This window comes from Natator depressus, chromosome 4, assembly GCF_965152275.1.
Source record: "Natator depressus isolate rNatDep1 chromosome 4, rNatDep2.hap1, whole genome shotgun sequence".
Taxonomy (NCBI): domain Eukaryota; kingdom Metazoa; phylum Chordata; order Testudines; family Cheloniidae; genus Natator; species Natator depressus.
Genome location: NC_134237.1, coordinates 61401503 through 61545681, shown reverse-complemented (window position 1 = coordinate 61545681; position 144179 = coordinate 61401503). Strand labels below are relative to the sequence as shown.

The following is a 144179-nucleotide window of genomic DNA, read 5'->3' as shown; positions in this document are numbered from 1 at the left end:
AATTTTCCATGCTGGGCGTCTGCCACAGGCTGAAATTCACTAGAAAATCTCAGCCAAATTTGTTAAGCCATTTCTGAGGCTAGACAAAAAGGACATCTTTTTGATCATGTTAAACTTTTTGGCAACCTGCTCTTTGAGAATCTCTAACACCTGCATGCTTTGGAGCAGGGACTTGAATTTTGGGAGGGGTGGGGGTGGCTTTTGAATCAGGGATGGGCCTTTTGCTGTTATGTGAAAATCCTCTTAACATTTGGCCACGTTATAAGTCTTTAAACTTATAACAAGTCAGTTCACATCTACTCAGTAGAGACTTGTTAGAGATTTACAGCATCCACACTGAACATGGTCTCTAGCCTGAAGGCTGCAGAGCCATAGGCAAGATAACCTGAAATTGCAGTTTGAGGTGCTGTAGGGCAGAGTCAGAGATGGGGTCAAGGCCAGAACTTGGACCCAAGAGTAAGAAGCTTTTCTCTCCTGTGTTCTCAATGACCTCCCTACTGGGCCTAGGCAGTGTATTAGAGGAAGATGCTAATTTGAATACAGAGAGGACCACAGCAAGACCTGCAGGGTAAAGAAAGGGAGTAGATTGGGACAAGGAGTCTGGAGTGGGGTGGGAGACTGGGACTGAAGACCTTCCAGAAGAGGGAAGGGAGACTGGGAGTTGGATGGATGGGGGGAAGAGGGCAGATCTGAGACTAATTGGGCAAGGAGACTGGGAGATAGGGGGACAGAGGAGACTTGGATTTGGGGAGGGAAATGACAAGACAGAGATGCAGTGCATGGGAGACCAAGACCACACAAGTATACTGGAACTGGGAAACAGTGGGGCAGGAAGAGTGGGGACAACAGATACAGTGAGGATCAGGATGCAGATGGAGAAGTGTGAGTGACTAGTCAAAGAACCTTGGGCAAGGAGCCAACGAGGGGATGGGATATTGATATTGGGCACGAATGCCAAGGAGGAAGGCTGGGATTAGAACCAGTGGGGAGTGACTTGACAGAGGGGAGGGACAAAGACACATCAGATACAGAGTTGGGAGGCAGGGAGCTGGGACTGGATGAGCAAGAAAACTGGGGACAAGGAGCAAGGGGGATTAAGAGGGAACTGGAGTGGCTGGGCAAGAAAAATGGCACTGGGAATGGGGAAGAAAAGACTGGGACTGGGATGTAGAGCCCAGACGAGGACACTAGAACTAGCTAGGCAAGGGGAATGGAACATAAGAATGGCCACACTAAGTCAAACCAATGGCCCATCTAGCCTATCCTGGCTTCCAACAGTGTCCAGTGCCAGATGCTTCCGAGGAAATGACTAGTACAAGGCAATTTATCAAGTGATCCATGCCTGTCTTCCAGTCCCAGGTTCTGGCCATCAGAGGTTTAGGGATGCCCAGAGCATAGGGTTGTGATAAGATGAAAAGCCTGAGAACCGGAGACTGAGACTGGCTAGGTGAGGACAGTGGGTCTGGTAAGAGACAGGACTGGGCCAGGGGATGGGAGAGCAGGGGACAAGCTTCTGTGTGTGTGTGTGGGGGGGAAACAGGCAGAAGAGTCTGAGCCCACTTGAGCACACTCCCCTCCAGAGCCTTGACTGGATGCCACATTCCTGAGTCTCACTATTCCTCTGCTGCCAGCAAATTGTGAAATCCATTGGCAAAGTGTCTCATCCTCCTCTGGTGCTAGTCCACACAAAGGATGACAACTTACTACTGCTCTTAGTTACTCCTTTAACTCAAGAAGCAGAGTCCATGTGGTGGATCTAAAGGTTCCCACCTGCTAATGACCTGTGTCAGTGTCAATATGGTCTTACATGATGAATTTTTGTTGTTCAGATTGCTTTTTTAAATACCTAGGAAATTACACACAAAAAACTACATTAAAACAGTAAAGTTGCAAAGTGAAGTTTTCATACATTAGGAAATGCCAGAATTAAGGTGTTGGTGTTACCATAATTTGTCCCCCTTGTGCATATGCATTATGGTGCAAGGGTCCTGTGGGGGGGAAAAGTATATGTTCATTTTAAATTAAAAACTGTGTCATAATGCACAGGCAACTTTGAAACTTACTATCTTTTGAGTATTTAAATTTGCAACCTTAAAATTAATAGAGGTAGAGGGGTATGTGTGTGTGAATATATTTAGTTTCAGTTTGTTCATCATCAGTTGGGAAACCCTTGTCTTCAGCACAGGATCACGTTGTGTTGTGCTTCAGTATTTGGGGCATGATCCAAAGCCCAAGTGAAGTTAATGGGGATCTTCCCATTTACATCAATGGGTTTTGGATTAGGCAAACAGACAGACAGTCTGAAAGACAGAGTATCACATTACTTGGTGGCTGTTTTCTTGTTGCTGTATATTTCCCCCCTTTATATTATGTGTATTTCATTCTATTCACCATTCTAAAATTATAGAATATCTATTATTGCAGCAGCAAAAACAAAATACCTTCTTTTAAAATAAATAAATCAAGGGAACCTGTAGTTTGTAGGTAGGAATAAAACTTCAAATAGGAATTACAATTTATTATGATTTATTTGCACATTGTTGATATTGCATTGATTTACCATAAGATATTGGGGAAAAAAAACCATGTCCTCTAAGGCAAAGGACATATAATTTTTTATTAATAAACAAAAACTATCCTCACTTGTAAGAGGAAAACAAAAGGTAATCTATTGAAACCTGTGGAGGATAAGTATCAGTATGACTGTGTATGGGTGTACAGCAGCTGCCATCTATAGCTTATGCTTACAGTATGCCAAATAGTGTGTGTCTATCCTTATAGTATGCCAAAAACAGTGTCTAATGTGCTTGCTGTTTTATGACAATAAAATATTATTTCAAAGATCATTAGCTCTTAAACTCTGATCACGAAATCCTGTAATTGCAAACTGAAATTAAGTTTTATACATTGCTTCTGCATTGCGTCTTATTATTTGATGCAAAACCCTCTGAGAGACTCATCGACCTTAGTCACAGTGGACTTTGAATCAGACCCTAGATACGTTGGTTTTAGCTATGAAATTAACATAACAGCAGAAGTCAATGACGAATGGATGGGAAACCAGATACCTAGTTTACTAATATATACATTCAATCTGCTCAGCCCTACAATCTTTATTTTTAAAATAAAGTTGACATTGAATTGATGATGGAGAGCATCCAAATACATTGTGGCTTCAGTTCATGAGTAGCATGTATGTTATAAAAAGGGGGAAACTAAATTACTTGGTCTGATCTTACTTAGAATTTGCTCTTGTGCAGGGCATTGTTCACTGTTACTATGCAACTTTGTAATTCTGCCCACACACTATGATTGTTGTTGCCACATTATGATTTACGTTGAATGTTTAGGTTGTTACAGCTACATAGTTCAAAATGGTAATTAATTGGAGTCACTCAGCATTTCTGAATCAAATACTTTTTTCTGCAATATTTGGCTTTAAAAAAATGAAAAAGAGAATTTGTTTATGAAACATTTCAGGCTTTATAAAATTCTGTTTTTTCAAAAATGTTAGGGGGAAAAACAACAATGAACAAAGAATAGCCTTATGTTTGTTATGCTGTTCTTTTGGCTTCAGGTTTTATTTGTTTTTTTACATTTATTTGTACAGCCAATTTTGATTGGTCCAGCTGTGGCAGGACTTTTTCAAAATTTTCCCATAACCCACATTTTCTTCAGAAACTGGAGTAGTCCCCAGCCTGTCTTTGAGGCATTTTCAGTCCTGCACATAAAAATACATTAGAGATGGGCCTGCTTCTTGTCTCCATCCAAACACATATTACACTGTTTCTTGTTTTACATAACCTCTACAAGAGCAGCTCTCTGCATCTGTCTTTGTTTCCAGCTGCTTCTACAGGGATCCAGGCTCTTCCCGAAGAGGCTGGATGCCTATGACAACAGGAGGCGATGACTTAGAACCTAGATCAATCAACTAAGAGTTGCTAATACTTAAAAAAGAACAAGAGGGAGGGAACAGGAGCCACACTCAGGGACTGAGTTGCCAACCACCAGTGGGAGAAGGACGTACAGGGGAGTAGGGAATGAAAGAGCGATGTAGTTTGTTCAATGGAGCCAGGAGAGAAGAGGGACAGGTGACATGTCCAGGTGAAGAGCCAAGTGACAGGGCAGTATGTGCAGGGGAAGAGGAGGATGAGTGGTGCAGGTGACAGAGAAAGATGTACAAGGGGATCAGTGAGTAGAGGAAGGGGGAGATGAAATGTAATGCACCAACTGCCTGAAAGTATATGAGGGTGGTGCTTTAATTGTAATCTATCTCAAAAGAATACCACAGTAGCTTCTCTGAAATGCTCTCCCCACTCCCTGCCTAAGAGACCTGGGTTTGATTCCCTGACTTGAGGTAGGTTTGATTCCCTGACTTGACCCTGTGTCAGGTAATGGCTGACAACTTTGGAGAGGTAGTTGACTCTGATTGACATAGGTATAAAATGGGAAGAAAGCGGCAGTATCTTGATATTATTCAACAGGGACCTTATATGCCAATATAAGGATAGATAAGCTCCAAAGGGTAATTCAGACCAGTTCTCAGACACATACATAGCTGACATAAGGGCTCAAGGAAGCATAATTAAAATAGATTTTAGGAAGTGGGAGGTGTAAATAATGGAGCAACTCTTGTTCAGTGAATTTTTAAATCCACGCCAGATTTCATTAGTGACTCGAAGGGGGTCTAAATAAGAGGAATTACACTCTGAGGAAAATGGATGAAGGTGCAAAATTATATAATCTTAGAATCAACTCTGAATTTAGCCTTGTGGGTAGACTGTGTTAGCAACCAAGAAAAAGACAAAATGTGCGTAGTCTGTGACCCTGATAATAGCTCTCTGTATATGTTACTTACAAATTAAGGTTCAGAACTGCATGATTCCTACTAGCACTAGAACACTGTAGGTGGACGTACGAAGGACACCTGTGGAGAAATATGCATAAGCAAGCACATATAGTTCCCTGCATTTCGAAGGATTTAATAAACAGCAGCATGATGCTTTAGGGCCCCCTCAAAGAGAGCAATTGCTGACATGTTCAGAGCTGTTCTGTCAAGAGCTGTGTTTTTACTGAACTTCATCATGACCTTGAATGCAAATCAAAGTGGGATGGATCTATCCCAAAGATTTATTGCCAAGGTTTGCTCCAGCCTTTTCTTAATAAGCTGAGTTAAAAATAAGTTAGACAGCTCGTTAGTTATACTACAATCCATTTCCCCTGTAATTTTGGGGATGGCAAATGCCCTTGTTATTCTTAAAGCAGCATTTCTCTGCTGTGCAATACCCACCATACCATGAAAATCAGGCTAGTCCTTTCTCCACTGGCTGCTTAAAGAGCACTAATCACCCCATGGACTATTTCTCTCTCTCCTTCACCAAACTGCATCAACTACTTTCAGCAGTGCCACTCTCCATTTTAATGAGGATTGCCTACTTCTTTGATTTGTCTTACTTCTTCTCCTCCAATTATTCTTTCAGAGCTCTTAGTCGAATCCAAACAACCTTCCTTTTCTGTATTTGGATAGACTGCAATATAAGAGAAAGGAAATATTTCAGAAAGTTACCTCACTGGAAACACCACAGAAAAGAATTCTTGTGGCATTTCCATTAGATGTGCTCTGTGAAGGAATAGTTTTTCCTTCAAGGAATTTTCCGCTAAATTGCTATGAGAATACTATTTCTCTTGACACTTCCCTTGTACAGTAGCATATTTTTATTCAGCTTTTCTAAAGAACATTCTAAAGAGCAAAAAGACTATTTCCCCTCTCTTTTACTTCTCTGTTTGCTCAGTAGCCAACCACAACCATCACTAACTGGTTATTTTTTACATTTCATCTACAACTATGCATTTTAAAAGCAAAATTATCTCTCTGTGAAGGATTGTAATTATTTCCTTTATCACTAGGCCCTTCATTTGCTTTGGTCACTACAACTCTGCACTCCTTATTGCTTACTCACCACTCGCCTCCCATCCCCAAATTGAATGGTCTTGAAAACCAAACAAAAGCAGAGAGGAGAACATTTCAAATACGGCCATTTCACACTAATATAGTGAACTCTGCTCCCAAAATGAAAAAGGAATATAAAAGGTTTGTATACAGAGATGCCAAAATTTTCAAATCTGGGAGCCTACAGTTAAGCACCTCAATCCATACTTAGGTACTTAAATACTTAAATATCAGGCCATTTAAAGATGCTGAGCACCCTCAACTCTCAGACCTCAGTGGGATTTGGGAGTGCTCAGTACTTCTGAAAATCAGGCCTGTTATACGAGACACCAAATTTTAGGCCTCCAGTCATTTGAACATTTCGGCCATAGTCACAGGAGAAAATACATAAGAAATGCTTTGTAGATGTCTGAGAATACAAAGTGACAAATTTAGCCCAAAGACGGTGGAGTTGTGGCCACTTACGCTACTGCTGAATTTGGTGTGATATTTGTTTTTTAGCTGAACTTTGTATGGCCTCCAGGAATATTTAAGAATGGGGCACCATATAAATAAAAACACATTAATTGTCATCACTATAGTATCTTAAAAAGCTAAGCATCTGCCATGGATGTTAACTTTTAAAAAGGAGAGTCCCCCAGTGATCTGCACTTTCTCAAGTGTCTGGAGAATTTAAATAATTAATAATTCTCTGAAGTGGGAAACACTTAAGCCAATGAATTCATCAGTCTTCAGAATTCTAGTTCCAGCTGAACCAATGATTTGCTGTGTAACCTTAGAAATGCCATTTCCCCTCTTATAAATTAGTGATGATGATGCTGAGTGGGATTTGAAAATTGCTCAACTGGACTTGTGCTTCTAAGTCACTTAGGTACTTTTCAAAATCCCACTCACTGACCTTACAACACAGGATATTTGTGGGGATTTATTACATACACGTTATAAAACACCGTGGAACCCCAAAACACTAAGTATTGTTACTATTTAAATTAAAAATATTACACATGAATTATTCACTCAGAAATGTAGACTTTCTAAACCAGGCACTTTCAGAAACATAAGTTTGTTTGAGTGAAACTGAGGATTGGGAAATTAAGTCCTTTTTTGAAAGATTGAACATGGCATAAAAACTTGATTGATTAGTAAAGAATATTCCTCAATATTTTAAAAAGGAAATGTCTAATATTAAAATGACTCTTCTACAATTATGAACAAGCCCATGCCAGCTCTAATTGTGGTCAATACAGAAACAGAATCAAGAAAGGATTTTTTTTTAAATTGTGTTTTGAAAGATACCATGGTTAGCAGAAGAACTTGCAAAACAATCATGAAAACTCTTAATAAAGAAACCCTCCTTTATATTATTCTTATATCTAGTCAGTTTAATTGCTTATGTTTATTTTGACTTAAAGAAATATATGGATCAAATGAATAATACAGATGGTAAAAATGCAATGTCTGCACAGCCCTGAGACTGCTATCCTCCAGGGTCTACCAAGACCACATTTTGATAAAATGCAAGGTATGCATCCGTTCTTGGCAAAGTAGAGGCATAATGTTAGAGTTGGAAACAATCCAAAAATGTATGTTTCACTCACTGTACCAGCTACTTCCCTAGCATATGAAATAGAGAAGTACTGAACCAACTGATAATTCAGTGGGAAGCATGTAGTGTTGGCAGGCATGCAGTTGTGTATCCCATTCTCCCTACTACAGTTCTTATTACTTGCCTGTAAGCACTGGCTTTGCAGTGAAAAATGATTAACATAGTGTACTGTATCATGACACAGTGATACTTAAGAAGTGTTGATGTATTATGTCATGTCATCATATTACGCAGTGTGACATGTAACCTGCTGTGATTATGCTACACGTCAAAACATAAAATCACACATTCTTCACATAACTTTGGCCAACAACCCAGATAAAGACTCTTCTTTATTGTTTTCTACATAAACAAAAGTGGGTATTTAAAGGGGGCTAGATATTCTGCTTCAACTTCTGAACTGCTTTGTTACTGTGCAGAAGTTAATTAAAACAGATGTGTGGAAACAGAGCATCTTATATCAAAATGAAATTATATATTCTTCCTTAAGTCAGTCCTTTGACTTTGATGACAATCATGAATTTTAAACAGTCATCTGGTTAATATTTTAATATCCCCAGTTTCATATTCCCAGGCAGAATTATTTCTATATAATTGCTATATACTTTAATTTACTGCTCTTACAGTACATTAAAATTTATTATTCAATTTTACTTTAATTATTCCTGCCTTACTTTCCGTCTTTCAACCCTTTAATATTTATTTCCATTAAAAATAAGGATGATATTTAGGATGATTTCAAACCCACCCACACAATATTGGCACTAATCCATCCTGGTGGAGTTAAAGTGGCATTTAACACTATCCCTTAAGGAATGTTTAGAGAAGAACTGCAAAAGAATTAGAGAATAAGTGATACATATATAAAATCATCTAGTCTCTAGTCAGTCAATAGATATTGAACAATATTCCATAATCTAGCCTCTCCCAATCCTATATTGACTTCAGCAATGCAGTTCTTAGTTCCTTCGGCCCTATTTTTCCCCTCGGGGTACAGATAATTTTCATTATCTTCAGTGGAATTACTCATGTCCTACCCCTGGAGAAAGTGTATTGTCTGTCTAGAGCCCTTAGCAGAAATCATAAAGTAATGCTGGAAGATGAGAACATAAGAAGTAGAAAATAACCATGTCAGGCAATTTAGTTAGAGGTAACATCGCTGAGTGATGCAAGTCAACAGACAAGATAGTGTTCAGAGTAGGGGTTGTGGAGTGAAGGCCTAGGATCCTAGTTGAGGTGCTCACATCCGAGAGAGAGAGAGAGAGAGAGAGAGAGAGAGAGTGTAATGCAGATTTGTGTGTGTTAAATGCAGATTAAACTAAATTGTTTTGGTTAAAAAAAAAAAACCCAAATCCCCAAAAGTCAAAACCTTTTCTTTCAACATTTTCTTTAAAAAAAATAATGATTTTTTTTCATTCAAAACCTTTTAAAATAAAAATACTTCAATTTTATCAAAAAATAGTTAGAAAAAGTTGAAAATGAAACAAATATTTAGGGTTGAATGAAATGTTTTGACCAACCAACCCTAAATGATTTTTTCCCCAGTTTGCTGAAAAAATTAATTTCTGAAGGACCCAAACAATTTTTTCCCCAATTTTCCAGATTGGCTAGTGAACCAAAAAATCTATTCTCCACACAGCTCAAATCTTTAGGTGTTTGCCAACTTGGCATCATAGTATCAATTTTCATGTAATTTATTTTATAGCCAGAAAATCAGCCATATTCCTTCATTGTTTTAACTACCTTTGAGATTAGCTGTGAAAGGTACATACAATAAAAATAGTATCCACATGGAGGGAAATTTCATTTAAGATAGTCCCTACTTTTATTCCTTTATATTTTTCATTTTCTGCCAGAGTTGCCACTAAAATGGCAAACCAGGAAAGTGAAAGGCCTGCCATACCCACTTCTCTTTACTATAAGTATTTCAATTATATTTATTTCCCAGTTCTTCTTCAACTATAGGTATTTCATTAGCAATAAGTGATGTGGAAAGCAAGTAGAAATTGTAAGAAACAGAGCTTTATTAAAAATGCTAGAAAGTCAGTATTACTGAGTGAGGGTCTGCTGTTTGTCTCACAGTTCCCACTGAATTTCCCATTCCAAAAATAGAAGTAAAACTTCTGTGTGGTAACTTTGGCAAATGCTGACTTTTAATGGTGAGCACTCTATCATATCTTCAGATACTGACCAGAGGTGCCGATTTTGTGATTTCCCCGAAGGTTCTGGACCCCCACTCCGCCCCAGACCCTGCCCCAACTCCACCCCTTCCCCCAAGCCCACACCCCCGCAACTGCCTCTTCCTACCCCAGCTCCACCCCCTGCTCCTCCTCTTCCCACCACCTCTTCCTGTCCCTGCTCCTCCCCCACCCCCATCCCCCATCTCCTGCACACCAATGAACAGCTGATCAACGGTGGGCAGGAGGTGCTGGGGGGGAGGGAGAGGAGCTGATTGGTGGGGCCCGCCAGCCGGTGTGAGTCACTGTGGGGAGTGGGAGGAGCTCATCAGCAGTGCCTGCCAGTGGGTGCTGAGCACCCACTATTTTTCTTCCATGGTGCTCTAACCCCAGAGCACCCACAGAGTCTATGATACTGACAATGGACGGAACTCCATAATCAGATTGTCATGTACAACATCCACTGACTTCCATTTAGTCAACACATTCATAATTTGCCTTCAGGAAAAATGTATATTAAATATTTGCAAAGATGGCTTGCATGTTTTTGGAAAACATTTAAATATTTTCTCTCTCTCCGTTTTCTGCAGGTTCTCACAGCACTCTGCAGAAACACAATATAATGAATGTGTGTGTTAATCTGTCAGAAGTGAAAAGCTTTTAGATGTAATGTTTAGCAGACAGGTCTGCGCTAATGAAGGTTTCAAAGAAACACAATAAGGGACTGAACAAATTATTTATTCTTATTAAATCTGAGCACCTTTATTGGAATATATCTGTTTCAAACATTCCAATTTGTTTAAATGTTTGAACTTGCCAGAACCAACATAGAATCATGAAACAGTTTTTGCCATTCTCCAAGAAGAAAGTTTAACTGAAAGACCATTTTCTTGTTGACATTTCACCCCAGGCTCATATTATCCTCATTTTAGATAAATACTGCTGTGCACAAAGGAATCTGAACAATTTGTTCATATACAGAATGACTATGTTGACTTTAACTGGGAGCCTGTCACCACCCTGTAACAGAATTGCATGACTGTTTTTGAAAGCTAACAAAGACCATTCCTTTTCAAATACATATTCCAGGCACTCCCTTCAGAAGTACCTGAAAACCACATTTTTGGCAAGAGAAAACATTTAATTTGGCTCATCCTTCTTCTAATCTTATCAAAATTTATATTAGAACAATAAACAGATGACATGTCCATGTTTTGCCAGGTATTTTAATGATTTGCAGGGAGTCCAGGCCCCCCAAAAAGCCCAACTGTGATTAATGCGCTAGCAAGGTCCTAACATTCTGGCAAAATATGTACCCTGCTAAAAGGGCATAAGGTACAGTTTTCCAACTGTGAACTGCAACCTTGCCAAAAGGAATTCAATTGTTTAAAATACTAACTCTGTGCCAAATAATGCCCTCACTTTCATATGTGTACCTCCACGACCCCACACAAGGTTGAAGAGTTGTAAATCTGGGCAAAATATGGCTTTCTGAAAACAAACCCATCTCTTTTTCTCTCATGTTATCAAGTCTAAATTAGTTACATAATCATCACACCAAATGAATGGGTTGGTGGCTGAATCCAAACCATGGGCCTGATATTACAAGGCGTTGAGCGCCCTTAAGTCCTTGTAACCTCATTAATTGAAATATAATCGACTGCAAAGAGAGAAGTGCACTGAGTCCCTCTCAGGACTTGGTTCTTAATCCTTGGATAGGTGTTTTTTATTCCTTTAGAGGGGCCAGTTTCTCTGCATCATTTGCCCCTAAGAATCCCCTTCCCCTCTTTGAGAAAGTGTTGAGAAGTGGTTGGCAGACCTGAAAACGTTCTCAGAACAAAAATCCCGCAGCAATTAGAAGTTCTAAAAGATTTTATTTAAATTTACTAAGTGTGCAGTAGGCAGCTCTGAGCAGAAGGCCAACTTTGAGGGCATACATGGGTCTTAAATGATACACAAGGTTTACATGGGCCCCCTGAATAAGGATCAAACTTACCCGCAATGGATAAACTGGATAGGTAGTACAATATCACAGTGATGGGTGCGGCATCAGAACCCAAATAGAATAGAAGCTTGGATTTGTAGCTGGCAGCTTTCTAAATTCTAGGCCTAGCTCTGTCACTGGCTCATTATATGGCCTTTGGCAAGTCACTTGTAAGTCTCAGGTTATGTCTTCACTGCATAGTTAACTTGAGTTATCCTAGCTCAAGTGAGAGCAGCCATACTGTGAATTAACTATTGAAACTAAAGGAACTAAAGAGCAGCTCTGTGGGTACTCTAAATTATGCTGGGGTTTGAATTGGTCTCATCAGCATGGAGTTCTCTATTTAAAGTTGTGCACATCTCTAAGAAAGAAATAATTGCTCCTCATGCACTTTCCACAAAGCTAAGAACAGCTTTTAAAAACTGAAATCAAAATTGAAAAGGAACAAGAGTGTTTCACCTCACTCACCCATGGGTAAGCAAAAATGTGTAGTGTCAACCACTGTACATATTCTGACCTTCATATCCATCCATCCTATTAGATTCATAATTTCCACTTGGCACAATAAAAACAGTTATTTTTGTAAATTTGTTCTTGTCTAAAGGAGATCAGAAATGAAATTGGTTTTTATTGTAGTTAAGTCTTTTTCATGCATGCCTCCTCATCACTGTGAGTGTGACCTTTCAGTATAAGGTTTTCTTTTTCTAACCTTGAGTCAATCTCACCTAACTATAATAAACCTTAATATTTCCCTTTTAAAAATCACTACTTTAAGAACTTTAGAATTCAGCTACAATCATTCCGGCTATACATAGTCCTTTGCTCAAAAACATAATTTAGATTAGAACATTTTGGAAAAAGAAGACACACACATACTTTTTCACTGTTTACATTCAGTCTGCCCAAGAAGTTCTGCAATGAGTTTGACAGCTGTCTTCATCTTTTACATGAAGCCACTGCTTGCAGTGAATACAGTTCCTAGCACGCTATCCTCAATCTTGCTTCAAATATTTACGCTTAATGCGTCAGAACAAGATGGAATTTTGTATGCTGGGATAGGTGAGAGCTGCATATTAATGAGGACTGATACAATCTAATTTATTCAAATAGCTTTTAGGATCCAAGTGTGTTGCTGATCTGGGCCCTGGCTCAGCAAGTTATTTAAGCATGTGCGTAACTAAATACATGAGTCTAAATACATTGATTCGGAGCCAGACAGTTTGAGCACTCCTGATTTAGGCTTTCTCAAATTTTTCAGACCCCAAAAGTGAATAACTTCTGAAGATTGTGTGATTTTATCTAAATACTTTGATTTCAGATTTGTAATTTATGGAGATACATGGCTATTATAGAGTGATGGTCATTAAAAGCATTACACTTTTGCCTTTTAGTCTGATGACTTCACCACAGTATTCATGACATTCTCTAACCTTATGTACTGTGGTTACTTTTAGAATACAATTGTAAAGACTTCAGTGGGGAAATCACTGTATGGTCTACTGACTGCTTTTAGTATTTTGAGAACTAGAATAAGTTTGACTACTCTGCATTGGGTAGTTGCTTTTTCAGTAATGTTTCAGAAAAATGTGTAACAATGAAAGTCAATATCACAAATATGACGACACATTGGGCTAAATAGTCAAAACATCATGTTTTCAACACATGCTTTCAATTTGTGTGTCTTCCAAAGTAGCACACAGGAATACGGGTATTTAAAACAAGGTATGTTGGATAATTATGTGAACAATGCTCACCCTCCCCACAAAGCATGGCATTTCCAATCATATCTTTCATGTCATTTTTAAGGGTGAAAAATGGATTGCTCTATCCAGACATTTTTGCCATTTTGAGATTGAGGCAGTTATCTTCTGAATATGGTTCATTCTATAGCTCCCAGAAGATTATTTTCATGTCTTTTGAATAACATTCTTGGCACAGTCTTGCAGCTCTATGTCAAAGGAAACAATATAAAGATTTGTTCTCTTGGGATTATTATTTGAGTTGATGGTGTGTGTGTTCAATGCTTAAGAAAGTTATAAATGATGTGATTTCTGCCATTACAAACACTCTTTGGCTTCTGTGTGTTCAGCTTGTCAAATTTTCCCGAGAGATCAAATGTGTTCTGTTTGTCATACTTTTTTTTGAAAACTTACAATAACCATGTATGAATAGTTATTCTGGCCTCATTTCTCTCTTTGGACTTAACTAGAATCCTTGTTTCTTTGCTGAGTTTAGTTGTCATTCGTGAAGGCTCAGTATTCGTTCACTTCAGAAGAAATTCATTTTTTTTTAAATTTCTTCTCTATAACTAACCTCCGTCCCTTCACCTAGCCTGCCAGCAGGCCTCCCTTCCTGCAAGATCTCCAACTCTCCTCACATCACTGGGCCCAGATGAGTTTCTGCTGTGGATTCATTCTGATTCATTTCTCATGAACTCTGGTACTTCATGTGCCTCTAACTGAAATGTGTGCCACAGCGCATAAGAACTATATGTACATTGTTCAGGGCCCAGAAAAAATTCTTATTTGTGTCATAGTAGCACAAAAGAGCTATTGAGAACATTTCATTGTGCTAGGCACTGTACAAAAATAGACAGAGCTGTTGGAAGCCCAGAGGCAGGAAACGATTAAATAGGACAGTTGTACTGCTACTGATCAAAGAAACTGAACCAAACATTTTGGTGAGTTCAAAAAGTTCACTTAACATTTTCTGCTCTTACTTGCATACCATAGAATCATAGAATATCAGGGTTGGAAGGGACCTCAGGAGGTCATCTAGTCCAACCCTCTGCTAAAAGCAGGACCAATCCCCAACTAAATCATCCCAGCCAGGGCTTTGTCATGCCTGACCTTAAAGACCGTAAAGCCACTTCTTTAACTTACTGGCAAGAATACTGCGGGAGACCGTGTCAAAAGCTTGCTAAAGTCAAGGAACAACATGTCCACTGCCTTCCCCTCATCCACAGAACCAGTTATCTCATCATAGAAGGCAATTAGATTAGTCAGGCATGACTTGCCCTTGGTGAATCCATGCTGACTGTTCCTGATCATTTTCCTCTCCTCTAAGTGCTTCAGAATTGATTCCTTGAGGACCTGCTCCATGATTGTTCCAGGGACTGAGGTGAGCCTGACTGGCCTGTAGTTCCCAGGATCCTCCTTCTTCCCTTTTTTAAAGATGGGCACTACATTAGCCTTTTTCCAGTCGTCCGGGACCTCCCCCGATCGCCATGAGTTTTCAAAGATAATGGCCAATGGCTCTGCAATCACATTCGCCAACTCCTTTAGCACTCTCGGATTCAACGCATCCGGCCCCATGGACTTGTGCTTGTCCAGCTTTTCTAAATAGTCCCGAACCACTTCTTTCTTCACAGAGGGCTGGTCACTTCTGTCCTGTGGAAGAAAGACAAACATGGCACATCCAGTGCAGGTCACAACAGCTGAACGCTCCCCATCCATATTACCTTCCTTCTATGAGCTTCCTCAGGAGTTGTAGTAACTACTCAGAGAAGCCGGCAAGATGTAAGCCTCAGTGGGCTGTCCCCAGGCAAACTCCCAGGCAAACTCCCTCTGTTAGCCTCTCTGCTGTTCGCTGCTCAGCTGGTTCACAGCTGAGTGGCTTTTTATAACAGTCAGGCCCACTCAAGGCTCACCTGGAACAAAGCACTCCCAATTCACACTTCTCAAACAAACAACCAATCAAGCACATGGTCAAACTGTCCCCACAACAGACACTCAGCTGTAGCTCACGAAAGCTTATCCTCAAATAAATTTGTTAGTCTCTAAAGTGCCACAAGTCCTCCTTTTCTTTTTGTGAATACAGACTAACACGGCTGCTAACCTGTCTGAAACCTGTCACCAACACAGCCTCCCTAATTCAGCCCTTAGCATACCTCCTCTCAGACAGATCCCAGGCAAACTCCCTCTGTTAGCCTCTCTGCTGTTCACTGCTTCTGCACCTCTTGCTCTCAGCAAAGATCAGAAGCCAGGGTACCCACCACCGCCACAAATACACACTCATTTTGCGGGTCCTCTTTAGTTAAAAAAGGCATCTTGATGTTAAAATTTGAACTTCATATTCAGTTAAGTACCAATGACACAGTTAAAAAGAAAAGTCACAGCTTAACAGAAATTTGTGCAGGATGAAGAGAAAAATGGGAACCCTGCAGTTCAATATTAAACTCCATAAAGCAGCATGAGACATATAAGGCTAAGGTATGGGAAACCTGTGGTGCTCCACAGCTCTGCAGGGTGGGGACAACCAGGGACTTGATGAAGTTACTGTTTCTAAGATGATGTTTATCAGTTAATTTGTACCAGTAACTTAGAGGTGACAAGCTCCATATCCCAAAAATCAGGCCTCAGCCATCCAATCTTCCTTACCTGTGATATATTTGAAGATCTAACTCCTTATATCCATCTACATGACTGACAGACGCAGCACACATATGAGCTTAACCAGCTCACACTACTAGGCGATACATATGTTTGCTTTTAAAATGATCATTTATCTAAGAAGCTGATATTCAGATTTCACAAACATATAAGATGCATTCCAAAACTATACCTAATGATCTTTTTACTCCAGAGAGGAGAAATTTTAGTCTCTCTGGTAAATAATACTTTAATAGGTTGCCCAAATTACTGTATGTATTTAGCAGAGAAGTTGGAATGACTCCAAACCCACAATTCTTGTCTTTGGTATATATAATATACTATACATTTTCCAACTGTCCATGATGGGTTTGGGGGAAAGAAATCACACACACACAAAAAATCACCGAGGGTCTGAATTAAACAACTAAAATCAAGAGCTAACATTTAGAATGCTGTATGTTCCAGACTGCTTGCCAAATAAATGGTAAACTGGGACATATATATGTACATGCACAGACACTGAGTATGTATAGCCTCCTAAGTGCTAAGGTTGATACTATGAACTAACGATCTGACACTCACACCTGTTGTCCTTTAACACTGCTATGCATGCAAGATGTAAAATTATGTAGTATTGCAACACTCCAAGCACTGAGGACAGTGTGTCTCAAATAAGAAATCAGGCTGAAGCAAAAATTGTATTCTTATTAGCATCTTAGACACAATTCCACCATTGATCCCCACAAGCTTTGGGCAGAGGATTTACAATAGCCTTAGGAAGTCCACTGTCAACAATTGCCTTGTCTTAATTATACAACCCAAAATCCCTCACCATACTCCTGGTGATGTGGTACTCTGTGGGTTATTATAGCCTGCAATACCAAGGCAGGAGGTAAAGATTAATAGTTAGCCTGGATTATCTATCATAACTCTGACTTGTCTCACTATATCTCTTAGTCTGACCATCATTATCCATTTATATTTAACTGCTAAGACTAGCTGAAAATATGCACATTTTGTATCATGTATTACAATGAACTTGTTTTCAGAAACCAATATGTTCAGCTGACATCCTCTTGGAGGAAGGCAAGGATCTGAAAGCCTGAAGAAACTAGCTCCAGCATCACAAAAACCCAAATTCAGAAGTCCTTACTGAGTTTTCCTTCAATCCTTACTCAGGTAAACTTCCAGTGAAGACAATCAGACCTCACCAGAATGTGGAATGAGGACCTGTCCTTGACTGCATTGTTGGGAGTTATGCCACTTTTGTGACGCTGTTGTCATAGAATCATAGAACATCAGGGTTGGAAGGGACCTCAGGATGTCATCTAGTCCAACCCCCAGCTCAAAGCAGGGCCAATCCCCAACTAAATCTTCCCAGCCAGGGCTTTGTCAAGCCTGACCTTAAAAACCTCTAAGGAAGGAGATTCCACCACCTCCCTAGGTAATGCATTCCAGTGCTTCATCACCCTACTAGTGAAAAAGTTTTTCCTAATATCCAACCTAAACCTCTTCCACTGCAACTTGAGACCATTACTCCTCGTTCTATCATCTGCTACCACTGAGAACAATCTAGATCCAGCCTCTTTGGAACCCCCTTTCAGGTAGTTGAAAGCAGCTATCAAATCCCCCCTCATTCTTTTCTTCCGCAGACTAAACAATCCCACTTCCCTCAGCCTCTCCTCATAAGTCATGTGTTCCAGATCCCTAATCATTTTTGTTGCCCTCTGCTGGACGCTTTCCAATTTTTCCACATCCTTCTTGTAGTGTGGGGCCCAAAACTGGACACGGTACTCCAGATGAGGCCTCACCAAATGCCGAATAGAGGGGAACGATCACGTCCCTCGATCTGCTGGTAATGCCCCTATTTATACAGCCCAAAATGCTGCTAGCCTTCTTGGCAACAAGGGCACACTGTTGACTCATATCCAGCTTCTCGTCCACTGTAACCCCTAGGTCCTTTTCTGCAGAACTGCTGCCGAGCCATTCGGTCCCTAGTCTGTAGCAGTGCATGGGATTCTTCCACCCTAAGTGCAGGACTCTGCACTTGTCTTTGTTGAAACTCATCAGATTTCTTTTGGACCAATCCTCGAATTTGTCTAGTTCCCTCTGTATCCTATGCCAACCCTCCAGAGTATCTACCACTCCTCCCAGTTTAGTGTCATCTGCAAACTTGCTGAGCTGCAGTCCACGAGATCCTCCAGATCATTAATGAAGATACTGAACCAAACCGGCCCCAGGACTGATCCTTGGGGCACTCTGCTTGATACCGACTGCCAACTAGACACGGAGCCATTGATCACTACCTGTTGAACCCGACGATCTAGCCAGCTTTCTATCCACCTTATCGTCCAAGTCCTTGTCCCAGTCCTGGACCTTCTGTTGGGAATTCCATGAGTCCAATTACCTTGTGTTTGGATCAAGCAGAATAGGAAGCTGACTGTGAAAGGCTGCATGAATACCCCTGGTCAAAACTTTTAAATCAGTGGAAGTTAATTGCAGAAACTTTTGCCCAGAGATCCCCACTGCTGAAGAATCTTTCCTGAAAAAGATTCAGAAATAGGAGTGCTATGGAGCCTGTGGGTTGAAAAGCAGGGTGAGAAAAAGCACAAAGAAACAAGGCCTCTTTACATGTAAGCCCATGATACCACTAGATTCTCTAAGATCCATATGAGTCTTGGGATTCTATGGGATTTAAGGTAAAACCTAGTACATTTAGTAGGGGGAATCCCCTCTTTCCCCTTTGAGGTTATAATTTATGGAAAATTCCGAAATAGAAACTTCACCAAGTTTCCCTACCATTCTGAAGCAGCTGACCATGAATTTTTCTACAGGAAAGTGGGGGAAGGGCTATCCCTGCCAAATGACTTCAAAATATTGATTAAAGTATTTTGTAACTGGGAAGCAAATAAGTGAATAGAAGGTGGAGAGGATTAGTATATAATTAATAACCACAAGGTGTATTTGAGCTTGTCTTTGTAACAACACATCAGAGGGTGAAATTTAATACAGTAGGAAATATAAATTATACTTGTACCTCTTTATAGATCACTCTCTGTAGATATTTGTTGGCAATAATTTGTGATAAATATTTTAGGCTCTTAATCTTTCTGAAACATTAGAGACTGAATTCTGTATGCCAATGTAATAATGAATTAGCCAAAAGAAAGTTGTATGTTACCATAACGGTGTCTTTATTTTACAGTTTGATGCTATGGGGCAGCTTCTTAGTTGGTACATTGGAGCTTCAGTGGAACTATGTCAATTTATACCAGCTGAGGATTTTCCCCATAGATCTCATCTTGCCAGGTGTTGCATGCCTTTTATTCCCACTGAAGTAAACAGGAACAGAGGGCCCTCAAATACTCAGAACCATGCAGGATTGGAACTTAGATTAGTACAACAATACAAAGGATTCTCTTCTCCAGCTGAGGCCAATCTTTGGTTCGTACGACTTGTAATATTTACACGTAAACCCTAATGCAAAGTCCATTAAAGTCAATAGTGTCTTTCCATTGAGTTCACTGGGCTTTGGAGCAGAGGCTTACCGTGGAGAAGAAGCTCCCAGTTCAAGTCTGAAATGGTTGACTAACGTCCTGTGTCATTCTTTTGGGTTAAAATTCCTAGATATTTTTACTGCACTATCAAGAGTCTGGACTTAATGTTTCAGTCAGAAATCTGATGGACCTTTTACAGATTATTTAATTATAAGGGATCTGATTTTGTTTCATTATGTCCTATTATAAAACAATGACCAGTAAACACTGTTAAATGCACTAATGATTTGAAATTTTATTACTCACTTTTTTTATTTACCCATTTCAAATCATTACAGGGAATACACTCAGTAAATGGGTGAAATGCAAAGATCATTTGCACAAGAGATAGGTGACACTGGCTGAAGCTCGACAAGATCTGCAGCACTCTGATCAGTATGCTGATGTACAACATTTGGAAGTCAATGTGATATCTGGGAGTTTCTTCCAACCTTTCAGACCAGGATTTGAGTCAATACCCTGCATTTAAAAAGGGTGGGAAAATATTTGAAGAAAAGTTGTCACCAATGGAAATGAGGAAAACAAAATACAAAGAATTTCTCTTATTCCTAGGATTGTTCCCAAGCAACCACTAGTTATTCATTTCTGCTGGCAGCCACTAAGCACTATGAAAAGTTTCAGTCTGCATAAAACATTAAAATTCTAATGAGCTTTGCAGCGTTTACAAAATCCCAGAAAATTAAGCACAGTGGGGATGAGTTGTCATTAACTGCATGAACAGGATACTACACAGTAGCAAGAATGTCAATTGCTTTCAAGTTACCATATTGTTATGGCAAAGTAGCATGTGGTATTTTCCCATTACTCCATAAATGACACATTATATGTCAGAGCTACTCCAATAACTTATTCTCAAAAGGTTAATACACTAAACAGATGTCAGGACTGAATGAAATCTTTACTACATAAACAAGTCAGATAGGGAATCAAGTTTTTAGAATGCTCTCCTTTTGATTATAGTGTAATGCAAAATAAAATAAAACGGAAGTAGAGCTGGCTATAGCTGCAAAATTCAGATCCAGATTTGAAATTAATTTTTTTTAAAACCATCCCTATTAAGTTTGAGAGTGTTTGTATTTATTTTCACACGGAAAAGCATTAAAATAAGGATTATTCGCAAAGAGTTCTGAGTGAGAATTTGCTATTTCATCTGTGTTGTTTAACAGTGTCAAACCATATAAGCCACAGGGTATTGATTCTGTTCCCTGACTAGATGATCGCATAAGCCATCCATCACAAAATACTAGAGCCTGCCTATATAGAATTTGATATCAGTGAATACCCCAAGTGTCTTTGAAATGTTTTTTTATGCAAACATGTGCGCTTGTAGAAGTCAATTACATTAGAAAAATGATACCAAATTGGAATGATCATGACAAGAGAAATAATTTTTAAAAATCATGCAAATATCTACAGGATTTTTTGTTTGATTGTTTGTTTGTTAAAACGTATTTGCCAACTCTAATTACAACATTAGAGATGGGCCCCAACCAGCAGAGTTTGCATCCGGGACCAAACTTTGGGGATTTCTTAGATCCCAGGCATTGGTAGGGGTCTAAAGTACAGCTACATATATAGTCACATATACAAATGTGCAATGTACTTTTCAGATACCTAAAAGTAAGCATAGTCTCTATTTAAAATGTACTGGACAGTCCTGGAGACTTTAAAACACCACCTGTTGAATAGGGATGAATTCCACTGAACAACACTAGGTTCTGTTTAATATTGCTGCTATTTTAAGATCAGATTGGTCAAATTTCTCGTTTAAAAAGAGCCCACAACCACAGCTTTTACACTGAATAATACTTACTCATATAAAGTAGTCCCATTGAGCTCATTGAGAAGCAGATAGATCTAGTGGATGGGGCACTTGATTGGGAATTAGCAGACTTAGGTCCTTGGCTGTACTACTGGCGATAGGACCCAGGCTCAGTGTCCTAGGAAGTGCCTTCCAGTCCTACGTCCTTAAGTACTACTAAACAAAAGTGTTGAAGAATTGGATCTTTTTAAAGAGAAATTTGCAGAATCTGGCCCCCCAAAAAATGAAATGAACAAACAGATAGAACTTGCAATGCCATACTATTAAGGCATAGAAAAACGCCTGCGTACATGACATGCTTATAGTTCAGTGATTTACGTTACGTGTATGTGTGAAGCTGTCATTCTCTTTATCATCAACCATAGTTCAGCCAAGCTAATATATTAATCTCTTAATCTTTCCTTCATGCTCTGTCCCTGCAGTGTTAGTCAATGTGGTTGCTTTTCCCTGATTTCATGCACTTTATCCACCTCCTTGTGGTAGAGAGAGATACAGAGTTATGGGTGCATTTCTAGTTAGTTTCACCAATTCCATATAGCAGGGGACTTTTATTCCAATGGTACATGTGTATAGAGCCCAAAATTGCATTTCCTCCCTCCCCATCATATCACATGGCAAACTCATATATAATTTGCTGTCCTCTATATCTCTTAAGTCTTTTTCATTATTACTGATTTTCACTTTATTTAAGTGTTTGAATAGTTAGTTTCAAATTTCTCCCTCTACTGAATATCAGGATTTCTGGTCATTCTTCCCTAAACAGTTACTCACAAAGTGATTCCTATTGAAGCCAGGGGAACTCCACACGTGGATAACAATTTGCAGAGTCTTACTAATTTATATCTCTTTTTAATGCTCTGCCCACACTTCTAACTAATCCACTTCCTGTTTTATTATTTGACTGTGATTTGCATCACTTCCTAATTTAGTTAGCATTTCAGAATTAAGGTCCTGTTTCAACAAGATATAAGCCAATGCCTAACTTTAAGCATGGTAGTAGTCTCTCTCACTTTACTGAACTGGGATTTTTATTTATTTTTACCCCCAGATCATTAATAAAGAGGTGAAATAAGATTGCTGTTTGACCCAATGCCACCCCACAAGACACCTCTCCCAAGCTCAATAAATCATAAGTCATTATCACCTTTTATCTGTGATCAGGTTTCAGTCTATGTGACAGTGCTCATATCTAAAGGAACCTGAATAAATTTTCCAAGTAATATTAATTTCTCAGGCATTTCTAAGATGTCCATATCTACTGCAAAACATATTCTCTTCCTCCAATAATTTTATAATTAGCTTTCAGAGAGTGATCACATTTGTCTGGCATGATTTGATTTTTCAGACCTATGCTCTTTATTACTTACTGTTTATTTTCTCTAGGTGCTTATGTAACTGGGATAGCAGAGCAAATTAGGTATACTCCTTTTCCTGCCATTTAACACGCTGCTGAAGTACAGGCCAGAGTTCTATCTCTCCAGGATTTTTCAGAAAGCATTCCACAGAGTCAAGCTCAGGGCCATTGTATTAGGCCCTGGAGTTAAGGTTCATTAGTAGCTCTCAAGCACCTTCAAAGAAAGAATGCCACATCATTGCTTAGTAAACTAGAATTTGAGATTTAATGCAAGCAAACAAATGAACCAAGATTTTGAAACAGTCCATAAATCACTTTTACATTTTTTTTTAAAAAACAACATGTATTAGGAAACAAACAATTAGTGTATCTTTCTAGTACAGACTTCCCTTTCAGTGACATACTACTTGGTGATTGCACCCACCCATGGTTGCTACTTGGACTAAGACTCCTTTTGGCGGTTCACCTGTGTTTCCCCGTCCCCCCCACCATGGACCTGCTTCTACTACTTCATCCTGGGATCCCCCTGCATCTCCACACACACCTAGGGTACCTTAACTCCAGGGAAGGTAGATGGAATGTTTATGGCACGTGCCCGGGATGGTGAGGTAAATGGGTATTTGAGGCAGGAAGGTGCTGGGCAATGCTGAAGTTGTTTGTGTGGGTGCATAGGGACTGCTGAGGTCACAGGGAGATGGGCTGCATTGTGGGAGTGATAGAGCTGGGAGGCACTCAGAGCAAACTCTCTTCCCACCTTCTATACTGTACCACTGCCCTGGTCTGCCTCCTGGTTGATTCTCCATGGTGGCTCAGATTCATCAGGGACCAATGAGAGAGAGAGATGCTGCCTGAAGAGTAGATGCCACATCACTGCAGTATCTGCTCCCAGCCCACCCATTTTCTGGGACTGCCTGCAGAGTGGAGTGGCTTTCCAGCCAGCCCCAGTAAGAGGGAACAAATGGGGCAATGTTACCTTTTCATTTAGCAAAGGAAAGGGAGTTCCACTTCCCCTTCCTTTTTTCATGCACAGTGCACACTCGTAAGTACCAGGGACAATGAGGATGGATAGGAACATTTGATTTGGCCATATTGTTTAAGAAAGTCAAACTATTCCCAAGGAGTAGAAGAAAAAGCAGATAGACTTCCATACTTTGCTGACCAATGTTACAATGACTAAATGTCATCTGTTGCTCATCCTCTTTTTTCAATCCACAAAAAATTGTAATGAACAACTTGAAATCTCCCAGAGCACCACTTGGGTGAAGATGAAGATGCATTGTATCAGATCCATTTCTAAACCAAATCTAATCCAAAATAAAATGATGAAGAGATTGTATTAGATGTCAGTATATTGTAACCTGTTGGAGATACAGCCATTTACATGCCTTCTTTGATCCAATCACATGATTGTCCATATGGGGACAAGCATCTGCTCGTACATCTCAGAAGTATTATCCCTTCTGAGAAATTCTGCCTCCTCACCCTTGATGAGGATATCTCCATGATATATACATAGCTCTTACCTGTACCAAATTTTGTACTGGAACACTGGAAGTAGCTGGATCGTCCTCCAATGTCGGAATGGAAGTCCAATAGCAGTTGCTCCCTTGGGGCCTGATTCCAAGCCCCTTGAAACCAACAGATGTCTTTCTGTTAAATTCAATTGACTTTATATCTAGTAGTTAATGGGGAAAATAAATAATAACAACAACAAACACCCTCTCAGAGGAAACAGTATCTTGCTTTTCCAGTGTGGTGGGAAGCTTCAAGCCATTTTAACACCATAAAGAAATGGTCATATTTTATTGTAGGGCCCTCATTGAACAGGATAGTAGGGTTGTGACTTGGAAACTCTCTTCCTTTTTTCCTTTCTGAGCCTTGCTTCATGTCTCTCTGATTCTTCTTCCATCTCACTTTTAGTTTCAGTTGGATTGGGAATGCTCTTCTGTGGAGGTTGATTGATTACCTATATCTGGATGCCTCCTAGTAATTAGACTGGCAAAAATGAGATATTTAGTGGACTTTATGGAAAATTTTGCTCTGCTGTGGAGGTAGCATGTCTTGTTTCATTGGTTTGTTTTGGGGGTGTTTGTAAATCTCATTCTGTATCCCATGAAATAAGGTTCACATCATCCCAGCTTCGTTTTCTGCATCCTAAAATCTCAAGAACTGTGCTTGTAATTGGTTTACAAGTGGTCAGAAATCTTGTGAGGCATGCAATGTTTGTATTATAATGATAAATGTACAAGTCTTATTCCTTTTGGTATTAACACTGATCTCCCATAATGCTCAATAGCTAAGCACAATTATTGTGGCCTACACATTAATGCCTAGGTTTTTGTTTATTTGTTTTTAAGGGACCTCAATTTGACCTGCAATTTTGCATCTACTATTAAAGGTGAAAATACTAGTAGTTTGACATCTAACTACCTAATTTGAGAGTGCAATCAATAATTAAATACCTAATGCTAGTATTTGCACCCACAGCTAATTGTACCACAAACACTGAAGGGCTTTTTTTGGTGGGGGAAGGAGGGGCAGTGTTTTTTCTTTAAAAAAAAAAAAGCAGTCTGCTTTGAGGACATCCCCATTCTCCACTATGGACAAACAAGTCAGTTCCCCATTATTATTATTTTTGTCACATGCTCTATATGTTGTACAACCTTTGTTTGCTTGAGCTGGTAATTCCCCTAAATAAATGACATAGAGTGGTTGGCACCTTCATTAAAAACTCTGAATTAAAAATCTGGCAAGACTTTGAGTAACTCCTTATCCCTATGTATTATTACAAATAAAACTATTAATTGTTTTTGATGAATATGCCAAATAATTCCTATGGAAGTGACCAAGGAACACCTAACTGGGCATAAGGTTTTTCTACATTCTTCCCAAGCTATTTTATCTAAACTGTAACGTTAACATTTCTTTTTGTGAAATATGCTGGATGACACATCACACTGGAACATTACTTGGATTGAGTCAGTCAAACCATATATCACCAGTTCATATATCATGCACATATAGTGTCCTGGCACTGCTTGACATGACACGTCACATCTCTAATACTTTAAACAAATTTCTTGGCTGTCAGTTAAAAAGGACAGATGGGCACACAACACAAACATACAGGGACAAAGAAAGCCCTGCAAAGAGATTCTGATCACCTTTTTCAATATCTGATTTCCTTTCCCCAGCCCTCACCACTTGAACAGTAAAGGACTGGTTTAGGAAAATATTCATCCAGGCCAAGGGATGCAAGTTTCCTGGCTACCTTAACTAATGGGGGAAAAAGCTATTCTAAGATATATACAGTAAATAACTAACAGTGCTTAATAGAGAATAACTCAAAACCCTGACATCTTTGGGCAAGATGCAGAAGAATTAGGAGTATAAAATGTATAAAATATGGAAATGAGTTTTATGAGAATTCACCTCTAAATGTAAAGCTCACTGCTTGCAAAAACTGACTTAGAGTCACTACAATTTTGATATTTTTTTGGGGGTGTCTTCATTTTTGCCCACCTATGAAACAGCTCAATCTTCCTGCTGTTGGGCTTCTCACCTTTTAATGCCCCCCTTGTGGTCAGAGTTAGTAACAGCAGCCTTGCCTCAGCTCCCCTTTATATCAGTTTAGAAATAGGGCCTGTAGTGTTCAGCCACTGTTACAACTTCAACCCTCTGGCAGGGTCAGTTGAGTCCCTCCCCTCTTGGAGTAGTAGGAGTCTTAGTCCCCAGGGGCCTAAGTGATCTGTGATGGGCCTTCAATCACTAGCCCCTGATATCTCCCTCTCTCTTCTTTGTGTGAGAGGAACAAGGAAGGTTGAATGAGGGACAAAAATAAAGTCCAAAAAGTTGTGTGGGGACTGCCACAAGTCTGAAGTCTCAGCAGTTTCTGCCACCCTTCCTTGTGGAGGATTGTAGGGGGATCCAATCCCACCCTCTCCTCTAAATCCCTGCCCAGGGATCCTCGGTTACTGGGCGAGGGTCTGCTGTTTGTCTCACAGTTCCCACTGAATTTCCCATTCCAAAAATAGAAGTAAAACTTCTGTGTGGTAACTTTGGCAGTGCTGACTTTTAATGGTGAGCACTCTATCATATCTTCAGATACTGACCAGAGGTGCCGATTTTGTGATTTCCCCAAAGGTTCTGGACCCCCACTCCGCCCCAGACCCTGCCCCAACTCCACCCCTTTCCTTGTGGAGGACTGTAGGGGGATCCAAGCCCACCCTCTCCTCTAAATCCCTGCCCAGGGATCCTCGGTTAGGCAGTCAAGGACTGTTTGCTTCGGTCACCTGCTACTTCCCTGGACTGTTTCCCACTTATGGCCTTTGCAGGCATCTTCTTCTCATGATCCTTCTCCTAGAGCACTGATCTGTTTGGGTGGCTTTCCTCCATCTGATGGTGGGGAGTTTTTCCACAGTGACTCTCAGCCCCTCCAGCAGCTGCCCTGCTCTGTCTGGGTTGTAGCTTTTTATCCCAGTAGTCGCTAACCTGCCATTTAGCTCCAATTTGGAGAGTGATTGCTCTCTTCACTAACTCTTTTCTGCCATGTGGGGTCTATACACCCCATCACGTCCCAGTGTCTACCTTCCAATGTAAAACCCAATGTGACAAAAATCCAGAATCAAGGAAACAAAAAAATTAGTCATCCAGGAAACTCAATCATGGGAATCATTCCTCTAATGCAAATAACTCTATAACACTGGCATGCTTCTTTATTTCTGATCTAAATAATTTTAAATAAGTAAAGGAACACCAAATGTGTAGGAATATAGGTAACATTGGGACAAAAGCAAGTGACATAGCTTGACAGGAGGTATTGCTAAGAGACAATGAAAACATAAGTTTATGGTTATTTTTCAGCAATAATAAGTTGTTGAACAAGACGTCCCCTTTTTGCCTCACTGCTGATGATAGTTTATGGCTACTAATAGCCTCTATACAGAGAAGTGGCCATATCTAATATTTTGAGTATAAGCTTTGTTGGGCAAGGACTGTGTCTTTGCTCTCTTCTGAGCAGAGGCTAGCTTATATTTGGGCATTATTCAATAATAATTAAAATATTACTATTGATACTGATATTAATTTGATATCCTACATCAGGTGGTCTCTAAGAATACCTCCTTCAGGAGGTGCCAATTCCATAAATGAGGACATTCAAGCTGACAGCACCAATAGTTTGAATGGAAGTAGGAGAGGAAAAACATTAGCACTGAATAGGACTTGAATTTTGCTTCCAGAAATTCTTATACAAGAACAAATATAAATGAACAACAAAGTCTAGTGAAACTACAATACAAGAACATATCTTAGTAAAACTCAAGTATTTTCTGAGTCTAATAAATGCTGGCTTTTTACTGTCAATCACTGCGCACACTACCCAACATGTTATGTCGTACACATACCTGAACAGTGATCTGTGTCTGCTTCTCCAGTAAAAAATAAGTGGTTATCCTGTATGCGCTTTTCTCTCAGTGAAGCAGGGGAAGTTGGGGAATAGGAGACAAAAACAAAATTAAGTGAAAAAATGAAAGCTAGAAGCAAGGGAATGAAATAAAAGAAACCATATATAAACAGACAGAGGATGAGAGAATTAAAAACAGGATTTAAAAAGAGGGAACAAATAACTAAATAAAACAAAAAGTGCATGGAATTTAAAAAAGGGAAGTGCAGGTTAAACTTGGAAAGAGAATTGCAAAAGCACGAACAGGAAAGTTAACTAAATGGACAGGATAGTGTTAGCATAAACTGCACACTGAGGAAAATACTACGCAACATGCCTACGTGTTGCACCACCAACACCTAAACAATGGAGTGTAATGAAAGATACAGTCAGAAATTTAATATAATATAAACTTATTTTTAGTCTTGGTTTTTGTTTCATAGGAAATAGCTGCACACCGTTTTACGTGCCATCATTACTTTCTCCTATTATGGTAGTTATTTGATTCATTTGGAACTAATCATAACCTTAGTCTCAGTCTGGGTTCTAAAAGTAAGTATCAATAACATCATACCTTTCTCCTGCAACTGAGGAACCTACTAGTTTCTCGTTATACGGGTGGTGGTACCAGACCTACTTTCCCACAAATTTCCAAGATTCCCCCATACACAAAAAACGTTCTTAGGAACATTTAAGTTATTAAAAAAAAAAAGCTCCACAGCAATTATTTCCAAGAAGTGTCCCAGCAACCCTTTTCCAGAGATGATTTGTACATTTGTTTATAAAGCCATTTATTCCAAGCACCAGCATCTATTGGAAAGTTTTTCATAATATTACCAACATTAAAACCACTTGGGATTTTCATTTTAGCACTAATCATGATGCTCACATTCTTCCCCAGGTCAGTATTATACGTACTGCTCTTCGCCACTGCTAGACACAGAATACAAAGAACACATTCTCCATTATAATCTGCCTAAAGTAATAAAAATCCGGATGCATTTACATTCAAATGTTACTATATTGCTTAGTATATGCAGTTTGGGGTCAGGGTCTTTTAGGAAGGGCACAGGAAAAATAAATTTCTAAGATGTTAAAAATCTATAGCTATGGAACTAAATAATTCTTTGGCTTTTTTTTAAAAGAAAATAATTGGTGGGCTAGGTTTATTGCAACACAATGAATTAATGTGTTAGCCTTACATAGATAGGCTTAGACTAGGAGTTCAAAATTTGTTTTACTTCTATAGGTTACATCTACAATAAGTTTAAGGAGCAAATTCCACTACACTAGCTGGAAATCTTGAAGTCAGTGGGTTTGGAATAGTGCACATGAAAAGAGAATTAGGCCCTAAATATCAACCTTACGTTAAATCCCACCCCCATTGAAGTCAATGGGAGTTTTGTGATTAATTTCAGTGGGGGCCAGAATTTTTGATTATCCCCACGACCTATGTTAAGGTTCCCCAAATCAGTATTGGTGCTAGTAATAAAAAAGTGTTCTGAAAATTGCCCCCTCCCACCCACACACTATTTTAAAAGTTACCTTTAAATCATCCAGGTTTTCAAAGTTTTCAATATTTTTTCCCTTCCTCCTGCCTTTGTTTGCCACTGGGGGGAAAAAAAAGGAAAGAGGGGAAAGACAAATACAGAAAAAAGGGAGAGAAAAGGGAAGAAAGAAGAGGAAAATACTCAAACCCTCAATTTTTCCACAGTTTACATTTTCAATTAAAAAAAAACAAAAAATTCAAATAAATGAAAAAAATCACTCCTTTTCAAAACACGTGGAATAAAAATGAGTTAGAAATGTGTGAAGTTTTTCATAAAAAATCTTGACCTATTTTGATCAGCTGTAGTCAAAAAATAAGCCAGCTGTGTCTAGGTAGAACAAAGAGATCATACAATTTTTACAGCTGTAACCAATATATTGTGTTAACAATTAGTGCAACCTTTTCACACTCAGGTTTACAAACTGCTTCCTAAGAGGAAATATCAGAAGTTTTGGAATATTAGTTTTGATAAAGAAAAACAACCAGACATTTGGATTTACCACTGAGAACCTCCATCAGGCCCTGATACTGTCCCTTCACAGGCAACTGTTTTCCCTCCCAACAGTAAAGTCATATATCTTGTGGGAATGGAAAAATGGAGATTCTCATATACCCTGGGTTTTTTCGTGAATATAATGTTTAGAGATCTTTGGGACAATATCTGCAGGTGGAGGAAATTTGTAAAACTCCCTGGATTCCAGTTGAGTTACAGATTTACAATAGTTGAGGGTCTGGCCCTCTAAATCCAAGAGATACCTCTTTCTGGGTTCTAGATAGGTGAGCATAAAAAAAGTCATCTTCTCTAACACTCCAACAAAAGAGCCAGACCCTGCACATGGGAAAACACAAGAACTACTCTCGCCATGAACCCCAAGGGCAAAAGTCACACCAAAAGACAAGGGGTATTTAACCATTATCTCTGCATATAGGGATCTGGAAGGGATAATTCCTTCTGCAGCTCTGCACTGCCCCTAACACAGGGACATATATAATTTATACAATCTGGCCATAAATGCAACAGTAGCAGAGGAGTTACAAAGCCCTGGTCCCTTACATTGGAGGAACAACTACTTTGAAGCCCCCAGAAGATGCTACTTACCAGATTGGATCACTGATCCATACAGGAAATTTTCAGTGTGGTATACTTTTAAAAATGTACTATATAAATAAAAAACTGGAAAATGCAGAGATAGGAGAAGGTTAAGTTGTGCATAGTCATAGATTCCTTTACCGTATTCTGTTACCATGGCATCCACAGCAGTGCCCAAAATAGACAAAGCCGTTTCATCTTCTTTTCAGATAATCAACATTTTATTTTGTGTGCAACAATCGGAACATGGAACATTAAACCCTTAGATAAAGTGTACTGTTTAATGCAATAAGAAATGCTAATCTATTATGCAAATTGTGGCACAGAAAATGTATTTAAATGTATTTTTAAAAAGCATACTGTAGTATTTGAGACTTGAATCTTCTGATTGAAATAAGCTTGTAAGATTTGTTTCAAAAAGACAATGTTAAACACATTACAATGTGCTTTTTCATTAGGGACTTTATTATGTATACCCCCAAAATGGTGCTTATCTCCATATTTACTAATAGGAAAATGGAAAGTTTGCAACTCATTTAAAACTTTAGCAAAACAGAGAATAAAGTTAATATATGACTAATAAAAATACCACTAATATGACTAATAAAATACTACTAATACCAATAATAGTACGATCCTAAAACCCATGGGATCTGCTGTTTTCCGTGGGATTCCATGACAGTATAAGGCTCTGTTATAGAAGATCCAGTTGAAGGATCAGATGTATGTTAATGCCCATACCAATAATGCTTTGCACTTCTAATAAAATGCTGTGAATGTTTTTACAGTTCAAGCTTGCAAGTAGCCTTGGATGAAATTCTGGCCTCATTTAATTTAGTGACATAACGATCATTGACTTCAACAGGACTGGGATTTCAACCCTTTTATACTTTCCAAGTTTGTATCCATCTATTCAAAATCTTTCAGAAATAACTGTTTGTGTGAGACTTTGGCCATTTCTAAACTGGAACTGAAAAGCAGGCCTCTTCTGTTTTTGGAGCCAACTCAAAATGAAACCATAGGAATGGATTATGGACATGATTCAATTCTGAACCCCTTCCACAAAATCTGAAGGAGTTTAGCTTCAGTGTCCTTCCACACTGATCTAGCTATAACATATATAATAAACATGTACCCACTTTTTAAAGTTTACTTACCAGGTATCAGAACAACCTGTTAGAAAGCACTTAAAAGTTTGGAATACATGCAATTAAAAATGTGTCATACACAGCAATTTTCATGCATTAATTACTACTTACTAACAAAAGGCCAAATCCTGAAATCCTTTCTCGGTTTTTAACAAGGCCTTCAGGATTTGGTGCATTGTAATTACGGATGTTACCTTAAATATAAAGTATTACCACCTGATCTTTCAGGAAGTGTTCTAGTTGTAATCATTGTATCACCTCTCTAATTCTAATCCAATATAATCCATTCTGCAGGTACAGAAAGGTAAAGAGTATACTGAGAACTCTTGTGGAAGGCAGCAAGTATGCAATTGCTTAGTCACCAAGCAAGCAATCTACAGATTATGTTCAAAGATAATTATGTGTACAACCACTTTAATGCACATTAAGTCAAGCCAGTACAAGCTGAAGAAACTCCCACGCAATGACAAAATATTAAGTGCTCCAACATAGCTTAAATTCCTATAACATTTTCATTTCTAGAAAAGTAATAAAAGCTAATTAAAAAGAGTTTCATTTGTATTTTCCATTTTGCTGCAGCCCTAGACCAGCACTTATTGTGTGTGGATACAGCATCACACCATTTTGGTATCTATTGGTCATTTTTATCATGCTCAAATTTATCATGGAACAACATTCTAGCAATGAAATAGTCTTCATTAAGAGCACTTATCTGGACAGGGTGGGAATTTCTCAAGAGTTCAGCATTTGACTAGATCTGCTTCCAGTGATGTCAATAGTAAAAAAAACTTCCTTCAATAGGAGTAGCATTAGGCCAACGTTGAGCAGTTTTGCAAATCCCATGCCAGTGTATCTAATAAACTGAAATTAGAGAACAAATGTTTGCATTTCATTTGTGGTCCCTAGCAGAGGATTTTTACTCAAGTGCTTTATGAATATGAAGGGATTTAGCCTTAACTCCCTCTGAGGCACTACATGTATTATTCCCAATTTAGAGATGATGAAAGTAAATCAAGGAGAAGATGGTTTACCCAAAATTATACAGGCAATCTGGTGAAGAGCTGGGAAAAGAAGATGAGTCTCCAAATTCACAGTCTTATGTATAGCTTTCAGGGCATAAAGAATAATAATAATCCCACCAAACGCTGAAGACTTGTTCAACATAATAAATCAAAACTGTAATTTATCTAACTGCCTAGGACAGATAATTCTTCCAATCATGTTGCTACCAGCCTGGTCATAAAAAAAACACAGAACACCCATCCGGATCCTGCTGAGCTCATGATCTCAGGTCTCTAGTCATCAGACCATATTAATCTCAGATCCCAAAGCCTGGCATCTTGTTACATATAAATGTACTTAGAACACTCTCCAGTCCTTATGCCAAAAAGACTGAGTCCTCCAGAGTAATCCAGTTAGTCAAAGGAGCAGAGTGGAAGAGGACTTCATTTGGCCCTACTATCCCTTTTGAACCCACCAGAATCATCTTCTTGACTAGCCCCTGGCCTTCTAGAGGCAAAGTGCCCCAGCCAACAGCCAGGCCAGATCTGAAAAGGTGTTTTGTCACTGGTTATTGATGACAATACAATCGAATCTATGTGGCCCCACCAAGTGTGCCCCAGCTTAAGGTTGAAGCAAAATACTGAACAAAAAGTAAAAATTGAACTATTTTAATTAGCTTTTGTTATTTAAGAAATGGAAACAATTAAAGACACTGTGGGAACTAAGGTGTGGAGCCATTTATCATCATCATTTTGGCACTGAGAGAGAGTTTCTTCAACTTACATTGCTTTGACTTTATATACATGGCTCAGGACAAAGGAAAATAAAGAAATGGCCTAGAGAGGCCAATTAAATGTTGCCATAGGAGAGAAATTAAAGAACTAGAATAAAACAGATTTAAGGAAGACCAGACCCAAAGTGGAAGAACAGAGCTTAATGGACTAAGGATGCCAGAAAAGAGGCTTGATGTAATCTGGAGAGCGGACAAAAAATAAGGCCAAATGTGGAAGTTGGCGGAACAGATGCTGAATGAAAAGGTAAAATGTTGGAATACTTAACATGTATTTATGCTTATAAAATGTGTGATTTCTAAACACACAATAGCAAAATCCATTAAAAAACCCATGGTTTATGTAGCCATTAAATCCTTATCAGATTGTTGTAGTCCCTCAGCCTTTAACCTTGTAACCTGGCAATATATCTGAGGTATGAATTAATGGTACACTAAAGCATGTCCTCATGTGTCTTCTTGATTAAGTAATTTATAAGTGAACAGTTAAAAATCATTACATAAAGCAATAACCATGACTATTACAGATGATTAGCTACAGGAAAATGAAAATATTTGTTTTGATCAATTTTTCAAGAGGATTAAAAAAAGAAGATCGTTACTGAGCTTTCAAATTCCAGTTGCCATAGCAACTAGATTTTTAGTTGCCATAACAACAGCTCGGTTTTAAATAATACTGTTACCTCTCCCTCCTCCCCCCTAGAATTCAATATGTTCCTGTGGCCAAGGAATAACTAAGTATTTTGCACATAAATAGGAAATAGTGAATCTATATCCTGTGTCAGTTTCACATAATGGCAGACTGGAGGTTTGGCCTTGTAATGTGAGGAGACTGGAAACCAAGAGAAAAATATGTATGAGACTTACAATCTTCATCCATTTATCTTCTTTCTTTCTAATTGAACGAGTCTGACATTCCATCATCAACATCATCATCAGAACCTTATAGCCTTCTGATCTTGTCTGGATTTCTCTAACACCTGGATTGCTATTGTTCGATTCATCTGGAGCATTCCACAAACCTTTCCCCCCTGCAATACTCCTTGCTTTCCCCCCCCCACCCCGGCCGCCAGTTTTGTGCTTCTGGCTAATGTGGCCTTTAATCCCATGTAAACATGAGCTACAAATTGGCCTCTACTTAGGTTACAATTTGTTGACTCTCAAGCAAAATAAATACACAAACATATCCCCACACTATGTTTATTTTCTGGACATTTCAGGGCAGGAATATAATTTCACTACGGCAACAGATGGTAATAAAAGCTTCACCCTGTAATTGTGTCTCTCTGAGTACACTGTCTGCATCCCATTCTTTCAGGTTACTAATTGGAAGCCAGCATCAGGAACCAAAAAAATTCCCAAATTAAAACATGATGATTAAAAAAAGAAAAAAAAAATCACCAAAGAGAATAACACTAGGTATTGATTAACCAAAATTTAATGTGAGACATAGGATGTTGCTGTTACTTCCTTAGCTGCTATTTCTCTCTTTATAACTGGAAAACATTTCATTAAAAAAATCTGAAACATGGCATGCTGCCAAAGTTGAATGCAGAGAACGCAAATGACAGGACTGAATAGTACCGGGGCAGGCACCCCCTCCTTCCCTTTCAATGGGCTGTTAAGAAAATTTGCTGTTGTAGACATAACAAGAACTAAAAGTGTTGTGTGGATGTACTATATATCAGAGCCTATCTAGTTCCTACCAGAATAATTTCCTATCCTGTTGCACAGAAGTTGGCAATTTTCTTGTGGCTTTGAGCCAGAAGTGGGAATAGGCAGTGTTTGTGACTCAAGTCCTGTGCATATTGTAAAGGAAGATTAGTGCCAGCGCATTTCTCATTTTCCATGTTCTATCTGCACCTATACAAAATGAAATGTTACAAGGACAAGTTTGCATTGATAGCTTGTGATTCAGTAAAACAAAAAGTATCCATTGGGCCTAGAAATAAAGTTGTGGGATCTCTTACCTTAGTTTATTTACGGTAACAGGAGATGTGACATTCAGTTCTTTCTCCAAAGAATGAGTTAATAAATATATTGGTCACCTTACCTCCATCCTTTATGGCCAGTCTAATATTTTTTGAGCTGTGTAGGATTCTACTGGTCCAAGGATAGTCAAGAGGCAGACTGCAGGCCAAATCCAGACCACCAGATGCTTTTGTACGGACTCCGAAATCTTTACTTATTGTCATTATTATTTTTTTTATTATTATTTTCTCTGGAGTGTGGACCTTGATTATACTTGACCAAGAAATTTGGACTTTGACAAAAAATAATTGACTACCCGTGTCCTAGGCAAACGTGCATAATGCTTTATCATTTTCTTTATGTAATATATATCTGTATACAGAAGATTGTACTATATTTCTCATCCTTACAGCTGAGACACAAAGCCTTTTGGAAATAAACATGGGGAGGGAATTAGAAGGCTAATTGTACCCCCAAATAAAAATAAAGTAAATAATTTAAATAAGCGTAATTGAGACTTATGTGGAAAATGAATACTCTGTAAAACATTTGTTTACTGGTTACGGTTACTATGACCTGAAGAAGCGCTCTGGGTAGCTTGAATGTTGGTCTCTCCCACCAACAGAAGTTGGTCCAATAAAAAAAGATATTACCTCACCCACCTTGTCTCTCATGAGGTAAGAGGATATTCATAAGAGAATGAACTGTATGAAAGGGAGTCCTAGAAGTGCTGGAAAAAAATTCTGTGATCCCGAGCTCTTTTCCAAACTCACATTTATCAGCACAGCATGAAGTCAAACAGGTTGTTTTGTCTTGTATGTTCTGACATTTGCTTCCACTGAATTTTGGTTAGGATTTTATTTCTTCCCTTAGTTGTCATGGAAATAGGCACACAGCAAATTATAACAGATAAAGCACTGCTGACAAAAAATAAGCTGACCCAATTCAGACTGTGCTGTCTAACACTTGCAGTGGCCATCTCTCACTGTTTCCAATAGATCTGAAGCAGTCTGCCCTCAGGAAAGAGTGTGGCCCTTTGGTCACCTCATGTGGACCACAGAAGGGCCAGGAGATGAGACTATGGAGACAAAAAAATACAGGGGGGGCAAGGAAATCCTAGATGCAGCAGAGAGAGAGAAAATATGGACAGAGGAACATTGGGTGAGGCAGGGAAACTGACTGTGGGGAGAATGGGGAAAAGAATGTGATGAGACAGAGAGACTGGAGGGCAAAAAGGGGACAGAGGAATATTGTGGGCCAAGCAGGAAGATTGTGTAGTGCAGGAAAATAATTCTTGTTTACACAGGAAGTTTTTAACCTTATTTTTGGGTACAGTTTGTCCTTTTCTGTGCTTACAGAGAAGTTGCAGTGTGCACCAGTTTGGCTGCACCCATTCTCAGCAACTGGCAGTTTGACAGTACGGAAAAGACTTGAGAAGAAGGAAGGGAAAACGTGCAGGGCAGGAAAGGAGAGAAGCTGACAGGAGACTCAGAGGGACGAGCTAGGTGAATAGGGAACGTGGCAGGAGAGGAATGGGGAATGGGATGGAATAGCAGCTCCCTTACCTCGGAAGTTGAGAGAGGACATGAAGTGAGTCCCACTCCAAGCAGCTGAGGAAGAAGCTTGTATCTGTGTATGCACTGAAGAGTGAATTTTGTCTATTCGCTATTAACAGTCACATATAGATTTGGGGAGGGTACTTCTCCCTAAACATTAAAGTCAGGCATTAGACCAAAATTAACTACTTGTTATATTTTAGAAACTCATGATGATTATGCAAAATTTCATGATTTTTTTAACTCAAAGTTGGCAATACTGAGTATGTAATCATGTAATTAAAAAGCTATCATACACACAAGGCGATTCTGTTATAGTTATACAAGGTTGAATTGGCAACCTTATTTTTCTTTTCTGATTTCTGAGTGCCTCATTTTACAGTCTGAACATTCCCTTTACACAGACCTTGTTATGAAATTAATATAATTTTTATTAATTTTAGATGGCCTGAGAAAAGTTACATTTTTCTCTGTAGTCAGCAGTCCTCAATGTATAAGTATCAAAATGTGAGATTGTAGATCAAAAGAGCACTTGAACAGTTGAAATCAGAGAAGAATGGGTATTCTCTCTTAGGTCAGAAGTCTAAGTTCAGTAAGGAAATATTTTTCAGTATACTCAGTGTCTATAATGAATGAATGTACCAAATGTCAGGATTCTAGCTCAGTAGGCATGATTAATTTCCATGTTACTATCAGATTATTATAAGTCTTTGTATTGCACCAGAATGGATAGATGGATACTATTGGTTTAGATATAATTAAAGATGAAAACTATGGCCTCAACCACAAAGGGATTTAGGCATTGCAATGCTCAGCATTGTGGTGCCTAACTCTTAGGTGCTTTGTCACCCAGTAGAATTCGGAGCCCCAGGTTAGGCACATAGGCTCTCTCTGCAATGCATGTGGAGAGAAAGGCACTTCAAAATGGGTTCCTCAAAACTCAGTATGCTTAGCAGGAGCTGCCTGAGTTAGCCCATAAGAAATGCTGAGGTGAATGATATGGTCTAAGCCCTGGTTTGACAGAAGTGCGTATCTCCACTTAGGATTCACAGCCATGAATTTTCTCTGGTAGTCAGGCACCTAAGCAGTTTCCTTCAAGAAAGGTGGCAGCACACGCTTAAACACACATGTTTTATAAAAAAAAACAAACCTGCAAGTTTGCTGCCTAAGTAAGGCTCTCTACAAAGTTCTCACCAGGAGAGAATTTTCATGTGGTGAAAATAGAGGATAATGATGGGTTTCAGAGTAGCAGCCGTGTTAGTCTGTATTCGCAAAAAGAAAAGGAGTACTTGTGGCACCTTAGAGACTAACCAATTTATTTGAGCATAAGCTTTCGTGAGCTACAGCTCACTTCATCGGATGCATACTGTGGAAAGTGTAGAAGATCTTTTTATATACACACAAAGCATGAAAAATGGGTGTCTATCATGCACGCTGTAAGGAGAGTGATCACTTAAGATGAGCTATTATTAACTGCTGGAAATGGCCCACCTTGATTATCACTACAAAGGGTTTTCTCCCCCCTCCCCCACTCTCCTGCTGGTAATAGCTCATCTTAAGTGATCACTCTCCTTACAGTGTGCATGATAAACCCCTATTTTTTCATGTTCTGTGTGTATATAAATTTACTCACTGTATTTTCCACTGAATGCATCCGATGAAGTGAGCTGTAGCTCATGAAAGCTTATGCTCAATAAATTGGTTAGTCTCTAAGGTGCCAGAGGTACTCCTTTTCTTTTTGGATAATGATAGAAATTCTAAGAATCATAATTATAGCAGTACTAACCGTTGCCATTTTAATGACCTGAATTTAATCTAGAAGATAAAGGGAATTTGAATGCTGAACTGAATAACTGCAACAGTGATGTAAACAATTTTAATTGTAAACCCAGCTCATAATCTTTTCATTGGGAATAATGGATTGTGCTCCCCCCGAAAAAAATCTGTTAAAAGCATCACAAAAGGATAATACAGCTGGCAATTATGCATCACTTATCAGAAGTGTGCTTTTGCTGATTTGAAAACGATATATAAGTTTATAAGACTGGCTTTAAGTTTAAATTTCTAGAAGTATTAGTGCTCACGAAAGTAAGAGACTATCTTGAGCCAGGAATAAAATGAATACAGAAAGGGAAACTGAGGTACAGAGAAAGTAAATAATCAGAAAAACCACAGTGAGTCATTACTATGACAGGCATAGATCCCAGATCATCTGATTCCCAGCTCTATACCCAATCCAGTAGACAATGCTGCCTCTTGAGGAGTGGAGGAAAACTATACAAGTGTTCCTATATAGCTCTGAGAATGCCCTTCACTCCTGACCAGAAACACCATATGTAGAATACTCCCCGGGGTTTTGAGCTGTGAACAAATGTCTACCAAGCTCTTCTCTATTTATAATTTCAGATTTTAAACCTCCCCTTCCCATAAGAACACCACATACTACATCACATGATGGGTGGATGAGGGAAGTGTCCAGAAACTAAATATTGATCTGAATTTGGTGGCTAGTCTTCGGTTAAACTAAAATCCAGACACAAATATCCCCAAACTGCATGCAGTTCAACAGCCAGACCAATCACTTCTTTCTAGGTGAAGTCTCTCTGTACAATGAATGCCATGCTAGGTGTAGGTGCAGAGACAAACCATCCCCATGGACTGCTTCTGAACTTATTGTACTGTAAAGAGCCTCAAGGAGCATAGAGTAGGCCTGGCCTATTCACCACCCTGAATGTCCCTCTCATGACCTGAATTAGTTCTTCTTGTTGGCTCGGAAGGAAGGATGGGGCTATGGGCCTACTGTGAATTCTAGCATTGGCTAGGTGACCTGGGGTTGGACTAGATGACCTTCTGAGGTCCCTTCCAACCCTGATATTCTGTGATTCATAGTACTAGACTTGAGCAGCCTTTATGCTTGGAAAAACTAAAGGATTGCTATTATAGTCACCCTAAGTCACATTTTGTGGCATGTTAGTGGGATAAATATCAGCATTTCTACAGTCCATGCTGTCACTGGCATGTAAACAAATGGAGGATTTAGTGCTCCAAAACTGTCAGTATGAGGAACTAAATTCACTTTAAAATTTTAATAGTCTTAGCAATTCCTGTCTATGTCAAGTAATCACTTGTAATACTTTTTGAAATTGGTAGGTTCATCTCAGGAAATAAGTGCAGAATTACATATTTCAGATAACGTTATAAAAATAATGGAGCAAAAACGGTGAGGCAGAAGGTTCTCTGACAAAAGCTGTCTAGAGAATTAATCAGAATCAGTTACAGATGTGTTAGTCAGGAATGTTCCTTTTCTGAAAAGGCCCCAAAAAGAGAGCCTTTCTTCTGAGCCAGTTTTCTAGTGTACAGTAGGTTTAGAGCCCAGTTGCTTGTGATTAATGAATATGACAATACAGTTTATAATAAAGTCTGGTGTTTTCATTTTTAGCTTATTTTTATGACCCAAGAAGCTTTCTGTTTTAGCTGAGGCTACTCCATTCTTTAGCAACAGAGCAACAGAGAAAATTCTTTTACCACATGTGTGAATAAAGATTAGGAACACATTAAGCTTTCAGTTAATGGAACAAATACACTAGGTCTTGAAAGCATAATAACCACCAAGCCGGTGCTGCACCTGTACTTTAATCAAGTCTGCTGTTTTCCATGCCCTTCAGCAGAATGACTTTGAAACTCTACTTACACAGTAAAATTACAAGCAGTTTTATTGTTAAATTTAAAACATACTATATTTACCTAGACTTTTCCTCAGACACTTAGTATTCCCTAGACATTTCAAGGTAGGTTGTGTGCATTTTCACACAACAATTTTATATAAACCATATTGCCAACTCTCCTAATTTTATCACATTTCAGGTTATTTGGTGTTTTGCTTAAACCCCCCGCTGCTGGAATCCTGCGATAACATGAGAATCTCAGCTTTCATTAAAAACAAAAACAAAAAAAACCCAGACATCATGTTTCTAGTACTCATGGTTGCAAAGAAAAGGTTAAAAACCATCTACCTTAAAGACTCAAAACCCACAAGACAAATAAAGACCCCATTTTAAAAAACATTTTTAAGACAATTTCATGATTTTGTGGGGACTTAGACTTTTTTTGATTGCTTGTGGCTGGCAATACTGAATATTTGTGGTGGGAGCAAGGCCCAACTGAAACTCCAACTCCATTTCCTCCTCTAACCCCTGAAAGATTTTTTTTTCTGTGGGATTCAGGGAGGAATTCAGTCAGAATTCAAACTAGGACTGAGATCTGATTTTTGAAACTCGCACAGTTCTTGATCTGAATGGCCCTCACATTTCGGGGGAGAAGGGATTAACATCTCGATCTGGGTACAAATTGTGTGTCTTGACTCTCTATTTAAATTAAACACAGAAGATGATCTAGCTTATTAATACATTAAAACTATGTGATATCATAATTAAAATTAGCTGGTCTCATAACTACTTTTTACCCACTGGACAACTGGAAAGGAAATGATCAAATACAATTTGTCATCTTAATATTTATCTTTTCAATATAATATCTGCTAAATATTTAATACTCAGTGTGACCTATTTCTTTCTATTAATATGAAGCAAGGAAGGCTGCTCTTTTGGAAGACTGATAAAGCCCTTTTAGGAGGCCTTTCAGCCTCTCTTTTCAACTTCTAAATTAAAAAAAAAATAAATTACTCATTGGCCAAAGTACAAATTACAGCAAACTCATTTGAAGAGGAAATGAAAGCCAGAATTTTGTAGGAACAAAATCACCTTTATAGAAAGGGTTATAAGATATTATGAATTGCAAATCATTCAGGTTTTACATGTAATATCACCCTCAAACTGCCATTAATGCAAAATGTGTGACCACTGTAAGTATCTCAGATGCTGGATCTTGTAAACAAACTGAATCATTTGGATTAACCATATCAGGAATACAAAAGGAAACAGACAAAGCAGGAAAATAATGCTTTAAAGGTTAACACAAAAACTATTTAAGACATATTACACATTTTTTAAAATATAAGATTAATTATCTTGCATTCTAGAATAAGTTAGAATACAAGATTCCTCTAAGCTTCTAAAATCATTCAAATCATGAGTAAAGTTACTCTGAAAAACTTCTCGGACAGATAAGGACCAAAATTGTACAAACATATGGCAGAAAGGGTAACTAATGTCCTCCTAGATGTTTATAATGCCTCATTCCAAGAAAGATATATTCCAGAGACATTAACAGTTTGCTTTTAGAAGGCTGATTTTTAGAAAGGCTAAGATCTGGATGAGCATGATTCATATCAATTCATTTTCCTTGTGAAATTCTGGTACTTCAAAGCCAGACTGATATCTGGCCCCAGAATTATTCCAGCCCTCAACTGAGAATTTATTGGCAGTCCACCATAATGAAACATACCAGCACTGAGCTGAAGCTCTGAGGAGTACAGCTCTGTCCTCTGCTAAGTGAAGAGGCTATACTTCAGTTGCACTCCCTCCCTATTGCCCAGAAGCAGCATTTCCTGTGAACAGACAAAAGATGTGTATGTCTACTTGGCTGAGTAATGGTCTTTACAAACTCCATACTGTGCAAAGGCAGAAGGAAAGAGTCTTTCCTACTTACAGGCAAGCAGCTCCCTCACAACCCCACACAGCTGCCAGACCTGCCTATCATGGAGATAGACACCCACAGCTGTGACCAGTAGAGAAAACAAAATCTGCCATAAAAGGGAGAGAAAGGTATGAGATAGCAAATGGTGATAGCTTCACAGCAGGTTGCCTCTGAGAAAGGAACTAGGAGGTAGAAGGAGACTGTGAATCCTAGAATTGAAGGGCTGATAGACTCAAGTTAAGGTGAGGTTCCGTGAGCTGACTGAAAACAAACAGAGGAGGGATAGTTAGGAGAAGCTGGGAGACCACAGAAACAGGCAATGACAATCTGCTTGAGTTAAGACTCTAGAAATAAAGGGCTTGAGTTTGCTCTCAGTTACACCTGTATAAATCAGGAGCAACTCCGCTTGTCAACCAATTATATCCTGGTATAAAATCAGTATATGTGAGATCAGTGCCAGGAACAAAGACTTTTACGGCTGCAGAAGTTTTTGTCCTGCTGCTGTTCTTGGTCTGCCCTGCATGTGACTTCAGAGGCTTTCTCCCAAGCTAGTTAAAGTGAAGAACTTTTTAATTACTCAGGACTGCTGTATGGTGTCAAGTGAGTTCCTTGTTGGTCTAGTTAGTATATGTGCATACAAGATGATTCTTAAGCATTCAATTTTTTGCAAATGAATCACCCAGGCAATGGGAATCCAGGGGAGTTAGGTACCTAGGTGCTTTTGAAAATTGCAGTGGGCACCTAACTGTAACTTTAGGCACCTAAATACCTTTAATAGTTGGTCCTAAGTCCATCTCTCTGTTCTGAAGGTGACCTCAGTATTGCAGTAGTAGTTTGTGTTCAGAGTGTCAGAGACTAGGACTTTGAATATACAATTGGGTGAGCTATCTGTGTTACTAGTCTGCACTTGCATCAGCTACAGTTAGTCAATGATTTCTTCAATAGGCACACTACAGGACGGTCATCAGGGCCATCTAGCACTCCCACCCTCCATCCTGGTCACTGTCATTGCTTTCATTTCCTTGAGTAGAGGTGGGGCCCTGTTTGCAATGGTGGGGGGAGATCATTCTCCCACCTTGGACACACCCAAAGAAAACACTCACTGGATTGCCATGAGGGTTTAATGGGCAGGGCCAAGAGTCCAAAGAGGAGCTGCCACTCTCTGCAGCATACTCCCTGTTCATGGCAGAATGTATTTCAGCTGCTGTCCATCCCTAAATTAATACTAGGAGGAGGATTTTCCACAGCCAAGAAAGAGCTGCCAAGGAGGTCAACAAATGAGCTATCAGAGGTTTCAAGAGTAAGGTCTCTTCTCTGCTGATTCCTACAAGCTGCAGGGTTAGGAAACTTTCCTCATCTCTCTGCTGTAGCCCTTAGGAGGGGACTATTTGAAGGAAAATCTACAAGGTTGCTCTTTCAGTGTTTCCTGGCCTCTGCTATCCTTTGTATACACATTTCTGCAGAGCGGAACAGTTCAGTTCATGATTTCTTGCATTTCCTTTGCAGCATTAGCTACCATTCTGAAGGAATAAGTTCTTCAGGGATAACTGTATTAGGAAGGGAACAAAAATGATCCAGTTATGGTGGTAATACACTGCGCTGTGTATCACATCCAGCTGGTTCTGGGCATTATTAATGTTTATAGAGCAGCTTCTAGGACAGCATCTGGCTTCAAATGTCATGTTGAGAGAGGAGCTGTGTCCCAGTTTTGTCCTTGGCCATTTATTATATGGCTATGAACAGGATTTATCAATTTACAACTGAGTCCTCCTACCATGTCTAAGTAGTGTACATCCCAGTAAACACCACAAGATTCTTCCCACTATTACGGCAGCAAGGCCAGGCCCAACAATATTATTCATGTACAAGAATTGATACATGCTACAGATATTTTGTCTAGTTTCTCATAAATCTTAATATTACATACATTAACATCTAACAGCCCCTGCATTTTCAGTGAGATGCAGGCTAATTACTCACACAGTTACCAATAGATTTAATGGTATTTAGATGGGTAAATAATCCCCATATAATCTTATACTGTGTTCAAAGTTTTGTGGAAAACTATCTAGAAATTCTCCAGTGGAACGTAATGAAGTATGGTCACTAGTTGATCATTCATCCTATTAGTAGAGCATATGAGTTCAGAATTTTATCTTTTGGAATGCAAGATATGATCATTCGTCCTTGAACTTTAAATGTGACTGTGTATACTAGTGTGTGCACTCAAGGCAGTAAAGCCATGTTTTACACATTTATAGGATTATCACCTATTTGCTTTTTTATGTGTATGGGGGCAAATGAATAAAATAGAAAATAGAGACTGGCTAATTATCATATATATATATATATATATATATATATATATAATGACCAAAATGCCACCTTGTATATCTTGTTTGACACCACTGTGTTAAAAAGTAATTTATACTCATGCTGCAATATAGAAATTGAGCAAGTAACTGTGAAACAGTTGACACAAATGTATGGTGGTTTTTTTTATAAATGAACTTTCTTACCCTCAGTCTCTAATCCGAGAGGGTCTTAAGATTGATAGCAGTTTCTCCGCTAAACGGAACACCTTTCTGTGATCCTTTTATATCTTTGATCCACTCCATCATCTCTCAGGGACACGCAAGCAGGCATGCACCTTAACCACTTTACAACTAATTCTGAAACAGCAAGAAATAAACAATATGTGAGAAGCTGCCATAAGTGGATACACTGAAATTACATAAGTGAATTACCTAGAACTCTTTGCCCCTTACGAGAGGGCAGCAAATGTCACTGAAACACTCAGGTTTTGCTGAATTATAATTCTACAACTATTGCTTACAAAAGCTATGACTAATAAGGGCCAGAATAAAGAAAAATCTCTATCTGGCTTATAGTTAGAGACTTGAAATAGGTTGTGAAAAATGCAGTCAACTTGGTAATTTAGAGCATATGCTAACCTCTGAAGGTTTTTAATATGCTAGAGCCAGACCTACTTTTATTGAATCTGACACTGAAAAAGAAGAACACCTCTCTCATTGTAAGATGCCAGAATGACGACACAATCAATAGCAGGGCAAAGGTTACTTATAGAACACACACCCTTGAAAAGAAAAAAAATAAAGATCTTTTTTGGATAAGCTAAAGCATTTTTCCAGACATCTGGTATGGACCTTGTTCACTCTCACAGATTTGTTGTCATGCAGAAAAGGAAAAATGGCATTATTTCAAAACAGCAATTTATTAAACAGGTTTTTATATCTTTAATTTGAAAGAATATTGAATAATTGTCACTGAAAATATTTTTAGAGACAGAATTCTAACAGACAGCTACATTTATTATTTTAATCAATTATTGTAACAAATAGGCACTCCATTTACTGGCACTCTGAGCGTCCATTATTTAATGCAGCTCGTTTTGGAAGACCTTTGTTCTAGGTTCTTTTCAGCTCTGAGTTATTGTTAAGAGCCAAGAGTTTTGGCAGCTGTTGCCAGCTCTGTGTGATTTGTTTAAAACAAGGGGAGGGGGGAGTTGCTTAGCAACATCAGATCATACTTTTGGTACCCTACTGTATCTCACATTCCAAAATATCTGCACATCTTCAGAATTTAAAGAAACAGTCTAATTAAGAATCATATTTTAAAAAGTGAATTTCCCTCCCCATGTTACCAATGGTTAGAAATATGAGGGGGAAGGGGAAAATGGAATCTATTATGAAATCTCATTTGAATGTTGCTGATTGTGGATTTAAAATCTTGCCACAGATCAGTAGGGAACAGAACTCCTGCTCTCTGCTGCAAAGCTACATCGGAGTCCCAGTAGTCTGTGGCATCATGCAGTGGAGACGGCACTAGATGGGAGCAGGGCAAAAAGGAGTTGCTGTTTTCAAAGTGCCATCAGCAAGGAGCTTGATGGGGGACTGGGTAGATAGAAAAAGGGTAATATGGTTTATGCAGACTTATGATCTTGTTTTCTCTGTACTGCTGCAACTTTAAAGGTTTAGGAGGCTGCTGTTTGAATGGGAATATTCAAATATAAATATTTTCATGATAGAAGTCTCCAGAGGGCCAGATCAGAATTGGGGCCTCATTTCTGTATGAATACACAATGGACTTTGGCCCTGGTCTGAGGAATTTACAATCTGCTGCCAACTCATGAGGCTGACTGAGTGTGTTAGAGGGCAGACACATGCAGAAATTTGCTCTTCCTTGTTTTGCTATTTTTTAATCTAACAAAAAAATCTAACATAAGTAAAACCGGAAGTAGGGGTTTGCTCTCTGCATTTGAACAAATGTAACGTTGGAGCGTGGGAGAGAAGAGGACAATAAGACTGGAGAGTGACACAGTTAGAATGGAGGCTGGAAGGCACACCATAAGGAACAAGGAAGAGAAGGGCACAGAGGAGAATCAGGAATGGAAAGCACAGACAAGTGGGGAGAAGTATAAAGACAAGAGTGAAGACTAAGGAGGCAGGGAATAAAGGCAAAAAGAGTCATTGGGATTGGAAGCTTCCACCTGTGGTTCCTCAACTTCCATAACCACAGCATCCTCTTTGCAATTCAGCCCTCTGGGTAGGCCACCATCTGTGTTTCCCCCTTCCAGAGGTGCATATCACGGTCCTATTGTCCAGCCACTTCCCCAGCGGTGTGGACCCAGGCCTGCCCAGCACTACCGGTCCCAACCCAGTGACCCTGTAAAAGCAGCTTCATGTTGTCTCTAATTTCTCTCAATACCGCTATATTTCCCTGAGCTGCTTCCTCATGGCCCCAGCACTTTCTTTGCTCTCATCTCAGCGCCCTCAGCTGCTCAGACACAGCAGCCAGCCAGTAGCTCTGTCTTGATCCCCCAGCCCCTGCCAGTAGCAGCTTTATCTAAGGTGCTTACAGTTCTCTCAGCCTTCCAGTGATACAGTCCTTACTCCCTGAGCTCCCAGCAGTGACTGACCCTACTCTGCCCTGCAGTTCTCTTTTATCTGAGCCTGCCCGGCTTGGATTGGTTGCTCCCCGCAGCTCCTCCCTGATTGGCTAAGCTTCATGCAGCCTCTCTAAGCTGCTCAGAGGACTCGTCTCCATTGCTCCTTTTGGGGTAGGGCATGGTTAACCCTTTCTATACCTGTACGGATAGGTAACCCATCACACACAGGAAGAGCTCTCCTCACGAGACTTCAGCTACCTCAAACCAAAACATAGTTCCATTTTTCAGATCTGACCCAGAACTAAAACTGTAGGGGGAAGTAAATATCCAGTTATTAGTATCCAAACTGCCAAGTTACAAAATAGAAAGGAGTTAAAATTTGATGTTCTGTTTCAAGAATAAGTCAAAGAGCAATTTTAGTCTAGACTGATAATATGCACATATATTTGCACAGTACCTGCTTAAAGCAATACCTTGCATAGGAACAGCCTTGCTAAAATAAATAAAATAAAAAAAAATACTTACAGTTCACCAGACCACAAACATATAAAATTAAGATTCTGAAAATAAATACTCGCTATAGAAATAAACTTTTAAAAAGAAAAACCTCCTTGCTCACCGAAAGGCACCATAAAAAAATCATTCATCTGACAATTCTGTATAAGAAAGAATGAAATCTCTGTAGCTCTCCACTCTAAAAGTACTGGAGTAAGGGTTGGGACAAGAGATGACATTTATTAAAGATATCTGGTAATTACTGTATACCCATCCTATATCTCTGGGCCTTCATCCTTCAGTTCAACATATGTCAGTAGAGAACTGCTGGGGGCAGGGGCACACCTGTGAATAGTGAATTGCAGGACCGGAGCCTTGATTTTGAACAGTTCTTAAACTGCTTTTGAATAATAAAAGTGGAGGGGCACTGAGCAATGGAAAATGATAAGAGTTCTTACTCCAATAATTGTCATTAACACTTGAGCTGGTATTCTGAATCCTGTGGAGAAAACCTAATTTCAAAATAACTTTAAAAATCATACATATCCATATATTTCAGTTTATTTACCTGCATCAATGTTTCTGGCTAGCTTCTGGGGGGGGGGGGGGAGTGAGAGAGATCTATCGAAAAGGCTGTATGAATCATCTCTAGCTGGTTGTCCTGAATCCCAGCATGTAAAACAGAAGACTATTCAGAAGCTCTTGGGATGCAATATAGATCTTGGTCATCAAAAGTAATGAGCCCCTCTTGTCTCGTGCTAGCCAACATATTGCTGAGGAACACATAACTATTAGGTTTCATTAACCTACATTAAGACCTCTTCAGGTAATGTCAATGTGAGGAAAGTTTCAATATTCAAAAACAACTCCATACTGTCACATGGACTGCATGGGGAATAAATTGTGTGGGACTAAGCTTCACTCCTAATTCAAGTACTATGTTATTCAAACCACGGGCCATGTCAGTGGCATTGGAACAATTTGTATAATGGGGGTGCTGAAAGCCATTCAACAAAACTGTAAACCCTGAATAAGATAGAAAGCACTGCAAGCACTGACCCATCCCCTGCATTCCTCGTACCAGCACCCCTGGGTCGTGTCCTACGTTTCTCCAGTAAAACCTGCAGCAGTGCTATTTTTTCAAAATGCCATGAAATCCACTAATCTAGCCAATTTTAATGATAGACAATACTTTGTGTGTGTGTGTGGTTGGGGGAGGGAGGGGGAGAGAGAAGATAGCCAGAAACAACCACCCTCACATTATCCAGTGTTTTAGAAAACAGAAACCAAAAGGTTTTTTTCTGCTCAGTAGACCATGCTGAGATATGCTAATGTCTAAGGTAGAGAATGTCACCTAGGAAATAAAGTGACAGGAAAGGAGGATGACTGCAAGTGAAGCTTGGTATACTTGCTACAGGCTGAAAAGCATTGTCCTGTAACAGTTATGTGGCTCCTTTTTTTGAGTTGTCCTGTCCATAGCTTAAAATAGTAATCTCTTTTCCAAAACAATGTAATCAGTCTGTGGTAAAATAAAAGAAAAACGTTTGCTAAGAAATATCTACCAAGCATGATGTTTTTTTGTTTTGTTTTGGCCCGTTATCTCCCAGTCAGGAATGTCAAGGCTCTTAAGTGCTGTCATGGTGTTATGGGATTGCTGTTCTGAAGATCCTTCTATATTATTGTTACAGCTTCTTATCTTGCACTCATATCGTGCAACACTCATCACTCTGTGTCAGAAGCTAGTTCAGTTCCTGCTGCAGCAGCATGTTATGGATAAAGATTCTGTTTAAATTTCAAGTACTTTACTTATGTTAATGAACATGGACCTATTCCTAATGAATCATCTGAGACATTTACTTAGTCACAGGGTAGGATAACAGCAGGTCTTTACCGTGGCAGTGCTAATTGCACAAGCTATATAACAACTCCTGAAAAAACTACAGAAGTTATTTTTTATTTTGCCTAAAAGAAAAGGAAAGAAAGCTAAAGTTTCAGAAGCCGTTCCAAGTGTCTTGTGGAAATGTTGTTCTGCATTTGAATGCAACTCTTACAAACTGACACCTCATTAGAAAACAAAATCCCTTCAGTCAAGAACGAATAACAATGAAAGAATTACTAAGGAAGCTAAACATAGCATAACAGAAGGTAATATATGTCCTATGGTCTGAAAATCATTGTACTAAAAACAAGACAGCAACAAGCCACCATGGGAGTTTTCTCTGGGCTCTGCAGAAGATAATTTTCAGAAATTTTCATGCACACTTTTCACCCTTCTCAAGGGAACGGGGCCCTCTTGTACAAATTGTCAGCTTCTGAAACATACCTAATATGATAAGAAAGTCCTGTAGCAAACAGAACAGCAAAAATTATAAATATTCGGATCTTAAGCCAAGAGAAAAGGTAAAGCAAGGTTGAATTATCTCATTTTCTCTATGGATTGAAACCCACAAAACATTTAATTTCAATTTCCATTAAAGCTAAACAGAAATATAAAGAGATGGGCGAGAATGGCAGAATTTCAAATCTCTAGTGCTATGGAGGTGATGAGACTCTGCTATTTGGTTCAACACATTTTAAAACAGGAAGCCAAATGGAACATTTGGGTTGTCTTGGGCTTCAGATCCTGAACTTTACTGAGTGGAAATTTGGGTCTGGCGATATGGTTCCAGCCAATCTCAGGTTTAAACACATGTTCATTAAACAATTCCTAAAAAAATAATATTTGGCACCTGCCAATTACAAGAATAGGGAAATTTTAGGAAAATTCTTTCATTTGATACACTTCATCCTCCAAACTATTCCTGCCTTTGAATATTTTCTTCTCCCTGACAAAAAATAATTTTGGCATGGCAGTTCTTCTTGATAGTCCCAATGGTAGAATTTATATAGTAGGAAGCAATAAATTATATTGGCATTGTTGATGTTGTGCTTGTCAGTGAAAGTGAAGAGTTGATAATTACAGTTGATTTTTAACTACATGTTAAAGAAGGCAAAAGCAATGACTTCTGAGAACAGATTCTTTCCCCAACAATATAATTTAGTTTTAAATAAGAAAAAAAAACACAAGTGGAGTAAATCCTGCTCCCTAATTTTCATGGCATATGAGCAACTCGATCATTTCAAACGTGGGAAATCTTGGCAAAGTCCTGGTTGGTATTCATGTGAATAGAGAGTATTTGGAAGATAAGGGCTGTATCAGAACAAAATTCAGGTTGGTAAACTGCCTCTTGCTGGAAGCATAGAATCATAGAATCATAGAATATCAGGGTTGGAAGGGACCTCAGGAGGTCATCTAGTCCAACCCCCTGCTCAAAGCAGGACCAATCCCCAATTAAATCATCCCAGCCAGGGCTTTGTCAAGCCTGACCTTAAAAACTTCTAAGGAAGGAGATTCTACCACCTCCCTAGGTAACGCATTCCAGTGTTTCACCACCCTCCTAGTGAAAAAGTTTTTCCCTAATATCCAACCTAAACCTCCCCCACTGCAACTTGAGACCATTACTCCTTGTCCTGTCATCTTCTACCACTGAGAATAGTCTAGAACCATCCTCTTTGGAACCACCTCTCAGGTAGTTGAAAGCAGCTGTCAAATCCCCCCTCATTCTTCTCTTCTGCAGACTAAACAATCCCAGTTCCCTCAGCCTCTCCTCATAAGTCATGTGTTCCAGACCCCTAATCATTTTTATTGCCCTTCGCTGGACTCTCTCCAATTTTTCCACATCCTTCTAGTAGTGTGGGGCCCAAAACTGGATACAGTACTCCAGATGAGGCCTCACGAATGTCGAATAGAGGGGAACGATCACGTCCCTCGATCTGCTCGCTATGCCCCTACTTATATATCCCAAAATGCCATTGGCCTTCTTGGCAACAAGGGCACACTGCTGACTCATATCCAGCTTCTCGTCCACTGTAACCCCTAGGTCCTTTTCCGCAGAACTGCTGCCTAGCCATTCGGTCCCTAGTCTGTAGCTGTGCATTGGGTTCTTCCGTCCTAAGTGCAGGACCCTACACTTATCCTTATTGAACCTCATCAGGTTTCTTTTGGCCCAATCCTCCAATTTGTCTAGGTCCCTCTGTATCCTATCTCTGCCCTCCAACGTATCTACCACTCCTCCCAGTTTAGTATCATCCGCAAATTTGCTGAGAGTGCAATCCACACCATCCTCCAGATCATTTATGAAGATATTGAACAAAACTGCCCCCAGGACCGACCCCTGGGGCACTCCACTTGACACCGGCTGCCAACTAGACATGGAGCCATTGATCACTACCCGTTGAGCCCGACAATCTAGCCAACTTTCTACCCACCTTATAGTACATTCATCCAGCCCATACTTCTTTAACTTGCTGACAAGAATACTGTGGGAGACCGTGTCAAAAGCTTTGCTAAAGTCAAGAAACAATACATCCACTGCTTTCCCTTCATCCACAGAATCAGTAATCTCATCATAGAAGGCGATTAGATTAGTCAGGCATGACCTTCCCTTGGTGAATCCATGCTGACTGTTCCTGATCACTTTCCTCTCGTGTAAGTGCTTCAGGCTTGATTCCTTGAGGACCTGCTCCATGATTTTTCCGGGGACTGAGGTGAGACTGACTGGCCTGTAGTTCCCAGGATCCTCTTTCTTCCCTTTTTTAAAGATTGGCACTACATTAGCCTTTTTCCAGTCATCTGGGACTTCCCCCGTTCGCCACGAGTTTTCAAAGATAATGGCCAATGGCTCTGCAATCACATCTGCCAATTCCTTTAGCACTCTCGGATGCAACTCGTCCGGCCCCATGGACTTGTGCACGTCCAGCTTTTCTAAATAGTCCCTAACCACCTCTTTCTCCACAGAGGGCTGGCCATCTACTCCCCATGTTGCGATGCCCAGCGCAGTAGTCTGGGAGCTGTCCTTGTTAGTGAAGACAGAGGCAAAAAAAGCATTGAGCACATTAGCTTTTCCACATCCTCTGTCACTAGGTTGCCTCCCTCATTCAGTAAGGGGCCCACACTTTCCTTGGCTTTCTTCTTGTTGCCAACATACCTGAAGAAACCCTTCTTGTTACTCTTGACATCTCTTGCTAGCTGCAGCTCCAGGTGCGATTTGGCCCTCCTGATTTCATTCCTACATGCCAGAGCAATATTTTTATACTCTTCCCTGGTCATATGTGCAACCTTCCACTTCTTGTGAGCTTCTTTTTTATGTTTAAGATCTGCTAGGATTTCACCATTAAGCCAAGCTGGTCGCCTGCCATATTTACTATTCTTTCGACTCATCGGGATGGTTTGTCCCTGTAACCTCAACAGGGATTCCTTGAAATACAGCCAGCTCTCCTGGACTCCTTTCCCCTTCATGTTAGTCCCCCAGGGGATCCTACCCATCCGCTCCCTGAGGGAGTCGAAGTCTGCTTTCCTGAAGTCCAGGGTCCGTATCCTGCTGCTTACCTTTCTTCCCTGTGTCAGGATCCTGAACTCGACCATCTCATGGTCACTGCCTCCCAGATTCCCATCCACTTTTGCTTCCCCCACTAATTCTTCCCTGTTTGTGAGCAGCAGGTCAAGAAAAGCTCCCCCCCTAGTTGGCTCGTCTAGCACTTGCACCAGGAAATTGTCCCTTACGCTTTCCAAAAACTTCCTGGATTGTCTATGCACCGCTGTATTGCTCTCCCAGCAAATATCAGGAAAATTAAAGTCACCCATGAGAACCAGGGCGTGCGATCTAGTAGCTTCTGCGAGTTGCCGGAAGAAAGCCTCATCCACCTCATCCCCCTGGTCCGGAGGTCTATAGCAGACTCCCACCACTACATCACTCTTATTACTCACACTTCTAAACTTAATCCAGAGACACTCAGGTTTTTCTGCAGTTTCGTACCGGAGCTCTGAGCAGTCATACTGCTCCCTTACATACAGTGCTACTCCCCCACCTTTTCTGCCCTGCCTGTCCTTCCTGAACAGTTTATAACCATCCATGACAGTACTCCAGTCATGTGAGTTATCCCACCAAGTCTCTGTTATTCCAATCACGTCATAATTCCCTGACATCACTAGGACCTCCAGTTCTCCCTGCTTGTTTCCAAGGCTTTGTGCATTCGTATATAAGCACTTGAGAGAACCTGCTGATTGCCCCTCATTCTCAGTATGAGGCAGGAGCCCTCCCATCACAGACGTTCCTGCCTGTGCTTCCTCCCGGTATCCCGTTTTCCCACTTACCTCAGGGCTTTGGTCTCCTTCCCCCGGTGAACCTAGTTTAAAGCCCTCCTTACTAGGTTAGCCAGCCTGCTCGCAAAGATGCTCTTCCCTCTCTTCGTAAGATGGAGCCCATCTCTGCCCAGCACTCCTCCTTCATGGAACACCATCCCATGGTCAAAGAATCCAAAGCCTTCTCTCCGACACCACCTGCGTAGCCATTCGTTGACTTCCACGATTCGACGGTCCCAGCCTTGGCCTTTTCCTTCCACGGGGAGGATGGACGAGAACACCACTTGCGCCTCAAACTCCTTTATCCTTCTTCCCAGAGCCACGTAGTCCGCAGTGATCCGCTCAAGGTCATTCTTGGCAGTATCATTGGTGCCCACGTGGAGAAGCAGGAAGGGGTAGCGATCCGAGGGCTTGATGAGTCTCGGCAGTCTCTCCGTCACATCGCGAATCTTAGCCCGTGGCAAGCAGCAGACTTCTCGGTTTTCCCGGTCAGGGCGGCAGATAGATGACTCAGTCCCCCGGAGGAGAGAGTCCCCGACCACCACCACCCGCCTCCTTCTCTTGGGAGTGGTGGTCGTGGAACCCCCAACCTCAGGACATCGCAGGGTAATAGATTGAAGTATAATGTAACTATGAAATAATGAGTGTCATGGAAACAAAAGCCCCATCAGTATATAAAAACACTATGGATAGGAGCATTTGTTATTTCAGATGGTCACGAGAAACTGCAGTTGAATTTATTTTACCCATGTATTAAAGACAATTATGCAACCTCTGGAAAATAGGATGATGCAAAGGAATGCACGAAGGAAAAGTTTGAAAGGAAATGCAAAGCAACTTGAAAATATTTCAAGAGTAAATGACAATTATGAAAGAAGGTTGTACAAAAGGTTTCCTGACCTCACAAATGACATTTAAGCAATGATGACAAATATGTGGAAACCATAATCATGAAAATTCAATGATAAAACTAGAATTATAGACAGATGCAGGGACAGAAAATACTCGCTGAGTTATCTAGTCAGATCCACCACATTTTGCAGCACTAAATAAGATGGGGAAATTGTGACCAAGGCCCATGGGTGGTTCACTACTCTCTCACCAACTCGCCAGGCCTAACACACTCATTACACCTAACACACTGCTGTCATGATATATCCCCAAAAGATGACATGTAATATATCATTGGAAAACTCACAACTCACTGATCACTGATATTTTTGTGTGGTGTATGTACAGGTAACATATGCAAGATTACAAAACATATGCTAAAATCATAGAAAATGTGTACCAGGTGGGACAAAGTACTCCACCGCAGACAAAGGAATGTGGTTCCATCTGCTTGAATGTGTCTCTGATATAAATTAGGCAAGGACAAAGAAGAGCACATTTGCATGCAAGGTAAGCAAAACCATCATGAGAGCAAGTAGGGAAAGGCAAATACTTAACAATATCAACTGAGGATAGAGTCTGCGTGTTTCAGGAGCCTGACTCTTGAAGCAGGGTTAGTGAACTTTGGGAAGACAGCATGGCTTCTACAGCTCAGTAGGAAAGAGATGGTTGGGCTGGGCTTACTTGTCAAAGTCTAGACATTTCAAAGGTTTATTGGACTATAAAACAAAATTAGAGAGAACCCCATAGTTATCCATCACCTGGGGGATTCAAGGAGCCACAGCTCTTGGAATCACAGAACACTGGATCCTTCAGCCAAGGGGGTGGAAGTCTCTGGGAATTGAATATGTGTGAGAAACCTGCTTAGGCAAAGATTGTACTTGCTGAAATTAAGTTGTAGTCTCAGAAGTGTATTTTTACTTTTGCTTGTTTGTAACCATTTCTATTTTCATTTGTTATATTTGGTATCACTTCAACCTATAACTTTTTGCTTAATAAACTTGTTTTACTTTTACTATAACCCAGTTCAGTTCTGTGATTGAAATAAAAGTGTTGAGCAAGCCCAGTCGAGTTAATGAGCTGTAGTGTATTATCTTTTTAAAGGAGCAATGAACTTAATGACTTCTGTGAGTGCTCCTGGAGAGGGCTCGACACTGCAGGGAGACATCTTTGGGGAACTTGGGAGTTGAGGTTCACTGTTAGCTGCAAGGCAAGGTTTGGATTGGTAGAGTACTGAAGAATTTGCTGACAAGGCAGAGAAGCTGGTGTGCCAAAGTTGTCGCAGTTTAGCAGTAGCTAAACTCTCACTTGCTGAGGGGCCTCACAGTAATGGGAACCCCAGCAGAAGGTTTTGGGGGAATACTGGACTGACAGGGTGTTGGGGGTCACTCTGCAAAAAGAAATTGGGCAGTAGAAGCCAGGATATGACCTGCATGCTTGTATGATGGCTGTGGGCATCAAGGCTGTGAGCCACAGCAACATAACATTTAAGGCACCCAGAATTACAAGGCAGGTGTTGATTGTCCTGGGTTGAAAGACAAAGTGTCACACTTATCTACTCTATTCTTGAACTTCAGTAGTAATGATACCTCCACAATTTCTTGAGTGAGTCTTATATATGAGTCTTGAGTCTTATATATGAGTCTTATATTAAGTCTTATACTTAATTTCTTGAGTCTTATATAAAAGGCTTATATTTTATTAGAATACAAAAGTTGAAAGGAAATTGTGTACTTCAGAGGAAAGAGTAATGATATTTAAAAAGTTTTTTTTTTACTATTATTTTCGTTTTCCTTACTTGAACTGTTTCAGAAAGCGCCATAGCCAGCAACTGGAAATTGACAAAGAAAATTTAAAACCATATTTCATTCATTCCAAAGCCATTTAAATGTGAATTGTAGAAGATTTGAACATTAGTATCAGCTCAAATGCCTCAGTAGAGTTATACAAACAGCACCAAAGTGCTCAAATTAATAAAGCATTTTTAAGGAGAGAAGGGTATTCTAGTCTACTCACATAGCAGGGAGCCGACGCTCAGGAGTGCTACTCCAACGATAACATTGACTACTTCGGTGACATTGGCCAAGTTCCATAACCTCTCTAACTTTGTTTCTCCACCTCACCAACTGTAAAACGGGGTTAGTGGGCCATATTCAGCTCACAATTACATCAATATAAATCTGGGGTAATTTCACTGAAGCAAATAATTGAACCAAATTCATTATCTACCTTAGGAATGTACGGTGGTGATTAGTTTTGCTTTACATTACTTAATGATTTAAACTCATTTTCCAAGGCACAGTACAGCGAGACATGTCAAAGATACAATATGTAAGACAAAACACTGAGATGGAATTCTAATAAAAACAGACACTTCCTTGCAACCTGTGAGATCCATAGAAGATCTATCACATTATGGGAACAATTGGACCACAAAATGACATGTAATGGAAATTGAGCAGTTCATATTTGTATGTATCTTTCAAGGTGAAAAATGCTACACAAAATGCAAAATTGTTAATTCCTTTAGTGGTTTTAAAAATTGCCAGAGTGCTGCCGTGGGTGACTTGACTTGCTAATAGTGATCAGAAATCCCAAGATGAGCTGGAATGCTGAAGTATACAACTGATTAGTGCTGGAGAGTGAGGAATTGCTATTAGTTCATCTAGCGTTTGATTAGTTTCTCTATACAGTACTTAGAAATAGCAAAGGACTTGCCTCTCATAGTGCAAGATAGCTGACCTACTTTTTAAACGCAAAGTCCTGTTGCTGATTACTGACATCAGCACGTCAGGACTGGTATTAGCTAACAGGAATCATGGGATCCATGGCAGCACTTAGTGCTCTTCAAAACAACAACTATAGAGGTAAAAATCTTTTTTTTTTTTTGTATATTTCATATATTCATTATGGCAACACAAGATTGGAAAAATGTTCAGATAAATAAATGTATTACCTTTAAATGCTATTTAGACCAGTATAATATCAATGTCATCATTAACCCCATAGTTTCACAAATTAGAATGTCTACACCTAAATAAAAAGTCTTAGGGTTCCATTCAACAGATAGTGATTGTGTTAATGCAGTCACCCTATGGTAGAGGCTCAGCTGATAAAAGTTATGAAGTACACGTTCACACTTCCATAACAGAGATGGGATTTTCAAAATTGTTCACTTCTTGCTTAACTCTGCTCCAACTGAAGTAAATTGTAAAATTCCCATTGACTGCAAGGGGAGCCAAGTTAACCCAAAGCACTTAGCACTTATGCAAAAATCATAGTTAATAAGGAGGGAAGAGTGAAACCTCTGTCAATGAGCAGTGGGAAAGATCCTCAGATGACGTAAATTGCCATAGCTCCGCCCCCTGAGGTCCTGCTCTAGGGACTCTAAATTATACTAAATATACCACATTTCTCTAACCTTCCCTGGAAGTTCCCGAATGTATGAACCATAACTATAAAAGTTAAACAAATTGTTCAATTTTCTGATAATCTTTCCTGACAGAAAATTTTACGTAATATCCAGATTTTTTTTTTTTTTTACATTTAATTATTTTTCACCTGGTGTTGGTACTGTTGTCCAGGCTAACAATCTTTATCCTCACTTGAAATCTTTATCTTCACTTGTAGCTTTAAAAGTATTTAAATGCATGACTTCTGTTGTTTATAAAGTTGTATCTCTTTACATAGTTTGTGAACCCTCTAAGGGTGCTCACTGTGTTCTATGATGTAGAAGCTGAGAGAAATCAGCCAGAGCAGTAGTATGTATGTATGTATGTATGTAACTAGTTCTTGCATGTTTATGTACATTTAGTAAACATAGTTATTTGGGCCCCAACTTTGTCTTTGTTGTTTCTTCCTTTTAAAAAACAAAAATAATATGAAGACACATCAGACCCTTACAGTTTTGATAGATGTAAAAGAATTCAATACAGTTAACCTTTCTTTCTTGGGCATATTTAGATCTGTGTCAATTTGGTTGCCTTTTTTGAGCTTTCTTAATCTCTCAGCCTCTTCTTTTAAAGTGGGAAGATTGAGCCTGACTGACTTCAGTTGGATTACGTACCTTGGTAGGTAGGCATTACATAAGGAAGGCCTTGAAGGATTGAGCTTTAGAATTAGCTTTAATATTCCAGGTGCTGTCTCATCACCTTACAACTAGGCCCCAGAGGAGGACAATTCTGCTTTGTGGAAATTTTCAAGGTTTCCACATTTGTTTTTATTCCACATTGTAACAAAATAAAAACCTTGTAAATATCTGAGCAAAAATGAAATTGTTCTGAAAATGGACATTTTCAGATCAAATCCTGAGAGACAGAGAGTGTGTGTGTGGTGGGGAGAGGAGTGGGGAGTGCATTGATCTGGGATATTGGAGACACATGGTCATGTCCATACTCCATCAGATTCATAGAAGACTATTTGATCCCAGATCACTCTGGAGCAAGGACTTAAACCTAGGTCTCCTCAGTGACTTAACCATGAGGCTCTACAATCTCTTTCCTGTGCCCACTGAAAACTTTGACAAAACAGCATATCTTGGAAAAATTTCATTTAACCAAAAATGTTTTGACCAGCTACTAATAATATATAAACTCCACTGTCTCCATGAGAGGGCTTTATAGTAAATACACATAGCAGAAATGAATGATCATTTTTATAAAGACAACACACATCAAAAATGAGTTTATAGTATCATTACTTTCCTGAGGCTTCCAGTCAAAAATAGGTTAAAACTAACTTGAATCTTTCTTCACATAACACATCTGTAGGAAAGACGAAGACTATGGGTCTAGTCCCCTCTTACTGACATTAATTTTACAGCAGTATAACTGCACTGGCTTCAATGGAGACACTTTTGAATTACACCAGTATACTACTAGTTCACCATAAACATTCAATAGCCATCATTATAACTGATTTATTTTCAAACTTTAATTAAGAGGAACCCAATTTACTTGTCAAATTCAAAAGACTGAAAAAATATGTATCAATTATGTTTAAGTTTGTTTACACACTTTTTTTCTTCCAGTGTGTGTAGTTTTGCAATTAGCTGGTGCTGTTTTATACCAGTATATTTATTACACAAACTCTGAAAGTTACTTCATTCAGGACTTGGTCATGAATATGAGATTATTCATGGATGCATCTTTTTGGCTATACCTCATTAATTATTATTAATGTAGCACCAAAAGTGTGCAATATACTTCACATCCAGTTAAGACAAGGTTTCTACCACAAGTATTTTACAGTCTCAGCAGACACATAGGCAGCAAGAAGGGGAGGAGGTGCAACAAAAAGTGACTGAACAAGGTTCCTCAGCTGTTTAGATTCTTTTATTTAGTCTATTTTGCAAACACTTTGATGGGACAACTAGGTTTGGGGGAGGAAGGCTTATCCTTGAGTTGGCAGCAGGATATCTAGGATGAGATGTTGGATGTGCACATCTGAATAGACAGAGATTGGGGTGGAAAAGAAGATCTGTCAGGTATCCACCAGCTAGAACAGCTTAGGTTCCAAGAAATATATCATAGAGGAAGAAGAGGAGATGGCCCAGTATAGAGTTCTGAAAGATTCCGGGGTATTGGGAGGAGCAACTGATGATGCAGAGAGAGGGATAAGAGAGGGAGCAAGAGGGCTCTATGACCAACAAAAGAAAATACAAATCTTGGGCCATGTAATTTCTTTGACTATGACAATTCAAAGAGAGATTTTATTTTTCCCCATTTACAATGTAAGGAAAAACAAGCCATCATCTGTTCAAATTATTTTAGGTTATGTTGTTGAACATGAATCAGTGAAATTAGCTGAAAGAGCTCCATACTCCTCAACTTCCTGAATTATCAATACACATTAAATAAGAGTTAATAGAGTATAGTCTTTAGTATTGAGAGAAACAATACATACTTTCACTCAAGATATCAAAGTATCTTTATTTATTCCTCCTACTGTACCTCCGACTGCACCACTTCCTCTCAGGCTAGCCAGGATTGCATTTCCTTAAGTGTCTGACAAAAACTAGAGATGTGAAAGTCCTATTAGGTAATTTGGTCGTCGTCCAGCCTCCCCCCTCACCCGCACTGCAGGACTGTTTAGTGCCCCCAGAAACATATGAAGTGGCAGAGGCAGCACTGCTTATGTTAGGACATATTTGAAAAGATCACGGCAAACATGCCTTTCAGGGAGATTGGAGAAGAGGAGTGCACACAGAATTTCACCTAATATTTTTGTTCTTCTATATACACGTTCCTGTATAAGGAGGACAAGATACCACTAATTTTACTGTATAGATTATCAATAAACAAAGAAATGGCATAGCAAGCTTGAAATTGCCTACGCCCTCTTTCTGGCCTTTCCTAATCTCTAACTGCATAGAATCGGAACCCATTTTCCCCACAAGCCAATGTGATGTAGTGCCACCTGGCAGGCACTGAAGTCTTTTTGCCATCTGAGTTTTTCATTTCAGGTAAGGTTTCCTGCTGCTGCTGGCTTTGGCAGAAATCTATGGATTTCCTCCTTGCCGTTTCTGTTCAGTATTATACTTCCAGTGGTTTAGCTTTGCATATCATTGGAATTTAAAGAAGCAGAAGGAAAGACATATGTCTTTTTATTAAAGGTTGACCCTATGCTTTTTTAGCTCTTTCTGTAATTTTTTTAAAATACTCCTTCACATCATTTTATAAATTAACACAAATTGTTAAAGAAATAGTTTGGAACAAAATGCCCACTTTTATAAGAGGACTATAGCTCAGAGCCTACTATATGTAGCTGTGTTTTTTAAAAGAATATAGGAAACACTAAAATTTGATCCCCAAGGCTTAGTTCAGAGATTTGGTTTATTTGACTGTTTTAGCCAGAACTTTTAAGAAATGGGTTTTTTATATGTGAGTTAACTGTACTGATTACCAGCTATTAATTCTTAGGCCCCCATCCTCCAAAGTACATCATGCAAGCAGACCCTTGCACCCACATGTAGACGCACTTAGTTTTACTGCTCAAATCCATAGAACTCCAACCATGAAGATGACACCTTGCAAGATCGGGAGCCATAAATGTTTCATTCCTCAATGTGATAGTCTCCCTTTTCGGTCTAGAATATACAGGAAGATTGATCAAGCTCTCTGCAGTCAGAGACACCAATGAGAGAGGAATTTTGAGGCCTGGCTCATGTTCACTTGAACTTTTAGAATTAATAAAGTCAAGAGTAAGAAAAAGAGAAAACTGTACATAAGTAAAGCTGTACAATTTGTTTGTTTAGTAAAACGTAAAGTAAATTAGTCTCAATGAGCAACAATTTATGAAATTCATATTAAACAAAGACTTCTCTAATAAAACTATTTTAATTTAAAAATATACCAGTGCTGGTTAAAAATAAATGCTTATTTATGTTCATAACCAGAAGCTTGCAAATACTCTAGCACAACAGCCAAACTAGTAGGGAGAAGGATGTGTACACTTGATTAGGTAGTCATAATTTGCTGCCACTCATTCCCCTTCCCTAGAAAAGTCCCTGTCCATATGCTGGGTGGGAAAGGAGGGCTGAGTAGGGAGGATCTTACACCCCTGTAGTCTATTCAAATGTCCAAGGGTGATTCTTACTCCCTACATAGCCCATGATATTTGTGAAGACTTTTCTATTTTTGGACTTTAGTATTCAGGTCAGTTTAGTCCTTGAGGGCCAAATTCTGATGCTTCACTCATACTGACTAATACCTTACTCCATAGATTGTGAGCACCAAAGAGAAGGGGCAGTCCTTTATAAGTGTTTGGCAATCACTCAGTATACCATGGGCCATGCTGTAAATAAATAACAAATGATATTAGAGTCTGTTCCTAGTGAACAGAAACTGTCAAAGAGCTGACATTCTTACAAAGTTATATTTAACAGCAACAGGACAGATATCTTCATCATTTGTTTCTCTGGGAATTTTCTGAAGGTTAAGCTTATTGGATGAGAATAATACAGGCTATTCTATGTCTTTGATAGGCCTGCACTTTTGAGATGCAGCCAGCATGTGCCACTTGAGGCTGTTTTATTGTGATAAAGTACATTTATTCAAAAGTTATTTGTTTCCGGTGGTGCCAAGAATGTGTTAGATTCTGTAATCAGAGTTACCACCACAAAAGCCAACACTGCTGATAGACTTAAATGAATTCTGTGTCTCTTGTGCTTTGCCTACAGAACTCCACCTTCTTAATAATTACAGCTAGCTACATAGGCAGTTGTCCTTCTCACAGAAACTGTGACCATCAGAATATTGTAGGGTTGCATGTGTTTTGTTTTTTAATTATCTTGAAAAAATTTAACCTGGAGAATGACATAGTTAAAGTAGCCCTGTGCACGTGAACAGATGAGTCTCTCATCAAATAGAAAGCATACTACTCTAATTTGGAGTCTGTCCCGTGAAGTTTTGAGTATCTCCTGCAAGGCTCTTAGCACACTCAACTTCAAGAGAAGCTGAAGAAAGACAAGGTTGTTCCACCCCTCCCAGAACTGGACTGAAAATATTGTCATTTTGGTAGAATTTCTTCTCCAGTGAATTAACGCCTATGGGACATGAAGTCTGATGTGCTGCCACAATTAGTAAATTTTCTAACTATTTCATGACAGGGAACCATTAGGAGAGTAGCCTTTATTTTATATGACAATTTGAAAAACACACTAAGATCACCTCTGGCCATTCTAGCTGTTCTAAGAACAATAAAACCGTGTAAAAATGGACTGAGAGTGTAAGTTTTCTTTGATAACTCAAGCATAGCCACCCTCTCTCATGAAACATAGTCCTAAATAGCTCTGAGAAGTAATATCACTCCAGGTGTTTCACTTATGGTTATAGTCACCAAGTTTAATTAGCTACTGCTCTGAGCAACGTTGGAAAAAAACCTCTCCACTTAATTTACCACATTAAACCAACCAAGTTCTACATATTGTTCAACTTATGGGCAAACCTGCTGTTCTACCAGTGACATATACCGTATTTATGATTAAATTCAGCATGAAATAGGCATACTATACTGGTTAGCAGGATTTAGTGTTTTAAATTCCCTTCCTTTCACACTGACTACTGAAAATATTATTGATCACAAAGTTGTGAAACAACCATTCAACAATAAAAATCACAATTTGTCTTACTGAATTGAGCATAGTGAAAAAGAAACGGCTCTATCAGCAAGCATTCAGTTTGTAACTGCACGATGCAGTGTTGTCTTAATTAGTGTCATTTAATCATTTATGCTTCAGCACATTTGTTGCTCAATGTGTTTGGTTCATATGACTGCAAGAGAATTCATTATCACCTCCCTCAACTTTATTTTAATTATTTTTTTTAATTACAGTACATCACTGGCAAGTATGCAACTTCAAGTCAACTAATTCTCATATTCTAGTTTACATTAAAATAAAGTATACACTTAAGATGCATTGATAATTTTCCTTAGGTTTTCCTCTACACCTAAATCATGTTATGTGCTGATACATCTAGCCAAAAGGTTGCCATTAAATAAACAACAATAAAAATATACTCTGCTAAATACCACTTGTAGGTGATAGGCATAATAATGATTAAACATTTGCTTACCTTTGGTTCATTGTGTCTGCTAAATGTAAGTGAGATTGTCAGGTTGCTCACTTGCAAAAAAAAAAAAATGTGTTGATTACAGGGACAGGTGCATAGGTGAACAGTGCCCTAAATAACCGGTACTGCTGGTGAAGAGTAAGTTTATTCAGGTATATGTTGTTTCGAGTGATCAAGCTTTATATTCATTTGCTTCTAATGCATGGTTTCATATGTGAGGCTTTTGGTGGTCATTGATTTTTTTACTGCACTGCATCCACAGGAAAAAAATATCACTACCTATAAATCAATTATGTATTGGAAGTGTAAATAGCTCATTCAGGGACTGATCTACAGTCTATTTAAATCAATGAGATTCCTTTTATTGACTTCAGTAGGCTTTGGGTCAGGCCCCTAAGGGGTAGGAGGAAAGGAAGTAGTATATTTTACATCTCCATTCAGTTTCAGGTACAGATGGATTTTTGGAGGAGCTGGGGAAGTGTCCTTAATCAATGCCATTCCTTAGATCCTACTTGATGCACAAGCCCAGTGAAAGGATGTGTCCTTATGACTGAAAGAAAGGGAAAGTCAATGTAGAGATATGTTTATGAAAGATTGTGATTTGGAGATGATCCCTCATATGGGACAGTGTTGTGAGTGTGGGAATTTGGAGATGTGCCATGAAGGAGAAGGTTTGGGAATACTGCATGGCTCTGTGCAGCAGATCACTACAGAAGCTCTCCAGTTTGTTTTATTAAAGTTTTATTCCTTTCTCATTCACTGGTTTGTTATTTAATGAACCTCTAGATCATTACAGTCAGGGGAAAAAGAAGAGCCAAAATACTTAATTGCCAGAAGAGAGAAAGAACGGTAGAACAACCTGAGCCCGTCAGTAGCAAAATGGTCACTTTAGGACTACAGCTTTCTACCTCTTCTGGATTTAAAAGGCCAACTGCCAGAGGAAAACATGCTGAGCTAGGTCCCTGAAGGCATCATTATATATGTGGATATGCATTTTCAGTGAGAAAGAAATATTTTTTAGTTTGCTATAATCATCTGGAGCAATGATCTTGGCCCATCTCATAGCCAAAGAAAAATTCTGCAAATCCTTGGTCAAATCTAGCAGGAGTGCTAGTGCCAGGTGATTCACTGATTAATGAATTATCTGAAATATATAATTTGTTGTTTTTATCTACTGGAGGACTACTACAATATACATTATCAAGGAAAATAAGCAACTCCTACTATGGTAACACTACTTAGTACCAATTCTTACATTAAATGAGTATGTTTCTTCAATTGATAGGATTGTGAAATTTTGCTTATGTAGATCTTCATTTATAACAAAGTCTCTTTTATTAAAGTACTTTAAATATTTTGCTCATTTACAAATGGATCTGTAGACTGGTACCTAATAAAGAGTAAGGAAACAACAAAACAATGTGGTAGTAAATACTTAAATAGAAAGAAATAGGGGGATGGTATTTACTATTGTAATGAAAAATCTCTCGCTTAGTGCCCAATCAAAACTCATTTATTTAGATCAGCAGGAGTTAGATTGAAAATTGTTTATTACTAGAGCTTGTTGAAAAACAGACACAAATGTTTTGTACATTTTTTGCAGAATTTTATTCTCTTTCTTCAAATTTTTTTGTACTTCAACAAAATGTAGGAACAGCTTCATATATTATATAGAGGCAAACTTCATGCCTTTTGAGGTCATTCAGTGTCAGTGTGCATCCTGCAGTTCACATTATTTACACTATATATTATTTTGATGTTATTTTATTGCAGGGTACCCCTAAAGTCTTTTAGGTACTTCAGATAAGAAATAGAAAGGAAAAACACCAGTCCCAGATGTGTTGTTTTATTTCCAAGTAATCCACTCGTCCTATTAATAACTCATTGCTAGTAAGTTAACAAGAGTGTTTATTAGGTACATAGTTAATTTATATACAGAGCATCTTAATTCAGGTCAATCTATCAGTCTACCCTAAAATCAACCACCTCCTCCCACTGTCAGCTCCCTCACCCTGCATATTCTATTAATGATCTTAAAGCTACAATAACACATCTCCTTTCTTTTATTTAAAGCACAAATTTATTCATATATATATACATACATATACACACACACACCCCAGAATTATGTTAACAGCTTTCTATAAGTCTTAATAGGTTCATTTGACTTTATGAACATCTACTTTTTATATTTGCTGTATTATTAAAATTACTTAGAGGAATGGTGTCATTTTCATGTTCTTGCTGCTCTTATTGCTGTACTATATCATCTCTTCTTTGAGTAAAAGATTGATATCTATACACATTATTAGTCATGATATCATAAGATTGAGGCACTACCTCTTTTGTAATAATGGCTTTCTGAGCCTAATTTCTACCACTGTAGATACATACTGTATCATTCTGTTTCAAGTAGAGTAGTTTCCGTGATCCTCATAATAATTCTTTTGATATAAACTTGACTGACATTTATACTTATTCCTTTCCTTATATCCTTCTTCAGAAAACAGAGGTAATCTGTTTCTAAGCTTTTTTTAAATAACTCTGTAGGCGATAAATCTTGTTGTAATGGTGATGTTCTATAATTTAATAATGCCAAATATAAATAAGTATGTGTTTCTTCAGCTGTTGTAGTAATCTTTTTATTATTTTAACACCATTTTCTACTAGCCCATTAGATTCTGAGTAAGATGAATCTGATGCAATATGATTGAAATCATACGCTATGGCAAAACTTTTAAACTCCTGACTGTGAAATTGAGACCCATTATCAGTCATTACCATATTGGGTTTGCCATGCCTTCCAAAAATTGATTTAATTTTTATTAATGACTTGTTTGGAACATATTTTTTCTAGTATAGATATTTCAGGAAAATGTGAAAAATAATCAGGAACTATGACACATGCATGTCCTTTATATTCAAATAGATCTAAACCTAATTTAGACCAAGGTCTTACATTTTTTCTTAAATAAATATAATGAGTTGTTTAGACTGAGCCTTTCTGGATTTTGACGTACGTCACATTCTTTTATATAACTCTCTATCTTTTGGTTTATGTATGGCCAATACAGAACCTCTCTTGCTCTACAGTTACATTTTTCTATGCCTAAGTGTCCCTCATGTGTGCATTTCAATCTCTGCTGTTACCCTAAAAAAATTACTACTCTATAACTTTTAAACAGAATTCCTTCAATTACTGATAAGTCTTGAATAAATTGAGTATGTGGCTCTGGTCTCTTTTTTATTATATTCTTTTTCAATAGCTGTACTAACCCTCTGTAAATTCTCATCCTGTCTAGTTGCTTGTACCATTCCTTCCCGTACTCTATCTGATACAGGAAACTTTTAAGGTATATCTACATGTACCACATCATCATCATCTTCTTCAATTACACTGGTTACATCATAAGCTCTAGAAAGAGCATCAGCAACAATTAATGATTTCTGTGGCTGATACTCTATTTTTTTCAGTTGTATTTATATGATTTAAATGAATCAGCTGGTATGTCTGTTGTGTTCCTTTTTGAAATATTAACTAATGCTTTATGATCTGTTTCTGCCAGTAGAGATTTACCAGAAAGGTGAATCATTCTGCATGCAAAAACCAATGCCAATGTCTCTTTTTCTATTTGAGCATACTGACATTCCTTTTTTGACATAACTCTGGATGCATAAGCAACTGATTTCCATTGATCACCATACTTTTGGTAATAGCAGTACTCCTAGGCCTTTTCTGGATGAATCTGAAGGCAATTTTGTAAGTCTGTTGCTCTCAAATGTCTTTAATACTGTAGCTGTTTTTATTAGTTGCTTAAAATGCTTGAATTCTTGTTGATGATGTTAGTCCCATTTCCCTTGATTGTTTTGTAAAAATAAAGCCCTTAACATTGTTGTTTTTCTGCTAGGTTAGGCATTTATTTTCATACAAAACTTAGACCCCAAAATTTCTGTAATGACTCCTTCTCTTTTGGGAAAGCAATATGACGAAGGGCTTGTATTCATTGTAGATCAACCTGTAATCCCTGAATGGTCAGTGTTTCTACTAGAAACATTAATTCTTACACTCTAAATTAAAATTTTATTATTGTTAAGTTTCAATCTGCTTCTTTTTGCTTTAGATAATTCTCTTCTAAATTTCTTCCTCATATTATTACATCATTTATGTATTCTTGTGTGCCATCTATATTTTTTAAAAAATCATTTGTATTGTTCTATAAAATACTTCTGGAAACTAACATAATCCAAAAGATAATCTTTTAAAAACAGTAATGTCCAAAAGGTGTGTTAAACTTACATAGCAATTAACTCTCTCGCTCCAATGGTATTTGCCAAATCCATGCAAAGCATCTAAAGAAGAAAAGTATTTTGCTCCTGACATTTGTCCAGATATTTCTTTTCTGGAAGGTATTTTTAAATGTTCCCTTGTAGGAGCAGGATTTTATATTTGTACTAGAAGAATCAATGTATGATTCGATCATCCTGCCAGCCACCCTTTTTGAATAGCAGAAAGGAATGACCCTCTGGGACACTGGTAAAAATGCATCTGACAGACTGCCAGGGTCTGTACTGATGTTAAGGCAGGGACAGACCAGAACAATCCTTATGACTGATTATGGTCACCTTCTGTTTTAGGATAAGATTTCATTACAGTATTTGTTATAAGGTTTTGCTTCTTGTATGCATTGCAAACTAAGTTGGGTAAGGTTCTTTTGTAATCCCTTTAGTAACCATATAATCCTTTCCAAAAAGGACTCTGCCGCTTTTACAGATCCAGACTAACACGGCTACCCCTCTGATACTGGACGCCATGCAAAGCAATGCATGTAGCCATATGGAGTGGAAATCCATCAACCTCATGAAGAAACTTGCACAAGTACAGACAGATATCATCTTCCTTTCCAAATGCAAACAGATGGACATCATACCAAATGGGCCAAAGGTGAAAAATCCATTGCTATCTACATACTGCACAGACCACAGTGAGAGATTATGCCATACACTATCAAAGAAACTGAGGAACCACCTGATCAGTATCCTATACAGCAAACAGGAAAACATCAAAAAAGAGCTCTCCAACCTGGAGACTCTCATAAATAACCAACTTCCATACAAATGGACTTTACTAAAATAAGACAGGAGATCTACATTACACACTTCACTTCTCTACAAAGGAAAAAGGAGTGTAAGCGGTCTAAAATCCTACCTGCCACATGGGGCCACAACAGTGGTACCCCTAACTCACCCAGCAATATCGTCAATTTATCCAGCTACACACTCAGCCTGGCAGAAGAGTCTGTCCTATCTCGGGGACTCTCTTGCTGCCCCGCCATCCCCACAAACATGATATAGTTCTGTGGTGATCTGGAAGCCTACTTTTGCCGTCTCCGACTCAAAGAATAGTTTCAAGATAACACTGAACAGCACACCGATACACAGAAACCCTCCCACCAACAGCACAAGAAGAACTCCACATGGACTCCTCCTGAGGGTCGAAATGACAGTCTGGACCTATATATAGAATGCTTCTGCCGACGTGCACAGGCAGAAATTGTGGAAAAACAACACTGCTTCCCTCATAACCTAAGTCGTGCAGAACGCAATGCCATCCACAGCCTCAGAAACACCCCTGACATTATAATCAAAGAGGCTGATAAAGGAGGTGCTGTTGTCATCATGAACAGGTCTGACTACCAAAAGGAGGCTGCCAGACAACTCTCCAATATCAAATTCTACAGGCCACTTTCCTCAGATCCCACTGAGGAATACACTAAGAAACTGCACCATCTACTCAGGAAACTCCCTACACTAACACAGGAACAAATCAACATACCCTTACAGCCCCGACCGGGGTTCTTCTGTCTACTACCCAAGATCCACAAACCCGGAAACCCTGAATGCCCCATCATCTCGGGCATTGGCACTCTCACTGAAGGACTGTCCGGATATGTGAACACTCTCCTCAGACCCTATGCCACCAGCACTCCCAGCTATCTCTGTGACACCCTGATTTCCTGAGAAAACTACAATGCATTGGTGATCTTCCAGAAAACACCATCCTAGCCACAATGGATGTAGAGGCTCTCTACACAAACATCCCACACACAGATGGAATAAAAGTCGTAAAGAACAGTATCCCTGATGATGCCACAGCACAACCGGTTGCTGAGCTCTGTGACTTTATCCTCACGCACAATTATTTCAAATTTGGTGACAATATATACCTCCAGACCAGTGGCACTGCTATGGGCACCTGCATGGCTCCACAATATGCCAACATTTTTATGGCTGACCTGGAACAACGCTTCCTCAGCTCTCGTCCACTCACGCCCCTTCTCTACCTACGCTACATTGATGATGTCTTCATCATCTGGACCCATGGGAAGGAAACCCTGGAAGAATTCCACCACGATTTCAACAGCTTCCACCCCACCATCAACCTCAGCATGGACCAATCCACATGGGAGGTCCACTTCCTAGACACCATGGTGCAAATAAGCGACGGTCACGTTAACACCACCCTATACTGAAAACCCACCGACCACTATGCTTACCTTCACGCCTCCAGCTTCCATCCCAGACACACCACATGATCCATTGTCTACAGCCAAGTGCTGAGGTACAACCTCATTTGCTCCAATCCCTCAGACAGAGACCAACTCCTACAAGATCTTCACCAAGCATTCTCAAAACTACGATACTCGCATGAGGAAATAAAGAAACAGATCAACAGAGCCAGACGTGTACCCAGAAGCCTCTTGCTGCAAGACAAGCCCGAGAAAGAAACCAACAGAACTCCACTGGCCATCACATACAGTCCTCAGCTAAAACCTCTCCAATGCCTCATCAGTGATCTACAACCCATCCTGGACAATGATCGCTCACTTTCACAGGAACTTGGAGGCAGGCCAGTCCTCGCCCATAGCCAACCAGAAGCATATTCTCACCAGCAACTACAGACCACACTATAGTAAGTAACTCAGTAACCAATCCATGCAACAAACCTCCATGCCAACTCTGCCCACACATCTACAGCAGCAACACCATCACAGGACCTAACCAGATCAGCCACACCATCACCGGTTCATTCACCTGCACATCCACCAATGTACTATATGCCATCATGTGCCAGCAATGCCCCTCTGCTATGTACATTGGACAAACTGGACAGTCCCTACGTAAAAGGATAAATGGACACAAATCAGATATTAGGAATGGCAATATACAAAAACCTGTAGGAGAACACTTCAGTCTCCTTGGACACGCAATAGCAGATTTAAAGGTAGCCAGCCTGCAGCAAAAAAACGTCAGGACCAGACTTCAGAGAGAAACTGCTGAGCTTCAGTTGATTTGCAAATTTGACACCATCAGCTCAGGATAAAACAAAGACTGCTTTTGTAGTTGGCTAGCCATTCACAGTTTCTCCTCCCTTGGTGTTCACACCTCAACTGCTTGAAGAGGGCCTCATCCTCCCTGATTGAACTAACCTACTTATCCCCAGCCCGATTCTTGCTTGCAAATTTATACCTGCCTCTGGAAATTTCCACTACATGCATCCGACAAAGTGGGTATTCACCCACGAAAGCTTATGCTCCAATACGTCTGTTAGCCGATAAGGTGCCACAGGACTCTCTGCCGCTTTTACAGATCCAGACTAACATGGCTACCCCTCTGATACCTTTCCAAAATGTTATCCTGTCTGAAGGTCTCTGTAAAAGACTCTTTGTGTGAATGAGGAATGTATGCATAAGATAAGGTGTGAGGGCCATTGTTATAGCCAGATGGTCAACGAAGAAGGAGTGAAGAGACTTAACGATACCAGAGAACCATCAGTGCATCCATGATTGAGGAAGGGCAGATTGACAACCCTGAGGTGGAGGCTGGCACCCCTAAAGACAAGACAATTGATTAAATCAAAACCAGGACAGGATGACCCTCTCGGAGGTGTTTTGGAATGTTAACATCAAAAGATGACACCAATTAAGGAGTAACCGGTCACAAACTGACACAGCAAAATCCATAGACTCCAACAGAGGAGGAAAAAAAAAAAAGACTACAAGAACAGGGTGCTTGGCCATGGGACTTTGGGTTCATTTTGCCACAACTCCAGGAGCATCGGATCGTGACCAACAGAGCCCGGCTCCCCTCTGCGACCAATCAGGCTGGCCACTAGATTGATCCAGACTCTGGACTGGTAACTATAAACATCAACTGGTGGGACTGTGTGTGTGTGTGTGTGTGTGTGTGTGTGTGTGTGTGTGTGTGTGAAAAGCATATGCTAACTGCTGAATTCTCAGTAAATGTGGCGTATTGCCTTTTTCCCTGAAAAAGGTCCCATGTGCTTATTATAAGCATAACACCCTTTTAACATACTTATTTAACTCTTTTGGATCCACACATAAATATAAGGATCCACCTTTCTTTTCTACTATTACTAATGAATTCACTCACTCATTCATTTGGCTCTTCCACTCTTTTTAATTATATGTAAATTAACGAACCTTCCCAATTCTTTTTGTATGCTATTTATTAAAGCTAAGGGCATTTTCTAGTTGCATCTATAACTGTTTTGTTTAATTTAACAATATTTTATACATTGTATCCAATTTATCATGGTCAGTGACTAACTCTTTAAATTGGTGTTCTATTTCTAGTGTTTCAGGATCCCAAATAGTTTGAATTCTATTAATTTAGAGTTAGTGCTAAAAACATGTTTGTAAACCTGGAACAGAAATACCTTGTCCCTTAACTGGTACAAATCTTGTTGTCTAAATTATCTTTAACTATGACCTGTAATTCATAAACACCCATAATAGCATTTTTTCACCACTATAAAATTGTAAATTAATATGTATTTTTTCCTCTTACTACAGGTTTTACTTTTAGAAATTTTATAATTTCTTCTGAAATTACATTATCGTGTACACTACACAAGTTACACTGTGCACTTCAGAAATGGTTTCAAAATACCCCCAAATAAATTTTCTTCATCGAGAATGTCAGCTCTGTATTCCTTATTTGGGATCTTCTGTGAAATGATTCTGTTTCTTGCAGATATGGCAAGTTTGACCATATGCTGGACATTGTCTAGGTTGGTCTCTTTTTCCACATCTAGAACATTCTTTCTTATGCTCATGTGTTTTAATTAATATTTTCATTCAGTGTTCTTCCATAGACTTGTTTTTAACTTGTTCTTAAGTCTATATTCACATCAGTTTGTTTTCTTTCTAAAATGTGCAATCATTGTTCAGCAGTTTGGCAAATTCTCATTGCTTTTTTCAAATTTAGATCTGTCTTTTCTCAAAGGCTCTCTTACACTGATATCTTTTATACCCATTACAATTTGCTTTCTTATTGACTGGAAATTACGTGTCTGACTTCATATCTTTAGATTGTTTAAAAAAAAAAAATCCAAAAGTCTCTTCCTCTATTTGATTTCTTGAGTGAAACTGAAATCTTTCAGATGTTTCATTTCTTTTTGGTAAACAATATTCTTCATTTTTTTTAAATACAAACTCAGTCCGCTCGTTCTCTATTACACTTAAATGAATTTTATAATTAAATTGCTTCAGCACATGCAATATTCAAAAAGATGGCAATCTTTTGTTCATCTTCCTTCTGAGTAGATCCTGATGCCCTCAAAAATTAATCAAATTCTTGTTTGAACATTTTCCAATTTCCTGCAGCATTTCTTGACACTTTTAGAAATGTGGGGACTCTTAACTGAACCACCTTATTTCATTCAAACTTTTTTTTTTTTAATAAAACTTCTGAGCAACCTTTACCTCAGTTTGTTTTTTGTTTATCTTCTTCCAGTTCTATCACTTAGCCCACTCCTGGTACCATGTGGTGGTGTATATCCAAGTAATCCACCTAGTCTTAATAATAATTCATTGCTAGTAATTTAAGAGTGTTTATTTGACACATAGTTAAGATATATACAGAGCATTTTATCTCAGGTCAATCTATCTGTCTGTCCTCAAACCAGCTGCTTCCTCCCTCTGTCAGCTCACACCCTGGATAGACTATTCATTCTCTTAAAGACACAGTAACACCACATCCCAGACTTACAAACTACGGCCCCAGATCTACAATGATATGCAAGTGTATCCCCACACCTGCATTTATTCTCACTTACTTCAGTAGGGGTCTACCTGTGCATTTCTTTTGGCAGGATTAGGGCCTTATGTTATAAAGCGTGTGGAGCTGGTATTATGTCTTTCTATAGTTTCAATGGGGGCACTGCATGAGCATAGAAATCTGTGGCAGACATGATGAATAAGCATGAGGATCGCATCAATACAATCTCACAGTTTAGTAGCATATCCTCACCTCCTGGGTGACTCTTTGTCTCTGGTCACAGCATTGCACAGGGTCTTCATCTCTGGCACTTGTTACTGGGTTCTCCCTTGAACCTGCAATGACCTTTCTCCGCCTGCATCTTCTCCCAACTTCCACTCATGGTATCGTGTGGCATGGCCCTCCATCCAAGTCACATAAAAAAGTCTAAACCCTGTCTGGGGTAGCATGACCAAGTCCAAATGAAAGTCCAATGAAATCTGCAAATAGCCCTCTCTCAAGCTTCACTGGAGCTGCTTTGCTGACTCTACCTCAGGGCTTCCCCTGGAGGAGCCTAACCTGCTCCAGAGGTGTTCTTCCTCTGCTATATCCTCCCTTTAAACCCTATTCCAGAACTTCTCTCCTCCACAAAGACCTTTCTCCTTTGTGGTCTCTTCCAAGCTGAGCTCCCTCCATCTACTCATAAGGCCTACCTCCACCTCCTCTGGCCAGAAGACAATCAATCAATCACCCCCAAGGTACAGAGCATAACTAATTTGTTTTTTCCCCAATCCAAAGATAAACCCCATCACACAAGGTAAACATGCTTAAAATGAGTAACATCTTAGTGTCTGATTAAGTTTTTTTTATTTTAATAATTCAGGAAGACAAATGTACAAGTTAGTGAATGTCATTGACTCACTTATGGGCATTGCAGAGTAAGTGCGTTTTCAGAATTTAAATGAGAATAAATTTGGTGAATTAGAGCACAGAAAGCATTTCATGTATATTGGCAGCATGGAAAGATGCTTGTGGAAGAAATGGCTGAATGCAATCAAGGCTGGTATCATACAGTGGACAAAAAGTCTTACCATTTGATGGTATCATAGCACCTAGGAGCCCTGTTGACGGACCAGGACCCCATTGTGTTAGGCATTGTACAAACAGAAGAAAAACTGAAAGTTTTTCCTGGTTCTAGCCATATTCCCATTCTGAGATGGAGTCTGCTTTCCTTAGTCACATTGAATAGCACCTTATTCAGCAAGTTTCTCTATTGATTTCAAGTAAAATGCTATGTAACATGAATAAAGAGTGGCAGAATCTGAACTGTGTGCATAGGGAATGTCTCTCCAGCTGATATTTTCAAAATAAATAAAAATATCTAAAGTGCTCTCAGTGTAGTAAATCTTTTAAAAAGAATTTGCAAGACATGCAATATCTAACTCCACTTCTGTGTAAGCTTAATACAAATAAATAAATCACAAGTACAGTGAGTGAAAAGTTGTGTAAGCAGTGATTGCAGTTGGAATTGAGAGTGACTATGATTCACTCAGAAAATAAAGCTTTCTTGGAAATAAGCCATACCTGGGGCACTGCACACAAGATAGACTTTTGTTTCTTCAGAACTGTACGGTGCATTATGCTGGACCACATTATAACATAAGATGATGCAATGAATCAGTTATTCAGGAAATAAGTTCCAAAAAGTGTTCATTCCCTCCTGTAAGCATGGCAGACAGTTAAATGTTTGCCCAGCTCACAAATGGACTAACAGCTCCAGTTCTTCACGACCATAAAGTATCTGGCTTTTCTTCCAGTGTTGTTGTTTTTTATCATCTTTCTTCGTGCTGCCCTTCAGAGCAAGTGACACTGATTAACAGCCTGCTTGGAGATGAAAAAGCTCCTGTCAGAACTTCTATCCAACCTTTGTGTTTTAATGAGAGATGGGCCTGAGCCAGAATCCTAAACCTGAATTTTGGGAATGTACAGTTTTCGGTGCAAATCTCATGACTCTGGTCTATCTATTTATAAAAAGGGCCAACTCCAGATCCCCAAATCTGAACATCTCAAATGTCCTGAAAAGTTCAGATTAACAGCTGGATGCAAATCAAAACTTTTGAGACTCAGACTCAACTCTGCTTTAGACAAGTTTCCATCTCATTTCCTAAATCAGTCTGGACTGTTGTTATGTGAGAAGAAAGGGCTTTCATCACATACTCTGTGCTCCTGTTTGTATTTGCCAATAAAGCGGGGAACCCAGACAGGTACTGAAGAGACTAGGCAAATCATATCCAGGCAGTGGTGAACCCTTCCAGAGCAAGAATCCATGCATTCATTAGGTTACCGGCAAGCGGAACAGCTTGTCTTTCTGTTTGGTTTTGACATTTATTATCCTGTCCATTTCCTGGTATTGGTCCTGTACACATGTGCTTTTGTATGTTTGTGATGCTTTTCTGGGGTTATCCAGGCTTGTGAGACATCTTAGTACCACCTGACCTTAGCATGAGGAAGCCGTGTCTGTGCCTGCGCCTGCTATGGATCCTTTCCGCAATACCACCAGCTTACAGGTTAACAATAGGCACGCTCCAACTCTCATGTCCTCCAAGAATGTCCCTGGAACTCCCATCCCTGATCCACCGAACACAGAATTCCTAGGTCCTCGTCTCATAAAGGAACAGTACACCCAGCTTACCAGTTACACTGTAGAACATAGCACTGCTCAACACACAGCCCTTAGATACGTTTAAGGAGAAATCAAGTGTAAGTTCATTTGACACTGAACAGAAATACAAATGATAGCAAGCAGAAATATTGGAAACAAAGGGTTACCTATAAAACTAAATCATAATGCGCATATTATTCCTAAAACTTAACTAATACCACATTGCCAGGTCATACAGAGAAGAATTTTGGGAGAGCTTTTGCTATGATACTAATCAGGCTTGGCTGTGATCTTCTGTTCATGAGACAAACACACTGTCCTCTTGGCTCAGTAGAAAGAAGCAATTTGTCTCTGTACTACAGTGATAGTACAAAAACCCATTGTCTTCACTTGTAAGCAATATAACCCTCCTTGCTTGTGTTTTTCTGTCTAGGATCTCCCCTGGAGACTTTGCAATCACTAGATTAGCATTTTGCTCAGATAGTAAATAGGTGTTCACTGTAGAATATACAATACTGAATTAACATGTAGACAGATCAACAGATACATCTTCCTGAAAAAGTCTCATTTTTGTCAATTTCTGGTGATTGGCACCAACTCTCAGATTTTAAGAACATAATTTTTAGTATATATACACATAACTCCTTACATATTTTCTGTATTATGATCCCCAAGATACAGACTTTCAGAGATCTTACATGACGCTCTTTGGTGAACTAGTATGTAGATACAAGACCCAGGGTATCCCTGCAAACCTTATGCACCCGTTTGCCCTCTGCCACTTGGACCAAGAGGTCCCAAAGTTATACCTCCCCTCTTACATTGACTGAGTAGGGTCAGCCACTGGCATCAGTTCAGGCCCCTCCTGTCTGGACAGGGCATCAGCTACCACATTTTCTCTACCCTTAATGTATAGAATTTCCATATGAGATTCTTGGAGGACTATACCCCAGTGCAGCAGTTTGGAGTTGCTACCTTTTGCTCTGTGTAGCCATACCAATGGAAAGTGATCTGTGACAACCCTGAACCCCCTGTTAAATAGGTAGGGTCTTAACTGCTTAACCGCCCACACATATGCCTAACAATCTCATTCTATGACAGAATACTTTTGTTCAGTGGGGTTTCATTTTTTACTCAAAATCAATGGGATGCTTTTTGTTACCCTCCCCTGTTTGCACTAGTATCACTCCTACATGGGCTAGATGCATCAGTGCACAGATCAAACAGGTTGTCAAAATCTGGACTGGCCAGAACAGGCTTTCCTCACAGAATTACTTTTAGCTCACCAAAGCCTTTTTGACAGACTGCTGTCCACATCACCATGTTAGACATGTACAAAAAATCAAAACCTGTGAGAATGGACACAAGATCACTGAACTCTCCCCACAAATCTGTGGTAATAAAGAGTCATAAAAGACTGGACTTGCTTTTTGGTTCTGGGTACAGGCCAGTTAACAATGGATTCCACTTTCAAGGGATCCAGGAAAATCTGGCTCCCTCCCACCCAATGACCTGGGTAAGTGACTTTAGCTGTCCCTGGCACTTTCACTGTTAGACCTCCATCTTTGAGTCTTGCCAGAACAATTCCCAAGCATTTTTTATGATCCTGCCAGGAATTGCTAGAGACTGCAATGTCAGCTATCTAGTCCCCTTCAAAATCCTGCAACCCTTTTAACACCTGGTTAACTAGCCTCTGAAAGATGTCTCCTGCTTCAATTAGCCCAACAGGCAACACTTTGAACTCAAAAAGTTCCAAATCAGTAATGGTTGATTATTTTTTTTCCTGGGCTTCACAGTCCAAGGGAATTTGTCAATATCCATTTGTTAAATCCAGGGTGTTCAGGAATTTTGCCTGGACTAAAGTGTCTAGCATGTCATAAATTCTGGGCATATATGTATACATTAGGAACTGCCATAGCATTAAGCTTTCTATAATCAACATAAAACCGCATGAGCCTATCCTTTTGTGGGGATCATAAAAACTGAGCAGCCCAGGGACTCTCACTCAGTAATTATTCCCACATCAGGCATGTTTTTTATCTCCTTAAGAATTTGCTCCTGCATTTTACCAGTTATCTGGTATGCTCTGCTGGGTGCAGGTTGTGATCCCACACAGGTGGTGTCTTAGAATGCTCCGTTGTTCAGCATATCATGTTTACAATGGCTTCTTAGTTGTGATGCCTTTTAAACCTGTTTCTATGCCCAGCCTGAGGTGCAGCCCTGCTGTAGGGGTTTCATACATTGTAAGTAACCTTGTTAACCCTTTCTACCACCTCAAAAGCTCCCTCCCAGCATTCTGCATTTTGTACTTTGTTTTTTAACTAGGGATTAATACCAGCGCCAGATCACCCACATCAAATGGTTGTTCAGAAAGTATTGTAATCATACCATTCTTTTTCTGAGCTGTTTGGCTTTTTGTGAGTTTTTCTGTACCATTCCCACTATCGCTTTTAAATCCCCTCTAAACCTTTGCACATTTTCAGCCACTGATTCCCCTTCCACCTGAGTGCTACCCTTCCAGGAGTCCCTGATGAGATGATCCAGGGGGCCTCTGACTTCTCCCATATAGAAAGTCAAATGGGGGCAAATCCTGTGGAGTCTTGGGACACCTCCCAGCAAGCAAACATCAGATTGGGATGTAATGTTACCCTATCACTGGCCGTCTTGTTTGCATATTTTCCCATCCCAGCATAGATTCTAGGGTCCCACTGAACCTCTCAACCACATTGTTTGGTTGTGGATGATATAGGACAGATTTTAATTGCTATACCTCCATGCACATTCCATAGGTCACTAAATAGCTGGAACATGAAATCTGACCCAAAATCCGATATTTTTTCTATTGGAAAATGCACTCCACTGAATATAGAAAACAGTACCTTAATAATGGTTTCAGCCTCCACAATAGACAGAGCAACTGATTCTGGGTACCTGGCAGCAAAATCCACCATGACTAATTGGTATTTCTTTCCCCTCTGGATTGGCTGGGATAATGGCCTTATGTTATCCATAGCGACCCTGCAAAATGCTACTTTGATTAGTGGTAGTATGTGCAAGGGAGCCCTGCAGTACCCTACAGGGATTTTCTGATTCTGACATGAGTCAAAAGCCCTGCAGTAATTCATTTTGAATATTAGGCCAATAGAAGTTTCTCTTTAGCTTTTCATATGTCCTTTCTATTGCCAAGTGACCAGCAGAAGACGATAGGCTAGTAACATTAATGCCACATGATGCCTTAAGGGCACAATCAATTGTTCGTAGGGCTCCCCAGGACTTCTATTTTTACCCACCAAGGCCTCCCTGTACATCCTTCCCACTTCTATAAAGAATCCCTTGCCCCATTCGCTCTACCTAGGGCATTACTGTGGAGGGCCTCCCTTATGCTTTCCAGTGAGGGGTCTGAACTTTGCTCTGCAGCAAACTGCATTTGGCTTTTGCTTTCACTGAGGACTACCTCCTTCACTTATCAGTGGAAAATAGCAATGTCTCTCGCAGACAAGGGCTCAGATGCATCTTCCCTGCCTCCTCACGGCTATCCCTATCGCCTCAGAATTTACCTCTGGGAACTCAGAAACGTATTCCCCTTTTCTACAGGTCATAATATAAACAACTTTAGGGAGTGAGACAGCATCATTGCAACTAATGCATCAGCTGGTAAATTCTTAAGAACTCCCACATTCAAAGTACCCTTTAAACCTTCCCACTCTAATTTATTGGGAACTAAAGCCACTGTGGTTTTAAACTCCCCTAGGATTATATCAACCTCCCTACTCACATCTCTCCTTACTAAAGAAATCCATGCTCCAGTGTCTTTCCATCCTTCACACACTTTACCATTTACCTTGGCCTGGTTAATGAACTTTGTCTACCTCCAGGCTGTCAGACTTGACAAAATTCACCACAACTATGACCTCTGAAATCTCTGACTGGAGGGTAGCTGTAGTAACCTGGACAGAGCAGAGAGTGGGCCCCCATATTTAGGACATTGCTTCATGTGTTTAAGGGACTCACATAAATAAAGCTTTCTTGGGTCTTCCTCTTAGGGTGGGTCTGATAGATATTAGTAGGCAGCCATACTGGGGAGGTGTGAGTTTAGTCCCCCCCTCCACCCTCCTTTTCTGCCCTGAAACACCCCCTTTCTACTTTGCTATAGGCTTTTGCCCTTTCCTTTGTGACCTGTGGTTGTACAAACAAGTCAGCTGCTTCCACAAATGTTAGGGATTTCTCCCACATTGCAGCCCTCACCTCTTGAGAGCAGACATCAAAGAACTGCTCTTGAAGAAATAAATCTATGAAGTAGTTTTAAGTTCTTGCCCCTTTTTATCCATTTTTTCATATAAGCCACCATTTTTATGAACATATTCCCCGTGATCGAACTTGTCAGCCTTATTAAGGTTTCTAAATTTTAAGTGATATGTCCCATTTTTTACCTAGCTGCCTAAACCTCTGGCTTCTCACCACTCAACAACTTCTAAAATGTACATGTGTGTTGTCAATGCAAAAATCTGCATCATTAAACATTTGGGTGAATGTCAAATTGAATTTTGACATCATAAACAACAGGAAGAATATACTGATTGAATATACATAATTCAATTTTTAGAAACCATTTTTTTCTTAAATGTGACTTAATCTGTTACAGAATGTTCAGTTTGCTGCACCAGCGTGCTATAAAAATCCATAGTGCCTTTCTGCAGAATTTGGGCCAGATCTTCAGATGGTGTAAATCAGCATTGTTTCCCTGAAGTCAGTGGAACTTAGTGGAGACCCCTTTAATCCAAATGGCCTCAGAATAGAACGGGTCTTATAAATAAGAGGAAAAAGGACTATGAAGGCTTATTTGGGCTGTCTTCAAGAAGTTATACCAAAGGAAAAGGCATAAGACAGAATCAGACACACACATTAAGAACTGAGATTAAACAAAAAGCTGTTGGCAATATAATAAATTCATAAAAACCTTCAGACACATTTCGTCACTATAGATCCAGTACCTGTCAGAGATGGCTGAGAATAATCTTGATAAATGAGAGCAATGGGTTGATATCAATAAAATGTGGTTCAATAAAGACAAATGCAAGGTAGTTCACACAGGAAGGAATAATCAGTTATTTAAATATATAGTTGAGGAACAGAGGTTAGGCAATATTACTTCAGAGAAGAACGTGGGAGTTTTAGACCATGATAAATTGTATGCAACAATTCGGTGCATTCTCAGAAAACAAATACTGTAGGACCCATACTGGAGAACTTGGGTCCATGGAAGGAAGGAAGGAAGATCACTCTCTGAAACATGCTTCTATTCCCTGACCCTGGAGAAACCCATCCAACAGGTTATATAGAGCTTCTGCCTACCTCGAGGGGCCTGAGAGGCTTCTGCTGAAGGTAGGGTTACCAGGGGAGGAGCTGGCTAGGCCGCTTTGTGTTTTCCACCATCCAGAAAATGCCTGGGGAAAAGCAGCACAAGTTAATAGAGCCTGGCACTGTGCTAACTTAAGTTGCTTCACTCTGAAGCAGAACCTCTACTTTAGAGACAGTTCTGAGGGCAACAGTAACAGGGAAAGTCCCTGCCAATATGGTTCCTCCAGGCCTGAATTGGAGCTGGTGAGGCTGGTCAGCAGAGTAGAAAGGCAAAAGGGCAACTGTCTAGATGTCCCTTATGTCCTGTGGTTTCCCCTCTTCTGCCTCCTTCTTCCCCTCACCTCCACGTCCTCTGGTGGAAGAATTAATAGGAAGCTATGGGGTGAAATCATCAAAATTAACAGCAAAACTTTGTTGACTTCAGCGGAGTCAGGATTTCATATCTGCAGTTGAAATCTGCAGCATTTCCTTTGCTCTGCATGACTTCTCCGCAAACGCAAACTGTGCCCCGGAGATTCTCATCTCAGTTATATGGGTTTAACATGGGAGAAATTTAACAGATCTCAGTAATTACTTGTGATTTACACCAGAGTAAGTAATGTCAGAATCAGGTCCTAGATAGGCTTATGCAATGTTAATAAGAGCATATAGGCTCTTTCTATTCAGTACTGATAAGGCCTCAAAGCACTGAATGCATTACATTTTCATAAGGCACATTAGAAAAGGTATAAAGAAAAGCAATATGATACAAGCTTTGGAAAATATAACCTGTAAGGGACAGTTCAAGAGAACCAGCCACGTTTGGTCTAGAGAAAAGACCCTACCTACAAATATATTCAGGGTGTTATAAAGACAGCTCAATTACAATCATTAGTCAATATGAATAGGACTTGAAGCAATGGACTTAATGCCAATGGTGAAAATGTGGGTAAAGCTCTAGAACTAAAGGAAGATTTATTTTGAACTACTGAAGAAGCTACCAAGGGAGGCTGTGGAATTACCTTCACTGAAGGTATTCAAGGCTAAATATGTCATTCATCTATCAGAAATGGCTTAGGGATAATGAAATTTGCCCTGCCACAGTACAGGGATGAAAATAATAAGCTAAATATTCCTTCCAACCCTATGATTCTATGCTAGTTGTAACTATTGATATGTAATAAATTCATTCATACCTTAATAATGAATATTTACCTCTGATAGTGCTTTCCATCAGAGCACTTTTAATAGGTCTCTATGTATCATAATGATCCTTTTATAAATAGGAAAACTGAAGCACAGAAAGGTGAAGTGACTTGTTCAAGGCTACACAGCAATTGAATAGCACAGCTACATATAAAACCCATTTCTTTGGGTTCCCTTGACCCCTCACCCGCAAAAGCAACCTTAGAGAAATTACACTTTGTCATAACAAAAGAACTTGACCCAAAACAAAGCCATGCCAACATGTTGCAAACAAACATGTGTGCGCATACTGAGCACTGAAACCATTTATTTGTCTCAGCAAGACAAACTGTTTCATGACCAGTTAAATTTTATTTTGGAATATCTGCTAACACCTTAGCCAGAATTTTGCAAGAGTTCCATTTTTTCCACTTGTGCAAAAATATAGTGCATTCTCCTGAGATCAGGAGATGAAGCAGAAGTGAATCTCTTTCTTGGAGTAAAACCTTTAAAATAATCACCATAGTTGTATCCTGGTATAGACTACTCTATCATTCAAGAAAAAGCACAATTTTCTAACCACCAATAGCTGATCAGCTTTATGTATAAGTTCTGTGCAGTGTGTCATAAAGTGAGGTTCTACAAGACATGCAGAGTTAATGGAGATTAGGGGTCAAGACAATGACCACACCGCACCTTAAGTGGGGTGGGGGGTCATTGTCTGGCTTGCCAGAGGAAGGGGTACACCTCTAAAGAGTAGAGAGGCACGGACATTGCTGCAGACTCAGAATGGGTCAGCATGGGGATGCTGACTCATCCCTCAGGTGACCAGAGCAGAGGGCAGATTATACAGGTGAAAGCCAGGCAGAGCAGCAAGGACTCCAGCTCTCCAATCTGCCTGCCACTGCATGGGAACAGGACTGTAGCAGGCAGGTTGTGGGAGAAGGTGAGAGAGACCAGGTTTCAGGCTTTGCTTCAAGTCATAGCAGGTGGGTGAGATTGGGACTGGGGGCTTCCCCTGTCAGCTAGGCATAGCAGCAGTGCTAGAACAGGGTGGGGAGGGGGTCTTTGCCTCTTGGACAAGGAACTGGACACGGGACTGGAGCTGGCAGATCCCAGGGTAGCCTGACTGCTTATCAAAGGATAAACGGAGGTCAATCAACTTAGGTTGATCCAGGGAAAACAAATTCCTGTGGGTGAGCTGGCTGCACTTGCAGGTGGGACAGGCACAAGAGAATTGATTCAAGTGGTCTGGATCTGGGTAAGCATTCAGCCTACTGACAAACATAAGGGCAGACAGGCGATTGGAGATGGTGGAGGATGCCAGTCATCGGGATATGAAAGACACCATCTACTGCAGCACACATTCCTCTGTAACAGGTTGTGTTGGTGACCAGTCTTCCAGATCCTGAAATTGTGCATGCACACACACACCACACGCACCCCCCCCCAAAATAAAATAAATAAAATTTCTCATAGCTCTGCAATGTTCACAAAGCCACTGACCTCTATGCTCCAGTGAATACCATCATACCCCAAGGTTCCACAGTGCTAGAAGCATCCACTTGGGTTACTTGCTGGCTCCTGGTGTCAGGTCCCAAAATCCATCCATCTGAAAACAAGACAATGCATCTGCATCAAAGCATGTGCCCAGGGTTGATATTAGCATTTTAGAATTGGAAAGGGTACAGAAAAGGGCAACCAAAAATGATGATATCCATATGAGGAGAGATTAAAAAGTCTGGGACTTTTCAGCTTGAAAAAGGGATGACTAAGAAGGGGTATGATCGAGGTCTATAAAATCGTTAATGGTGTGGAGATAAAAGTGTTATTTACTCCTTCACAAAGTGCAAGAACTAGGGGTCACCCAATGAAAATAATAGGCAGCAGGTTTAAAACAAACAAAAGGAAGTACTACTTCAGACAACGTGCAGTGAACCTGTGGAACTCATTGCCAGGAGATGTTGTGAAGGCCAAAACTATAATGGAGTTCAAAATTTTTTAGATAAATTCATGGAAGATAGGTCCATCAATAGCTACTAGCCAAGACAGTCAGGAATGCAACCCCATGCTCTGGGTATCCCTAGCTTCTGTTTTCCAGAAGCTGGGAGTGAACAACTGGGGATGGATCATTCGATGATTGCCTGTTCTGCTCCTTCCTTCTGAAACACCTGGCTTTGGCCACTGTCAGAAGACAGGATACTGGGCTAGATGGACCACTGGTCTGACCCACTATGGCCACTCTTATGTTTTTAGTACCTAAGTCCTATAAGGATTCTTCTGGAAGGGCTTTGGAATTCTGGGATATACCCTGGGAGGGGCAAGCAGTTATTTTAAAATTTGTGCAAGTCAAAGACTGATCAAGGAGACTGGGGTGAATCTACAGAAAGGTGGCAAGCCTGGGGTCTGCCCAGTGCAGGCTTTCAGGGCATACACTGCGATAAGACCAGGGAAGGATGGGCCCCTCCCTATGCACAGTGACAGGAGTCCTCTCACAGCATATCAGTTGGTTGCAGGTTGAGATGGGGACTGACAAGGTTGGGGCTCCCAGCACATGAACTTGGTTCCTACTCATTCAGGACTGCTGCAGCAATGGCGCAGCTGGGTATGGGGGCTAGGGCTATTCAGGCAACTGACTGTTGGCATTCTGAAATGTACAGACCATACGTGAGACCTCCACATGGGGAAAATCGTATTAATTTTCCATTGTGTTTTCATTCCAGGTGCAGGAAGATGGGCCAGGTAGATGGTGGTGTGGATCTGTGGGCACAGTATTGTTTACTGGGCGTATAGTCAGGGTTCCAGATTGTCTGAGGGTTCACAACTGGGGCTTGGTGATGAAGCAATCCTGAAATGGAAAAGAAGGGGGGCATCAGCTGGTCCATAACATGCCCCTTCTGTACACTGTGGGGGCCTGTGAGTGGGCATCAGATATAGTTGTGGTGGACCTTGGAGGAAATTTGGGAATGTGTAAAGGGGTAGCCTTAATGCATAGTCCCTCTTAGTTCTTGGAACTTCCCAGGTATAAAAATTGTATTCACATGCTGCCACACAAGGTGTGGTGGGAGCTGTGAAGATCCCTCTGGTTGGCAAAGCAAGGAGATATGTGAAGAAGGAGGTGGCCAAATTCAGGGTGGGGGAGGTCATAGAAAGGTCTGTAATTTCACAACCAACATAGGATATGGGGCACCAGAATTATTCAGGGAGGATGGGATTCATCCTTGGAGGCTGACATGTTTTTGGTTGATATTAAAGGGGGCATTAAGTCTCTGGGAACCAGCTGGGTATGGCGACGGGCGGGAGAGGCAGCCAAGCTAATTGCTGGTGCCTCCTTGTGGCGGATGTCCAGTGCAGGTGCTCCATAGGAAAGGGATACAGTGATCAGATAAATGGGGTGTTAAAGAAATGGAAAACAGGGGGGTTTACAGCCTCTTTACAGCCCACCTTAACCTGCATTTAAGGGGTTGGAGGATGGCAAAGTCCCAGCAGCAGGTTGGCAAGGAACCAGGATGGGAAAAGGGAGGAGCTGGCAAAAGCCCCTGGATAGATATTGAAATGATCATGGATCACTGTACACTTATCCACCAGGTACTCCCAGACAGTTAGTAATAAAGATGTGTCCTAATCCGGAGCCAGCATCTTCTATACTTCTTTTGGTTTAGCTGAACAATTACTGTGTACTTCCGTTCACCTGAATAGCATAGAATCAGAACTGAAAGGGACCTCAAGATGTCATCTAGTCCAGTCCCCTAGGGGGACATATTTTATCTGGATAAATTGAGAGAGTTCTGATAATCAAGAGGGCATTGAATAAGCAGCGGGGGGAGGGGGGGTGTAAAATGTCAGATTACCACTTTGAAAATGACAAAATAATCAGGTTGCTAGGGAATGCTAGCTCACACAAAGCACATTGAATACAGAATCATAGGCCGTCCCAGCAGTCAGCTACAATACAGCAAAGAACTCTCATAGCAGCCTGCTCTTTAGTGCAATATAAATTTTTCTACTGCCACTATGTGTAACTTTCAGAGAAGCAAGATGTTCAGGTAATCATTATCCTGACTCTCCATCCAGAGTAAACACTTGTTAAATGCAGCATCTGCTTCAGAGGTAGAGGGTACCTGATCCAAAGGTGCTGCTACCTTTGACTCCTCATTGTCCTCTTCAACTGTGTCCATGAGCTTCATGTTATTCCAGGGAACGTTAACAATATCTTTGTCCAACAGCTCACCACAACCCTCATTCTGAGCTGCACAGTCCATCCATTTCTGGATGGCATCAGGTTCCAAATTGGTCTGCTGAGCAGTTGCATGCAGCTCATTTGTTGCCTCAGTTTCCTGGGATACTGTAAATGGCTTAGGTTTGGGTTCATGTAGGACCTCTGATTTTCCACAAAACCTGGCTACTGTTTCCTGCCAAAACTTAGACCACAATTCAGCCAATAAGTAAGAGGCATCTTTTATAGCTAGCAACTTAATTGAACCCATCAGAGTCAGCTGCTCATTTTCCTCATCAAGGACATTAGCCAACAGTTTAGCAATGTACACACATTTAAGGGTTGATAGGATGGAATTTTGAGGTTGTGTTGGCAGGCAAAAACGAACACTGGACACCACCACTGATGGAAGTGGGCTGATCAGAATCAGGGTAGGCATCTGCATGGTCTTTAATGAGACTAGCATGCTGCATGAGGTTAATGACCACAAATGCATTTGGACAGCTGGCACAAATTTTGAAATGTAGTTTCAGTTACAGTCAATGGAAAGATAAGCTTAATGGCAGTTAACAGTGACAACTTTCTTTCAGCCCGCCACACAGACATGTCTCAGTCACAGTTGGAGAAAGTATTCTCCATTGCCTGTCTCCAACTGTTACACAGGGTTGCTAGGCACTACTGAAGAGCTGTTTCATTTCACACAGAGATGAAATAGTGATGGGTCAAACAACTCGTATTATATGTAATACAGTGTCACCTAGGAGCTCCAGTCACAGACCAGGACTCCATTGTGCTAGGGGCTCTACAAACACACAAAGAGAGAGACTGTAACTCCTAAGCACAGGGGCTAAGTATAAGACAAGAAACAAGTGGACGGGGAGCACAAAGAAACAATTAGACAATACTAGTGCTTCTCAACACAGGAGATCACAAAATACTATGTGCTGATTCCTACATTGCTCAATAATAATTCCCATTAATGAAAGCTATGATAGTAGCTGAGTAAGGATTTTGTCCAATACATGTTACTACCTTATCTTCAGTGCCCAGTTCAACAGGAACCAGAAATAAAGACAACTAAAATGATTGTAAACCTATTCAAAGAGTTATTAGCAATTGTACAACACTAACAAATACTTGCTTTGTGAACTTTATTTAAATGTCATATGTATTTCAATCAAATTCTGATAGCCAAAAAAAAAAGGGGGGGGGGATTTGGATTCCATGCATTGAATGATTTATCCAAATGGCATCCCCTTGCCTTTCCTGACCTTTAGGGTTTTGAGAAAGATGGGACTTTAGTCTGAACCAAAACCAGCCCTGTTTTTCCTCTACCTGACATACAATGCATACAACAGTTCACCTTCTGTGATCAATAAATTCTGTATTTATGTCAGGGTTAATATGAAAAAGATGAGTCTTCATCTTGAATGGTTAGAGACACATTTAGAAATGTTTCTCACCAATTACTGTAGCCTCCCAGATCAGTCGACCTCAAACCTACTCTGGGTAGTAACAGATCGCTCACTCATGTTCATGTAATGCAGTACGCTATATAACCTATTTTCTGATTTCTATTGTAACTGGTGGAATGGTTGTATATACTCTAATTATATTGCTACTTGTGTAATCGGGGTAATTTTTTCAATAGTTACCGTCAACCAGGCCCTTGTTCATCTGTTTTAAACAAATGAATATCATGCTTATTTTCAATCACTTTTTCTCTGTAATTGGTCAGTTGGTTTTAAATAGTTCTAGGGGAGAAAAATGTTTAAATAGTAGTAATTAATGATAATATTATGTTGTAGTAGTACCTAGAAGCCAACATTGTACCAGTTTGGTACAAACATAGTAAATGTGCTGTTAACGAGATAAGTATCTGAATAATCCAACAGAGATGGCATCTAGAAAAACCTCTATTGCTCAGGGTTGTGATATATCTGTAACTTGAACTCTATGGCAATGATTGCATTGTTCTCAAAATATAAAAAGCGTTATAAATTCCCAAAATAAGGATGCATGATGGCACTCAGCACTACTATAGCTGTAAAAGCAAATAATTATCAGAGAGACAAGCACATTATTTCCATTTTGGGATGGATTTCGGCGCATGTGAAAACATAAAGGTCATTTAGCTAATGCTTCTGTAATAGAACCATTTCTCAGAGTGTTTGCCTGTGGATCCACATTTCTCCCACATCAGAACATGGTTTTTGACTAATAGAAATAGCTACATTTGCTGACTTAGCCTGTTATTGTTTTACCTTATGTCAGCAAAAATGCGTAATTTTTTTTTTTTTAATTTATCCAGCACTTGTCCTGGGCTGTAGACATGCCATATTATTTAAAATATGAAATAACTAGTCAAAAAAGGAAGCCATGTTTGTGAAAAATGTCTTTTTCACTCCAATCAAAAAGTGTTTTAAGTTCCAATATTTTCAACTTGCAGTAATGCTGGTCAAAAAGGGCAGTACTTTTTGTAAAAATGTTTGCAAAACACATTTGCCCTTTCTTGGCAAAGTATTCAAAATTCAAATTATTTAGCCAGATGCAATAAGAACGGTTATAAAATTAAAAATTCAGTCCACTGCTTCCGTTATAACAGTAAGCCACCAGGTGCCAAAACTCCACCCATTCAAAACCAGGGCACTGAACTCCAGTGAAAGGTTTGAAGTCCCACTATCCCAAAAACCCATGAACAAAAGTGAGCTTTGAAGCATGTCCAGAAAGTTAACAAATACAGGCTTTGGCTGATGAAGCAAGGGGAAGTGAATTTCTGAGAACAGGTCCCCCACAGAAAACATCTTGCCAATAGTTCTCTCTCAAGTGGGCTTCTGATCAGGTGCATACTCTGATCACAATTTGCAACAGAATCATATATAGTAAAGACAATGAACAGAATGATTAGTTCATTTTACTGGAAACGTGCCAGTATGAGTTCTGTGCAGAATAATTCCAGGGAACTCAAAGACACATAAAACTTGCTTGGTTTAGAGTTTCATTACAAACTGGGAATTCAACACACATTAATTGGACAACTCCCACAATTTGTGCGAACCTGGGCCATGCAGAATTTGTGGGTTTGCATGGCTTTGGTGTGAAACTGGGCAAAACTTGCATTTTGCTTTGAGTTCTGGATCCCAGTTGAATCCAAACTCAAAAGCGTAATTCAGTGAACAGAAAGCTAAGAAAGTCAAAGCTAAAGAAAATGTGTAAAACTACGGACTTTTTCATAGCCACAATAGCACCTCTTTTACACATCATTCATAGCTAAACTGAGATTTGAGAAGAAGCTGTCTGAGGCCTTGTCTATATGAGGAAATTAATGAATTAAATTGGTTTATAAATGGATTTGGTTAAATTGTCACAACCCCGCTGTGTGGACAATCTTATTTCAGTTTCAGAGAGAGTGTCTTATATTGACTTCATAGATACTGAAACTAGGGGTGCTGCTGCACTCCCTGGTTTGTAGTAGTAACAACAACCCAAATTCATGGTTTCCGCCTTCAGCACTCCCACTATAAAAATTATTCCAGCACCGCTGACTGACTTAGCTAAAGTTGGTAAGGAATCAACTTAAACAAAATTCATGAGAGAAACTTAAATTGCAACAGAAGTGTCTATATGAGAGGGTTGCACAAATTTAACAAAATCGGTTTCTAAACTGATTTAGTTAATTGATACAATTTTCTCATGTAGACAAGGCCTGAGTAACAAGCAACAGTGGAACTGGAATGTATTTTTCCATATAAAACAAAGAAAGGTTCTTCTGTGTCTGGCATTTTGCCTAGTCACCTCAGCAAAGTGCATACAATATGGCAGTCAAATCCTATGAAATCAAAATGGCAAGATTTTACACACACTTTGAACTTACTTTTCACAGGTGGAAAAGAGACAAGGTACAAGAGAGCAGAGAATTAGAGTCATGCTATCAAGAATAAATATCAAATTCACAGTTATGGTAAAAAAAAGACTTTCTAAAATAACCACCTAGACACAGGAAGAGGATGATTTACTTGACAAACAGAGAGCTTTAACAGATTAGAACAATCCACAATATCAGAACTGCAGAGAAAGCAAAGGAACAAACAGTAAGTTAACAGAGCTGAGGGTGTCGGCTAAACCTATCCTAGAGAAGCCCTTAGTGAAACAGCCAGAGAGACTAAAGGAATGAGTATTTGTGTACACTGCTTTAGGTTGATATGGATTCAGTCTCTTGCTTTTCACCAGGATACTTTGTATAGTATTGTGAACTCCTCAAGTTGGGGAAGGGTATGTTTAGCTCTACCAACCAGCAGTTAGTTACAATAATCAGTACTGTATATGTGATCACAAAGGCATTAATGAATTTTGCAGATCAATCAAGTTACTACAGTGTCTTAATCTAAAATATTTATGCCTGTATCTGTCATTTTCATTCCATGCATCTGAAGAAGTGGGGTTTTTTACCCACGAAAGCTTATGCCCAAATAAATCTGTTAGTCTTTAAGGTCTTTAAAAACTCCTAGTTGTTTTAATCCAAGATGATTTTCAGATAAATTACCAAAATGGAAAGAAGTGTTACTGTACCCATTTGCCTGGAGTGAAAGTTTAAAGGTAGAGCAGAATCAAATATATCCTTAAGGTTTAGAGGACCCTGTATGTATTGGTTATAACCCTCTAAGAAAAGGGGACTCAAAACAATTTTTCAAGGCTGATACAATGCCAACCCACCAATTTGCATTAAGGTCAAGCGATTATCCATTCTTGAACATTTTGCTTAATCCCATATTGACTCTAAGAGAGAGTGTCTGCCTGCCAAAGAAACATTTAAAAAGCAGTAAGAGTACTGTCTGCATGCTAATGCTATCTAAGACCTTAAGGGGACAGAATATCTGCTAATGCAATTGTGCAGACACAGAACACTACAAGGTCAAGAATTTATTTGCAGTCTTTGGAAGATAAAGCAACAGTTAACTAACAAGAATAGGATTTGTTAAAGGGCAACTGATCTGCTGTAGAAACATTATAATGTGAATAAATGCAGCTGGTGAAGCCTAATGAATAAGCAAATTATTCCAGTGAAATCAGTAACATTAAATGGAGAAGGAACTTCAGAAAATAATGTGGAAATATCACTTCAGAACATCTTAAAGTGCCGTAAACAATATATAATGAGGCAATTGCAAAGCGATTTAAACTTGGATGCATATTTAAGACAAGTATTAGTCAAAGCTGAGATCAAGAAGAAGTGCAACTTGTTCACAGATCTTGGATATAAACACTTCTAGAGAGGAGTTTGGAGAGACTCGGTTAACACAGCAAAAGGTTCTTTTAAAATAGACAAAATAGCAGATTTAAAGGTCAAGGGCACAACCTACAATAGTCAGAGAAGTAATATTTATGTTAATGAAAACAGAAAGCTCAAGGAGACACACTCAGATACGATGGTGATAAGCATGATATAGATACCCAGACAGATATATAAACACTGCAGCTTTATTTCTAAAGAGCGTTGCATCAGAGGTGACATTTTTGATTGTAAAACTTGAGATGTAGAAAAGATTGCAGCCCAGCATGTTTATATTTCCTTCACTAATAAACCAGAATCTTTAACTCACCCTTTGTGTTTCAGAGTAATGGTCACGCACTTCCCCATTAACATGCTGGCTATGTCTTCACTTGGAGCTAGGAGTGGGATTCCCCAATAATAAACTTACTGGTGTTAAGTCTCATCAAGCTAGCATGCTAAAAATAGTACTGTAGCTTGGGCAGCAGTGAGCACCCAGCACAGGCTAGCTACCTGACTATGTACATTCATCTTTTATGATGAATTATAAAATGCATTTGAAAAAAGGAGCAATCTCACCAGAGTCTGCTTGCCTACTCATGCGTGGCCTTGAGATGAAATGAGTTGTTATAGCAAAATCCATTCTGCCCATCTCTGGTGGAATCTAAAGATTCCATAGCACCTTTATAAAAGAATAAAGAACAAAGTCTGGCCAGCAGTCCCCTCTCAGTAAAACAGGTGCTAAGGTCCAAAGGCATATGTATAAACACACACACACCGTTAAGTGCATGATACACGTTTATAGTCATGGGGCCTGATCCAGCTCCCTCTGAAATACATGCAAAGACTCCAATTAACTTAAACAGCTATAGATCTGACTAATAGTCACTACAAAGTACTGAGCTGCACTGTACTTACTGCACTGCACTTTTCTACTGGGATTCTGTCTACAGTACTACTCAGGGCACAGCAACATGATACTATAAACAAGAAAGCTCTTAAGTTAAATGAAAGTTTTCTCCCCGGGAGCGCCAATTTTCCTACCCCACTACTCCACTCTACAGCCTTTGTATCTTGACATGTCTCATCCCAGCTGAGGATGGTCACACCATTTCCTGCAAATGCCATCAGTGTCAGATAAGTTGTTTGAAATCAAATGAGGCAAACTCTCCTTACCCAGTAATTGAACATGCTAGGCCACATTCATCCCTGGTATTGCACCAGACATATAATTTTTATTTCCACTGATTCCAGTGGGCTTACACCAGTAAATGGGTTTCCACCAGGCATGAGTTTGCCTGTGTCTCAGCAGTAGTTCCAGAAGCTGCATACCTGAGAGTGTGACACATTTCATGGAGATGGTGATATAACCACAAAGATGTGACATCACATATTTGCAAGGACTGTTCAAGGCTACTAGCCATAGCTGGCTCATCCATCCCAGATGAGGGGTTATTATTCCCATTTCACAGCTAGGGAAATGAGGCACAGAGACATTAATGCCAAAAATGTGCACAGTTTTTGGATGCCCAATTTGTGACTACCAGGGTCTGATAGTGTCATAATTCATATGCACAAAACCTGACTGAGCTCTCATAAGCCTTTTTTAGGCCCAGGTGCTCCTTACTTAACTAAACAGCAGTCCAACTATTTAGGCAATTAACTATCCACAAGTGGATAGTGGTCTCAATCTCCTTAGAGAGCCTGTCACAGGTAAGCTGGGTGCCTGACACTCTCTGACAAGGTGCTTCCATTTTCTGGTTGGTGCCGTGGGGGCGGGGGGGAGGACAAGGCAATGCAATGGTCCCTCCTTCACACTGCCCTTTCTCCTCCCCATTGATGACATTAGTATGGAGCAGTGGTACCATCCTCCAGCCATACAGCAACTGGCCCCCTTGCAGGGGTGCAAAGAGGATGAAAGGCTCCTTGCGCCCTCCTCCCTCAACATGTGTTTCCCCTATGCAAGACAGGAATAAGTGGGCCTAAGGAGTTGGGAGGCCGAAGGACGCGCTGTAAAGGAAACTGGCAGCACAGATGCACCCAGAGGAATGGCTACCCACATCACATATAGCAATGTGGGAGGGGAAGTATGCTCTGCAGAGTCCCTATATTCATCCATCACACATCTGGGGTGGGGACTCAGCAGAGCCAAGCCCTCTGCCCCCCTCAATGCACTAGCCAATGTATCCATGCTGGCACACCATCACCATGCTGGGTATAGACCTGGTGCAATTTGCTCCCTCCTTGGAGCAATGGGGGAACAGAGTGGAAAATCATGACTCAGTTACAGTCTCCTTCAGAGGCTTCTGCAGGGGCAGCACACCACCATGCTGCCCCTTGTCTGGGTCTTGTGGCAAAGCCATGATTCAGCTTTATATTATTTCCACTTACTGATGCTGTTGTTTAAAGTGCAATAGTGCCTCAACCACCTTGCCCATGTTTCTGCATAAGTCATCTTTTGGGTGAGTCCTCCAGACCATTTCTGGTCATTAAAAGTTCCCTGGCCCTTTTGGAAAGAGTAGAAGTGTTATTTCCCCTAATATTCTGGTCGTACTCTAGCTTGGGTAATTATACTGTACTCAACTAAGTTTCCTCCTGTGATTTCAGTTGGATACCTGAGCCTTCTTTACTTTGAAAATGTTGGCTAGTGCTCCTATGTTCTGTTAAGCATCCATTCTTTAAACAAACATTTGGCACTTCTGGTTCTTCCATCATTTTGCAAATTCTTCCTGGGACCGAGATTTTGTGCAGTGTGTTATGTTTCAGTCGAGAAGAAGTTTAGAAAGTAGGAGAAAACTGAAAGTGGGCATCAACACTGCAATATATAATTATTAAACCTTTACCTGAATAATATTTAGACCAGCTGTTAGTACCAAATAATGCATGTAATATAAATTCACTGATGTTAACATTTATTTATAAGTGTTTCATCAGCATTAGTGCCACCAGTAAAGAGTTCTTAAAGAAAATTCAAAGCAGTCATCGATTTAGCTAGGGTGAGCGTTGATCAGGTCAAAACTAAACTGAATGCATTATAATGTGTTATCAGGACATTGACTAAGATTAAATCTGTATCTTATTATAAGTCTTTGTGCCAGGGAACATAGACATTAGAAACTGTAGCCTGTCCGTTATGGAGGTATGATAATTCCCTGCGGAAAAAACATAGGAGATAAAAAAAATTATATGTTGAATGAAAAAACATGAGTTAAAAAGCCTTCTGTTCTTGAATTCTAAGTTTGGACTGATGGCTACGGAGGACTCAGACACTGCAGAAAATACTTACTGCCAGATTCTGCTGCCCACGTATGTTCCGAGCAGTACCTTACTCCATGAGAGGTCTCACTGATTTGAATGGGATGATTTCGCAGAGCAGGATACTTACTCAATGTGAGGAGGGTGTCAGAATCAGGTTCTAAGTGCAGGAGATCATAAGACAGACTTTAAACAATATATTTTACACCAGTTATGTTTATCCTGGATACCAAGTCACATTTCTGCATACCAGTTTCCACACTAGAGAGAATTTTTACAGATTTTTGCCTATTGAGAATTTGGCCCACTGATTTTCACTCAGTTTTCCTTGGGAAGGGGATTGGAAGAATTACCACTTGCTGCAGTCTATGGCTTTGCGAAGGCAACACCCTCAGCGAATTGCACAAAGTACCGAAACAACCTTGCTGGTAAGACAGCATTTTTCCTGTTTCCGTGTCAGTTGGTCACCATTTAAAAAAAAAAATCTACGTTTGACATCTATAGAACATAAAATTTTGACTAGTGTATACAGCATGATGTCAAAAATCAGTCCTGCAGGAAGTTGATGGACAACAAGCCAGGATTTTATTATATAAATGGTAGTGAACCATATTACAGTGCAGTTCAGCTTTCACAGTTGCACTTGAATGTTGTCAGAGAAGGAGAATAAAATGAGAGAAGAAAAAAGGATAAGTTTCACTCTTGGGGGGAAATCCACTCCCACCCCCTCCGGCATTCAACCCTGTAGAGATCTGGCGGGTGAGGGGGGAAAGAGAGAGGACACCTCCCTCCTACAACAGGGAAAGAATGGCAGTAGAGCTTCTTTCTTAAGGCTTGAGTAGCCCATCAAAGTATATTTGTAATGTTTTAAAATGGCTTCTTACTCAGTGAACTTCCTCCCTGTGGTAGATCTGCGTAATAGGATGTAAATAGAGCTAGGCAGAAAACTTCTCATCCATCCTGAGACAACTTGTTTCAATAATTTCAAAACATTTAATTTCAATTTCAACCTTTTTTTAAAATCTTTTTTAGTCTAAATTTACTGAAGTTTTGAAACGGAGAGTCATTGTTGGGAGGGAAGCCATGTTTAGGCCTGATACAAGCCTGTTGTGAATTTAAGAGTCTGTGCTGATAAAGTTTAGCAGCATAAGCAGAACTGCACATCTGTAAGAAACTGCAGAATAATCATGTTTGTGAGGAAAATAAAAGCTGAAGTGGCCACAGAGTCTGAAGAAACTCGTCTGATCTAACACAAAATATGTACTGACGGAGGTGGAGAATTGAGATGGAAATGAGACACTAAGGACATGTCTACACTATCAATTTTGTCGGCAAAACTTGTCCCTCAGGGGTGTGAAAAAAACAACACGTCCCTGAGCGACATAAGTATTGCTGGTATAAGCGTTCATGTGCACAGCGCTACGTCACCAGGAGACGCTCTCCTGCTGACACAGCTACCGCCGCGCATTGAGCTGGTTTTATTATGTCGACGGGAGAGCTCTCTCCCACCAGCATAGTGCTACCTGAGTGCTCTTATAGCGGCACAACTGTACCAGTGCCGTTGTAAGCTTGTAAGTGTAGACATGGCCTCACACAGGTGTAGAAGAAAAGATGATAAATTATAAATAAGGCCTGTGTAACAAAGGGAAGCTGAAGCAGTGAATTGTCCAGCAGTGGAGGCACCTGCATGGTGAGACTGTACTGATGAGCCTTCCACTTGTGAGTAATTGATGTTAGTCCCATATGCTGAATAAGTGAATCCCTCTATCCAAGGGGGAAAAAAAACCTGATTTTTTTCATTTTGAAAATGCCAAACCATCCCAATTTTGAAACTTTTGTCCAATATTTTTTGGGATCAGGAGATTCAAAGCCAACTCTGTTTTGCAAACAAAAACCGGTTAACTTTTTTGCTATCTGTTTGAATGTCCTTAATTAATTAGCTCAAACAGAAGATTCATGCAACACAGTGTACAACTCCCTTGTTTCTATTGATGGACATTCAAACTACATCGGCCTCATTTTCAGAGCTGATGAAACTGAGAAAGGAAGAAGAAAAACATCATCCTTAGTATGTCTGCTGCAGTGGGGGGATTTTTGTTTTGTGACTCTGAATGGTCAGAGGATGTGGAGAGCAAGAGCCTCTCTCAAAGGATTGAAACAAACATATGCCCATAGTATTCTTTATAAGCTTGTAATCATATTATAATGATTAACCATACATCAGAGATAAAGCTGTGTTTTTCAGCCCAGACCCTCTGAAAACTTTGTATAATTGCTGCTAACTCAGTTGCAGTTTTCAGATCATTGTGGTGAAAAAGTAGATTCTGCTGGGTATTTGCCACAATACTGCTGCAGTAGCATGAATTCTCTTAAATGCTAATTTGTAAAATGAAACCTTCTGCAAGTGAACTGTAAGTATTTAGCCCCACATTTTACATAATATACAGACTGCAGGCTGGTTTCTGCTCTATTTTTATACTGTATCACTTCATGTGATTATCCACAATAAGAGATTGAACCATCTGGTGGGCAGTTTGCCTAATTGTGCTATCGAGCCTCTGGTACTCATGTGTTGTGTGAGAAGCGTGTTTACCACTGGATTTTATCTCCCTGGGTGCTAAGAGGATTGTTTTAGGTTTATATAATTTCATTGGATTCATAAGGGCTATTGGAACAAAGACAATTATGGTGAATTCTAAATTCCTTAAGTAAAGTGGCTTATTTTCCAGGTCTTTAAATCTCCAAATAAATGCTCCGTAAAACTGGGTAAAGGGTGCATGTGCTACATTCACTGCTTTTGGAAATCTTCGTGTCACTACAGAACTTACACACAAACACTGATGGTTTCCATCTCCCTGCTTTTTCTTCTTTGTTGAACTATTCTTGGAGGAAAAAAAGATTCTCCCTCTTATTACAACACTACTGCCATCTGTAAGATCTCCTTATTCATTGTTTGGAAAGCTCCCTCAGTTTCACCACATTTATACTACATTTGGCTCTAACCACTGCTACTATTCATTCACTTCCATGAGCACTAAGTTTACCAAAACATTTTGAGATGGAGCTATTTACATCTAGGACACTGGAAAGAATCCAACCCACGTAAGTAAGGATTACAAGTTACCAGTACCACCGGATGTCTGCTCAGTAATATGCAGTCTGTGGTCTTAGTTTTGTACCATTTGGACAAGTGCCTACCACACAAAACCACTATCCAAAAATCCAATAATTGACACCCATATTGGCAGAGTCAGAGGAGAGGCCAAAACTGAAATAGGCAGAAAGACTATCTTCTAACCTTCGTGGTTCGTCTAGGTCAAAGTTGAGCTCTGGGTACATATACATGCTTTGATTGTCAATGGGGATCAAATGCAGCACCAAACACACTAGCCTCTCCCAGCTGAGTTAAGGGAGACCTCCTTTAGCCCTGGGAAGTAGAGGGCTGTACAGCCACTGGGGTATGAGGAGTCATGATCACATGCATACTATTGCATATTGCTGAGGGATGCTTGCAATGCAGCTGCTGCTGCCTACACAGTACCTGTTCAGATGATCCAGGGGCTTTGATTTCCGGTTTCACTGGTAACTTACATTTTTAAGATAGAAAATTAAAGGGACACATACAATTGGTGAATGTACAGTTAGGTCTCATTTTAATTTTCAAGCATATTCATTATTAATTATTTATTATTAGAGTTGACTGGAGAAATTCTGAAGAAACTTTTTTTTTTGCCAGAATTTGCTGATTCGTCAAAATTAGAATATTCTCCATGAAGTTCTTTCAGACACCAGGTATTATTCTAATGGAATCCCACCTGCTGGGATATTTCTGATGGAGATCTCCTGGTTTTCTGCCAGCTTGTTGCCCGCCCAGCTCCTCAGCAGCCAGGGCTTCCAGGTCCACAGCTCTGCGGCTGTCTGCCTGGGAGGCTCCATTCCCTTTCATGGAGAATTTCAAAATTGTGGATTTTCATTCCAAATATGAAAATTTGAATTTTGAGTTTGGAATATCAAAATGCTCTGTGAAACAGAACGATCTTTCTTTGCCCAGATCTATTTTACATTTATATCATGGCAGTAACCAGAGGCTCCTATCAGGATCAGGTTTTATAGCATTGGTTGCTGTACAAACATATAGTAAGAGCCAATACCTGCCCCCAAAGAACTTGGAATCTAAAGGTACAATTGGGACCCATTGTGCATACCCATACAGCAGCGTAAAGGAGCATAAGCCCCTCATGAGCTACCCATGTTGCAAGGTTGCAGTCCAAGTGGGGACAACAGCCTAGGATGGGTGCGAAGAGGGCAGACACTTGATTCTCTACCTTGCCCCCCATCCAAATGCACTGGCCAACATGTCTATGCCATTTCAAAGCAGGAAGTAATCTCTGCCAGGTATAGGGTGCAAATTACTCTAGGAGCCAAGAGAAGCCAGAAAACAGCTTGTGACTCTGGGTTAGTCTACACTGCAATAAGAGGCATGGTTGCAGCTCAAGTAGATATACCCATGCTAATTTAATCTAGCTAGCACAGTAAAAATAGCAGTGAAGATAAAGACCTAGGCAAATACATGTTTGCAAATACATTCCAAGGGTTTTCCAAGTAGGCTTGTACAGTCCAGACTGAAGCCCATGCATGACACCACATCTTCACTACTATTTTTTGTAGCCACACTAGCTAAATTAAAGCCAGTGTGAATATGTCTACACATGCTGAATCATACCTCTAGTTGCAGTGTAGACAGCCTCTGAGGCAGTCTGGTCTCCAGTCTGCTCTTGGTGAACCAAAACTATGTGCTGGCCCTCATTTAAATCTTGTAATAAAGGCCACAGCATAACCCTGGGAAGCATTTATGAGTGCATATTCCTGCATTTTGCCTGACTGCTTTAGTCCAGACAGAAGGATCATTATAACTTTATGTATCCTGCCTATTCATAGGAACAGAATGGGCAGAGAGAGAGTAAAAGAATAGTACAATCAGCAAGTATGCAGCTGAAATAGCAAAGAATCCTCATGCCTTAAGCTTTTTGTGAGCTGGTCACCTTTCTGAAAATTTGAGATTTAATGTCTATTACAGACATGGTTTTGGAAACCTGACTTTTGTCTGGGTCTAGAGAAGTGAAATAAAAATAGGATACCTTTAGGGTGGGTGGAATGTAGGCATCAAAGTTAAAAATACAAAGTTATTTGGACATTTTAAACAAATAAGAAAAATAGAAGGAAGGCTGTTCAAAGTCAACTCCTTCAACCCCAGAAAAGTCCTGAACTGAAATTGACAGCCAGCCTTATTAGCTGTTGCTGAAAGCATTAAGGAAAACTAAAATAGAGAACAAAAATTGTAACAAAAAAACCCAGTAAGCTTGCCCATTGCTCACTGCCCATCTCCTCTTCCCTACTTCAAGTCCCTTTACTTAAATGTCATATCAAACTCAAATTTTGTCCTGCTTTCAAGGTCCTACACCTCATTGCACCCCTCTTTGTACCTCTGACCTTGTTTTCTTTGCATGCCCTCATTCCTCCTCCATTTCACTGAGGGGCATCAAAGAAGCTATGTTATTTGTTTCTCCCACTTCCCTCCTTCATGCTGTTTTTCATGCAGCTCCCTGTGCATGGAACAGCCTACCTCCCTTCCAGTCCCCACTCTTCCGCAAATCCCACTGCCCATGCTACAACCCTCTCTTCATTGAAATTCCTTCTATAAGCATACTCCCACCATGTTGCCTGCAGACGCAAGGATTTAAAAGAAACATCAAGATGGGCATATGCCTAAACTATGTAACAATTTATATTATTACTCTTGTCCTATCTTCCCCATTCCACGTTTTTGATTTTTCCTCTTGCTTACATATACTTTTAAATGCAGATTGTAATCTCTGCAGGGGTTTACTTTTTCTATGAAGCACCTACCACAATTTTGGGTATGAAACAAATAAATAATGAGGAAAAGTGAATTATATGTTACCTCCTACTACAGTGTTTGGATTTATTTTAAGGCTACTTGTCATTTTCTTAAAATTCATCCAGCTTTAGTGTACTGAGTTATGTTTAAGATTCAATTTTTAACCTTCATATTTCCAACTTCTCTTTTCTATTCATGTAGGAGCCTAATGCTTAGTAAGGGCGACTTTTCCAAGTATTGGTACTCTATAACCTTCATGTACATCCGAGAGTGACAAAAAGTAATGTTTTATAGGCTACCTCCAAGACACTAGTATACTTGGCATTTCTGCTCATTTCTATAACTAATGGAAAACTTCTGCAAAGGGACTAATTAAAAAAAACCCTTAAATTCTAACATCTTCATAAATCTACCATGTTCAGTGTTTTAATCCTTTTAGACTGATGAGTACGGAGCTTCCCTTGAAGCTGGCATTTATACCCTTAGGCTTTCTTAGTGCCCCAGGCAAACTTTCTTCGAGCACTCTCCCTTGCACCTGAGTGTTATGACTTAATGACAAAGTACTTTCAATTCCAATCAGTTTTAGGCAGCATAAAAGAAACAGATGGCTGAGCCTGAAGCTCACTGGTGATAGAATCAGCCAACCCTGCTGCAATACTATAAAGCTTTGTAACAAATCGTGTCTATCTGGCAGCTTCACAGTTGTCTCTCTGGTGCACATCATGGCAATGAATTTCATGGAAATGGTGGGAACAGAACGCAGTTTTCCAGCTTCAGAAACACCCACCATTATCACTATGGTGAGAGAATATGTATTAGCTTTTTGCAATATGGAACCTATGACACATAATTAAGAAGTTCTGCTTGTCTCTACTCGACACATAACGTATACCCACAACAACAAGTTTGCTACAATTTTACCAAAAACTCTTGGAACACAAGAGCCTCAAACCTCATGGACGGGGAATAATCAATGTAAACATGCTGAAATGTCGTCTTCTAGCGGACAGATTTTAGGAGAAGAAAACAGCAGCGCTGTTGTCTTAGTTTTGAAGGCTTTTAAGGTCACCCATTGGCTTTTCCTTCCTCCTGCAGCAATTGGCACAGCTATGGAAGCACAATTTGGACAGTTGATCCACTATTAAGCATTTATTTGATCGACTGCCAGTCTCCCCACCCAGGAATGAGGGCCTCATTCATTCATTTTGCTCTAACATTATTCCACAAAAACATTGCGACAAGAAAAGTTAAACGCAAAAGATGTATCCAGTGTACTGTAACAACCTATAGAATGTATAAACAGTCAAACTTGAGACCCACAGCAGCCTGAAACTGGATAATCCTTCAATATAGACTTACAGGAGAGAGAGGGAATAGCAGCACACTGTAAAATGTTTGGTGGAGAAAAATAATTTGGCTCAATTCACTTCTGCAGGCTGCACACAATTAAAAGCGGCATATCTACTCACATCATGAGGAAATAATGTGAGTACTTATTACTTATTTGTATTACAGTAGCGCCTAGAGGACCCAATCAGGATCAAGACTTCCTTTTACTAGGTGCTATAACAAACCCACAATAATAGACGGTCCCTGGCCAAAAGAGCTTACACGACAACGAAGACAATCTAGAGAAAGAGAATGCAACATGTGAGGAGATGGAGGAGTGTGATGATTGGTAAAACATTATATTAGTGTGGATTTTTTTCTTGGAGGTGGATATAGTTTTCTTTTTTTTTTTAAATGGGCTCTGTGGCTTTTCAACCAACTGTTTTTTTTCACATAACCTTTCCATGTCTGCGGATTAATTTTAGCAGGGGATGATTAGTTCCATATATATTTTCACTCTTTTTCCCTCATTGAGGGATGTTACACTGTATTTAGAAATTTGCTTTGTGCATTTAGTTAATTTTACAATTTATTTTTAAAAGCTGCTACTGTCTTTATAGACAGACTATACTCAAATTTAAAAAAAAAATTGTTCTCACTTGCTATGAGAGGGTTTACAAGCACTCTCTTGCAGTATATCAGAATACACTAAGGAAAGCAAAAAAGCAACTCTCTTCCGATTTCCTCCAACAGATTATCACAAGTTGCAAGATTGCATACAACTTTTAGTCTTTATGCTATTTTCCTCACAGACTTCCTCCAGTCAATTTTATTAGTTCGTGACTGATATTCATGAGGACTCATGATAATTGGGTTTGTCTCTGATCTTAGGAGGGTGGCACATCAAAGTGGCCAAACTGGGAGCACCTCTTCTGGAAAAAGAGCACTGGGCTTGCTTCATTAACTGGGGTCAGCCACCCTGTAACAGCTGGACTCCCCAGTTCAAGTTCACATTCCATTATGAACCATGCCCATGTGACACCACCTCCTCTCACCAAGAGGGGAGACTGTGGTACAGCATGCCCAACCAGGGAGCCTAGCCTATAGAGAGAATGGGAGTACAATAAACCCAAATCACCCCCATGAAGCACTGTGACAGCATTTCACAATAAAAATATTTCCGTTTTCAGCCAAAATATTTTGGGTTTTGGCTGAAACATTCCACCCAAAAACCAGTGTCTCCTGAATGTGCTCGTTCACCTGCACATCTAACCAATGTGATATATGCCATCATGTGCCAGCAATGCCCCTCTGCCATGTACATTAGCCAAACCGGACAGTCTCTACGTAAAGACTAAATGGACACAAATCAGACGTCAAGAATTATAACATTCAAAAACCAGTCGGAAAACACTTCAATCTCTCTGGTCACTCAATTACAGACGTAAAAGTCACAGTATTACAATGAAAAAAACTTCAAAAACAGACTCCAATGAGAGGCTGCTGAATTGGAATTAATTTGCAAACTGGACACCATTAAATTAGGCTTGAATAAAGACTGGGAGTGGATGTGTCATTACACAAAGTAAAACTATTTCCCCATGTTTATTTCCCCCCCGCACTGTTCCTCACACATTCTTGTCAACTGCTGGAAATGGCCCATCTTGATTATCACTACAAAAGGTTTTTTTTTCCCTCTCCTGCTGGTAATAGCGCACCTTAACTGATCACTCTGGTTATAGTGTGTATGGTAACACCCATTGTTTCATGTTCTCTGTGTACATAAATCTCCCCACTGTATTTTCCACTGCATGCATCCGATGAAGTGGGCTGTAGCCCACGAAAGCTTATGCTCAAATAAATTTGTTAATCTCTAAGGTGCCACAAGTACTCCTGTTCTTTTATAAATCCTAGTCATTTTATCTGAGATTACTCCGTCTTCAGCAACCATGTTCCCTGCCCCACAGGGATTCTTTTAGGCAAACCTGGAACAGGAGATACTGGCTTAGGAGGGTTCCCCTAATGAGTCTTAGGGACCCTCTTTAGCACTGGAGAATTAAGCAGTACACTGTTATTGGCAATGCATTGTAGCTGTCTTCAAGTCGAAATACAGTATTTATATTTTGACGTAACTAAGAAAGCATTAAAATAAATATTTGATTTCTTCCTAAACTTCTTATAAGGTTCAGAGATACTATTTTTAGTGTGTAAAATATTTTATAGCAGTCCTATTACAGCTAGGGAAACAAAAGGTGAATTATGAGTCTCTCTTTCTCTGTATGTATCGTAGTAATGGTTGGAGCTTGGAGGTTAGTCGCTGAGAATAGTCTGTCATGCAAGGTAGAAAATATCATTCCAAGACTCCCCTTGAAACAGTGACCCTACAGGTTGTGTTTTCATAAACACCTATGATATTCAATAGGCTTATTAGTGCTGGAGACTTCATGAATTTGTGGTTATGAATAATATTTTAAGGGAGAGTACCTTTCAGCATGAAGAAATACAAATAACCTTGCTTCTTCAGCAGTTATAACAAATGACTCTCAAGGGGGCAGACAAGGGAAAAGAAAATCTAGGGTATAAGTGGCCTTTCAAGTAATTATAGCATCTGAACATTCTATATTTTGGGACTTGACAGCAAGGAGATATTCAAGGACAGGGTCTTTCTTCATTCACCATTATGGGAAAGTTAAAATCCCAGAGCAGGACAAAGCACTCACAAATTGCAGAAGTGTGAATATGACAAGACAAACCTCCCCCACCTCCCTCAAAAAAGACAAGCTGCAAGTCCTCCATCCACTAAAAATTAGAGGGTTTTTCTTGATAATCTTCCAAAGGTCTGTAAGAAAAAACTCATTACATTAGAATCCCTTATTATTTGCCTTTACTTGTCCTCTATACACTCTGTATTGCCAGCCAAGAGTTAAATAAATGACTCATTTATTTTCTGGAGTGTCTCTCTGATTTTTACTACATAATGTGAATTCTGAGGGTTTAAAAGTTCTTTGCATTCCACAATAGATTCCAGCAGCTTTCTCAAACTACTAAAGCTATTGCTAAAACAAATATGAATTTAGACTACAAAAATTAAATAGGTGCTTTTTATATATGGAAAAGCATGCATTTTGGACAAAGTTACTAAGGTTGTGGTGTAATGGTTCATATTTGATCCAAACCAGTTTATTCATCCCTAGCAGAAATTAAGTGGACGAATTTTTAAGGAAGATTCGCCAAATTATTTTATAAGGGATGGTGGCAAAGTTCAGAGAATATAAGAAACAGCTTCTCTTAGGTACTGATCCATAGCCCACTGAAGTCAATGAAAAGATTCCCATTGACTTCTGTGGCCTTTGAATCTGGCCCTATGGATCAGATTCTACAAGGTACTAAACATCTTCTGTAACGTGCTGAGCACCGTAAACTTCCAAACTCTCAGGTGGGTGCTCAGCACAAGGCAGGTGATGGGTCATATAACTAGAGAGAAAGAACTGGGTCCATAATGATTACCTTTTCTTGTGGCATTACTAATAAAAACATATACAGGTACTGAACGTTAAAGCAACTTAAGATTAGCAGGTGTCCATGAGAAGGATTTAAGAACCATTCAAGACACCTTTGTTAGCTACTAATCTATTCAAATGTCTTAAAACATCCAAGCAGATTGTATAGGGTACAGGCTTGATAAAGAAAGCAACACTAGATTGAAGGGGAAAAAAGTCAGATGACATTTTTGCAAGCGCTATAAGTTTAGGAGACATCTGGCTAGAATAGAAAGTAGTTAATCTATTATTTAAGAAAGAGGAGATATGCATTCAGAAGTTACAGGTTAGTTTGTTGAATGCAAAAGTCCTGTTCAGATTATCATGGGCCACATTTTAAATGTGTCCCAGCCCAAAACACATGGAATATTTGACCCTGTGAAGACCACAAACTGGAATCAAATCCTGCAAGTCCCATTGAAGGAAGAGTAGATACATTCTCTTACTCATTCAGACCACACCGTGAACCCCTTACATTGGTGAGGAGTTACTTGTTCAAGTAGTCCCATGGAAGTCAGTGCGAGTAAGGGAGTCACAATCTGGCTCTCAATGGGATGACAGTTTGGATAATGCCACCTTTTTAAAGGTTAAATAATGTTTCAACCCACTGCACAAAGAGAATTTTGTATATATTTCCCCAATGCAGGTGGAGTATGTGTGTGTACTCCACATACTATTGTCTTTTCCATGTAAAGATTGCATGTTTTAAAATGACCAAAGCACAGAAGATCAAGGAAAAGTTAAGAGAAATATCTTAAAAAAAAAATTCAACCATTATTTATAAATATTATAAGCACGTATGCTTTGTTAACTAAGTCATGTTTAAAGGCATAAAACCAAGAAGCTCTCATTGAAAAATTAAAAAGTGTGCTTTTAAATAAAGACAGGTAGGAATTGTATGTGTATTGTTGTGGTAAATTCCACCCCAGAAGAAGCTATCATTCAGACCTGTGAAACTTTAGTATGTAACATGTAAAAATCTTTTGGGATCCTTCAAAAAATCGTAATCATACAACTGGAAGGGACCTTGAGATGTCGTGTCCCATCTCCTGCATTCATGGGAGGGCTAAGTATTATCTAGACCATTCCTGACAGATGTTTGTCGAACCTACTTTTAAAAATCTCCAATGATGGAAGTTCCACAACCTCCCTAGGCAATTTATTCCAGAGCTGAATTTCCGGACAGTCAGGACATTTTTCCTAATGTCCAACCTAAACCTCCCTTGCTGCAATTTAACCCCGTTGCTTCTTGTCTTCTCCTCAGAAGTTAAAGAGAACAATTTTACTCACTTATCCTTATAATAATCTTTTATGTACTTGAAAACTTATCAAGTCCCCTCTCAGTCTTCTCTTCTCCAGACAAAACAAACCCATTTTTTTTTAAATCTTCCCACATAGGTCATGTTTTCTAGACCTTTTAATCGTTTTTGTTGCTCTTCTCTGGACTTTCTCCAATTTGTCCACATCTTTCCTGAAATGTGGCACCCAGAACTGGACAGAATACTCTGGTTGAGGCTAATCAGTGCAGAGTAGAGAGGAAGAATTACTTCTCGTGTCTTGCTTACAACACTCCTGCCAATACATCCCAGAATGATGTTTGCTTTTTTTGCAACAGTATTACACTGTTGACTCATATTTAGATTGTGATCCACTAGGACCTGCAGATCCCTTTCTGAAGTACTCCTTCCTAGGCAGCCATTTCCCATTTTGTATGTGTGCAACTGATTGTTCCTTCCTAAGTGGAATACTTGGGATTTGTCCTTATTGAATTCCATCCTTTTTACTTCAGACCATTTCTCCAGTTTGTCCAGATCATTTTGAATTTTAATTCTATCCTCCAAAGCACTTACCAAGCTGGTAGAGGTTGCATCATCCACAAACTTTATATGTCATTATCTAAATCTTTGATGAAGATATTGAACAGAACTGGATCCAGAACAAATCCCTGCGGGACACCATTTCATATGCCGTTCCAGCTTGACAGTATATTATTTGCTGCTCTGACTTGGGGTTACAGGTATATGCATCCAGGGAGACCAATATATATGAAATGACTATTCTTCTTCCAATTAAAAAAAAAAAAGAGGTTACCAGTATCCTGCAAATCTATAGAATAGAGATGTGGTTATAATTATATGCTTCATTTTCAAAGGCTGCTATATGTCAGTTCTGATTGCTTTAATGAAAGTTACTTAGCAGCTTTTACCATATTCTGTTTGCACTGATCAGTTTAAAAAGTTACCACCATTATGAGTCACCATGCAACCTGCTGGAGTCCATGTAAAGAAATATACGCTAATGTTAAGGTTCCTTCCCCACCCTGAACTCTAGGGTACAGATGTGGGGACCTGCATGAAAGACCCCCTAAGCTTGTTCTTACCAGCTTAGGTTAAACAATGCCACCAAAGTGTCTAACAATAATAACAGGGGAAGTGCCCACTTGGAAACATCTCCCCCCACCCCCCCAAAAAATATTCCCCCACAAGCACTACACCCCCTTTCCTGGGGAAGGCTTGATAAAAATCCTCACAAGTTTGTATAGGTGAACACAGACCCAAACCCTTGGATCTTCAGAACAATGACAAAGCAATCAGGTTCTTCAAAGAAGAATTTTAATTAAAGAAAAAGTAAGAGAATCACCTCTGTAAAATCAGGATGGTAAATACCTTTCAGGATAATCAGATTCAAAACAGAGAATCCCTCTAGGCAAAACCTTAAGTTACAAAAAGATACAAAAACAGGAATATACATTCCATTCAGCACAACTTATTTTATCAGCCATTTAAACAAAACAGAATCTAACGCATATCTAACTAGGTTGCTTACTAACTTTTTACAGGAGTTCTGAGCTGCATTCCTGCTCTGGTCCCGGCAAAAACATCACACAGACAGAGAGGGCCCTTTGTTTCCCCCGCCCCAGCTTTGAAAGTATCTTGTCTCCTCAATGGTCATTTTGGTCAGGTGCCAGCAAGGTTATCTTAGCTTCTTAACCCTTTACAGGTGAAAGGGTTTTTCCTCTGGCCAGGAGGGATTTAAAGGTGTTTACCCTTGCCTTTATATTTATGACAGCTAATATATTGTCTTAGCTTCTCTTAAAGATCATAAAATAAATTAGATTTTTCAATTACTTTCAGACAAAGCAGTGACATTTTGTGTTATCCTTAGGGTACTTAGAATGGATAAAGAATAGGAAAGTCAATAATCATTAGTAACCATGTCATCCAATATTTAATCACTAGTGCAGTATTTGGATGTACAGTTCCCTCTGTTTGCTAAATTGCCTAACCATAGACACTTTATAGCCTTCTATATTTTAGGATTTGGACCCTAAAAGAAAGTTACTATCAGGAATGTAAATGAGGCTTTGCATATTTTCACAGTGCCTAGAAACTGACTTTTACCACTGCTTACAGGCCACAATTCAAAGCACTTAAGCACATGCTTAATTTTAAGCATGTGAGTAATTCCATTCCAATTCAGACTCTGAATCAGCAAAGCCCTTAAGTATGCGCTTAACTTTGATCATAAGCTTAGGTGCTTTGCTGAATTGAGGCCATAAACAGGAAAAGAGGGTTGCCAAGTTTTTCATTTGTACAGCCTTATGATCTGTAGATGAGCAGCATCCTAAACACTCAGCACTACTGAATACAAAGGGTTTCTCATTATTTCTGTAGAAGAGATTACTCCAAACTAACAACTGGGAGTGGGGGCATTGGTTTGAACCAGCTCGAACCTTGCCCTTCCGTGACATCCAGTCCACATCTGAAATCGTGCAATGTAAAACATGTGTTTTATGTACATAGAGTTTATGTGCCAGTCGATCTGCAGCTGGTGTAAAGCAGTGTAGCTCCATTCAGTTCAATGGGCTATGCTGATTTATTGCAGCTGAGGATCTAGCCCATAACTTTTTTTAATATACAGTATATTACATGCAAAGAACTGAAATATATGAAAGTAGCTGCTTTCAAGTATAAATAATATATGCTCTGATACATTAAGTCTTTGATATAAAACATATGCTTTATACATATTTTTATATATTTGTTTTAATATTCAGATTAATACAAAATTCTTAGCCAAAACTCAGATCCTCCAGCTGAAAAGCCTCAAAACCATCTGCCTCAAATCATCTCAAAACCAATTCCATTCCTTATAGGTTTTTATACCACGCTCAACACAGTAGTATCTGAGCCCCTTTCAGTAGTGCATTAGGCAATGTGAATACATATGTCCTGGTTGTTCTCGGATCCTTTCCCCATAGAAAGCAGCATGTGCAATGGAGTGTCTTGTTGTTGGTTTAAATAAGCAAACCTGTTGCTACGTGTTTATATTTGAGAAGGCTAGGTCAAAGAAATGGGTCTTGCATTTGGAGGGGAAAGTGATAGAGATGCTTAGTTCTTGGTAGAGTCAGGATAATCAGCTTCAGGAGAAAGTTCTGTCTCGCTGTCACCAGGTGCTCTACTCACCACAGGATGGCACCTCTTCTTGGTCATTCTGGGGGCTGACTCTGCCAGACCAGTGCCCCTTCCAGTGGTTACACTCTCCCACTCTCTCAGCCTGCAGCCCCTCTCTCGTTCCAGGAACCTCTGCATCATCAGGCCAGGTCACTGTGTGGTTTTCGCTTTCAGGCACGGGCAGGAAAGAGAAGAGGGAGGAATATGTATCAAAGTCCATACTCACCAGCAGTCGCAGGCAGTCCTCCCATTCACTCCCCCAGATTCCATTCCCTCAATAGCTGGTAGGGGAACCCAGGCCTACCCTCTACTCTGGGTTCTGGCTCAGGGACTCTCTAAACAGCAGCCAAGGTTTGGTTCCTTGCTGCCTTCCCCCGAGCCTCTTCCTTACCTCCTGGCCTTCCCCATTATTCTGGGTTTGCCAGTCTCTCAACTCCCTCCTCCCCAGGGGTAACCATAGGCTATTTGTCTCTATAATCTCCAAACACATTTCCCTTCTCCCAGGGTGTGACTGCAGATTACCTCACAGGTGCCTCCTTTGCTTCCAATATCCTGTCTTCATACAAGCACTACTTGTTCCCACACAGGCACGTTTCCTATAATTAGGGCTTTCCTCCCAGGCTTAATTCTTCCAGATTGCAGCCTCACTGGCTGATTGGGCGCACTTGACCCAATTCAATTCTTGCAGGGCCAGTGTGGGGAGTTCACCCCCATCACGGTCCCCCCACAAACAATAAATAAAATAAAGATGGCTATATGACTATCCAGGCCTGTGCATGCTTGTGTTGTAAATGTATTACATATCACAGGTAAAGCTAAGGATTTTGCCATAGAATAGGTACATTTCACCCTCAAAGGCATCTAGGCTTTGAAATGAATACATGAGAAAACTGCACGACGAGGATACAACCATTCAAAATAAATGTAAATGCAACAGAGAAATTTGGAATTATTTCAGTTATAATACTGTTTCATTACATGGGAGGCATACAAGATATTCATATTTGAAAATGGTACCATGAACAAAAAATATCAATATGTCATCAATATATTTGAAGATTACTGCCCTCCTACCAAATCCATATTAACACAGAAATAAATTAAAGTAAATATGAATCATTACTTTTACTTAAATGGACTTTGGATCAGGCTCATATGGAGAGACAGAAATTAAAAAAGGGAGGGGGAATATTGTAAAAATACATTTTTGTTCAAGGCTTGATGAAAATAGGATGCTATTATTGTGTGGAATAGCAGAATCTAAAAGTTGCAATTCTTCAACAAAAAAAAAAAACCTTCAGAAACAGACTCCAACGAGAGACTGCTGAATTGGAATTAATTTGCAAACTGGACACCATTACATTAGACTTGAATAAAGACTGGGAGTGGATGCGTCATTACACAAAGTAAAACTATTTCCCCATGTTTATTCCTCCCCCCACTGTTCTTCACATGTTCTTGTCAACTGCTGGAAATGGCCCATCTTGATTATCACTACAAAAGGCTCCCCCCCACCCCCCGGCCCCCTGCTGGTAATAGCTCACCTTACCTGATCACTCTCATTACAGTGTGTGTGGTAACACCCATTGTTTCATGTTCTCTGTGTATATAAAATCTCCCCACTGTATTTTCCACTGCATGCATCCAATGAAGTGAGCTGTAGCTCATGAAAGCTTATGCTCAAATAAATTTGTTAGTCTCTAAGGTGCCACAAGTACTCCTTTGCTTTTTGAAAATGTGACGTTTACTAAATTTACTGTGACTGCTCCACAATTTTTTATTACAAAATGCTGTGACAAATCTGCAGCCCTAGCTATAATTAACTCACTCCAAAAATCTTAGTCTTTATAGTCAAAGAAAAATCAAACATCAGAAAAGAGATAATGCTATATACACAGGGACAAATCCCCAAGAAACAACAACAACAGTGGAAGTACACATTCTTGAAAGCTTAATCCATAAAAGACAGTAAATGATAAAGAAAACAAAGACTAGTAACACCCCCGACTCCCCAACTAACCGGAAACTGCGCTACAGTGATCATATGTCGGAGATATGAGAAGAAATAAATCTATTGGGTCACCACAGGATTGTTTTTTACTGGCAACTTCCAATATTTTAATTTAGAAATCGAACTTGGGGTAAATTCAGGTCTCATTTTATCCAACCCCCAAGCATATTCATTTATTTTGTTTGAGAGGTGTTGAATAATTTTCAATTTCAATTCACTGAAATGATGATGATTTCTTCCGTAGACCTGAGATGTTATTGTTAGGAAGATTTTCCTTATATTTAGTCTAACTTTTAGCTCACTCCTCATTTTATATTCCCTTAGAATTAGATCACACTTCCTTCCCAGGTGCTCACACTCTTCAAATACAATAGATAATTAGCATTTCACCAGCTGTCTTTCTTCAACCAAGTGCCAACACTGAACAATCCTACATTCTTTATCTCATCCAGTAGGACATTTATTCAAAATGATTTATGAAATCATTTATAATTTTAAATTTAGGCCCAAACAGGAGGATATTTAAGTACATGCTTATCTTTACTCACATACCTAAAGTCAGACATATGGTTAAACACCTTGCGAAATTGAAACCTTAGTTATTACAATGCATATTATGCCAATTTTAGAAAGGATAAGCACCTATAGGTAAATCCAAAGGGATTCTGGTTTGGCTTTTCCCCCCTAAACCCCGCCCCCCCTTTTTTTGCCCAATTTTGCAAGCACTTTGCTGATATGATGGTGTAATGCTACAATATTTATTTTTTGAAATATTACCTTCTGGGGGCAATTTGGGTATAATCCGGTGGTGTACACTGTTTCAGAAAGTCATGAATCTTAGATAGCTACAGTCACTAGGACACTGGGTATTTTCATGGTGTCATAATGTAGTTATTACCGTGTACTACAAAGTGAAACATTATGATACAAATGCAACATTATGATTTGTTATTTATATAGCATGGACCATGCACAACAAATTTAAATAGAAGTTGCAAATTGTTAAGAGTTAATGATCACTCAGTAGGCAGGAGTAATAGGTGAAACAATGGGAATGCTTAGTTCTCAGATTGCACTTTTCATTTCTTTTCATTTTTATAGCACTTTACAAATAATAACTAATTCATCCTCAGAACATTCCTGTGAAAGTAGGGACGATTCCCACTAGTAATTCACATAAAAAGTGGAAGGGTTTTTCACAGCCAATAGTGTAAACAGAACAGTTTGTGGCTGAGTTAAGTTTCTGTTGATTACAGTCAGATTTTGCAATTTACTCTCTGATTAATCAGTTGGATATCTTTCCTCTCTCTAATTACATGTTTTTTCCCCCTCAGTGTAAGAGTACTCTCCCCGTTTGAAGGATATATAAAATAATGAAGTTGCAGCAGAATTAGAACACAGTCCAAAAAATCAGTTAGCATGCTTCTGGCATTTGCATAGTGTACACCATAATGCTTCTTACAATCATTCTTTTGGAATGTTGCAGGCCTTTGTCTTTCCACCAGCCCATTAATCACAAATGTTTTAAGCATGTTTTAAAAATCAAAGGCTGGATCCTAACCTGTTGATCTGCTAGCAGCAGGCATTCTCTATGCATAGACCTCTCTCTGCCACTGCAGAGAGATTTCATCACTGTCTCCCCCAGTCCCTCCCCCCCCCAGTCTAGATGGGAATCTAAAGGGAAGTTTTAAAAAAAAGTAGTGTCATTTCCAGTGTGTCTGGGGACTGAAGCCACTTACAAAAATTCCTCTCCCAACCCCAGGGAAGCATAACGGAGGATATTCCACAAGGCATACCTTGAAGGGGCCCTCCTGTGAGTTTTCACATGGAAGGGGATAATCCTGAACCAATGTTTTGATTTGAGAGCATAACATTACTTATTTTGCAATCTCCCGACAAACCTACCTGATGTAACCCAATACTATTTACACCAAAATGACAAAGAACAGATGCCCAGACCTGGTTATTAGACAACAAGGGCAATAGTTCAATTTGAATGATATTGGCTAGGAAGCGTACGTCGTTTGTGCTTTGAATATTATTTCCATTTGTAGTTTGTAATGATTGTACCACAAGCTATAGATGGATGCCTGGCAAACTGAATTATGTAGCTTGCAAAAGTGGAGGTTTCCACTATGCCTGTCTGTTCACATCTCTCTGAATGATCATATATTAGAACAATGAAGGAAGGATTGATTTAGCTGTAAGTAATCCATATGCAGTAAACATCAGTAGCAGAATCATACTGCTATGACCAAGTTATCTGCTAAGGATTATAGCACTGTGTATCCTGTATAATTAAACATCACAATAAATCCTCATGCTGATTAAAGAAATATGCTGTCAGTCTCAGAATTCTCTCCTTTTCTATCCACTGAGTTTTTTCAGACTGTCTTAAATGAAGATGTATGTAACAGCTCTTTGATCTGCCAAGGCCTGTTTGATTCTCCGAATGACTAATGCACCTGAGAATGACAAGGAAAGAGTGCCATCATTTGACAGCTACATCTTACAGCTTTTCGTTCACACTGCAAACTGTTTGACCTACTTACACAGAGAAGGATTACAACAAAAACTTGAGAAAACACAAAGAATATCATTCCACAAATGGATCTTGGTTTTTTCTCCCCAAAACTGATAATTCATAACAAAGCTCCTGCAGTATCTATTCAAAAAAGCACTGGGGATAATGTGATTTTGACAGCTATGTAAGTGTCACTAATGGAACTGTAAGCTTTTAAAAGAAAATTCATTATTGCATGCAATTAAATGCCTGCCAGCTACAGGCTATTATGCCTGTCATAAATATAAAGGGAAGGATAAACACCTTTAAATCCCTCCTGGCCAGAGGAAAAACCCTTTCACTTGTAAAGGGTTAAGAAGCTAGGATAACCTCACTGGCACCTGACCAAAATGACCAATGAGGAGACAAGATACTTTCAAAGCTGGAGGTGGGGGAGAAACAAAGGTTCTCTCTCTCTCTGTCTGTGTGTTGCCTTTGCTAGGACCAGAGCAGGAATGCAGGTCAGAACTCCTGTAAAGAGTTGGTAAGCAACCTAGTTAGATATGCGTTAGATTCTGTTTTGTTTAAATGGCTGATAAAATAAGTTGTGCTGAATGGAATGTATATTCCTGTTTTTGTGTCTTTTTGTAACTTAAGGTTTTGCCTAGAGGGATTCTCTATATTTTGAATCTGATCACCCTGTAAGGTATTTACCATCCTGATTTTACAGAGGTGATTCTTTTACTTTTTCTTCAATTAAAATTCTTCTTTTAAGAACCTGATTGCTTTTTTCATTGTTCTTAAGATCCAAGGGTTTGGATCTGTGCTCACCTATGCAAATTGGTGAGGATTTTTATCAAGCCTTCCCCAGGAAAGGGGGTGTAGGGTTTGGGAGGATTTTGGGGGTGGGGGGAGGGGAAGGAGTTTCCAAGAGGGCTCTTTCCCTGTTATATATTTGTTAGACGCTTGGTGGTGGCAGCAATAAAGTCCAGTGGCAAAAGGTAAAATAGTTTGTACCTTGGGGAAGTTTTAACCTAAGCTGGTAAAAATAAGCTTAGGGGGGTTTTCATGCAGGTCCCCACATCTGTATCCTAGAGTTCAGAGTGGGGAAGGAACCTTGACAATGCCCTTGGCATTCTCAGGAATACTGGATGGGGTGTGGATGAGCCATGCTGTAGCCAGAATCCCAGAAGGAACTCTGGTTGGCTCGTGTAGAATTGCTCCCTAATTGCTACCTGGAAATATATGCTAACAAAGCAGCTACACAATCATTTCTGAAGGTACAGTGTGTTTCTCCATCCAGACCTGACTAATGCCAGGGGGAAGTAGGGACATGCTCCTGCTCACTCTCCACTTTTTGGGAAGCTTTTGTCTGCAGAAGAATAAGGAGGAAGGTAGGCCTGCAGTCCACCGCTACATTGTGGCTGCAGGTGCAGCAGGGTGAAAGAGAGAGATGAGAATCTCTTTATAGGTTTTGTGCACCTGTACAGAGTCCAGGAGTGACAACTGCCATCTTGGCCAACACACTGGGGATTGACCAGGGGACTTCCAGAGACAAAAGCATAAGCTGCTACAGCTTGAGTTAAAGAGACAATGCTCTGGTGTTAGGGACTGTAAAAACTCATATCCTCTGTGGATTGACACAGAGGGGGAACCTGCAACATATATTCACCAGTGGGTTACTCAAGTACAGTCTGACCCTGCACATTTAAAAGGCTTATTATTTAAGTGTAGGATGCTGCACTGCATAGAATTGGGTGAATTTTTCAACCAAAACATTTTTGTTGCCAAAAAAAAAAAATGCAGATTTGGTGTCACCAGAACATTTGGGGGGGGGGTTGGAGGGGAGAGGTGTGGTTTTTTGGCAACATTAGCTGAATTGTTTTAGGCCAAAATTAAAAAGTACTTGAAAAATAATTGAAACATTTTATTTTGAAACAAACAAAGCATTTTGTTCACCACCATTTTTTTTTGGATTGGCTGAAAAGTTTTTTTAAATTTGTTATTCAGTCAACCCAAAATGATTTTATTTATTTTTCAGAATTGTCAGTGAACCAAAAAATCTGTTATTCCCATAGCTCTAATACTGTATTTTTTTTTTATTCAGAGCCTAAATGAGCATATATTTTTGGGATATATGCTTAAAGTTTTCCTCCTCACTAGTTTTGACAGTCTGGCCCAAGGACTCTATGCCATCTTTGAAGTTTATTGTTACCTGATGGGATCCCCTCATCTTTTCTCTCCTATTCCCTGACTCTGTATCAGAATAGTAAAGGGAAAAAGCAAAAAGGACAGTTGCATTTTGTCCTATTTCCTATAGCAGCTGTCCATTAGCATGATTAGATACCGCATTTATTTGACAAATAGGAAAGCAGAAAACTGTCAAGAATAATCCCCCTCCTGGAAAAAAATTCAGTATAGCTTTTAAGCAATTATTATTAAGAGTTATTTGTTAAGTACTAGCAATATGCTAGTACAGGACATAGATGAGTCATGGACCATTTCTAAGGAGCTTACAATCTATACTGAGTGATTGCATAATCATAACAAATTTACAAGCAAAGGTGACTTGCTTGGAGAGGATATTAAAAGGTTTCATTAGATTGTTCCGAAAGTACTGAAAAAGAACATCCTTCTCCTGATACTAACCATAACATTAAAGAAATCAGAGAGCTGAGATAGAAGCTTTACCAGGAGCCACTGTGGGGTGTAATGGGGAACATGCTCCCCACCCAGCTTTTTACTATCTATGGATGACCTCACAGATGCAGTTGTAGGTCTCATGTATTCTCACACCCATTCCCCCCCAAACTTTTTTCACATTTTCTCCTATTCATGCACAACCTCAAAAGATGTGAAAAGGGGATACACAACAAGAATATCAAAAGTTCCCCTTCCTCTGCCCATATACATGGGAACACACTAACCTAATCATGTCCTTAAATGCTTTCCTGAATCAGGGCCTTAGAATTCCCAACTCACACATCTCCCTTCCAGTAGTATTTACTCCTTTATATGGAAAGGAGTCCAAAGCTAACACTGACACCCTCTAATGCTCCTATCTCCTTACCAATCTCCACCCAAAAAACCCCCAAAACACCCTGAAAAACCCTACTCCAAGCAGAGTTTTGAACTGGAAAAGGCAGAGGTGCCAGAGACTCCATGAAGACCAGAAAGGTCTTCACTACTACTACTATTGATTCTATGCAAAAGTTGCTCAGATACTACAGTGATGGGCAGCAGTATAAAACCCTACAACAGATGGACTGATTGATCTATAGATCAGCAAGCACAAAAACCTTATCACTATCCTTGATGATGTAATGTCATGCATAGAAGTATTGTCTTCTTGATAGTGTGTCATCAGTAGGATGACCAGATGTCCTGATTTTATAAGGACAGTCCCAATATTTGGGGATTTTTCTTATATAGGTGCCTATTACCCCCATACTCTGTCCCGATTTTTCATACTTGCTATCTGGTCACCCTAGTCATCAGGACAGTGTGTCATTAAGAGGAAGTACATATGGGTAGATGAGAGTAGAAGGCATTTGATATCTCCAGTTAAAGGACCATCTTACATCCCAGTCTCATCTTGCTGGCTCTAAGTCTACAACAGAGAACTGTTTCACATTACAGAAATATTCTGAAAATATTTATCAGTCTTCCATGAAATTATATACAGAACTTTATTCCTGTCTACATAGCTTTTGTCATAAATATAAAGAGAAGGGTAACCACCTTTCTATCCACAGTGCTATAAAATCCCTCCTGGCCAGAGGCAAAACCCTTTCACCTGTAAATGGTTAAGAAGCTAAGATAACCTCACTGGCACCTGACCAAAATGACCAATGAGGAGACAAGATACTTTCAAAGCTGGGGTGGGGGAAACAAAGGGCCTTCTCTGTCTGTGTGATGCTTTTGCCGGGACCAGAGCAGGAATGCAGCTCAGAACTCCTGTAAAAAGTTAGTAAGTAATCTAGCTAGAAATGCATTTGATTTCCTTTTGTTTAAATGGCTGGTAAAATAGCTTGCTGAATGGAATGTATATTCCTGTTTTTGTGTCTTTCTGTAACTTAAGGTTTTGCCTAGAGGGATTCTCTATATTTTGAATCTGATTACCCTGCAAGGTATTTACCATCCTGATTTTACAGAGGTGATTCTTTTACCTTTTCTTTAATTAAAATTCTTCTTTTAAGAACCTGATTGCTTTTTCATTGTTCTTAAGATCCAAGGGTTTGGATCTGTGTTCACCTATGCAAATTGGTGAGGATTTTTATCAAGCCTTCCCCAGGAAAGGGGGTGTAGGGCTTGGGGGGGGGTTATTTTGGGGGAAGACGTCTCCAAGTGGGTTCTTTCCCTGTTCTTTGTTTAACGCGCTTGGTGGTGGCAGCATATGGTTGAAGAAGAAGCTAAAGTTTGTACCTTGAGGAAGTTTTTAACCTAAGCTGGTAAGAATAAGCTTAGGGGGTCTTTCATGCAAGTCCCCACATCTGTACCCTAGAGTTCAGAGTGGGGAAGGACCCTTGACATGGTGGCAGAGTGGTGGGATCATTTTGAGATTTTTTTTTTAGATCATTATTGAACCAGAAGCACAGCATGATTTTAAAAGGCTTTGTAAAAGAGGATTGCAGCTATAAATTTTGTGTCTCTGCCTGGGGGGACGGAGCAGCAGCATAACAAAGGGATCTTTCTTTCTTGAGCTAGAGTTTTCTCTACCTAAAGGCAGGGTAGTTAACCTCCTGCAGGGAAATTCACAAGTTTTTCACAGACCTTAAGAGGATTTTTTTTTAATTTAAGAGCAGCTAGAGGGGTTTTCTGTCTATTTGCCTGGAGACAAAGGTGTTAGGTTTCTGTTTTTTTCCAAAGGATTTTTCTGTAGGATGAGAATAGCTATTACAGTACAGCAAAATTTTACAAGCCAGGTTCTTTGTGGTTTTCTTTCTAACTCTTGGGTGTAAAGTTAAACAGAGAGGCTATGATGACAGAAACCAAGGCAAAACACAAACTGGAGTTAACCAGAATGGAGGCAGCAAAAGAGGCAGAAAAGACCCAAGAGGCTGCCCACAGGAGAGCTATGGAGGCAAGGGAAAAAGAACTGGAGGAAAAGGAAAAAGAGAGGAAGCATGCACTGGAGATGGAGAAGACAAAGGCTCAGCAGAATATACCAACAAACCCTAGCAATCCTTCTTCAGATACCACTTCCCATCCCAGAAAGTTCCCCACCTACAAGCCAGGCGATGATACCGAGGCCTTCTCAGAAAACTTTGAAAGGGCCTGCCTTGGGTACAGCATCTCTACAGACCAATACATGGTAGAGCTGAGGCCGCAGCTCAGTATACCCTTAACCGAGGTGGCGGCTGAAATGCCTAAGGAGCACATGAACAAGTATGAACTGTTTAAAGAGTCAGAATGGGGCTAACACCCGAGAATTCCTGTCGGCGGTTCAGAGCCCTAAGGTGGAAACCAGATGTCATTTACCTGACATGCCTACCACATTGTGAAACATTGGGATGCCTGGATATCAGGAGCAAGTGTTAAATCTCCAGAAGATTTGCCCTTCTTAATGTAAATGGAGCAGCTCTTAGAGGGTGTTGCTGAGGAAATAGAAAGATACATCCTAGATGGGAAGGCCCAAACTGTAATCGAGGTGGGGGAGATTGGAGCCAAATGGGTGGAGGTGGCAGAAAAGAAAAAACTGGTCGCAGTTGGAGCGGATACCGGAAGAGACAACCTCAGACCACACCCTACTACCACGGGAAGCCCAAGGCCCCAGCTACACTCCAAGGAGCACTCCAGCCGCCTTATCATCCCGCCACACCGTTCTCCAGCAACCCACCTCGCCCCAGTGACCCGTCAGCTGGACAATGTTTTAAATGTAACGAACCAGGGCATGTAAAGGCTAACTGCCCCAAGAACCCCAACAGATTACAGTTCATTGCACCGGAATCACGCCAGAGGTCCTCAGGCCCAGATATCTCCCAGATACCCTTGGAGCGGAGGGAAACTGTGAGTGTGGGCGGAAAGAAGGTCACCGCATGGAGGGACACTGGAGCGCAAGTATTGGCTATCCATGCTTTCTTAGTGGACCCCAATTTAATCAACCAGAGATCCAAGTGATGATTCAACCCTTCAAGTCCAACTCTTTTGACTTGCCTACAGCCAAGTTGCCTGTCCAGTACAAGGGCTGGTCAGGAACGTGGACTTTTGCAGTCTATGATGATTATCCCATCCCCATGCTGTTGGGGGAAGACTTGGCCAATCATGTGAAGCTAGCCAAGAGGGTGGGAATGGTCACCCGCAGCCAGGCTAAGCAACTTGTCACACCTAGCTCTATTCTGGAAACTTCTACCAGGACCCAGTCAGAGGTGATGGAACTGGACCCCATGCCAATGTCAGCAGCAGCAGTAGCGGATCCAGTCCCAGAGACCCAGACAGAGCCAGAACCGGAACTGGCGGAACAACCAGCACCAGACCCATTGCCAGCACTGAATCCAGTACTTGCAACCAACACCAGAGGGCCCCACCGAACCTACACCCGCAGCAGCAGATAACCCAAGAGGCTCAGCTGGAGCCTGAATCCCAACATAGTGCACAAGTGGAGAGCGGTTCACAGTCAATGGAATCAGCCCCATCACCTGCATCACTTCCAGGGACCAAGCCCAGGTCCACAATCCAAAGAGGAACTGATGTCTCCAGCATCAAGGGAACAGTTCCAGACCGAACAGGAAGCAGATGAAAGCCTCCAGAGAGCTTGGACAGCGGCACGGAGCAACCCACCACCTCTCAGCTCTTCTAATTGATCCAGGTTTGTTGTAGAAAGAGGACTTTTATACAAGGAAACTCTTTCTGGTGGACACCAGGAAGACTGGCATCCTCAGAGACAGTTGGTAGTTCCAACTAAGTACCGGGTCAAGGTATTAAGTTTAGCCCACGATCCTCTTAGTGTCCATGCTGGGGTGAACAGAACCAGAGACATTTTGGGAAAGTCATTCCACTGGGAGGGAATGGGCAAGGATGTTTCTACCTATGTCCGGTCTTGTGAGGTGTGCCAAAGAGTGGGAAAACCCCAAGACCAGGTCAAAGCCCTCTCCAGCCACTCCCCATCATTGAAGTTCCATTTCAGCGAGGTGCTGTGGATATTCTGGGTCCTTTTCCGAAAAAGACACCCAGAGGAAAGCAGTACATACTGACTTTCATGGATTTTGCCACCCAATGGCCGGAAGCAGTAGCTCTCAGCAACACCAGGGCTAAAAGTGTGTGCCAGGCACTAACAGACTTTTTTGCCAGGGTAGGTTGGCACTCCGACATCCTCACAGATGCAGGGACTAATTTCTTGGCAGGAACTATGAAAAGCCTTTGGGAAGCTAATGGTGTGAATCACTTGGTTGCCACCCCTTACCATCATCAAACAAATGGCCTGGTGGAGAAGTTTAATGGAACTTTGGGGGCCATGATACGTAAATGAGCACTCCAATGATTGGGACCTAGTGTTGCAGCAGTTGCTCTTTGCCTACAGAGCTGTATCACACCCCAGTTTAGGGTTTTCCCCATTTGAACTTGTATATGGCCATGAGGTTAAGGGGCCATTACAGTTGGTGAAGCAGTAATGGGAGGGGTTTACATCTTCTCCAGGAACTAACATTCTGGACTTTGTAACCAACCTACAAAACACCCTCCGAACCTCTTTAGCCCTTGCTAAAGAAAACCAACAGGATGCTCAAAAAGAGCAAAAAGCCTGGTATGATAAACATGCCAGAAGGCGTTCCTTCAAAGTAGGGGACCAGGTCATGGTCTTAAAGGCACTCCAGGCCCATAAAATGGAAGCGTCATGGGAAGGGCCATTCACAGTCCAAGAGCGCCTGGGAGCTGTTAATTATCTCATAACATTCCCCACCTCCAACCGAAAGCCTAAAGTGTACCATACTAATTCTCTAAAGCCCTTTTATTTCAGAGAATTAAAGGTTTGTCAGTTTACAACCCAGGGAGGAGATGACGCTGAGTGGCCTGAAGGTGTCTACTATAAAGGGAAAAGTGCTGGTGGCATGGAAGAGGTGAACCTCTCCATGACCCTTGGGTGTATGCAGCGACAGCAGATCAAGGAGCCGTGCACTAGCTATGCGCCGACATTCTCAGCCACCCCAGGACTGACTGAACAGTCATATCACTCCATTGACACAGGTAATGCTCACCCAATTAAAGCCCAACCTTACCAGGTGTCTCCTCAAGCTAAAACTGCTATAGAACGGGAGATCCAGGGTATGCTACATTTGGGTATAATCCGCCCCTCTGGCAGTGCATGGCCATCTCCTGTGGTTCTAGTTCCCAAACCAGATGGGGAGATACGTTTTTGCATGGACTACCATAAGCTAAATTCTGTAACTTGCCCAGACAACTATTCAATGCCACGCACAGATGAACTATTGGAGAAACTGGGATGGGCCCAGTTCATCTCTGCCTTGGACTTAACCAAGGGGTCTGGCAGGTACTGCTAGATGAATCCACCAAGGAAAGGTCAGCTTTCACCACACATGTTGGGCTGTATGAATTTAATGTACTCTCTTTTGGGCTGCAGAATGCACCCGCCACCTTCCAAAGACTTGTAGATGGTCTCCTAGCAGGATTAGGAGAATATGCTGTCGCCTACCTTGACAATGTGGCCATATTTTCTGATTCCTGGGCAGAACACCTGGAACATCTACAGAAAGTCTTCAAGTGCATAAGGGAGGCAGGACTAACTGTTAAGGCTAAGACGTGTCAAATAGGCTTACACAGAGTGACTTACCTTGGACACCAGGTGGGTCAAGGAACTATCAACCCCCTACAGGCCAAAGTGGATGCTATCCAAAAGTGGCCTGTCCCCGAGTCAAAGAAACAGGTCCAATCCTTCTTAGGCTTGGCCGGATATTACAGGCAATTTGTAGCATAATACAGCCAAATCGCCACCCCACTGACAGACCTAAGCAGAAAGAAACAGCCAAATGCCGTTCAGTGGACCGAAGCATGTCAGAAGGCCTTTAACCAGCTTAAAGCGACACTCATGTCTGACCCTGTGCTAAGGGCCCCAGACTTTGACAAACCGTTCCTAGTAACCACAGATGCATCCGAGCATGGTGTGGGAGCAGTCTTAATGCAGGAAAGACCGAATCAAGAATTCCATCCTGTCATGTTTCTCAGCAAGAAGCTGTCTGAGAGGGAAAGCCACTGGTCAACCAGTGAAAAGGAATGTTATGCCATTGTCTACGCTCTGGAAAAGCTACGCCCATATGTTCGGAGACGGCGTTTCCACCTGCAAACTGACCATGCTGCGCTACAGTGGCTTCAGACCACCACAGGAAATAACAAAAAACTTATTGGGTGGAGTTTAGTTCTCCACGATTTTGACATCCAATACATCTCAGGAGCTTCTAACAAAGTGGCTGATGCACTCTCCCCTGAAAGTTTCCCAGAATCAACTGGTTAAAATCATCCTTGAGATATGGAAAATATTATTAGTCTTTATACACTTGGTAGTATATTTAGAGGTGCATGTGTCTTATTAACTCTATTTTTGCCTAGAGCTCCAGGAAGAAATCACAGCCAGCGTTTACCCTATCTGTGATTTTGGGGGCGTGTCATAAATATAAAGGGAAGGGTAACCACCTTTCTGTCCACAGTGCTATAAAATCCCTCCTGGCCAGAGGCAAAACCTTTTCACCTGTAAAGGGTTAAGAAGCTAAGATAACCTCACTGGCACCTGACCAAAATGACCAATGAGGAGACAAGATACTTTCAAAGCTGGGGTGGGGGAAACAAAGGGCCTTCTCTGTCTGTGTGATGCTTTTGCCGGGACCAGAGCAGGAATGCAGCTCAGAACTCCTGTAAAAGTTAGTAAGTAATCTAGCTAGAAATGCGTTAGATTTCCTTTTGTTTAAATGGCTGGTAAAATAGCTGTGCTGAATGGAATGTATATTCCTGTTTTTGTGTCTTTTTGTAACTTAAGGTTTTGCCTAGAGGGATTCTCTATATTTTGAATCTGATTACCCTGCAAGGTATTTACCATCCTGATTTTAGAGAGGTGATTCTTTTACCTTTTCTTTAATTAAAATTCTTCTTTTAAGAACCTGATTGCTTTTTTCGTTGTTCTTAAGATCCAAGGGTTTGGGTCTGTGTTCAGCTGTGCAAATTGGTGAGGATTTTTATCAAGCCTTCCCCAGGAAAGGGGGTGTAGGGCTTGGGGGGGATATTTTGGGGGAAGACATCTTCAAGTGGGCTTTTTCCCTGTTCTTTGTTTAAAATGCTTGGTGGTGGCAGCATACGGTTGAAGAAGAAGCTAAAGTTTGTACCTTGAGGAAGTTTTTAACCTAAGCTGGTAAGAAAAAGAGGGGGTCTTTCATGCAGGTCCCCATCTCTGTACCTAGAGTTCAGAGTGGGGAAGGAATCTTGACAGCTTTCAATCAGCCTCTTAAACACAAAACATTATTAAAATAAATTGGGAGCCAGTGCAAATACTTTATCAAAGAGAAAAATCATTTATTCGACCTTGCCTAGTTCCTTTCCTAAAGCTCTATTTTCCTGCCCACTTATAAGGAGGAGTGAAACTGAAGCTGTTAGTCAAGTGGCTAAGATGAGTGTGCAGGAGGAACAGCTGCAATCAGAAGCTGTATAGCCTTTGGTGATTCACAGCTTCTCTGAATTTGCACAATGACACCTACGGGTCTGATTACACCCTCTCATATTGAACAGATGGCTGCTTTCCTGCCCACCAAACCCTATCCCAGAGCAGTACTGAAACTGAGAACACTGTGAAGGATAAAACAATGAGATACTTTTCCTGTAGTGCTAGTACTTTCTATTCAAAAGTCTGAGTATAACTATAAGAAAAACAAATAGGGCTAGATTCTCTCCTGTGACAGAGAGCTCTGCTTAGTGCAGAAGAGAGATGGGGACATCATAGAGCTGGTTATAGTGCTTTGATCCTCAGTGTTGGGCCCAGGTCAGATGCAACTTAGAACAGCTACTCAAATGCTCTAAGTTGTGCCACTTGAGAAGGGTCTTTAATGGACCCTACACTAGAGAAAGATTGGAGTAGAAGAGCTCTGCTTTGCCACATCCCCTTCCTGCTGCCTATGCCAGATGTGGGTACCACAGCCCTGAGACGTAAGTGCAGCACACTTGTACTAGCAAGGAGCTCTCCTACACCAGGGAACCCTCTGCTGAGGATTCGTGGCCAGACTGTGGTCCATTTGCACCACCTGGGCACTGCAAAAGGGCCTTATAATGCAGTAGAAAATCTGGCCCATGTTCCTGAGTCCAAGCCACCTGTGAATAACCTTGGAAGTGCAAATCAAAGAGTGTAGGTGTATTTATGAAGGCCAGCATAATCAGTTGCTGCTAGCAGACATTATAGTGAAATTTCCACCACGCTTTGAATAAAGTTAGTAAATGGAACTGACCCACACTGTTGCATATCCTTCTCCTGAAAGGCTATTTCGTATTTTTACTCAACCTGTAAAAAGGAAAGCATGGAGTAAAAAGAAGCAGAGATACTGAGGGAGATGATATTTGAATTGAAGGATAAGTATCTGTTATGTTGCAAAGTTTGTCCTAGGTGGCTTGTTCTCAAATATTTCTAAGACATTTAATTTTGAGATCCTCCTGTTCTAAGCAAAAGTTAAAATGATACTGAACAAACCCTTTGTATTCTCACATTGCTGGTCTATGAATCACCTTAATTAAGGGGAATCATATTAACACTGCAGACATGAATCGTGTGCCAGTGTTGCGATCATTATGGCTAAATATAAAAAATAGAGTCAAATTCTTCTCTCAGTTACATTAGGGCCAATCTAGAGTAACTCCACTGAAGTTAAAATTTATTCATTTACTTTTTAGACTGATGAATACTAATAGTGATAATTAACAAGTGTCCGTATTTATAGAATAATACACTCCTAAACACCATATTTTATATTAGCTGTATAGGCCAGTTTTCAGTTATACAAATACATCTTCATCTGCTCTATCCTTGAATCACAGGCCTGTTATAATATTAAAAAAGCACTATAAAAATACCAACTGCAGATAGATGAGCTCTCTCTTCCTATGCCATGTAGTGTGTTGTTTGAATGCTGATTTTGCTATCAATACACAATATCTTATACTTTTGATTCCTAGGCATTCCTACCCACTTAATATTGGATTTCCCTTAAGAACTAAGAAAAGGAGTACCTGTGGCACCTTAGAGACTAACCAATTTATTTGAGCATAAGCTTTCGTGAGCTACAGCTCACTTCATCGGCTGTAGCTCACGAAAGCTTATGCTCAAATAAATTGGTTAGTCTCTAAGGTGCCACAAGTACTCCTTTTCTTTTTGCAAATACAGACTAACATGGCTGTTACTCTGAAACCCTTAAGAACTGTATCCAGCCTGGACAGTGATATTATTCATTCCACTGTAATGACATCACTGAAATTAAAAGACACTGCCATTTGATCAGGAAAAGAAATGGCTATAAGAAAATATATCTTCTGCAATATAAAAATAATTCTTTATAAGAGAAAAGTAGTTTAGTTTTTTCTTTAGCATGACTGTTTGGGAGCAACAAAACAGAACAGTAAAACGAAACCCATTATTATTCCATTCAATCAAGCCATTAAACCAGAAAAGCCCTTTGAATGGAAGCCCATCTATAGAAAGCATGTAGAAGAATAGCCACTGCAGTGCTGACCCATATGATGGGTGGAGCTATGGGTCTTATCCAGATGCTCTGCTCTTTCCTGCCATCAGTGCTCTAACCCTGGAAGACAGGCTGTACTAAGTGTGGTGCTTAAGCCTGATCTACACTAGGAAATGAGGTCAGTATAACTGTTGCTCAGGGGTGAGAAAAATCCCCTTCCTTGAACAATGCAGTTAAACCTGACCTTAACCCTCCAGTATAGACAGCACAGGGTCGACAGGAGAATCCTCCCCTCATACTAGCTACCATTTCTCAATGAGGTGGAGTACCTGCACTGATGGCATAGGTAGCATCTTCACTGAAGCCCTGCAGCTGCACCACTGCAGTGTTTTAAATGTAGTCAAGCCCGGAGATACAATGATTATGGGCACCACATAAGAATCTGGACAGCTGATGTGAGTTGTGTGTATTATTTTTATAAATATCATATGCACCTCAGTTTACCTGACTGTATAGAGCTAAATCAAAGGAAGCTTTTTAGGGAGGGAAGCAAACAGGAAATGAAACAGTGACAGAGATAAGGCTCCTCCAAGGAACAATGGGGACCACTATTAACAGGGGGATACCCCTGCCTGGCTCCATCCAAGCTAGCAAGATTTACCCTTCACAGGCGGGAACCTATTCAATATACCCTGTTCAAAGAGAATATTAATCTACTAGTGACGTTGAACGCCATATGATTTTATGAAAATATGCTAATGAGCGTGAATATAATGTAACTGGAATATGCTTCATGCAAAAGGTCTCTTGTAAGATATCATTACAAAGCTTATAATCTACTGAGTGTGGTCATCTTATTTGTATAAATGTATCATTCTTGTATCTGAAACTAGAAATATGGACTATAACTCTGAGGTCCTATTGTAATTATTGCAAAGTGTGGGCCATTAATGGTGGTTTGGAATCTTGATGGCTTCCATCAACTAGGACAATTGGTTATAAATGGCTCTGTTTACTTGCAAGCCTTCCTGTGAATCAGGCCAGGAATAATGAAGGCTTGAGGTCTCCCAGGATATGTGACCATGTCACCTGGTACTGGAATCCATCTTAAACCTTGTGCTTTTCCTTTTAGAAGGAGGGGTGGGGACCCAGAGACACAAAAGATTCCTGTCTTGTGCCAAAGCTATATAAGGGGGTGAAACAGAAAAAAGGGGGCTGTAGTCATGAACAATCCCCTAGCTACCACCTTAGCTGGAACAAGGACTGTACCAGGGAAAAGGATTGGGCCCAGACTAGAAAAGAGTCTAATCTGTGAAAGAAGCTTATTGGAACATCTGAGGCTGAGATTTACCTATATTCAGTTTCTTAAATGTCTTAGGCTCGACTTGCATGTTTCATTTTATTTTGCTTGGTAACTTACTTTGTTCTATTATTTGGAACCACTTAAAAAGTACTTAATAAAATCACTTTTGCTTATTAATTAACCCAGAGAAAGTAATTAACACCTGGGGGAGCAAACAGCTGTGCACATCTCTCTATCAGTGTTATAGAGGGTGGACAATTTATGAGTTTACCCTGTATAAGCTTTACAGAGTAAAACAGATTTTTGGGGGGTTTGGATCCCATTGGGAGCTGGGTATCTGGGTGCTAGAGACAGAAGCACTTCTTAAGCTGTTTTCAGTTAAGTCTGTAGCTTTGGAGCATGTGGTTCAGACCCTGGGTCTGTGTTGGAGCAGACTGGCATGTCTGATTAGACAAGGCAGGGTTCTGGAGGCCCAAACTGGCAGAGAAAATGGGCTCAGAGGTAGTCTCAGCACATCAGGTGACAGTCCCAAGGGGGTCTCTGTGATCCAACCCATCACACTACTAATGGGTCCTGGGCCTAGAAAAAGTAGTGAGTGGGTTGTAAGAAGCAGCTAGATAGGAGACAAAGAAAGAGACATAGAAACCGCAGCAGGGCAGGACAGGCTGTTTCTCCTAATGCAGAGATGGAGATAACTGGGCTGCAGTGAATTCACCAAAGCTGGCAAAGAAAGGTTAAGGTTTATGTAAGGGGAAATATGCATTTCGACCTTTATTATTTTTAGCCTTTGCTTTGTGTAGTTTGTACCTTTGGGGGGAATGAATAAACAGTGCTTTGTTTTGAAGAAGTTGCTTTTGAGTCACTTTAAGCAGCTCGCTGGTTGCAGGTCTCTGGCAGAAAAGGTCCCAAATGCAGTTGGGCCTGTCATGTTAACACAGTTGGAAAGCAGGGGAACTTCCATCCAATGGTCCATCCCTAGAGTGGATGGACCATAGGCTCCCCTCCCGAGAGAAGTGCCAGAAGACAGGCTGACTAAAAGGGGTCTAAACCATGAGAGATACATAGTTGAAATCATAGGTGATGGATGCCATAACACAGTAACAATGTTGCAGTGTGATAAATTCTGTTTGGGGTTCAAAGTATTGGAAAACTCCAAAGTAGAGCCAAAAATTCACCAATCTCTAATTAGTCATTGTTAATGAAAAAAGAAATATTGTCTTACATACAGAAGATAGGCCTATTCATCTCAAAATTGCCATGATATCTTTAATTTCCACCTAGACAGTCACCAGACAGGGGCACCAGCAGACTCAGTTTTGCTCTTCACTTTATGAATAGAAACTGTAAAGGAGTAACAGCTACATTGCCAAGTTAGCCCTAGATATGGTCCCTGCTTATATTAGGACTAGAATTCCTCCACAACCTTCTGCTTTTCATCATCTGACAGTTGCTCTTGGGACAGTTGCTACTGGGCTGTTAGACAAATCTACTCCATCTTCTTGATTTAAAATTATGATTCAGAGTATGATTTAAACATGAATCTTCTAATATATAAACTGACCTTATTAAAGGGACTTTTAAATTTCCATATAAAATGAGGATCCCCCCCCCTTGCTTGTTTCCTAGTTACAGCATTATGCAAAATAAAAATACACAATTCAGCAAAAATGGTCCATAAACAAATTAGCATAGACTGTTAGTACTGGGTCATTATAGAATCATGATAGATTAAGTCTAACGTGCATCATTATTCCCACAAGAAAATGTTTGCTTAATATGCAAAAGTATGTAAAGCACTTGTACATTAGAAGATTTTGTGCTGTTTGTTTTAGTTAGAAATATGCTAATTACCTAAAACTGACTTAGCCAGCAACTCAGTGTGCCTGCAACTTTGCAGATAGTTTAGAGATTTCAGTTTTATCATGTGGGTAGGATGTTTCACACTAGTGCTTTTATCAAACTAAATATAACTATTGGCCTTTGTTATATACAATATCTGTGTGAATGCACACAGGATTGGAATGGTGAACTTGGAAGAGGCATTAAAATTTCTTACTCCTTCTCTGAACACCAAACCTTTACCTATTTAACAAATATTTAATATCAGAAAAGAACCTTTTCTCCTTCAGTCTTTTTGTATCTGAAAAAATATTACCATTATGACTATGTTATAACTTATACTGTGTGAGTCATTTCTCTTTCCCTTTTAAATGGCATTCTAAAAGAATAGTCAAATGGATTCTTAGATTCTGCACCTTCCTCTGTGTAGCATGCCACTTCAAACCGAAACAGGAAATAGTTAAACAGAATTGGAATAAGTTGAAGTGTGTGAGTGAGTACATGCATGATGTGGAGGCTCCTGGATTTCTGCCTTTATCTGTACTCTTGTGAATGGATCAAGGTCCATAAAAATCCATATTTCCTCCCCTTTAGACATGTTTTTCCCCTATTTACACTCCTATTGTTCAGAACGTTCAAATTCTTTGTCTCCTTGAAAACTTAGAAGTGGGTGGTAGTGCTAAAACTGTGGTTCTTAACCTTTACTGCAGTCTGCACGCCTTTGGTTCTCAAAATATGTTCTCTTGTCCCCTATAAAAAAAAATCAAAATATGTTCTCGCACCCTTATCAAAAATTGTTGAAGTAGGTCAGTTCTTTAAACCTAGATTTATTTTTGTTTGTATATTACAATAATTGTTAAATGTATAAAGTTAATAAATACATAGGTTTGATGAAACAAAGTAGTTGTACTTATGTGCCTTAATTTGTGTTTTTGATGATTTACTTTCTAAAAAAATCTGGCATGTCTCGCACCCCCAGAAAGGACATCTCTCACCCCCAGGGGGTGCGTGCACCCCAGGTTAAGAACCACTTAGCTAAAAGCTTTTGTCAATGAGATGACTCACATTTCTTTTCCTTATTCTAAACTGAATTTAGTACCATATGAAAAGACACTGTATAGACAGCCCTGAAGTCTAAATTCCTCTGTCCACAAAATAAACAGCAGTGTCCCCCCTCACACCACTCTACCAATGTGCTATACACCTGAGCTAGAGAAAATATTTCTCAGAGAGGGAGGGTAATTTGGTCTACATGCTTATTCAGTCTGCAGCCAATTGTGAATAGAAATGGGAAAACTGTTTCAGGCAAAATAAAGACCTTCCTCAAGCTGAACTGACCATGACTTAAAAAAAAAAAAAGAGAGAGAGAGAGAGTCCACAACAGTAGCATGGAATAAATAATATTCTAATCACCACATCTAGTTACAAAGCTGCATGAATCACTCAGAACTTGAGCAGTGTTTGAAATATAATAAGGAAAGGATAAATTACTGACTGAACATAAAACCATGGGCTGACTGACTATGCTTATTAGGACAAAGACATTGTAAAGTAGTTACCTCCTTAAAAATCTTTTGGTTAATTTAAGAGTGGTAATTTTTTTTAAATTACAAAATAACCAAATAAAAGTGTACCTTACTAGAATTAGGAAGTCTCCTACGGAGTTTAGGGCCTGACTGAGCAAGATATTTAAAGCATGTGCATTACTTAAAGCAGGTGAATAGTTCCCTTCCCTTGCTAAACCAAAGTTTTGAGTGAAGAACTCTCTGTTCCTGCTCTAAATCATCAAACTAGTGCTCCTGCTGGGAAATAAAGGTAAAGAGGCAACCTTCAATTGAGAAAGATACCAGCACCATTCACAGTTTTGGAAGTAGTTTTTTTTTTTTTAAGGGTGTTTATATATTCTTATCTAATAAGTTTTAATTTATGCTGAGTCATGATCACTGATCATTGCAATTTCACTTTCCAAAGACCTCACCATCTCTCTTTGCCAGACTGTTAAGACAACTCTCCCCAGCACCGAAGGTGGAAGAGCAGGGCAATACGGTCATACAGTGTTCACATAATGCTATATATACATCATCAAGCCACTGTCCAAACAAGGGACTAGGTTTACCATAGCCAACTTAAGGGAGGGTGAATGGGCCAGATTGTGCTCCACTGCAGCCCTGTTGGTGGAATCTTCCTGGGGGATGTGGTGACTATCCCTCTCTGGCTAGTGCTGCCTACTTCGGGGGCTACATTAGCTTTTCCAGGCCCCAGGCAAGGGGCTGCTTCCTCCTTTTGCTGCTGCTACTTTGACCCCCTTTGGGGTCGACTTTCTACAGCTGGGGCCCTCATCCTTTGTTCATAGCCAGTGAAGCTGATATGGGCCCTACAATTAAGCCAGTTTTAACTTAAATAGTATTTTAAGTAATCCCCATGCACATCCCTATGATATGGATAAGTACTAATGGGGGCAACGTGTTTCAGTTGGCCATATGCCCACTTACAACTGGTGGAGATTATCAGTTCAAATCAAACAACCAACCAAAGAGATGATGGTTTGGCAGGTGTCTTGTCATTGTCACCAATGTGCTGGATTTTATCTGTTCCCGCCCAATTTACATTGCTCTTGTACCACTGAGCAGAGAAGGCTCAGATATTCTTCCCAATATTGCACCCATAGTGCTGCTGCTTCCACTTCCTGAGTGAAATGAGTGCATGCCAGTGGGATGCCAAGGAATATTGCACATGCTACAGAGGGCATGGCTGGGTAGCCTCTGGGGTATGATCTCCTTTCCCCAATACATGCACACAGGGTAGTGTCTAGAGAGTGCATTCTATACCTTTTGTATAGCTTTAGCACGTGATACTGCACACCAAGACATGATACACTCCTGGGGGCATTGTGTCTGCCCCTGCCTTACACAGATGTGTGCCATTTATCTAAATAAAAGGGAGCCTGATTTTCAGAGGTACTGAGAAAGAAAGTCAGGCTGCTTTAGGCACAGAGTTTGAAGCTTTGGCCAGCATCTCTAAGTGGTGCTCTATGTGCTCCTCATTATAACCATCTCTACCTCCCAACCTCAGTGTTTCTCTTAGCTTCAAGAGCCATAATTTAACCTTTGATTTAGACTTGAAAGCTTCCATATTCCATTTTCAATCCCCTAAGCTATATGTTCTCCCTCACATTTTTTAACTTTTCTATTATTATTTTGTTAATCTATTTAATTTGATCATCTCAATTATAACTGTACTTTAAAGAATCCTTATTGAGGTTACAGGGACAAACCATAGAAAGAATAGTAAATATGGCAGGCGACCAGCTTGGCTTAACAGTGAAATCCTTGCTGATCTTGAACACAAAAAAGAAGCTTACAAGAAGTGGAAGATTGGACAAATGACCAGGGAAGAGTATAAAAATATTGCTCGGGGATGCAGGAGTGAAATCAGGAAGGCCAAATCACACCTGGAGTTGCAGCTAGCAAGAGATGTTAAGAGTAACAAGAAGGGTTTCTTCAGGTATGTTAGCAACAAGAAGAAAGTAAAGGAAAGTGTGGGCCCCTTATTGAATGAGGGAGGCAACCTAGTGACAGAGGATATGGAAAAAGCTAATGTACTCAATGCTTTTTTTGCCTCTGTCTTCACGAACAAGGTCAGCTCCCAGACTACTGCATGGGGAGGAGGTGACCAGCCCTCTGTAGAGAAAGAAGTGGTTCGGGACTATTTAGAAAAGCTGGACAAGCACAAGTCCATGGGGCCGGATGCGCTGCATCCGAGAGTGCTAAAGGAGTTGGCGAATGTGATTGCAGAGCCATTGGCCATTATCTTTGAAAACTCATGGCACTCCGGGGAAGTCCCGGACGACTGGAAAAAGGCTAATGTAGTGCCCATCTTTAAGAAAGAGAAGGAGGAGGATCCTGGGAACTACAGGCCAGTCAGCCTCACCTCAGTCCCTGGAAAAATCATGGAGCAGGTCCTCAAGGAATCAATTCTGAAGCACTTAGAGGAGAGGAAAGTGATCAGGAACAGTCAACATGGATTCACCAAGGGCGAATCATGCCTGACTAATCTAATTGCCTTCTATGACGAGATAACTGGCTCTGTGGATGAGGGGAAAGCGGTGGATGTGTTGTTCCTTGACTTTAGCAAAGCTTTTGACACTGTCTCCCACAGTATTCTTGCCAGCAAGTTAAAGAAGTATGGGCTGGATGAATGCACTATAAGGTGGATAGAAAGTTGGCTAGATTGTCGGGCTCAATGGGGCTCCATGTTTAGTTGGCAGCCGGTATCAAGTGGAATGCCCCAAGGGTCGGTCCTCGGGCCGGTTTTGTTCAATATCTTCATTAATGATTTGGAGGATGGTGTGGATTGTACCCTCTGCAAGTTTGCAGATGACACTAAACTGGGAGGAGAGGTAGATACGCTGGAGGGTAGGGATAGGATACAGAGGGCCCTAGACAAATTAGAGGATTGGGCCAAAAGAAATCTGATGAGGTTCAACAAGGACAAGTGCAGAGTCCTGCACTTAGGACGGAAGAATCCCATGCACCGCTACAGACTAGGGACCGAATGGCTCGGCAGCAGTTCTGCAGAAAAGGACCTAGGAGTTACAGTGGATGAGAAGCTGGATATGAGTCAACAGTGTGCCCTTGTTGCCAAGAAGGCCAATGGCATTTTGGGATGTATAAGTAGGGGCATTGCCAGCAGATTGAGGGACGTTATTGTTCCCCTCTATTCGACACTGGTGAGGCCTCATCTGGAGTATTGTGTCCAGTTTTGGGCCCCACACTACAAGAAGGATGTGGAAAAATTGGAAAGCGTCCAGCGGAGGGCAACAAAAATGATTAGGGGACTGGAACACATGACTTATGAGGAGAGGCTGAGGGAACTGGGATTGTTTAGTCTGCGGAAGAGAAGAATGAGGGGGTATTTGATAGCTGCTTTCAACTACTTGAAAGGGGGTTCCAAAGAGGATGGATCTAAACTGTTCTCAGTGGTAGCTGATGACAGAACAAGGAGTCTCAAGTTGCAGTGGGGGAGGTTTAGGTTGGATATTAGGAATAACGTTTTCAGAAGGACGGTGGTGAAACACTGGAATTCGTTACCTAGGGAGATGGTGGAATCTCCTTCCTTAGATATTTTTAAGGTCAGGCTTGACAAAGCCCTGGCTAGGATGATTTAGCTGGGGATTGGTCCTGCTTTGAGCAGGGGGTTGGACTAGATGACCTCATGAGGTCCCTTCCAACCCTGATATTCTATATGATTATATTCCAGTAGCATTTACGGACACCATCCAAAACAGATCCCATCAGCAGTATGAGTGGTCCCAGTGATCACTGCTGGCCAAAAGAATCTGATCTTGCATACATGGTGCACCAAGAGAACAGCCACGTGGACAATCACTCAAAGAAGAACTTAGTCTTCATATATTTGTAAAACATGTTTATATTAATTGAGCCAAATGCAGTAACAGAAAATGTACCCAATAAAGCTACTCTTCTGGGTGCTGAAAACTTGTGTGAAGAACTTGTGTGGACCACTAGAACAAAAGACTCAATGTTCAACTGTACAGTCTACAAAGACTAATATTCTAATTACTGAAAGGCAACAGATGCAAACTAGATACTCTTAATTTTATGTACCATCGTGCCATCAATATAAAACACACCTAAAAGATGCTCTGTATTAATTGGTCTAAACCAGAGTGTGAATTTAATTTGTTTTTAATGCACTGGAAGGAAAAATGATAACGGTATTTTTGCTATAGTACTAGGAATGAAACAAGCAGGTTTCCCACAGTTAGGATGGGTATCAGTGGACCTTACTGCCATAGTTTTATGATCCCTGACTTCTGCTTTGTGTTTTGCAAACTTCTTTAGGCATGATGCATTCTGCTGTGTCTCTCAATCCCAAAGTTAAGAGGCCCACCAACAGGAGGAGTTTTAATACTCCCGCTATAGCTGGAAAGAGAAAAGGAAGGTTTGTCCTCCCACCTTTCCAGAAGTTAAAGGATATGGAAGATTCTCTGCAGATAGCAGAAAATGAAATTCTGTCCCAGCCTATTCTAGATGAAATAAGATGAAATTTGGCTGGAATACAGGCCTACCTCTCGGACATCTGTACAAAGAGGTATTTAACCTACGGAAATCTGAAATCAAGTGACTTTCATCTGGATTTAGAAAGTTCTCACAGCCCCAAACAGCATAAGGAACTGACTATTTTCCATAGCATTTTCTTTCCTAAAAGTCTATGATCTCTCAGCAACCCATTTTCTGTGGATCAAAATCATGAAGTTCTTATTTGGGGAAAACTATTCGTTAAATGAAATGGGTATTCTTGAGTAAGAACAGAGTGAAAAATGTGCAAGGACTTCAGGATTTCACCCTTTTTTTTTTTTTTTTTTTACATTTAGAGAACCCAGTAATGTATTACCAACATTCCAATAGCCTCATTGTGTGTGCTGTATATTTAAATATATCAATTTAATGCAACTAATGAAGAGGAAAAAAGGCAGAGATATATTTAATGAATCATAGCATTTCCAATAAATGTGGTAATGCCTATAATAGATATATATGTGCTTTAAAAATACTGTTTAACTTTCTTTTAAGTCATGGTACATAAAGTTTAATACCTTTGTTTAAAAAGGAAAAAAATTGTTCCTGCATTAAATAGATTACAGAAGAGCAATAATTAGAGATTATTATATCTTGTAATAGTAAAATGGAAGAATACCATTTATCAATAAGCCTATAGTTAAGCATACCTGCTTAGTTTAAATTAGCACACATTTTACAAGGACACAGAACCTTTATAAATATGCAATTTTATAGTTATTAAACTCCATAAAGCCTACATAAATTATTCACAATACAATAACCATTGGTAGAAAAAGTGAATAAATACATCCACTTTTCTCTTTTTAGTTTTTGAAGTGCCGCAATGCCCTGGAAGAAATATGCTGGAGTTTTAGGACTCTAAAATTCTCCTTCAAGACTTTTCTACAGTATATCACAGTAGCCGTTTCAAAGGAGAAAATAATTATGTTGGCAACAATGTTACTCTCCATTTTAGGGAACAAGAATGAACATTTCTTAAGGGAAAGTTGGAACAGTACTTTTTAGTTTTTGCATGTCTGATTACATATCAATTTTTAAAAGGAACTTGAAATTAGCTATGAATACATTTTTATTTTAAAACGTACATTGGCGCTCAAAATACCTTGTAAGTGACTTTTCATGGTCCTTTTATACTTTACAATCATGTAAATAGTGTATCCTCAAATGTCCTTGAAAATGAATCTACTGTCTAATTTCCTGCCCCCAAACAAGTAAACCATGTTGCAAATATTTCCCCTTCCTTGGGAATGAAGATAGGAGTAAGCACGTATCAGAAACAGGCAAGCTGTCATTCCACCAAATAATCTGACTAACAAACTTCTGCTAAAACAGTTTAAATATAGGGTTTATCAGTGATCAGTAAACCAGTGGAGAAATACACTGAAAAATATGCTAATTCTTTAACCAGAGTACCAAATGATATGAGACTATAATGGTCCTTGATAGTTCCCAGTGTCTGACTATGATCAAGCCTAATATCAGTTTAGTATTGATATGACACATATTGGAGGATTGTATCCTATTCTGGGAGTGGGATGCAGTTCAGATCTAATAGCATTTATCCGTTTCAAATTAATATGATCCCATAAAATATTTGTTATAGGAAAAAACTAAGGATAGAGTATGCCTGGCTTTGTACAGGTGTGTAACGTGGTTGGTGGAGAGGTTGCATGAAGCATCCCCACACAAAGGTCATACACCATCATAGGGATTGCAGTCAAATCTAATGGGTGTTGCACTATCCCACAGTGGCATTAGTTTTTCCAAAGGGAGAAAATCCATGCCTACTACTTCACTTCCTGCTAAGGCCAGTAGATCTGGTTAAATGAAACTGAAAGGTACAATAAAGGCCTTAGCTACCCCATGGAGTTCAAAGAGACACTGATATGTGCCTGATAAAGGCAAATATCTTTAGAATTTCTCACTGGGATGGTGCACCTCTATACCACCCACAATGCAATTCTAACCCACAAGGAGCTACATACAGTTTGATCTTGGAATTTGTGTTTTATATTGCCCTACAGTTATTGGAAAAAAAAAATCTCATACAAATATCTCCTTTTCACCTTACTCAGGGAAGCTGGAAACAATATTTCAAAATTTATATTGACCTATCATTGCATAAAATATTCATCTTTCCTGGTGTATGCCAACATTAGTTTTTGCTTCTAGTCTGATGGCAATGAATCATTGTTCAGCTGCCTAATAAATTTTTCTTCCCCAGCGAGGAATTTAACTTTCACACTTCTTCCTTTGATCTGCTGTTGTCTCAGATAAGCTAGTACCATCGCAATTTAAGTTTAATTAATATACGGAAGACTTGACTGGAAACAAACCAACGCTTCCATTACTTAGTAACTGTGTTCACAAATCATCATAAGTAAAATCAGTGTTTCAATCATTAGTATATTGAACTCAATATATAGACAAGAACGACCTATGACATAGCAGATGCAAACTTATGAATTAATTTAACAGTGCTTGTTTTAGGTTCTCTTTTCAGGCCAGCCACTCACTGGAATTAATAAAAGGAGACCAATTATTTTCAATGAGCTTGGATAAGGCCCTACATCCATCTAAAGCAAAGATATGCTACACTTCCTAAAATAAATTCAAAAGGGAAATAAAACCCACACTGACGATTCAAAGAAAACAGTGCGACATTTCCTGCAAATATTTCTATTTTCCTCTGTAATATATAGGGATACACAAGCATTATGTCATGAGGCAGGCTAATTGTAAATACTGTAACCCAGTGGTTCTCAGACATGGGTTTCAGACCCCATTGGGTTGCAACCCTATTTTTTTGATATGCCTACACTGGAAACTTCAAAGTGCTGCAGCAGGAGCACTCCCACGGCAGCGTTTTGAAGTGCGAATGTGGTCACACACGACCGTTGGGAGAGAGCTCTCCCAGCGCTCCTGGTAATTCACCTCCACGAGGTGGATTTTAAAGCGCCCAGACTTGCTGTGCTCAGGGGGGTGCTTTTTCACCCCCCTGAGCCAGCAAGTTAGAGTGCTAGAAAATATAAGTGTAGACAAGCCTTTGAGCTTGCGCACTAAAAATAACAGTGTGGACGTTGTGGCTTGGGCAGAAGCTTGGGGTCATAAGCCCACCCAACTGTCTTGGTCTGAGCTCAGGTTGCTAGCTGTTGACTTCTGTGGAGTGAATTGATACTTCTATTTTCCAAAGTTACTGTGTCTTACAGCAGTAAAACACTTAAGGGCCAATTCTCCTTTCACTCTGGCAATATAATGGAGCTTTAAAGCAGGATAAATGTAATTTACCTCTAGACTACCACTTCATCACAAAGTCACTGTGGAGCTTTTTTGACATGGTGTCAAGCCATATATGATATAGGATATGTACAGCTGTAATAAATAGGGCTTATAAGCTGTTGGAGAGAATTTTATTAATAATTTACTATTCAATATCATTATTTTAAAAAATGAGCTGGTTCATCAAGTTGATTTCCTCAAACTTTCACAGCACTGGTCTAAAATTCAGTTTTGACATATCTTGATATTTGCTTGCTTCAGTTGTTCAGCAATTGGAAATTACTGTGTGATATCCTTGTCAGTTACTACAATTTCTTGAGCTTGGCTGGTGGAGTTAAGGAAGTGAAAATGTTCATGTTTACTGATATTTGGAGGACGTGACCTTTCCTACCTGTGGGCCTCTTTACATTGTTTTAGCCTTTCACTTTAAATCAATTCACTTTAGGTGCCTAAAACGGAATCTATCAGAATAATGCACAATGTTTTCTGTAACTAGTCATTCAAATTTTCCAAGAATTTGTATGCACACTGGAAGTGCATGAAAATCATCCAGTCAAAGTATAGAAACAAGCCAAATGACTTATTTAACCAGTGACAACTAAGCAATAAGCTCTGAAATGCACATATTTAGTGTCAATCTATAGCAGCAGTGGGCAACCTGTGGCATGTGGGCCACATGCGGCCCATCAGGGTAATCTGATTGCGGGCTGCGAGACATTTTGCTGATATTGACTGTCCGCAGGCACAGCCCCACGCAGCTCCCAGTGGCCGCTTTTCACCGTTCCCGGCCAATGGGAGCTGCGGGAAGCAATGGGAACAGCGAACCGCAGCCAGAGGGAGCCATGGGGGGCCGTGCCTGCAGACACTCAATGTCAGCAAAATGTCTCGCGGCCTGCAATCAGATTACTCTGATGGGCCACGTGCAGCCTGCAGGCCACAGTTTTGCCCACCACTGATGTGTAGAGTTTATAGTCAAAGACATTAATCAAATACATTCAAAATAATGAATAAGAAAGAAGAATCCACGGTCTGCTTGCAGCTATTCCATGAGCAGAAAGAGGGTATGTTGACACTTAGACACTACGACTGGCCTGTGCCAGCTGACTCAGGCTCATGGATTCAGGCTAAGAGGTTTGTTTATTTGCAGAGTAGACATTTAGGCTCAGGCTAGAGCCTGAGCTCTGGGACCCTCCCCCTTCACAGGGTCCTAGAGCCTTGGCTCCAGCCAAAGCCTGAAAGTCACACTGTAGTTAAAGAGCCCCCTTTGGCTGATCCCCGCGAGCCCTAGCCAGCTGGCACAGGCCAGCCGTGGGTTTTTAATTGCAGTATAGACATAGCCAGCGATGCAGAGGTCATCAAATAAATTATTTATTCCAAATGACTGTTAGCTGCACTAGAAATTAAAGCATATCTGCCATTAGCATTCATTGAAGTCACACATATGGGTCAAGTGGAAAATGAGCTTAGTATACCATGTTGGTACAAGCAGAAAGTCAATTACATTGCTTCCACTTCCTTTACTAATGAATTTGGCCCCAGTTGTTTCTCTGTCATGGATCTTTTCTCAAAATCTGATAGCAGAGTTTGCTAAACTCAGTGAAAGCTAATAGTACAGGTTATTAATAGATTTTCATCATGCACATGCATAAAGAGTGGTGCACAAGCAGTGGGAATGGATAGAATTGTGCGGTCAGGGCCAAAGTGAAGGTTCTTGAAAAAGGTCTAATAACATAACATTTTCTTCTCATTTTATTCAGTATCAGGATCACTTCAGGAAAAACTGTAAGTCATGTACACGCAACCTGTGTTTGTTCCGTTGTGTTAGCCATTTATCAGACAGATACTGTTAGCAAAGGGAAAGACGGAAATCAGCTGGAAAGTATTTGTTCACTGAGGCACATGAACGGAAAATCTGTGCAAAAACAGGACAATGTTTCCTCATCTGTGGACGTAACCGTGGGTCGCACTTCACTGGCTGTGGAGAGAGCACCCAGGGGATCCCCCTCTCCCCCGCCCCCTGCTCTCTCTGCTTTGTATTGTAATACTTCTGCCAGGCAGAGCCAGCAGAAACCAGGGCTGGGTTCAATATCATGGGGTTCCTTTCCATCAATACAACACAGAATGAGCTTAAGCTCCCACTCAGTAACCTGGGAAAATTACACACTACCCCTGGGCACCTCTGAGAGGCAATACTTCTACACTTGCAAGCACAGAGTCTGAGTGTAGAAAAGAACTTTTAATAAACGGAGGGAAGTAACTCAG

At 40.0% G+C, this 144179-nt stretch overlaps 1 long non-coding RNA gene across 1 annotated transcript; it reads right to left on the bottom strand.

The window, feature by feature from the left end:
• Nucleotides 1-24716: 24716 nt before the first annotated feature.
• On the bottom strand, nucleotides 24717-85871 carry LOC141985856 (uncharacterized). Its single transcript, XR_012639037.1, has 5 exons — nucleotides 85765-85871; nucleotides 83089-83180; nucleotides 29812-29876; nucleotides 28229-28293; nucleotides 24717-24818 (listed from the first exon to the last, which is right to left on the bottom strand). It is a non-coding gene; the product is annotated as an uncharacterized LOC141985856 (long non-coding RNA).
• Nucleotides 85872-144179: the final 58308 nt, after the last annotated feature.